The 144,179-nt window shown below is 38.8% G+C and overlaps 1 protein-coding gene across 4 annotated transcripts; it reads right to left on the bottom strand.

The window, feature by feature from the left end:
• Window positions 1-51,583: 51,583 nt before the first annotated feature.
• Window positions 51,584-107,416, bottom strand: FAM49A (family with sequence similarity 49 member A). Of its 4 annotated transcripts, none has more exons than XM_030944517.1 (13): window positions 107,297-107,416; window positions 91,609-91,659; window positions 89,731-89,799; window positions 70,839-70,918; window positions 63,156-63,277; window positions 62,154-62,259; window positions 60,999-61,135; window positions 60,837-60,914; window positions 60,445-60,561; window positions 60,271-60,350; window positions 58,662-58,788; window positions 54,883-54,953; window positions 51,584-53,753 (listed from the first exon to the last, which is right to left on the bottom strand). In XM_030944517.1, the coding sequence occupies exons 4-13, from the start codon at window positions 70,909-70,911 to the stop codon at window positions 53,690-53,692; spliced, it is 975 nt and encodes a 324-aa protein (XP_030800377.1). In that variant the 5' UTR covers window positions 70,912-70,918; window positions 89,731-89,799; window positions 91,609-91,659; window positions 107,297-107,416; the 3' UTR covers window positions 51,584-53,689. The 4 variants fall into 4 exon arrangements, with proteins under 4 accessions (XP_030800377.1, XP_030800379.1, XP_030800378.1 ...); XM_030944519.1 differs by lacking the exon at window positions 70,839-70,918 and adding an exon at window positions 71,107-71,186 and having other exon boundaries at window positions 53,187-53,753; XM_030944518.1 differs by lacking the exon at window positions 107,297-107,416 and adding an exon at window positions 103,886-106,631 and having other exon boundaries at window positions 53,187-53,753.
• Between the last annotated feature and the right edge of the window lie 36,763 nt (window positions 107,417-144,179).

Raw genomic sequence — 144,179 nt, 5'->3', positions numbered from 1 at the left:
CCCAATACAATTATAGCCCTCAAGACCCTTGTGTACATTCAATGAATCCAACAGGCCTCCATTTGAGATGAAAGCTATCTCTTGAATACCAGGCACTGGTAAGATTCTAGATCTAGTTATAATCATGTTCTTTTGCATGCCAGCCCACATTTTTTCCAAGAGATACAAATGAAACATATGTCTTCATGCTCCCAGGAAAAGAGTTCCCAGATCTACTCAGGCAGGATAATTTTGACTACTCTGTCAGAAAAAAGTGGGTTTTTTTCAGGTCAGCTCTGTATTTTTTTGTGAAGAATAAAAGGCTTGACAAAAGGCGTATGAGAAAGAAATGGAGACATATCTCTTTTGAAATATAACAGCGGTGTGTTTTGAAAGTCATGTTTGAGGCTGTTATTGTGGCTGCTTGTGCATCTCCACAAATGAAGCCAGAATGCAGAAGAGTCAGCATTAAAAATTGTCTTCAGAGCCCATTGTACTGAAGTGTTCCATTGTAGATGAAAATGAAAGGAATTTGCTGTACTTAAAGCAACAATATGTATTTTTTCTGATTTGCAGAATCAGATCACAAGTTTTTAAAACACTGCAACAATTCAATCCAATTGAAGCCAATGTGTTGCTATAAAAATTAAGCATGTTCACAGCTTTGAAAATGGTATTTTAAAATTAAGAACCCGGGACCAGTCTGCTGGCAAATAATATTTTGTGTAGCAGGTAACTGTGCTTTACCAGATTGTTATCTGCCTCTGAGTCTTGACTGCAACACTGTTCAACACCACTTTGAAGTAACAATACATGCAGTGAGCAAAGTCAGCATGTTAACCAGTCAGGCTTCTTTTTTGCTCAAATTCTCTACCTTGCAATTATATTTTAATTTTTATGAACTTTTATCAAAACTGCTATATTTTTCAAATATGGAATTTTCCTCTATTTTTAAGTACCCTTTTTATCAATGTGTTTCTTCCATTATGATGAATTTCCCCTGTATACTTAGTTTTCTACATTGTTTGATTTCCTTCTCCCTTTTTTCCCACTGTGAAATATTTTTACATTTCTCTACATTTCATTTCTTTGGATGGTTAGCTTGAACAACTGTAAACTCCAAGAAGTGCTTTTTGAGGCTATCCTCCCTACTGATGAGGTAGAAAGCAGCAGTGCTTTGGAGGGGCTGCTTTCAATATGGTGCAGCATGAAAGAAAGACATTTCCCCTTGAAGGATATGTTTACTTTAAAAGTGGGAAGTGAATATTTAGGCAAGACCTCTTTTTTTTTTTTGTGAAGGAGGGAAAAGTAAAGGCAAAGTGAGCCCACTAGGAGTATCCTGAGAGGAAAGTACACATAAAGCTGGCACATCAAAATTTTCCCAGCTGAAGGACCAGCTGCTTTGCTAAAACGTTTGTAGGGGTGTCAGTGCATGAGACAGAGCTCCCTCAGTGGTGACCCAAGGTATGGAATGAATTCCCACGGGAACAGAGTCACAAAAACCTCACCACCTCCTGCTGGAAAAGCAATCTGCACATCTCTGACCCTACCTGGAGCAGCATAAGCACATGGGTGTGTTCTAAGTTGCTGCACATGATTACTGCCTGGGAAGGAGAGGAGTAAGCAAATCTATAATAGAGGTTAGTCATGCCTTAGTGCACCCTGGCCTTAGATGCAGCAATGCTGAGGCTGAATGCTGAATGTACAGCACAGAAGGGGCTGTGGGTGCTTCACTTTTACAGGCTTAATCACAATAAGTGCTTCCCATACAGTAAGAAATGGCCTGGTCAAATCCTTTATTAGCTTATAGCACTTTGACATGAAGGTAGTTCCTTTGATGTCAGGAGAATTTTTTATGATTTTGACCAAAATGAGAGTCAGTCTCTGTTCTTGCAAATACAAAAATAGAATAATGATGCTATTTATTAATTTATTTTTAGTAAATGCCATTATCCTGAGGGTTAAACTGAATTAATTCCATAAAGAAAGAGCTTCCATAAGGAATCATTAAATGCCTTTGCTAAAGTGGTAGCCAAAAAAACAGCTGTTGCAATGGCTAGGATGTACAGTTTGGGTTTTAACAAAGGTTGGAATCTAAGTTTTCTTTGTTGTTTGGCATATGTGTATGGATATGTGCCCTCATGAGGGAAAAGAGAGGTAGAAATCTGAGCAGCAAAACAATACAGCAGGACATTGAGAAAACTGAAGTAAAATTTCAGCTAGGCCTTGCAGCATGATACTCAAAAAAAAAAGCTTTGAGGGAGATTTGGAAATGTGAACAGAGAAAACTCCTAACTCTCTCCTCCACCTCTCTCTCAAATCTTCCCTGCGATAACACAAATATTAGCTAATTGCCCCAAACAAAAATCAACTGCAATGGTATTAGTGTGGTCTATGTGATGGCTACTGCATTGACCTTATCAAAATCAGACAGGAGAATAAGGATCTGTTTAAAACTCATTGCTGAACACTAGGTTATTCACATTCCTGCTCTGCCTGGAAACACTTGCAAGAGAATATTTCAGACAGGAATAGCCCGATTCTATTAATAAAATTGCTGGCAAGATATGAAAAAGCCCAAAGATTACGTGACTGCTCTGGTTAGGTGAGCTAAATGCTAGTTTAAGTAATTGCTTTGTATATAGAAAAACTCTCCTGGAAGAACAAGGATTAGCCCATTAAAAAATTAAATAAGCTACACCTAAATGAATGCTTGTAAGGTCTATAGCATTGCAAATAAAGACACACTGTATGGGTCCATAGCTCCTACAGAGATGCATGTTAAATACACATTACCCTAAAACTCACAGATCATTCAAACACAGTTAAACTCAGGAAATTGAGGCTGTAGATTTTGAAGTTAATCTTTTGGTGAACACATCCAATAGGTGCACAGTTCTCCATATGACTGAAATTCTTACGAGCTCTCTGCTGGCACTGCTGGTGGTGTTAAAGTTCCTGCATGGTTTCCATTATAGACTCCTTTTCATCCAAGCACTATTTTCAATTTGACCATCACAATTCACTCCAGAGCTGCACTTAGACAGGAACTACTTATTCATTCTGTATGTCTGTGTTCCTGAAACCATCTTTTATTTTTAGAAAGAAACAGAGTAGTTTTCTGAACTGGGTGTTTTCCCCAGCAGTAATAATGAAATCTACCCCCAAGTTAAAGGTATGTACCTCAGTCTCACTTTAGCCCCACTTGGAACAAATCCCACAAACTATTATTCAAGAGAGAGATTTCCAAATGTAAGTACTGTCAATGAGGTGGATAGGTTTACTGATGCAGAAAAATTTATGTTTACAGGGTCAGACCATAGGCTCAAGACATTTGGATTGTCCTGCCTTTTAACAAAAAAAAAAAATTAAAAAACACCTCTCCTCACTTATCTGAGGACAAAAATTCCTGAAAATCAAACAGTAAAAAATATCCAGTTTTAATTTTTTAAACTTTTCCATTGCCATCTAAATAACCTGTTACATTTTGGTTGGTTGGTTGGTTTTGGTTTTTTTGGGAAAGGGGGGGTGTTGGTTGGTTGGTTGGTTGGTTGGTTGGTTGGTTGGGTGGGTGGTTTGGAGGGGGCAGGGATTGGGGGGGGATTGGTTTGGGGGTGTGGTTTGGTTTGTGGTGGGGGTGTTTTTTTTTTTTTTTTTGTTTCTTGGTTGGTTTTTTTCTTTTTCTACTCAAGGGAAAAATTTTCTCAGATATTGTGTCATGAGAAGAGGATAGTATGTATTGGTGGGAGACCAGAGGCCTGAAACAATTTTAGAGGAGATTTTTTTTTCTGTTTTATTAAGAAAAGGTAATTAAACAAAGCCACTGCTCATTCAGATCCTGCCTTTGACAGAAAAATACATACAGTCAGTGAATAATCATGTGTTTTCATTGCCACACTCACACAAGGTTCAAGCAATGTCTGGACCACTGAAAAGCACCAAAAGGAGCAAGATAGAGCCCTCTGCATTTCAGGGCTTTTCCCTTCTGTCCAGTCTAGGAAGGAAACAATTGAATTTTGGAAGGAAAATATTCTCTAGGTGTTATGCAAATGAAAACGTATTTATTGATGGCTTGGGTGTTGTCACATGTTTGATTCAGATTATTTTTTCACATCTCATCACAATAACTAATATTTCTAGCCTCGTTTAATTGCCTACCTTGTTTGCCAGCCTGAGCAGGGTATGCTGTTGGGGGCATGTACAGAGGCACTCAGTTATGGCTTTAGGCTCCATATGCTTCCTCTACAGTCACAAGAGAGCAATAAACACCTCAGCAAGGCAATTCAAAGCATCAAAGCAAACCCTTCAGTCATCTGGGTTTCTCTGTAGACCTACAGGCTTCCTGGGATGACTCTTTGCTGACTACAGGAAGGGTTTAAACACTTAGCTCATGTACAGGCACATAGATTTACATCCATAAGCACAAGTGTCTTGGTGAATCTCCTGCTGAATGAGTGAGGTGAAGCAGCATAATTCTCTTAGACCCCCCCAAATTTGCAGTGTATTGACATAAGGAAAGATTTTTCTCAGTTTAAGGAAAAAACAAAACTCTACATTCTGTCAATTCTGTAATCTGCTGTTTTATTGTAATCTTTTGTTACATATAGGTTATGGATTTAAGGCTCAAAGAAATCTTGCAAAGCAAAAAAAATTGAGTGGGGAGAGATCAGTGCATGAGCTCATTTTCTCTTTATTACAAACCTGACTCAGGGCAAAGATGCCTTTGTTCATAAATACAGAGTGTAAAGGAGTGAAAAGTTTCATATGACAAATGAAGGAAGAGCTTTCTTCTGGGGAGATGAACCTTTCTTCTTCTTTATTTCTCATTTAATACATCCCTGGACACTTTTTTCAGAAAGCAACTTTTCTAGGTATTGCTCAAAATCTGCCTGTTAACATTTCTTAGGCATAATTCCTTCAGCTTTTCTGTTGAAGGCAGTGATCCCCAGTCATCATCAGACCCTTGGTGTTCAAACAACAGGGCTGGGAAGTGACTGCAAGTCCTCAGGGCTTGTGTAGAGATCCATGGAGTGAAGCCTTTCTGCCATGTATTTAAGCATAGGTAGCCTCCATCCCAGATGCCACATAACCAACACTGGGACAGCCTGGGGTTTGAAATACTGAGGCTTGCTGAGAACTACAGTATGCTAGAATGAGCACAGTGTGGGGCAGACATGGCTATGTGATTTCTACAGGGGATATTAACTCAAAAGGAGCATTCCATTAATGCAGCTACTTGGCTTCCCAACAGGAGCTTGCCCTCAGATTAATAAATAGGTATAATCTGTATGTGTCACTGGTTTCACAGGACAGTCTGCCTGTGCAAGCTACAAGATAAACTCTGCTGTGGATGAAGAAAATGTAACAAATGTGTTATTAAATGTGCTCAAAAGATTTCATTTTACCTATAATTATTTGAAATGTAAAATTACCGCATGCTTCATGTAAAAAGAACATTAAAGAGAATTTTTAATATTCTTCAGGAGCTTTCCCAACTTGTCCACAATCCTTCAGATCTGAGATAAAAGACAGTCTGTACCTGCTGGCTCCACTAATAAATGATCTTCCATGCTGTAAACTCAAAATGTTTTGAGGCATTCTACCTTTACACAGAAAATATTAAACCTCATACTTAATGATATTGGCCTCGTTTTCAGCGTCAGATCCTCAGCTAGTATCAGCTGATGCTGGATTCATTAGCTTCTTTGAATGGCTTAAATTTACACCGGCTGAGGATCTGGCTCCTATTCTTGAAAATCCAAGCCAACACAAAAGGACTTTCCTTCCTGCTTCTTATAGGTCTTTCCAGCATTACAGCTACTAATCCCAGATGTAGCTTGTGCTGCTGACAGATGTCCTCAATAATTATATTGTTGGGTCTTCTGCTTACTATGTTTAGCATGATGCTGACATATGGCAGGGCTGCGACGATAGTGGGGCACAGAGCCAATGTTGTCATTTCCTATTTACAAAGTAATATGTTTGGGAACCAACATGAATTCAAATAGGAAAGAGCTTTCTGATGAGGACCCCACAGTCAGTGCTGGTTAGTGGGAGGCATAATATGTAAATGGAGAGATTAAGTGCTTTATTTTAATTAATCAATTACTTAATTAAAGGGGCAGGGCTGACAGCTGCATAATCACAGTTGGATCTTTGGAGGTTGAAACATTTTCTTTCTCTTTTCAGGCTTTCAACCTTCATGTCACCTTTCATTTCTTTCACCCCTTTTCCCACCCTTATGTCCTGCTGCTCCTTTTTCCACTGTAGCCAACAAAATCAGTCTGGTCCTCAACATCCCTGCTGCCCAGACACATTGCCTGTTTGGCATAATTTCTCTTCTGGACTACATGACCTCCCTTCTTCCCTTATTTTCCACATAATTTCATATACAGCTGTGGTTGTTTTCTGCTTGTCTTGCCACTGTTGTGGTGGCTTTCCTGCTCTTTCATTTCTCTATTCTGCAGTGCCATGATTTTCCACAGGGATAATTTAGCAATACCCTTTTCTGTCTGATGCTCAAGGATTTTGTGTCTCTTCTGAACTCCATTCCTTAAGGGACTCTCTACAGTTCCTCTTTTGATATTCCTGCTTAGAAAACAATTGAGCCTTGAAGCTAGTTTCAGTTTACAGAAGGTGTGAGTGCTCAGCTCAGGTGTCTTGCCAGTCTTTTATTTACAGATTATACAAATTTCTGTTCAACTGAATTTAGGATGAAGCAAACAAGGGGAGATTTTTTCCTGTTAGAAGAGTTTCATGCCTTTTTCATCCAGCACTTTAACCCCCAGAAAAATCATTCTTGATAAGCTCTCTTTTATTTGTTTTGAGAACCAGGCTCTCAACACTTGTTTAGAGAGTGACCAGTGTTTCTCTCCTAAATCTTGTTTTTTGCACCTCAGTGTCCTGAACATAAATACACCTCTCCTAAGCCAGTATTCCCCCAAATCCTTTGTCAGCCTGAACATCACAAGGGCACTGTTTTTGATGCATGTACCTTACAGGAGGTTTTCTATAGATTTGGCCACCTGTTTGCAAGGTGTTTAACTTCATATTGTCTAAAAAGATCTTACAGGCTTCTGGTTGTGAGGCTCAGCTCAGACCATAGTTCTGAAACAAAATGTCCAAAGGCAAAGATTCTAGTTGGACAGGTGTAAGAGAAGGATCCCTTGCAATTAGATATTGCTCCCCATTGTTTGTGACTCACCACTCCTGACAGTGGAACAGAATATTCTTACCTGGTATCACCTAGGTTGTTTTATCTCCAGCTCAGATTTAAAGGCAGGCACAACACAGAAGGCTTTCTGGGCCTCAGGTCTTGTCTTGAGAGAACAACACAGAACTTCACACCAGCCCTTTATAAGGATGGTGATGCTCAAATAGAGACAAGGGCATGGTTTGAGTCAGAGGTTCTGCAGCCCACAAGCCACTTGCCACCTGTGTTTTATATGCAAAGAGACAGATTAATTCTACTACTTTTGACAGAATAAACCAACCATAAAATCTGTGCCAATACTTTTTCAGTTGTGCTGGTCCCAGCATGAATAACTCGGCACACAGGGCCTGAAGTTGGCAGCCAATTAGAAGATGGAGCAGCCTGTCTTGCCGAGTTATTAGCTAAGCTCCCTGGCTTTAGTCCAGAAAATCCTACATACCAGACTCCAGCTGGTTCTCTTGAATCCTGTCTCATTCCAACAGCAGATCTGCTGCAAGAGCACCATACCTAGATCAAAGAGTCTGAGTTTCATCCATTTATTTTTCAGGTCAATCAACCACACCAGTTAAAACTAGAGCATTAGAAGTCTGATAGTTCACCCTGGAGAGCACAGGTACCACAGATCCTTCAGTGACAACCACAGAGCAGGAGACTATTGCCCTTGTGCTGTCCAGATTTGTGTCCAGACAGATTAGACAAGCCTAGGTGTATTACTGGGGCTGTGGCTGGTTAGTTCTTTTGTGGTTAGCAAGGGAGAGAACACCTAAATCAAGAGACAAACTTATAGACCTCAAAATGTGAAAAGAGATGCTTTCTGTCACACCCACAGAGTCAAAAAGGCAGTGAGACAAGGAGAGATGGAGGGGCAATTAAAAAGACCACATGGGTTGGGCTGCCACAAGCAGCTGTATCAGACTGAACTGGCAAATGTGAGGGCCAAGTGTTGCTCACAGAACTGGGGATGTGTAGAGTGCAAATCAACAGGTATTAATGAAATACTGCTCATTTCAGCAGAGATTCACCACTGTCAGTCTGCTGAATTGCCAGTCCTCCCAGTTATTAACGGTTCTGTCCTGGAGTTCATACACTTGTGAGGAATCATACCCCTGGAGTACCCTGTGCCTCTGTGTGTATGTGTGTCCAGGCTGAGAACACAGCTGAAAAATGGCACTCTGACTCCATTGTTCACAATGAATCAACTTTGGAATCAAAACAGTCTCCAAAGTTTGATAGTGATAGTCAGGTGTATCCTTCCCACTCAAACATGAATTTAGCAATGATGGTGATCTTGACCTTACTTGAAATTTTGTACTATGTCAGGTATTTCCAGCTCCCTCTATTGAACACTCAATAGTGATTTCAATGTACAATACCTCCATTGCCACAGATACTACCCTTTTACTCCAAAATCCTACCAGCCATGGTCTGTGGATTAAAGGTTGATTGAGGATTTACATGAATCAAAAACTACAATTGAATGAAACATTGATGTTCTAGGCAGAAAATCAAGAATATCTCAATGACTACTTTGATGTCAGCTCACTCGTTAAGTTCATGATTATGGAGAACCCACACACTATGAATAAGATTTTTTTTTAGATTGCATGAAGATGCATTACAAACTGAACTGTGAAGAAATTTTTTGTTTAGGACCTTCTTTTCTCTTGCTTAAGAGAGCAATAAATAAGCTGAGGGAGAGTTGACTGAGAGAAGACAATTGGTGCTCGGGGATGGCTTGGGCATTGGTCAGTGGGTGGTGTCATGCATCACTTTCTTTTCTTGTTTTTTTCTCTCCATCTCCTTTTTATTAATAGTATTAGTGTATTTTACTTTGTATCAATTATTACACTGTTCTTATCTCAAACCCATCAGTTTTACTTTTTTGTTCCTGATTCTCCTCCTCATCCTGCTGGGGAAGGGGGGAGGACTGAGTGAGTGCCTGCACAGTGCTTAGCTACTGGCTGGGGTTAACCCATGATACCCTATATTGTGATCTTTAGCAAGGCACTTCCACCAGTTCAATGGCTCCTTCCAACTTCTTGAAACATATCTCCAGTGGTTCCACATCACTAGGGGAGCCAAAGTAACTACAGCTTTGGAAACAATCAGGTTAACATTAAATGTGCAGAGAAAAGTCATGCAAATGTGTCTGTCTTTTTATCTCAGTAATATGAGAGCGATGGCAAAAATTGAGGGGCCCTTTCTTCATCCTCCCATGCCCTTTATTCTTATGCCCTCTTACTCTATGGGTCTAAAGTTCACAGTGTCTTTACAGTAAAGTTCCTTTCTGAGAGAACAGGCAGGGGACTTGGTGAGACCTGCCCTCAGTGATGGAGGCAAACTTCCCTCTGCAGGCAGCACCAGGACAAACTGCTTGGGAAGAGCTGGAATCCCCTTTGCCAATGATGTAACCCCCTTGACTTTAGTGACAGCAAAGATTTTGGCTACAGCATCATTTTTTATGATGTAGTGGTTAAAAACCCTGTTATTATCGTATGAAGAAATCAATTTAAATCACTCTATTTCTTTGGCAAAGTCCTGAGCCCTCTGTATCTGATATTTCTAGGGCTTAGTATGTGGGCTGGTTACCATGCAACTGGAGCTTTTGTTTGTTTTGGAAATACAAGATTTCTTTTTTTCAGTGCACAGATTGGATGAAATTGCCAAGTGAAATAAAGAGAATCTGACACAATAAACAAAAAATTATCCCAGCACATATTTTCCTTTTGTGAACCTGAAATAAAGGTGTAAAGTGGGAAATGTCTGTGGACACTACTGCCCTAGGATAATCTCACTACTTTCTTGTCCTTTTCAGAGATCACAAATTAATAGATTAAATGTGCTATTATTGTAACCTCTAAAGTATTTTTTCTTTCAAAACTGTAATTTTCAGAAAAATTCTGTTTTTACTGTCTAGCAACAGATTGATAGTGGACTGTTTCTTCTTCCTCTATTATGCAGAGGAAGGCATTAGGCAATCATTGAAACTTTAACATCGCATATGCATGAAATACATTGGTAGATAACACATCTTGCTGACCCCATTCCCAGAAAGTCCTATGATGCAACAGTCTAAAATCTAGACAATCTGGAGAAGGGGTGGAAAACACACATGGGAGAGGAAAGTGCTGACAGCAGCTGGCTGATTCTTCCAGATGGAAATAGAAACGTATCTGAAAAATGTTCATCTCTCTTTGTCTCAAATTTTGCCATCCAATGTTTCCATCTAATTGATGTTTGCTTCTCAGTTAAGCCAGAATGCAGATCTTTGCTATCCTGTTTGTTTGTGAGCAGCTACAAAATCAGGTGTTTTGCTACCAATAACCAGAACAGAAGAATTCTGTTCCCTTAGCTTAAGGGAACAGAATTCATGTCTCTACTCTAAGAGGATAAACACAAGATTATAGGTACATTCACCGCTCTTCAAGCAGTTCACATGGTAACCACAGTGTGGGACCAAAAATACAGCAAGTGAGACAAGGTGTAATATCATTTTACATTCTGCTGCTGAGGATTGCTTCTGCATTTCCATTGAAACAGAGAAACACACATAAAATAAAATTATGTACAGAACACAACCAGTTCTATTGTCTTCCAACAGTGCTTAAATCACTGGGCTATAAAATTATGCTTTCTCTTGCCTGTTCTTTCTTTGCTCTCATGCCTCTTACATCCTTTGCTGCAGAGTTGCCCATTTCCAACAGCAAAGGGAAAAAAATGAGTTGCAGTTTGAAGTATGATATTTTAAATTAAATATACAAAAATTAATGCTCTGGAACCTCTTTTTGTTGTGTTTCACAATGAAATTCATTGTTACTTTTATTTTATTCTGCACTTGGTGCTCTCAGCATGTGTTAAATCTGACTCGAGGGGTAGAACATACCCCTTAAGAAACATATACATAAGAAACCCCATACATTAAGAAACTTCCAATGTCTAAACAGATTCAGGGCTTTAGATTAGACTGATGTCTTGAATTTAGAGGTCTATACTCTGTTTCAGAAACATAAGTAGTATTTTGGGATTTTCACAATAAACTCATTTTCAAACTGTGGCAAGTATGAAATGTTATTTCATACACATTGCATGTTATTTATGGCCTTAAATATGATATCTTGGTTTTGGCTCAGGATCTTCTCCTGGGTGTCATTAGAATTTTCTGTCACATTGCATGTCAGAAGAATAATTCTTTTTCATTTAGTTCTTAAATGAAAATTTAGGATTTTTAATGCTCGGAATAAAAAATGGACATTTTGTCCTCAAAGCCCCTAGCTCCCAAATGCTGAGGAAGTGTCAGTGATATTTTACACCCACTGACACTCTGACTCCAGATAGCCAGCTCAATGCTTTCAGAGCTTAAAATGACCATTTAGGCATTTAACCTTAGACATGCAACTTCAGGTCTTAACTGCTCAGTACTCATCTCCATAAGAGAAACACCTCCCTCAGGAAGATTTCACATGTTATCAGGTCTGGTTTTCATTTAATCAACAAGCAGCATAGCAACTGCCTTGTCTCTTATTAGCTGTGAGAGCCTAAGTAGATACTTCAAAGCCCCTCTTGAAATTATAATGAAAAACAATTTCTGGCTGAGAACAGTAGAATCATTTGCTTTATGTTCCCACGGCACCAGCAAAGACAGAAGAGCACAATGAAGCTGAAGAGTAATGTGTTGACAGAGAGAGAGGCTGAAGGCTATAAAGACACGTAAAACAATAAACAGTATATGTCATGCCAACAAAATATTTCAGAGAGAAAAGCAGTTCAGGAAAACAATCTGCTTTGCAGCCTTACAGTTTGCTTTTTTCAAATTCTATTTATTGCAGTAAAACTATACTGGATGTCCCTTAAGTTTCCATTGTAGGCAATGGCCAGCAATCAAACTATATTGTTACCCAAAATGCTACCAGAAATAGTTATTTAAATATAGAAACATATTTTTGCAGAAGAGCCTTTATTACTGCAGGTGTTTAAGTATTTTTTTTTTTTTTTTACACATTCATATTTTATGTATTCTGCAAAAATTGCTTTGGTTTTGTGCTCAGAATTTTCATATTTTCTTCTCCTTAGTCCTGTTTATGTTTATTGTGATATTGCAGAAACCAAGAGGGAAAAGATAGCCTAAAGCCAAGCTAGAGAGTCCATCTCTCTAAAGCTGAGTCTCTCCTGAGAATGCAGGGAGGAGAGGAGAATAAGGTCCCAAACATGAAATCCAGCTTCTTGCTTCGCTGCACCAGATGTGGCTGGGCCTGTGACGCCATTGCTCACAGATAAAGCAGGTTTATGCTCCATCCTCTCACCAGGACTCACTGGGTACCAAAACAGGCCTGTGCAGAACTGACTGCAGCACTTGAAGAAGTAAATGCTGTGAAAACTTCAGGAGAATTGGGGTGACACAAAAGAAGACCTGGAGACACAAACACAGTCTGAAAAGGCTGAGGATACCTCATCCAGGAAACACTTACTGAGTACATCAATCCTGCATCTTACTACTGAATGGAACACTGTGGTTGTAGCAATGGCCAACCCACATCCATGAGACCTCCACACTCACTAAGAAACTGGTATTTAGTCCTTCCTGTGACCACAGAATTGGCATATTTTGCCTTTCTTATATTCCTGTCATATTCAGCCTTTCAGCATTATTCATTACTGAGTCTACATTTAACTTTTCTCCCGTATTCTTCACTACTCCAAACAGCTGAGAAACATTCTGCATTATTGTATTTCTCAACAGTTAATTTTTCAGTGACTCAAGCAATGGAGGAAGAAGGAGCTTCTACAGATTTTTACACAGCTAATAAAGATGTACATACTGTGTGTAGAAATAAGCACATCTATGTCTTTTCTCTCAGTCTTCAAGCACACAGTGCACAAACTGATGCTCCACCTTTATCCAATGGCTAATTACTCCTCCCATAATGAACTCATTTACATACTTATGTCATGAACAGATGTATTTGCGCAATTGCAGACTTAGGTTACCCCTCTGCTGGGGCTGCATGTTCCCCTGGTGGCTATGCCACTTTATTCAGATTTAGAATGAGATTCTGCATTTCCACAATAAACAGATCTAAATAGGCCACTAGGTAATTAGGAAGTATGTTTAATAATTATTAACACTCTTTTTAGTACCCTTGGTTATGTAAGTCTGTAAAGTTTATTCATTTATGTGGGCCTCATTATTTATTTATCTAATATCTGCTACTTTTTAAATTCTTAAATTTATCCCTTTCCAAACCCAGAAAAAAATTCTTCTTTTTTCCCCTCCCAAGCACTACCAATTTTGATGTGATATTTCATTATTTCTATATTTCACTCACAAAATTCTATATAAAATCTCATTAGCATTTTTCTTTCTTTCTCACATTTCTATTTGACATGCTTAGTTGCTGAAGTATTTGTTTCTGGGCTGATAACTGGTCAAGCTGTTCCCAGGTATGGAGCCAATCTGTAGGTCAGCCAGCTGGAGCAATGACAGAAACACTGAACTGTGTTTCATCCTTCAGAGGCCAGCCGCTGTCCTCTCAAAATGTGTTAATTCTTTTCTCATGTTCTGCTGGACAGTGGCCCTTTACTTGACATCCACTCCTTCACCTTCTGAGCTGGTAGTTCTTTTTTGGTTCTGCAGTAGCTACATCTGAGTAGCAAAGCCCATAATAGGAATGTTCTGTGACAAAATATTATTACAGTGTTTAAATAAATATTAAATTAATCAACCGCATCACATTGGGTAAAGTTTATGCATTCAGGACTGCTGAAGTCTGCACATGTATGAAAAATCACAGCTGAAGCCTCTATTCTTTGTACTTGTGCATTGCACCAAAGAGAACCCGTAAGGTCAAAGAGTTCTGCAAAGCTGAGTGCAATGAGGCAGTTGGGGGTGCAGAGGAAAAGCTGTCATTCTGCAGCTACACCACCTTTGGCATTTAATGGTTCAAGTTAAAAATTCAGGGTCAATTCCTGCCCCAGGCGAGAAAGACAACAGTACAGCACACAGTGCTTGATTGAGCACAGTGATCTACAGTTCCAGGCAATGAAGAAGTGCTGTATGGAGGTGTTCAGATGAGGGTAGCCAGCAAAGACGGCATATGCTGTGAGTGGGAGCAGAAAGAGCCGATGGAATTCATAGGATCATAGAATGGTTTCAGCTGAAGGGACTTAAAAGATCTCATTCAGTTCCAGCCCCACTGCCATGATTAGGGACACCTTACACAGACCATGTTGCTCAAAGCCTCATCCAAACTGTTCTCAAAACTTCCTGGGATGGGGCATTCACAACTACTCTGGGCAACTTGTTCCAGCGTCACACAGCTCTCACAGGAAAGAAATTTTCCTTAATACCTCATCTAAACATGCCCCCTTTCAGTTTGAAGCCATTCTCCCTATTGCAATGTACACTTGTCAAAAGTCCCTCTCCAGATCTCTTGCAGCCCCTTTGGATCCTGGAAAGTGCAATAGGACCTCCCCAGAACCTCCTCTTCTCCAGGCCAAACAGCCCCAGCCCTCTCCATCTGTCTTCATAGGAGAGGTACTACAGTCTTCTGAGCATATTTGTGGTCTCCTCTGGACTATCTTTAGGTCAAGCCTTGATTATTAAAGTTGATGCAGGGTTGTCAATTCTACATTTTTTTATCTCTTTGTCTGGGATTTGTAAGATATAATTTGAGTAGATTGTGTCAATCATTGTCTTACACAAGTAACAGTTCAGATGTTCCCAAAGCAGCTGTATCAGTGCTTTTTTATTTCTTACATTATTTTGTCTAGAAGGAAGGAGGATGCCTCTTTCAATATTGTGGTCAATATTTAAATATTTGTATTTAATTCATTAATGGGAGAGCATCTACCTCCCCAAATAATTCATGGTGGAAAATGAACACTGCCAGCAGCATGCTCCCTCAGTCTGCCCATCTTACAGCAACATTTCCTAAAGGAAATTGTACTAAAGGTGTACAACTATACACCATCTAAAATACTGAAAAAGCTGTGATTTTTAAGGTCATTTTACCAAGAAAATATTTCAATATCACTCTTTCACTGCAAACTACTGTGATTTTCCAAATCAATAATCTTTAATTTAAAGATCCCTGACAATTTTTTTGTCAGGCAGGATAAGTGATTCTACAGGAACTGAAGTCCAGAAAGATTAGTTTCAGCAATGGGCAGAAGAAGAGTTACAAGCAAGTTAGGGTATTGATTACAGAATCTTTCTATGAAATTGAATTTAAAACAGGGAGTCTTTTCTATTTTGAGAAGTTTGGTCACTTGGAACAGTAGTTGATCTCACTGTTCTCATTCTGCTGTTGAAATACAACTTTTCACACTACCTGGACTTACTCAGGGTCAGGACACTCTTTAATCTTTGACTCAAAATATCTACAATACACAGGTTTGAAGCCTGGAGTCTCTGAGAGAACAGATTTGGGGAATTTTAAGGATTCTTCTGGAAGAGTCCAAACATCCACAGGTTTTATGAGAAGCTGCTGTTATTTCCTTGCGGATAGGGGGACCTCAGTTGGATTAGAAGTCATTTATGTTGTTGCTGGAAGGACATTTTTTATACCTGTGAGTTTAACATTACTGGCATTTCATTTTTCTCTTAAGCAGCTTTCAGTGGAGTTGATCTTGACTTAAGATAGGGGATGACCTCTCAAGGTCATACCCTTTCTGTCATCTGAAAAGCATTAAGAATGGGCAATCCAAGAATTTTTTCAATTGGCAGGCTTGTTGCCTGAGAGCAAAGCTTCAGATTTAACTTTTAGTGTATTATATTATTAACTTTCTTTTTCTTTACAGATTCTTCTGTACATATTATGTACTTTCCCTGTAAATATAAGATTTCAGCCCTTTCCCCTCCAAAATCAGTGTCAGCAAGTTAACTGTTCTGGGCAATAAACAGAACTTGCAACCAGGTCTCTGTTTTTAAAAAACAATAATGAGAAAGTTACACAGTGCTTTATTCACACCTAGGTCTCATGGATTGCCACCCCCTTTCACAAAATTACAAATGCTTCCAAAGGCACAGGCTTGACTAAAGCAGGACATTCCCCTGATAATTTCTTCCAGTGATGTGTATATGGAAACAATAATACATTTTAACTCAAATGAGCATGTCTTCAACTTCCAGACATTGGTTCTTGTTACTTCCTTCCTCTTAGATTGAAGGGTTATTTAATACCCATTACATTCTCCCTGTGAAAGTAGTGTGATTGTGATCAAGGGCAAAATTACATCATGCTGGCAGAGGCATCCAAGGCATCTGAGTGTCTTAGTTCATAGAAAGCAGCACAAGAGGAAGGGCAGAGAAGTGCTGCATAGACACCCCAGTGCTGATTGCACACTCAAGAGCCAGGAGCCAGAGAACAGCAGAGCTGCATTTGCAGGTAGACTGCAATTACAGCTAATTGTCAGCACTTTTGCCATGCTGAGACCTCTCATTAGGTCACTCCATTTTGATCCCTAGGCCTTTTTCAGGGTCCTGTCTATGAAAAGATCATCTTGCCTCATTGCCTTTTCCTTGTGTACTATTTTACCAACTTGTTTTTCTTTTTTCAGTTTTAATTACAAATGTTATCATAACTGATTAATTATTTACTTTCAAAAATAATCAGTGAAGTCGTTGAATGGTATCAGGTCTGCTACTGATCCCCATGAAACTCCATTATAAGTATGTTCAGCTGTTGATAATTTCCTGGAGACAATCTCTTTCTAAGATCTATCACTTAACCAGTTCTTAATTCATAAAACATTTGCTTTATTAATAGTATATGATGCCAATGTTTAAATCAGAACATGCTGTGCTGCCAAATTCCAATATTTTACAAAAATCAGATTACTCAAACAAGCTTGCAATTTCATCAAAGAATAAAGTGAGATTTCTTTGACATGATCTGCTTTTCATAAAACCATGTTGTCTGGAAATAATTTTATTTCTATCCTTTAATTATTTCTCAGCTGATTCTCTTCCCAGCTTTTCTGTTATATTTTCTGGAACAGATGTCAGACTAATTGACCTACACTGAACTCCAGTCATCTTGTCAGATTTTTTTTTTAAGTATTGGCTCACTCCAAACTCAATTTCAGTCTTCTGGAATTTTCCTGGTGTTCCAGAATTTGTTAAAAATGAGGATTAAGGATTAAAGATTTCCTAGAGCAATTTGTGTGCAAAACATCTGTTTCCAGTGAATTAGAAGTGTTTAATTCTACTTAAAGTTGTTTTGTATTTTCCTTAGACCATGACAAGCCACAAAGAAATTTGTTGTTCTTGTATGGTAGAAGTACAGCATCTGTATTTTATTTCTAGGAATCCAGCTCTTTTTATAGAATTTTAGAATAGAATTTTAACTATTCTATGTCTTCTAAAAATAATTTGATTATTTGTTTCCAACATCATGACACTGATATTTTCCAACATCACTCTATCTTCAGATATAGTTTTATACCAACATACATTACAAACCTATATTTTACTATGCTAACATTTTCCTCCCTATTTTTAGTTTCTCACATTATTTTTTTCAGTATTTTTTAGCATGCAAGTTACATATTATATATTGTGTTTGGGGTTTTTTCCTAACTGCTTACTTCTTAATATAATCAATTTTTATTTATAAACAATTGAGAAACTTGGATGTGCATTATTAGAAGGTTTAGATATGTAGCAAATATGCATTAAAGAAAAATGCATTATCAGCCTAAATTTCCAATCCAATCCCTCCTCACTATCAAGCTGGTTTTGCCTTTATAAACTAAACCCTTCTGAAGACACTTTGAAGAAAATACTAAATAATATTTGAGATTTATATTCTTCACCTTAAATACTGCAATCACTGGTTTTTAAGCAGCATGTTTCCAGTCCAACACCATTCTTATCTTTATTAATCACTTAACATATCCTAGTACACCACTATAAAAGCTTGAAAATGTCAAAAGAAGCTTCACTTGTTTCTGAAGAAATTTATCAGCAAAACTTTTATGATTACATTGGTTTCTGTCCTGAAGACTGAAGTTGTTCCCCCCCAGTGAAGTGCCCCTCCTCATTTCTTTACTAATGGTTTTAAACATGAACTCTTTTTGCAGACATGTTTGCCATGACTGACCATACAGCTAAAAAAAAGGGCAAATTTGGAAAAAATATAGCAACTTCACAGGTAAAGAGCCATTGAAAAGTGTCACAGAGAAAGAACATCAAGCCTGCCTGCAAAGGCTTCAGGTTTCAGCCAAAGCCAATGAGTTGGGTAATTTGCAAAATATTACAGTTGTTCATAAGGTGTTTAAATGAACTCGTTATCTGAGCATGTCATGAGCTTTGCAACACTCCTGCAGGACAGAATTGTTTCCATATCTAAGTGCCATTTTTAGCTAATAGGAAACTTCAAGTAAATTACTGAAGATCAAAAAATTAGCAGAAGAGGAGGGATTTGAACCCTCTTCTCCAAAAACTTATGAGACATTAACTCGTGGAGTGGGCTTCCTTTCTGAAAAAATTACAGCTGTTCTTTGGCTGAATGTACTTCTTGTGCAGTCAGTTCACCCCCCAGCATCTCTCAGATTTACTTTCCCAATTCTGTTATGCAGCTTTTTTTGCTCCTAAACCCAAACAGCGGACAGAGAAATGGGCAGGTCTGGAATGAACTTTGTGATGAAATGAATAATATAAATGTCAGCTAGCTAACTAAACTTTCATCAGTCTACAATGACAATAAGCTCACAATAATCTATATTCCCATCTTCATCTTTCATTGTTCTAGTTAGGTTGTTTGTTTAAGCCTCTTAACCTAATTTCTGAGATTCATTGTTCTCATTAGTGCCATTTGTTGCCAAACAAGAAAAAAAAAAGGGTTTTCTGACAGAGCTGGAAGACTCCCAAAGTATGTGGCTGGCTCCAGCACATCTCTCATTCTCTCAAGCTTAGGCCAGCACAGAACATCTTTGTTTTGCAGTTGTCAAGGCTCTAACCAGTTGTTGGGGTCTTTGCACACTTGTCATCATTTAAGGACAATGTAAAATATATTGACAGCAACATGGGTATAATTCCCATAAGGAATTACTAAAGGTAATTCTTCAGGAAATGGAAATACTGTGAACTGGTGCTAGTGTAAAGATTTACAAGAAGAGAATACAAACAAAGACTTCACTGTGTCAAATATCATTCTTGTATTGTGATAAACCTAACTAGATGTTGCCAGAGGACTTTGCAAGAATTACAGCTTGCATTCCTGTCCATCCCATTCCAGTTCATTGGCCAGCATCATTTTCCCACAGTACATCTATACTCATGACTGTCTTTTTGTACAAAATTAGGTTCATCTAAGAAGCTCATCCTCTACTTAATTGAAAACATGGGAAAAGTGAGGGTCTGTGAAAGCATTTCTTCAAGTCCCATCCTCAGCCTCTTGTGTTTCACTTTTCAGTTGCAAGCCAGCTTTTAGTACAGAATGTGGACATGGTCAGATAAAATTTCAATTGGCAGTGCAATTTTCATTCGTGTAACAGGTGCACTGGAAATATGTGGTGCAAACCCTTGGCAATGATATTGGAGTGAGTGTCATTTTTTTGCATGTGACACAACTCAAAAAATGTGTACTTGTTCTTCTATACACTTTGAGAACTCCCTTGGAAAAAAATCTGACTTTTCAGGATGACATCACAATTTTCTAAACTTGTTGGATTTCAAGAGCTCTAGGACACGTTCATTTAGGCATCTACACCATATGTGAAAACCTGTTTCTAAAATACAGAATTGCTATGTTCTCTGTGTTTGAACACAGAAATGTGTTGCACATGTATTTAGCAAGTCTGTGTTCTTTAAGTTCTTTTTCTGAAATTACACTTTTGGACTCTTAGTTTTGAATCTATATTAATAAACACATTGCAACTTATTCACAAGCAGAAATAACTGATCAAAAATTATCTGACACAAAATCATATCCTCATTATTCAAAGTTATGTTAATGAGGTTTAAGGAAACATTTTAGCTAGGAAGTAATGTTTTAAGTAAAAGCTTTACCTTAAGTCCTGAGAGAGGGAAGGGAAGGGAAGGGAAGGGAAGGGAAGGGAAGGGAAGGGAAGGGAAGGGAAGGGAAGGGAAGGGAAGGGAAGGGAAGGGAAGGGAAGGGAAGGAAGGGAAGGAAGGGAAGGGAAGGGAAGGGAAGGGAAGGGAAGGGAAGGGAAGGGAAGGGAAGGGAAGGGAAAAGAGAGAGAGGAGTTTGTTGCAATTTCTGTTTTGTTTTACACTTCTGCTTGTTATCACTGAGCAAGCAGGGCATGGGTTTAAGAGTTAGAAAATCAGGTTTAACCTCCAGTCCTGTCAGCTACCTGTTGTCTGTCCACAGACAAAATACTTCAACTTCAGATGTTTCTTCCCCTGATATTTGTCCATCTAAATTATGGATACTGTTCTCTCCAGCAGTGCTTGACACAGAAATAGTGCCAAGTCCCATCAATAGAATCATGTCATCCAGTGGGCCATGTACGCTCTATTTAATGTAAAATTACGCCTTGGTCCTGCCTGAAAATGGAAAGGTGCTTGTGCCAGTTATTCCACACTGGCAGAATGTACCTAAAACACCATTGCTCATGAGATGTCCAGCACCAAAGCATCTTGCAATGTAAATACGGACTAAAAATATGCAGTAGATTTCCTTTTTTACCTCTCCTCTTTCTCCCTTCCCTTTACCTCCATCTTGAGCTAGCAGTAGACACAATCTCTTCCTTTCTACCTTTCAAAGCTTCTATTCTTCAGATCACAGGTCATAACCACACATTTCTTTCCTCAATTTTTTTCTTCTGCTGTAGTGAATAACCTGATCAGTTCTCACAGAAACATTCCTTCCGGACACCATGATGGATCACAAATCCTTTAGATACAAAGGAGACTGAGTCAATTTCAGGGACAGAATCCAGAGACTCTAACACTTCATCTTGTAAACAAGACCAGCCCTTCTAGTGTTTAAACCAAATATATTAGAAAAAATAAATTAGGAACCAGTTTAACTATACCTATAGAATGTTCTTTTATTTCCTTTGTAAGAAAAAGAAGCATTGACGACACTGAATCCTGATCCTGAACTATTGTTATTTCAAAGTGTTAAAGCTAAGAGATAAGGAGATAGAATTCTTCAATATGATGAACTGAAGAAGAAATGAACTTAAATCCTAACTTCAGTGGATCAAGGGGATGGCAGTATTTATTTCAATGGCTGAGATTTCACCTTCTGTAGTAAACTCAGCAATTCTCTTTGCTTGCAAAGTGCTTGGATCAGGCCCCTAGGACATTGCAAAGACCAAAGCATTTTCCTCTTCAGAAGCTTTTCAGAAAGCCCTAGAAATAAAAGCTACCTTTTGATTTGGATGGATCTGTAGGATGGACTCCACTGGGGCAGGAAGGTCACCCCTTCTTCCTTCCTACAGCTCAGGGGAATGGGAAAGAGAGGATCCCCAGAGTACATGTAAGTCTCCCTCTGTAATGAACCACATGCTTGTTACTAAGCAAGAATGGTAATTACATTATATCCATCTGCAGCTTTTCATATTTGAATTAACTGACTTTTATTAGCACATTATTTGATTAATTTTGCAGTATATATAAAAAAAGCCTCTTTTTTTTTTTTGAGGCTAGATTTCCAAAGTTTGAGTATTTTATTTTGAACAGTTATTTATTGCAGCATGGAAACAATGTTTGCACCAGTAAATTAAATTTGAGCCAAATCATTCTCTGCCACTGAGGTCAAAGGACAAAGCAAAACCTGAATTGAGAACATTGCACCCAGCATGAATATACAAATGGAAGGCATTCACCCAAAGGGCCTCCTGGAATTGGTATTTGCCCTGTGATGGCTTCTGAGGCATTTGGGATAGGGAGGATGGCTCTAGCTAAAGCTGTGCCAGGATCTTCCTAAGAGTTCAATACCACAGGTGATGAAGTTCCAGTCTCTGGAATGTCTGGTGGAGCTTTTCAATGTACATTAATTCAAGACACAACCAAACAGCAGCAGGACTGAGCAGATCCATCTGAGACCACCCAGCAACACCCTCTGCCTCTTTTCTCTGCCTTCTCCTGCAGGATTTGAAGGTGCTACCAAGTGTGGAGGAGGATGATGGCAGAGGACATAAGATAGATGCTCCACAAGAGCCAGCCAAATGACTAATTTAAGTGGTTCTGTGATTAAATACGGAGTTGACAGCTGATCTCTGACTGCAGGATGGGATGAGGTGTACTTAGCACTCCGAGCTAATTTCACCAAGTAGGTGCAAATCCTGTGCAGTTTTCTCTTCTGAGCTAATTCCCTGACCCTTGATTAATAAGACTTGGTGGAAATTAGACAAGCTTAGAGCATCAACACAAACTGAAAATGCATTCTAGCCTCAAATCAATTGAATCAGCATCTTATCTACATTTCCTGCCTTTTACAAGTGCCAGTATTTAGCTCACCACAGTTACTTCAGAGTGTCAGTATATTTCACAATTCAATTAGTCATTCCCAAGTGAAGTATTGTAATTGATTCTTTTTTGGTCTCCACGGGTGATAAAGGTAATGGATGTTTTCGTGAAGCAAATGGACTTCCTCTAAATATCTGCTTCTCCATGTCACTGCTCTGAAGTAAATGATGAGATGTATTTCTATAAATAGGCAAGTAGCTGGCAAACAGCGGGACAAAAAGAAAAGGGGGAAAAAAGTACAGAACCATATATTTCCTGACACTGCACTTCCAGGACGGTTTAATTACCACAAACGTACATTCTTGAACCACTCTTATCTTAGGGAGCATGGCAGGAAGCAGAGAATAATTTGAATGCTAACAGTTATTGCTTAAAAAACAAAAAGAAAATGAATCAAATGTCCCTGTACAGTGTCCAAGGTTTCAGTCTGGGGGAGCTCATGCTCCCAGAAAAGGCTGAAGTAGCACCTCAGACTAAGAGCTGTGCCTTACAGCAAGAATTGATGTAACATCTTCCAGCAGCTGGTCTGCACTTGAAAAACAGAGCAAGCAACGCCTGAGAAAAGCAATCAATCAGCTGCATTTGTCACAGCTCTCTGAAGTCCCCAGTTATGGATATCATTAACTGAACAGAGTTTCCCTGCGTGCAGTGAGAGGCAGCACGCCAAGAGCAGGGGTAGGCTTACCTCCAGAAACACCCTGACTGCCAGGTTTTAGGGCCTTCCCCCTCCTAACCCTTCCTTTCACCACACAGAAAATACTTACAGACCTCAGAAACATCCTGGATCACATCAAAACCCCATCACATAGAAACTCACTGGGAAGAATTTTTTTCCTGATGGAAACCAAAACTGCTGATTCCTTGGCTTGGTGCCAGGGCTGCAATGACTGCAAACAGGAATACCTGGCATCTTGCCAGGAATATGCACATCTGTCAGTAGTGGCCTCTTTCCTGATATTCATATGAAAAAATTAAAGTAAGAAATTCTGGTATTCTATGATTTCAAAAAATTCAGAGGTAATAGGAGTACTGTGCTCCCATCTTTCCATTTAGCTGATTTTATGAAAGAATATCATGCATCACACATAATGGAATATGCTCCACTGTAGTCACCAAACCTGTCAGATCTAACATAAAACAAGGACTTGTAGAACTGTACCTACAGATGAAATATTTCAGAAAATTCTGATGATATTTTCCCTAAATTCTGTTGAAGCCGTCTATGCTGTTGCCCCTGTCTGACATAAAAATGTGATGGAGGCTTTTGCATGTTGCAGTGCCTATTTTCCAAGGCAAAAAGATATTAATCTGCAGCCAAACTTGTCTGGGGATAGGCAATTTTCTCAGTTTTTCCAGCTACCTCAAAAAGTTACAGCTGTTCTTCTCTAGCCTGTCTTAAAATCTGGAGTGGTACTGTCATGTACTCCCAATATACTGTAGAATTTTACATTAAAAATGGATAAAGAGATTAATATTTTTTATAATTACAAGGAAAGTAATCTGAATCAAAAAACCTTATATGTTAATATAAATTAGGATTTATTATAATTAAAGATGTAAAGAATTGATTAGATCCCATAAGGGTAAGATATAATTTTGAAAAAGCATTAACTGTTGATTTTCCTTGTAACCTGTATAAAGAGCCTGAGCATTTAGAGGACTTTGAGAATCTGGCAGTTAAAAGAGCTCATATGATTTGAACTTGAGGATGACAGCTTAAGGGTTTTTCTCCTTCCACAGGTAAAGAACACTACAAATCAAACGTGAGGTAGCCCCTCATGATAACACCTCTATGAGTCCATTGTCATCATGGGGAATTGCATCTTGTTGTCCTCTCTGGGCTGGAAATAGACTGACTTCACTGGCCTCTTGTCCATTTGAGGACTTTCTTTTGTGTCAGCATTTCTTCCCTACTGATAGAGATGGGCATAGAGAAAGTATGGCTTTGCTTGGCGCTTCCCAAGGCCACAGTTGCCTCCCCAGGTTTTTCTATCTAGCGAAAATAAAATACTGTTAAGTCCACATCCTTAGCTGCTGTTTTATTACATGATCTTATTGATTTTGATGGCTGCTGATGCTAATTTATTTCAAATGAAGATTCGGCTGTCACCAAAAAAATCACTTAATTTCCAGTTGAGAAAGAAGGTTTGAAAATTATGTTCTGCTTTATGTTCTGTATGTGACAGGCTATAGCCCATATATTTTGAGTAATATTTTGTAGCATTTTCAACCTTGTTCAAGTTTAGATACCAAATCAAAGCTACTCATCAAGAAACTCCCCTCCTGCACATTAGTAATATACACAGGTGCTGTGAAGAACTGCCTACAATGTCCTAAAAACAGCTGGCCTGAATGTCTGCCTGCAGAGGTGCCTGCCTTTCTCTGTAGAGAGAAACCCTTTAAGCAATTCACACAGAGAGGAAAATCTGCAGTTTATAGAGACAGGAAAAAACACTTTATTGATAAAAGGAGGTCATACCAAGCTTGCTCAGACAACTGGATTTAGTTTAGGGATGAAGAACATATGCTCCAAAACCAACTCACTGTCTCCATTAGCAAACACTGGCATGCTGGAGGTGGTCTTTTTGGAAAAAGAAGACAAATAGAGTTGCAGACATTTTTTTTCCTCTGTAAATATAAGAAGGCTCTCTGTTAAACCTTCACTGATCCACAGCTGCCCTGTGATATAGCTCAAAGTGCTCAGAGATCAGTAAGGGAGCAGATGTGGCAGAATCATTCAGCACTGGCATGGCACAAGCCAGGTTTGCCATGCAGCAGTCAGGGACCACATACATCTGTTCCTCAGAGCTCAGCAGGCCAGCTGTGATGGAGAGAGATTAGCTCAAATGAAATGTAACATGAAAAGTCTGATGAAATTGCCACAAATAAAGTAAAGGGCGGTTCCTGGAAAGACAAGCAGCTCCATCTGCAACAGATCTAATGAAGCTTGGGGTTTTTTAATGGATTTGTGCCTTGTGGTTGGATTCTTTGGTGTGAGTACCGATTAAAACTCTTCCTGTGGTTGGGGTACTCATAATAGTTGTCTTCTGTGTGAATCCTGCATGGGTGGAGAGCACACTGCAACCTCACGATCAGGGAAGGTCTGACTTGATTAGACCACTAATGACACCTCTTTTTCCTGCTCTGCCACCTGTTCCTACAAAACTGGATACTTAATTCCTGCTCACTACTGCTATCCTGGGTTGAAACTAGTTAAGTGGTTCAGAGTTTTTGGGATGTAGATGAGCAGTATGGCAGACCCACATGCACAGATTCCTGTATGTGCACAAGTGGCGTGTAACCTCACACTGCTTACTGCAGGGACCATCACATGGGCCTAGGATATTATCTCCTGGGTAATGCTGGCTTGTGATTTAAGTAACAAAAGCTGAAACATGCCTGTGTCACGGTGATGATGTCTGCTGAGACGACAGAAGTACAGATGTGTTCTTGAAGCCACACACCTTTCACTTGAGTCAGTCCAGGCTTGTGGGCAGAGCACTATGTGGGACAAAGGAAACATGAAATCTAACTTTATTTGAGTCTATATTTTATTTTCCAATCTAGCTTTGTTTGGAAAAGCAGCTTCAGCCACAGCTCCTGTTTGTAACAGAAAATATTAATTCCTTCCATCCACATTGTTAGCCTCTTAATTATTTTCACATCACATTTTCCCTGTCCCTGTAAGCTGAGGAGTTCTCACCTTATATGGTGATGATGATGGCCATGACTGTTGATTGATTATCTTATTGCTTGTTGATTGGTTATCTCACTTATATGACTGTGGAACAGATATTTCAGGTGACAGCCCTTTCACTTTTGGGAAGCAGAAGTCCTCTTTAAGAGAAAGTCCACAGCTCTAATGTAAAGGACTACAAAATTAAAATTAATTTTCTTCGTGCTCAGTTCTTCTTGGCAGTGGGACAAGTGGATCAGTTTTTTGAGCTACTTACTTAACTCTTATTTTTAGTAGTCATTAGAGAGTGACAAGAAAATAGAAAAGATGGTGTTATATTTGGCACTACCCTGACTTAATTTCCTGATTTGGTCACAGTCTTTCTTTGTGACTTGAAATCTTGTACCATTTTTCACCCTAACAGGGTCCTTCCTCTTTTTAGGTATAATGGTACAAAAGCATAAAAGTCTATATACACCCATGTAAACCTTCAGTCAAGATTAATATAATTCCAGAGCTATTTAGTCACCCACAGAGACAGGATAAACAACTGAGTTCAGAAAAAAAGCTAACTTTTTATAGAACACAGGAAACTATTTGCAGAATTCTTACTTTGTTCCATTATTTAAAACCAACAAAACAAATAAAAAACCTTCCCTCAGCTAGAGATTTAAACATTAAACAGAACATTTTTGTCAGGGCAATCATTTCACATTGTTTCCAATGATTATTTTAATTATAATCCATTGCTCCAGAACTGTGGCTGTCGATTTTGTTATAATAAGACTCTCAGAACAAGACAATTTCTTAGATCCAGTCAAAGTGGTTTTCTGGTTGCTGTCAGAGCTGGAACATGGACTGGAACCAACTCTTCTCAGGTGGCAGCAGAGAATTTTCATTTATTAGTGGATTGTACTCTTGAGAAATATTATACCAAGAACACCCCCACTTGGTCAAGGAAAGAAATGGAGTCAGAGAAAGATTACCACATCTGAAATATATTGCACAAAACCCCCTCCTATTCTGTGCTTATTTTTTGAAAGCTGTTGCCCATGAATGTCAGCATGACTGAAATTCTACAGGTCAATGAGAGAAAAAATAAAGTTATAAATGAGTTATAAATGTTTTTAGTGTTTTGGTATTTTTCATTGAAAATTTCTCACACAAACTACGTATCTCAGACTGTAGTGTAAATACTCAAGCCAACTTGCCTGGCATCAGCACTCAGGCTTCTACAACATCATCCTAAGTACAAACTAGTTTCTTTTGTTGTTACCAGAGAACACATTTTCTAAAACAATCTCAACTCTACAGGAATTCTTGTGTCTACAGGAACTATATCTTACTGTACACAGCCCAGACACAGTCATTGAAAGAATGCTGTGAATGTTAGCACCTTTTAAAAATTTTATTATCATTTGTTTCTTTCTTCTAGCATGAAGTTTTCAGCAGTGCTGAAGAGTCACAAGGAGAAGCCACCTACATACAGCCACACATGAAGCACAACGCCAAGACAAACATTTTTTTCTGCAGCCACTCTCAGCTTTCCAAGAAGAGTAGAAAAGAAAGTCAAGAATGCCTATTTTATTTTCTGTAGACAATCAACTTTGAATCATCCCTAACTAGCTTCCAACAAGATGTCTGGTTCCAATCCAGAAGTTCCTAATTAGTCTCTATAGCCATTGATTTCAAGGGGAGTTTTACCTGAGTGAGGATTTTGAATGAGGTCACGAGGTGTAAGTGAGCCCTGAGGAAGAAAATGGAGCCTCACCCTTTTGCAGGTGTGCAGGTGAAATTTCAAGGAGCTTCACTACTCCTAATATTTTTAGTTCCCTATAGGGAAAAGGCTGCTGTTTTAGCATGGCACTACAGGAATTGAGAAGCATCCAGACAGGGTCAAATGTGCCTCAGAAAAGGAAAAGATCCCAGGAAAACTGAGGGAAAAAATGTAGGGAAAAGGAATCCACAATAAAGTTCACAAGCACCAAAGCTTTAGGAATATGAAATTAGGGTTTGAATTGACATTGTGTTTCTGTGAAAAAAAAAAAAAACAAAAAAAACAACCTAATAATGATAATAAAAATAACAATAATAATAAAACAGTTTGTGGCAGGAGACTGGGAGGAAATTCTGAGCAGGATGTGAGGAGCTGAGGCTGGGCAGAGAAACAGAGGTCAAAGCAGCTTCCCGGGCTGGGCCTTTGGGAGGTCTCTGCCCAAGCTCCCACTCATGCACAAAAAAAGCCTTGGCCTGAGAACATGTGGGTCTGTAAAAGTGCAGACAATGAAATGAGAAAAGGAATGACTTTACAGGAAAAATGTGGTGACGTGCTGCTGCTGTGGGAAGATGAAGACCAAGATGTTGTAAAATGCACAGTCTCCCCCTTTTCCATATTTAAAGTCTCATGGCATGTGGGTAACTCAATTACTTAAAGTAAATCACTTCTCTGTAACAGCTATAAAAAAATATACTTTTCTTAAAACTCATGTATTTGTTTTCAGAAACAGCTGAAGAATTTTCAGTGAAAACTTCTGTGCATATGCACTCAATCCCATACAAGACAGACTCTTGGATTAAAAAAAAAGCCAAGAAAATAGGAAAACTTCTAAACAACTGAAATTGGTTTCCTGTATGCAGACATTCCTCTAGCCTTAATACCTAATAACTTTAACAATATCCTTAATATTGGTCCTCCTCTAAGAACAAAAAAAATGAAAGATCTGGCAGACTTGTGTGTGCATGTAAGAGTAGATAGATGATGAAGGTCAGTAAACACAATTGCAGCAATCAATAGATATGTATTGGCTTTGTAATTCTCTTCCTATTAATGCTAAATTAGCTAAGGTATATTTCAGGCATCTCTTATAATTTAAAGGATTGCCAATAATTCTCATCTTATTGAAAAATAGATTACTCCTTATTGGAAAGGCCATAAAGCAAACCTGAAAATTTTTATCTATGGAGTTTGTCTCATAGTGCATGGTGTCATCAATAAAACATCTCATGGTCCACTCACTGCTGCTGTGCAGACTGAGGACCATTAAAAGTAGGAGGTGTTGATAATTTTCTGTCCTGACATAGCCTAACACATGTTTTAATGGTGGTATTGCTCTTGGATCCTATCTCACTCCTTTAGGACATGTCAGTTCATCACCCAGCCGACCTATCCAGCATTCCTGGCATACCTTCAGTCAAGTGCCATGAGCTGATATCCATAAAAATCCACTTTAGCTGACAGAAAGTGTATAATATCCTCAGTTTAACTGCCTGTTTTTAAAAATCTGCTTTGTAAAACTTATTTTTGACAGCCTCCCCACCTTACCTCCAGCTCAGGGTGTTTTTTACACTTCAAGGGGCTGCTTGTGTCTTCCCCTCTAGCCCTTACCAAACAATCTGAGGGAGGAGAAGGCATTAGTTAAATATCTCACAACCCAAATGCTAACTCTCACAAATCACCTGTGGGGGGAAGAGTCTGCCTTTCCACACACTCTAACATATTCTGTGCATGATGCAGTTTCTCTCCTCTGCAGCCCTGGCAGTTTTCTCAGGATTATGTGATTTACATTCTGCACAGGTCTATGTGGATCCATACAGCTCAGCAGGAGTGATTTTTACAGATTTACTGCAGCAACCACAAGCCAGAGTGGGACTTGAATTTTTTTTCTTAGTCTGTGATTCACAGCAAAATCTCAAGAGCAGAACACCCTCCAGCTGCTGCAGGCTTAAACTCCTGGGAAAATCATACCTGTCCAAGGCGGAAGGTACTTCCCAAGGCACAATCCCTGCCTAAGACTTTTTAAAGGAGCTAAAGAAAATAGAAGGCTCTGATACATGATCAAGTTATTGAATATTAATGAATTACCTTGCATCAGCTGAACCACAGCAGCTCCTGTGTACTTAATCGCAGCCCATTGCTGCCACCAAGGATAACACACAAGTATTACCTTTTTCACTGAGGTCTAGTGAGACTCCTTTTACATTTGCTACAAACTAAATGCACACACAGAATGTGAACTACTGACACTCAGCTGGCAGGCACTAAGCCATGAAATTCTGGTCACAGGGGATAGATGGAAATCAGGAGTCAGGTTCATCAAAGTTGCTCATGCACTTCTGAAATGCAATGTCAATTGTCAGTTTCATAGAAAAAGCACTAGCAAATATCTCCTGAGTTAAAAAAGATATCCTTCAGCTGTCAAGAAAACAGCCTCAGTAAATGCTGAGCACTGCTTTCAGTAGCTCTGTTTCTAAGCTCTACCTCCACCTAAGTAGCTCTTATATCACACCAAAGGCCTTGTTTCTCACTAGAACATCTGTTCTTCTCCTATTCAATATGCAGTACAACAAAGGTTTTAAACAATATCAAGTTTATGCACACAAAGAAGTCTTGAAAAGTGGCTCTTCTGGGTTTGGGTGGATTAATTTTTTTTTGTGCTACTGCAGAAAATGGTACATGGAGTCTATCCACAAGAAATATTTTGATTTCAGATAACACCAGCCAGCTGGGAGCAGGGAGTGGGAATACTACCAGGTAATTGGCATTTTGTGTGATCTCAGGGGGCAGAAGCCACTGAACACTCTTAAAATGGCATTGCTAAGGAGGAAAAATATGCTATGCCACAGTGATCATCAAAAGTTTATGAACACAAATGCTAAGAGAGAAGTTTCTATGGGCCACCAGGTATAAGAAATACTGGATCCTTGCTTTCAAAATTCCTTCCCTGAAATACGTTTCATGGGTGGCACTTTAATGAGACTTGGAGCTGTTCATATTTGTTCTTATTTTGGTATTTTGCAGTGCAATTCAGCCTCACTGTTCTAAGAACTGAGTTTTCTTAGGGCCTAGAGAAGCAAAATCTCACCTTGAGCTAAATTCAAGCTAGCAGCATACAAACACAAGAGTACAGCATATGTGTTTGTGACACCTGTGCATCCAGACCTCCTGTGTACTAATGACAAAAATTACCTTTGGTTGTGTTAGTTGCACTGAGAAAACCTACATGTAGAAATCTCTTTGCAAGTCCATTCTTCCCTTGTTCTTGTAAAAACTGATTGAAAATGCATCCTATTCCTTTATTATATATGCATTACTTGCATTCTGTAAACCTTATTGATTTTGTTTCCCACTAAAATCTGATTTTTCCAACAGCTTCTAAATGAAAACTCTAAAGTGGGATTTCAAAAAGCATGTCATTAAGTGAATATTGCACAAACCAAAGTCACTGGAAAAACTCCAGAAAGAGGAATGTCAAAGGTAGCAGGTTTACAGAGAAAAAACCCAAAAACAATCCAAAGAATAACTAACCAAGAACTCCTTTGCCCATTACTGCAAAATGACTTAAAGTGAGACAGAATCCTCACCAGACTGGTGAGGAAATAATAGTAAGAGGCTAATGTTAACGTGAAAAAGATATTTCTTGCTTTTCATAGCATTTAAATTCCAGTTTGGTTACCATACCATACTGGTGATATGCAGGTGTAACATTGATTGAAAACATGATTGCATTTTATTTCCAGAACTCTTAGCCCTCTCCTAGAAATTTATGCTTTTCCATACAAGATAGTTTAAGACCTTATAAGAAGGCATGAATTTTGCAAATAGCCTTCACTTTTTGTACATTGTTATATCAGTGGACCTTTTGTAGCCTCACTTTCTCCTCTTTATGTGAGCTCCTTGGAGACTTGAATCCTGGGAACATGAAAGAGACAAAGTCCTGTCCTGGGCTCCCAGATCAACCAGCATGAGCTGACTGTATCCATAGTATTGAGCTCTTAGCATCATTGAATAGTTTGGGTTGGAAGGCATCTTTAAAGGTGATCTAGTGCAACTCCCCTGCAAATGGGCATCTTCCACTAGATCACGTAGCTCAGACCCTGTCCAACAGGACCTTAAATGTTTCCAGGGATGAGGCATCTAGAACCTCTCTGGGTAACCTGTTTCATTGTTCCACCGGCTTCATCCTTCCAGCCTGACTCTACACTCTATTTTAAAGTTTAAAATCACTACCCCTTGTTCTGTTGCTACAGATCCCACTAAAAAGTTTTGTCTCCATCTTTCCTATCAGCTCCCTTTATGTGTTGAAAGGCTGTATTAAGGTCTCCCCAAAGCATTCTCCTCTCCAGACTGAACAATCCAATGCTCTCAACCTGTCTTCATAGGGGAGGTGTTCAACCCCTCTGATCATCTTGGTGGCCTCCTCTGAAAGTGCTCCAGCAGGTCCGTGTCCTTCCTGTGCTGGGGACCCAGAGCTGAGTGCAGCACTGCAGGTGGGGTCTCACCAGAGCAGAGGGGCAGAATCCCCTCCCTCACCTGCTGCCCATGCTGCTTTGGATGCAGCCCAGGGCACATTTGTCATTCTGGGCTGCAAGGGGCGCATGGCTGGGTCATGTCCAACCCTTCACCCACAGCACCCCCAAGTCCTTCTCATCAGGGCTGCTCTCAATGAGTTCTTCTCCTAGTCTCCACTTGATCCCAACGTTACCAATGAAGATATGAAACAGCAGTGGTCCCAATACAGACCCTGAGGGACATCACTCATCACCATTCTTCGTGCTTCCAGAACTAATTGTCCATGTTCAGACTGCTACTGGGACAAGGTGCTCCTTGCGGAATGGTAGATGCAGACTTGTCCCGCAGTTCAGTGTTGAGACACCCCTCCTTATGCTCCACCAGCACATGTTTAATAGGTAATTTAAAAATTCATTCTGTGCTTAAGCATAACTAAAAGCTTGCAGGGAGTTGTGTGCGGCTTTGCAGAGTCCATGCTGTCAGCGATCCCACCACTGGGGCAGGGGACTGCTGGCACAGCCGAGCCAGACATGAAGCCCTGGCCACGATGGGGAAATGCTCAGCACCTCTGGCAAAGTTCCAAAGCCACAAGGCAGCGAGGGAATCCCAGGGAAGAAAATGTATGGGGATAGAGCACAATTAAATAAAGGTAGTATAGAAAGTAATCTTACTCCCTAAAGAGTTGCAGCTGAGCCAATTGTTAACGATTAGGAGCAGGCCTGATGTTAACAGGCCACAGCTGTAGCCAATCAGGAAGAGTGTTATAAAGGAGTGGATTGGTTGGTTGAGGGGAATTGGAGTTGGTTGCTGTGAGGACAAGGAAGAGTCTGTGCCTAGAGGAGCTGCCTACAAGAAACATCGAGGAGGTATGAAGCTCTAGCAATATGGAACCCTTGCAATATAATGATACTAGAACCTTTGCACTATAATGACAACAAGGAAACGCAACAGAATCTGCCCCAAAGCGATGGGGGTGTGACAGTGCTGAGGGAGGTGTGAGACTGCTGTCAGGGTGTTGCAGTGTTTTGTGTGTCTGCTGAGGGCATTCAAGACTGTGGAAATTTCGTTGGTCCGTGTCCCTGGGTGTTGGCTGCCATCAACCCCTCACACTTTCAGTCCCTGCTGGCACTGGATGGCCTTCTCATCCATCATGTACTCTTGTGGGGCTGTAATTGCCATCAGATGTGACTGCTGCACAGATGTTATGGACTGTACTCCTCAAGGCTCATGAAGGGAGACACTTGGAGAGGAACAGGAGAACAAGAGGTGGATTACTCCTGATCCATCCTTCACTGGACTGTAGAATCCAGTCTTTCACAAGTCCCAGCTCAAGAAGATTTTAGCCTGTGAACATACATAGTTCTTGTCCAAAAGACAGAAACTATCTAACCTCCTTGGCAGGTCAAGACTTTGTGGTCCAGTTCATATCCACACCTCTACAGCAGCTTGCTTAGGTCTCCAGTGACAGAAACACTTAACTCTGTGATTCAATCACTTCCCTCAAAACTGTCTAAGATCACAGAATCACAGAATAGTTAAGGCTAAAAGGGACCACTGGGGGTCATGTCTTCCAATCTCTCTGCTCAAGCAGAGTTCCCTGGAGCACATCATTCAGAGCTGTGCTCAAGTAGCTTTGAATACCTCCAGTGAGGGAGATCCACAGCCTCTCTGGACAATCTGTTCCAGTGTGTGGTCACCTGCACAGTAAAGAATTTTTCCTTATGTTCAGGTGAAACTTCCTGTACATCAGTTTCTGCCCCTTGTCTCTCATTACTCAGCACCACCAAGGAAAGCCTGGTCCAACCTCTTGATATCCTCCTCTTGGATAATTACAGACATTGATGAGATCTCCTCTCAGTGTTCTCCAGGCTGAACAGGCCCAGCTCCCTCAGCTGCTCCTTCTAAGAGAGATGCTCCCCTCCCCTGATCATCTTTGTAGCCCTATTGATGCTCTGAAGTATCTAAAGTTCTCTTGGATATGTACTTCAAACTCATACTTACTAAGGAAAAAAAAAACCCCAAAGCTTTAAAAATTCTGTTAGCACAGCAGTAGTGCCACTTTTAAGCTAAAAAAAAATTCTGATTAGAAAGCAGGAGTTAACCTGCGGTTGAACCTGGATTTTTTCACTCATTTTCTATTATATTTCAGAAAATGAGACAAAGAAGGGTCATGAATGATTAAGTACAAATGTTTTTAAAGAGATAATGTAATTAAGTAGCCTTGGAAGTGGATAAGGACAGAATGGAAAAGAATTGATCTTTAAAAAGAGTTGAGCTTAATGGAGAGTTATGTGTACAAAATTGAGAGTATTTCTAGCTGTTGTCATTGAAACGAGTCTAGAAATACCATATCCACAGCCTTTTTAATGCACCACCATAAGGGTGTGCTTTCTCTGCAAACAGAGTTATTGAGCACAGCTGATTTGGCAGGCGGGGGACTGGGCTTTAGGGAGAGGACTAAATGCTCATCTTCAATGTGCACATAGGGTGGAGTCGTTGCACCTGTAGATGATGATTCAGAGACATAAAAAGAAGCTTGAGGAAGCAACAAGAAATGGTCTGAGCTTGCTCCTGATAGGCCTTGCCCAATGTACCCAGTATTGCCCAAGTAGCAGTCAATACTCAAAAATACTTCAGTGAAACACAGGAACGCTGACTGACAGAGGCCTCTCAGTCTGCAGTGTTACCCAGCTCACAACTCACACACCCAAACTCCAGGTGAGCAGTGAGGAATGCAGGCTGCTACATGGATACCCAAAAATACTTTAGTGAAATACAGCAGAACTGACTGATAGAGGCCTCTCAGTCTGCAGTGTTACCCAGCTCACAACTCACACATCCAAACTCCAGGTGAGCAGTGAGGAATGCAGGCTGCTACATGGGTAATAACACTGAGACACTGAGTGAGAAAACTCCAGTGAACAACAGCTACTGGACTGAAAAAACAACAAGATTGAAAGCTGAGGTGAACTGCTTGGCTTCCAAACGTGAAAGGGAAACCTGGTGTCAGCTTTTAGCTCCTAAGTCTGGCAATTTCCTCACCTCACAAAACACACAGACCTGCTCTTGCTAATTTCATCAAGCATTTCATATTGCTGATGGTCAGGTTTAAATTTTGTCAGCATATAAACAGGCCATTTAAAAGCAGTGCAGTAAAGTCATTTTAGGCAGTGATACTTTAAATTTTTAAGAAATTGAATTCAATACAGTATTAGAGAGACTTTCAAAAAATTCAAGTTATGATTGGCATTGTATACCAAATGCTACCCTGCTTGTTGAATAAATCAGCTGCAAGCTGTATGGATTTACATTAAAAAAAAAACCCTAATTCCTTTATTTCTATAACTTGCAAAGGATTATTTTAGACTGCTTGTTCTCAAACCATTGCAGGCATTTCCATGCTGTTCAATGAATTTGATGCAAACACTCTTCTGTGCTCAGTTTAAGGCATGAACTGGTGATATCTATGAATAATTTTCTGTGATACTTTGCAGAAAGTGAGAGTGGCTCTAATTAATTTGTAAGTGGTTTAAACAATTTGTATTTTACTGATTAGCTAATAGAGACAGTTTTGGGACACTGGTGAAGTTCCTTAACTGCTGCCTTACAGGTTCCTCCTGCACCTCCCTTTAACTTGCTCACTTTCTGGTACTGGATTTCTGCATTCCTGAGATCAGCTTTAATGAGACTGTTGGAGTGCTGGAGCACAACTGCTTGCAAGCACATAAGATTTTCTTTGCAATCACAGGTGATCTTGACATTTCCAGCAGGCAGAACTTGCACTGGTGTAAAGTTGCTGGATCCACTCCAAATGATTTTACTTGGATGAGTGAATAGAGCTGGACAGAAACCCTGGGAATACCTCTCCTCACTATGACTCAGAGAAGCAGTGCTGAGCATAGTCATAATATTAAATTACAATTAAAACCCCACTTGCTTTGTCATTCGTGTGTTCCTCATGGCTTTAATGAAACTATTCACATGGTGGAATTGTGAAACATTTATCCCATTTTCTGAGGAACACTACCATATGGTATAACATCATGCCATTAATGTTTGGCTACCTGTATAATAAAGTTATCTATTTTTAATTACCCGGATAATATGCTCCCATAAATTATAGTACCTCATCCTTCTGTGCACAGTCCCTGTCCATGTGCTAAAACTCCTACTTGTTCCTTACCATTCTTACTGATGAGAAACTTTGCTATGAGTAATTATCTATACATATATTTTAGTTTTGGATTACTGAGATTGCCTAGTGAGATTACAAGCAGCTGTTAAATATTTCTGACAGAAAATATACAGTACGGAATTTGGAAAGCATCTGTACCTCATGCTGAAATCAGCTTCCAGAAGATTTTGTTAGAAATATAAGCCTTTATACTTTGGCAAGAAATTATCCTGCACAATGCTAATAAAGCAGAATTAGTTCAGGTTGCTGCTGACAGGAAAAGGTTCTCCATTATTTCACCCCACCAGGCACACTTGGAAATTATTACAAACAACTGCTAGAAACAAGAAGATGAACATGAGAAAAAGTGGAGAGAGAATTTGGGTTTTGGCCCCTTGGGATGATCATCCTAAAGAGGATCCCAGCTCAGTCAGCTGGGTGAAATTGCCTCCATTGAAGCACACTTCCAGACATGGGCAAAAATTCAGACTGGTTTCCTAGGAATTCTAAGTTTTACACAATGGTGGGACTTTATTACTCAACACTGCAACAACAGAATTTTAAAGGGAAGTTTGTTTTTATGAAAATAATTTGGAAGTAAGCTGCTGTATAGTAGCATTCTTTGCTCACTGACATTCACAGGCAGTAGTTCACCTGGTCATAGGGAACCTGACTTTGCTGTTTTTGATATAATGCTCTGTTACGTATTCCTGTGATTGCTGGGAGATCAGACAAGTGGCTGAGCAGTTTACTATCATGTCCAGTTGATCGTGGTAAAAAGCATTGTAATGAGTGTATACTAGAGCTCTGACCAGTGTTAAATAATAATGGATTTGACCCAATTTTCTTTTGTGACTGAAAAGGAGTGAATCTGTAAAGCAAAATTCATGGTGCTGACATGATGTCCCTGTATGCACATTTTGGAGGTTTTACATAAGACCAGATCTGTTCTGGTGACATGAAATGAATGCTCATGAGAAGCCAGAGCTGTGAAGAAAACTTTGGGAGCACATCACCTGTTTTGTTATCGGGACAAAGTAGTTTTTTTGTGTGCTCCAAGACAGTTCCACCACATTGGTCAGAGACCTGCTTCAATGACTACATTCCCCTGATATAAATTAAAAAATTAGGGCAGATTTACCCAAATATATTGCTTAACTATTACCATGGGCCTGCTGTATATGGATGCAAACTCTGCCATGTCACTCTCCATGTAAAATGCTACATTATTTTGCAGATGCAAAATAAGCCACAACAGTCCCATCCCCACTGCACACATTTCATTTGATGGAGAATAGGGGGCAAATGCAACTCACATTTCTTCAACTTGAACTGCAGATTGGACATTAAAGAAGTGGGAAATATGTGTCAGATTACCTCAGGCTATGTCTGTGCTTGTAAATAAACCATGCCAAAGATCACAGCTTGGCTCACACCCATACATGTAAGATCTCTTTCCTCCAAATCCAGGGTCTTCTCAGGTAAAAGCCTTGTTTTTTTGTTGTGAAATTGCACATACCTCTTACCCATCTCCTGATTTTTCTTGTTTAATTTTTTTCAAGAGTTGAATAAAAACTTTCCTCAGAATCAGATAAATCTCTCTCCTCAAAAGAGTAGCACCGCAGCTTCTTTTTTCCTGGGAATGACAAAGCTTTCTGAATTTGTTGTCTACTCCAGCAGAGACTGGTGAAAGAGAATGTGATGATGAAATTGTATTTCTGTTCGGGAAGTCAGCGTGGTGTACCCATCTTTTATTTTACCATCTCCAAGAAGCAGAAAGCAGAGTACATGAGCACGCTTTAAGTCTGCAGCATCTCCCACCTGACCTCAGAGACCAATGCATCCAAAATCCTCCATGCTTTGCACAAAACTAGTACAGTTAAAACCCATTCTGCAGGTTCTGTGTGTGTAGCTTTCCCGGAATTGATGAAGGTGCTGCTGATATCCAGGGGTCCCAGTCATCATCACTTCTAGAGTTGGTAGTTCTGTAGGTGCTGTGGAGTATTGGGTAAAAATTATATTTTATCCTCAGCTCACACTGAAATCTTCCCTGTCTTCTATTTTTGCCTTTTTTATATAGTTATATAACTGAAGACCAAAAATAGGAGCCTGTATTTCTACAGACAACATAGTTCCACAGGGTTCAAGCATAACTGTCCATATTTTGCCTCAGAATGCAGTGCTTAGGTAAATTCACATCCTGTACTTGGATTAATTAGAGATGTTCATTAAATAGAGCTATTCTGATTTGTGCCAAATTAGAAGATGTTTTGATATGGAGAAAATGTTCCTAAAAATTAGACACAGCATCCTTGAAGACTGATGAAGGAATATATTCCTCACAGTTGGCAGGAACAGTTTTTTGATTTAACATCTCTGCACATATAAAGCTCCTGTCCAAGGATACCCTAAAAGTGCAAAATAATCCTTGTCCTTGGAAATTACCAACTTAGCATGAACATTGTTGCAGACATATCTGCCTATAAAAATTAAAAAAACCCAACAAAATAAACAAAAATCCACACTAATCCAAAGTGATTAGCTTAAATGAATCTCTTAAAGGAAAAATAATCACTAATCAGTAGTTCACTTCCAGAAGGAAGGTATGTATCAAAAGACTTGTGGGTGTCAATTTCTTCTCCCAAGGAAAAAAAGTCATGGCAAGAGGACTAGAGAATACTTCCAATGCATTTGTAGGTAATAGCAATGTAGGAATGACTGAGAATGCAACAAAAAGGCTCAGGTACATCTTGGTACTAAAAATGGTGCTGTTTTCCCCTGTTTTCTCTCAGACACATTCATCCTGGAGTTGACACTGCACATGGTGTATGGGGAAGTGACATGACACCTGGCTCAGAACAGTGTGTCACTTCAAGCCACAGACTTTGTAAAGGCACCTTGCAACTGCACCCCAATACACACTGAAAAACAGAAACAGTTAAAAATCTTGACAAGTGGGAAATTCACTGGAAATAGGATTAAATAGGATAGGAGTAAAGTACTGTCCTTGAGAAATACAGATGTCCATTGTAGGTGACTTACAAGATTGCAATTCACCCTTTGAAGTTGGGTTTTTGTTTTTTTTTTTTTGGGGTTTTTTGTGTTTTTTTTCTGCTTTATTGTTGTTGGTTTTTGGTTTTTTTGTTAGGGTTTTTTTTTTGGGGGTTGGTTTTTTGGGTTTTTTTAATGTCCATGGTGACTTCTGATTGCACCATCTTGATCCTGTACTTCTGTGCTACCTGTGTAGTTTTGGGTTGTCTTCCCAGTTTGGTTATGATTAAGTAGTAGGGCAAAACAGAGAGAAGACTGTCCCACAAGTCAGTGATACTAGACCTGCTGCCAATGTTTACTGCATGTAACACCTGTAGCAGTCCCTGTATTCTATATAATTGTTTCACCTACAGCCTCCAGCTGCTGCCTTTTCAAACAAGGCAGGAGACAAAACAAGCAAAAATCTGCTCTCCCAAGCAAAAATCACAACTTAAATGACATGGTTAGGTGGCTTCACATCTCTCCTGCTGTTTATCCAGAATTAAAGCTGACACTGATCTCTCCTCAGCTTTCAAGGAGTCCTTACTCAAGTGTAAACTAAAGTGTGGAAGGGTTCAGCTCACCAGAGATCTCAGCTGCCTTGTCTAGATATCATGCTATCTTTATATGAATTTTTCTTTCACAGTCAGTCACTCAAAAACTGTACCTGTAGCCTTCTATGCTTCAACAGGATACAAGGAATATATAATTTCCATACTGCACTGCCCTTGTTACCTTCCCACTATGAATGGAGCAATATCATGTGTATCTATCAGATGAGATTTCCCTTTTTAGGCTTTTACCAGAGGGATAATAATTTATTTTCCTAACTTTTAGATGAAAGAAAAGGCTTGTTGGGTTTTTTTTTTTTGAGAATTGCCTTCTGATGTGATTTAAACTAATAGAATTACATAAAAACATAAACAATATGCAAAAGAAGATACTTGGGCTCCTCAGCCATGTTTACACAGGCGTCTGAGTGAGGAAACCCTTGTTCTGAACCACACACACATCATTCTCCACAGAATGTGGTTTGTAAAAAGCTGTATTTTCCCCCTTTCCAACTCACTCTGAGGCCTGTGTTTTTTTCTGCTTTCCTCTCCGCCAGTCCTGTACACAGCCCATTTTTCTCCCTTTATTCTTGCTGCTACTGTGTTCTGCAATACAACACTTCTTTGGCCTCTTTGCAGGACATTTCAGAGCTCAGATTCCTGCCTTTCAGCAGGAAGCCCAGCCTGCAGAGCAGAGGAACACACTGCAGGGTCAGCCCTGCCGGGGACAGTGAGCTCCTCTGAGCAGATCCTGAGACCCTTGGCTGCTGGCAGCAAAGGGAGCCACAGGGTGGGGAACTCCACAGCTCAGCATTTAACCAGTGTCAGCTGTAACTTACATGCCCCTGGTTTTACTCACATCCATACTGAGAAAAAGGAAAAAAAAAAAAGCAAACCAAACCTAATCAAACCAAAAAAAAAAAGGAAGAGATCATAAAATGTGTAATACTTAAGTTTGCTGCCAAAACATTGTTCTCAACAGTTTATGCGGAAAAGAGAGGAGTCTTTCCATCCCCAGGTAAGATCAAGCACTTATGGAAGTGAGATAAAGAATGGGTCACAAAATTTTGCTGTTGTTTGGCATCTATGTTTATTAAATCTGTCATTATAACAATTAGATTTTCATTTGTTCTTGTCTTACCTATTTTGACCATCTGCTGATAAATATTATACAGCAGGAATACAGGAGTGAGAGTAACATTTTACCCATATTCAATTATGCTACACTTCACCTTTCTCAGATTATATTTAATTAAAATTCATGGCTTTTGCAAACCACTCATAGTTAAAGGGCAGTCAAATAAGGAAGAAAAACAAATGTAATCTCTGACTCCAGGGCATTCATGCAAGCCCTGTTAACCCACTGATTAAATTATCCAGCCTTGCATAATTATTCCTGTTCTATGAACTGGTAAAAAAAGGCAAAATGGTGGCTTTCCTAGTGAGACCCAGCACAAGGAGATCTTATCCATTAATTTCTACTGAAGCTTTAAAAATATTATTGTTAGAATGTTAGTATTTTGCTTTAACATTCATAAAGTTCAGTCAGGACTATTACATTTAAAATCAGTTATGGTGTTCTGGCAGGGTACAAGGTACAAGAGATGACATCTAAGTGCTTCACATTTTAGACTTCATGGCAGTGGCTGTATTTCATCAGCTGGCTACATTTTTATTTAATACACCCTAATAATTAACCACTTAATTTAACATTTTCCTTGATACAAATGAACAGATTTTGGTGTTTGTTTAAAGGAATAAATACACAAAAGCTATAATGGAATACAAAACCTGTCGTATGAACCATTTTTTTCCCCCACCCAACAGCTCTGTCTCCTTGAACCACAGTTACCTGGAGTAAGATCCAAAGTGTCTACACAAAAAGGCCACATCACTACTAATAAATTGAACATGTACAGTCTCTGGCCAGTGGGCTGACTTGCAGGATATGGCTACAGCCACGTCCTTGCTCCACCTCTGCCTCCAAAACAACCCAGTCCCAACTGACAGAGCAAAGGCTCAAGCTGAATGTACATAGACCTTAGTGGGTTCTCAGGTCACAGGGTGGGAGCATGGCTAAAGAGGGTCTCAGTCGTCACCCTATGCCCTGTAGAGCTGGAATGTCTACATTCCAGAAAGGAAGTTTGTTTACCCTGTCTAGATTTATCTAGACCACATTGCTCTAGCTGCTTACAGGCCATCAGTGTGGCGTGGTATCAAAAGCCTCATGGAGGCAAATGAACTTGATATTGCTGCTTCTTCTGTGCTTCTTCCTTCTCTTAAGGAAACTACTGCTTGGACATGGTCTGGCACAGCCGGTTATCTGTGCAGGCTTGTTTTCACATCCCTACCTGACTTCTAAGGGCAGGCACATGACACCCCGCCTTTGGAAGTAACTACACTCTCTGCTAACCCAGTTCATCAAATTCCTTACAATGAAGTTCATCAGGCTCAATCTACCTGAAGATATTGCAATTAGCTAAGGCTGGGAAGCGTGGAACAATATTTAAGGATATTACTTGCAGCGTATGAGATCAGCTCAGTTGGTCAGTGCAGGGTGTTAATAATACCACAATTGTGGGTTTGATCCCCATATGGGCCTTTCACTTAAGAGCTGGACTTGATTATCCTTGTGGGGCCCTTCCAACTCCAAATATTCTGTGATTCTGTGATATCTCCTCCTTGCTGTGGGATAACAGTGAATAAACACTAGCTAAAGGACTGAGCAGCAAGTAGCACTACAAAGCTCTTCTGTTACCAGGGTTCTGTTTTCTCATCTCAGTATTGTGCCACTGGAAGCATAATTTCTTTCCTTTCTCGATCCATTTTAATGCTTCCACATTTTAAGTATTTTGTGTTGAGAAAGTTTCCTTCTCTATAAATATCTCCACTACTATCAATGTAGAAGTAGAATACCTCTACCAAGTCAATGCTTATAGGAAACAGTCTCTGTTTTTAAGCATTCCAAAGAGCTGAACTGTTCTGCAATGTCTCAAGTTCACTGCCTAGTTCTAGAGGCTTTTTGGGGATCTTAAATATTTCCAGGTCTCCCTGTCTCTGGTTGTTTGCATTCACCTCTCACATTCTGATTTCACTGTTTAAAGGGCAAGGAAAGTTTACTGAATGGAAAGACCTTGGAGTCTACAATATCAAACAGCAGAGTGACCTCAAAGGAAAACATATTTCATTAAAAAGAAAAAAGAGTTTCCTTGCAAATCCAGCTTGTTTTACCCACCCAGATCTGCCTTTTTGCTGCCTCTGTGGTGACACATGTTTTATATGAATCTATATTAAGATGAATTTTAACCTACAAATAACTAGATACAGCTATGCAGTAGGAGGGAATTCCTACAAGATGATGTAAGGTTTTTTAAGCAGTAAAATTAAAAATAGCACGTAAAACCTGACCGGTAGATTTGGATTTGAACCAAGGCAACACATTTGGGAAACATTATCAAGTTTATCAGGGGTAACATATCACAGAAAATCTGCTTCTGTTTATATGCCATTTATTATTCATTTTTGACATTTCCCTTTTTTCCTCAACCTTTTTTACCCTTAAGCAAATATATGTTAGACTTAACTGAAATGTGAGATAACGGACCAGTCTCTTAGTTTTCTTTCTCTATAAGACAAAAGCAGATCTGAATAGAAGTAAAATAAAAAAGTTCTATGAAATCTAAGTACAGGGGAAAAAAAGTTCCCAGAGTAGAACTGGTAATAAGGGAGAAATCTGTCTCACAATGAAACCCCAGAAAAAATAATTGCCTAATAAGATTAAACTCAGGGCCAAACTGTCCTTCCCTATGCTGTCTTGCCTTTCATGATGTATAAATAGCACATGAAAGCCTTTGCTTCATGTAACACAGCACATGTGTGATAAAGGCTGGTTTTTATGTCTAGGACACTTATATTAATGGGATTATGCCAGCAGAGAGTTCTTTGCCCAGGGCTGGCAGAATGTTTGCAGTTTACAGTAATCAAGTCTAACTCAGGGAAAAATACAAGCAATAAAAGCAATTTCACTCTTATTAAACATTCCAGTCCCCCAACTTTAGTTAAAAAAAATTCTCACACCATCACAATAAATTTTGAGAATGAGCTGTATGTTTAGCTGCAACTGATCTGATCAAAACAAAGGTAATCATTAAAAGTCAGCTTAAAGCTGGTCCAAAGTCAGACAAGATTCATGTAGTCTTTCTACTGAATGCAAGTTGAAGCTCAATTTTGAATTATTTTGTAATTTTTTACCCATCAGTCAGTAGTGTGTAAATTTCTTGCATTCCAAAGCAAAATATCAATATTTTTTGAAAGCTATTATTGAACAGTGGTTTGTTTCAATGCTGAAATCTCCAGCTGATTGTTTACTATTCTTTGTTAAGATGAGGAAAAGTTTTGGAGTGGTTTCAGGAGCAAATCTTTCCTCTGTGTGCTCTAGAATTCACACTTAAACCTTGCTCTATCAGCAAACACTCCTTATATCTCAAAGAAAACCAACACCGTAATGGGCATAAAATGGGGAATATATTTGTTTTAAAATGCAAGCAAATCCCCAGAATATAATAATATAAATAGATGTTATTTATATTTATTGTTTAGTTTTATTTTAGTAAGTGCTGTTGTTTCTAGAATCTATGTGATAAAAAAGCTCTGTGATTTTATGAGTTGTTGCACACTGTGGCTGATGTAACTGCTTTGAGTATCTATTGAATAGTTCCATTTGAACCATTATTTGTAATTAGAATGAAAAATTACTTGTAATTACAATTAAGATTCTTGTTATTAAGACATACGAGTGCAGAATTGTACCCAGACCTTACTAAAGAAATGCTGGGTAACTCTCCACTACTGCAGTAGAGGAAAAAACTTGTGTTTTGGTAAATGTAAGGTAACATGTCTTAAAACGTGGTATTTAGAGGACATTTATTCTAAGTGGATACAGATGGAAGAGACCAGAGAGTAAGTCAAAGGAGTTCCTAGTAACCCAGTAAGGTTGAACTGCTGACCCCTGTTGAGGAAATTAGCATTGCTGGTGATGCTGTCAGGTAGCTGAGTGCTACTAGACAGAGAAGATGATTTATAAGCACACATGAAGAAAAAGCTACAACTTGTAAGAGTGAAGAAGTTTTGCTTGACCTTTTTAAGGTTTATTTTCAGCTTGGCAATTTGAAAGCTAATGACTCAAACAGACTTAATCAGATCCTCAAAGATAAACTAAATTAGAATGAAAACCATGTCATTTATTTTATAATGCTGCTTGTGTTGCCTCCCTCTTCCTGTTGCAGAAATCCCAGAACAGGATAGCAACAGATACTGCTCAAAGCAAAAAACTTTCAGATACTGAGAACACTTAGATGCTTTGATGCCCCTCCTGAAGATGAGTGTAAGAGCTGGCATTTCATCTAAGGTAATAACACAGGCTCTCCACAGGCAACAGTGGAGAGACAGAGAATGGGGCCCATGGGAATCTCATGAAGTGCAACAAGAGCAAGTGCTGGTGCTGCACGAGGGTCAGGGCAACCCCCTCTGTCAATCCAGGTTGGGGGATGAACAGATCCAGAGCAGCCTGGCTGAGAAGGACTTGGGGGTGCTCTGGGTGAGAGGCTGGACATGACCCAGCCATGTGCCCTTGCAGCCCAGAAAGCCAAATGTGTCCTGGGCTGCATCCAAAGCAGCGTGGGCAGCAGGAGAGGGAGGGGATTCTGCCCCTCTGCTCTGCTCTGCCCTGGTGAGACCCCACCTGCAGTGCTGCATCCAGCTCTGGGGTTCTGAGCACAGGAAGGACATGGACCTGCTGGAACGAGTCCAGAGGAGGCCACCAAGATGATTTGAGAGATGGAGTATCTCTGTTGTGAGGAGTATCTCTGTTGTGAGGAAAAGCTGAGAGAGTTGGGATTGCTCAGCCTGGAAAAGAGAAGCTCTGGGATGACCTAAATGGGGTCTTCCGGTACCTGAAGGGAGCCACCAAAACAGATGGAGTTTTTCAAGAGCCTGAAGTGACAGGAGAGGCAGGAATGGCTTCAAACAGAGTAGGTTCAGTTTAGGTATTAGGAAGAAATTCTTTAATGTGAAGGTGGTGAGAAACTGGAACGGGTTGTCCAAAGAAGCTGTGGATGCCCCATCCCTGGAAGTGTTCAGGGCCAGGTTGGATGAGGCTCTTAAGCAGCCTGGTCTAACGGGAGGTGTCACTGAGCACTGCAGGGTGGTCAGAACTGGATGAACCTTAATGTCCCTTCCAACTCAAACCATTCTGTGATTTCTGGGGACAAATTAGTCTACCCTAACACAAAGAACACGGGTCTTTAGAGGTCTTTCTCTCCATACCCTTTGGAGGACTGCAAATGTGGCATAATTTGCTACCTCAAGCATCTAAAACCTATGGGTGTTCCAAGTGGTCTGCCTTGAAATATCACATGAGCAAATTTGTAACACCTGTCACCTGTATTTTCAAGATGTTTGTGTCAGGCAGGATAAAAAAATCCATGCTTCAAACAGCATATCAGATTAATATCTATATAAGCAAAGCTGTGGAAGAACTGATCTATTTCAAACGGAGGCAAAAATACATTTTCTAATTTTGAAAAGAGAATTAAAAAAAAATTACTGCCATTAAAAAGAAGGCAAGAGGATGATGTTTTAGGAACTCCGATACCAGTATTATGACCATGACTTAGTTTCAGTTTGCTCTTAAGATCAGGGAGGTAAATGACCTGACACTGCCATGTCTAGAATGCTATCTTTCATTTTTATGCTTTTTGACCCATAAAGTCAATAGAAGATGTCCCAGAATTCTTTCCCCAGAAGTTTCCAATATAGTTGTGATACAATTGAATGAAAGCCCCAGGAGAATTGAATTTTTCACATACATGCAAAACCCCAGGCTGACTTTGGCAAGGCCAAATCTCTGCTGTTTCCTGGGCCTTTTGTTTCACGTGGTAATGTTCTCACTAGTACCTGGCATGAAAATAATCTGAGTTAAATTGAAGCCTGTGCCTTTCAAAGCTAAACCCCACAATGTTTGCTTGTTAGACTGGCTAAATTTTATTAAGTATGGCATTTCAAATTGTACTTGGGGTCAAAGACAAATGATTTTTTTTTTTTCTAATTTAATCAGTATGAAAGAACTGAGAAATCTCCAACTTTCCAACATGAACAGAGATCAGTTTCTTGGTCACCTGTATCAAACTCTAACAAAATTGTTGTCTTTTCTCAGCTCAGTTACACTGCACCTCTTGATTTAAACTATTCATATACTCAGGCAATATCTGTAACAGTAAACCCTCAGTTTCTATTTGAAAAAAAACAAAATAGAAAAATACTGTTACTTGTTTATAAAATAATCTTGTCTCAGAAGTAATATTTTTCAACAAAATAAAGTAATTTTCATGTAGCATGCATTTATTTTGCTAATTCTATTTAACCTAAACTTGTATAATTTTAAACTCTGGTCAATTATATAGCAAATGCCAAGAATAAAGAAAAAATTTGGTCTTATCTGTATATCTAAATTAATTACAATTGTACAACATATAATCAGAACAGTGGGTCTCAATGTGAATCTGAAACTACTGAACAAAAGGAATCTTAAGCTTCAAATTTAATAAAGCAAATGCCAATCTGACAGGCTGTGTAAAACAAATGTGGCATTCACTCTGTAGTTTCAAAACACAGCTGCAAACAGGCTAAGTCAGTGGTTACAAAAAAATCTCTCATTGTATAAGTATCATAGATATTACTATCAATGTATACCTGAACATGGGGAATTCAAAATTAATCAGAACAAATATGTTTATTTAATTTGATACACAAAAAAATCTCCACAAAATCCTTTAATTAGTTTGGCTATATACCACAACTTTTCTTTCCCCAAATTAAAAATTTCCCCAGAGATCTAATACCTGCTTCAGTCTTATATTGATATATTCAGTATCTCAGCAACTAGAACCACACTTACCTGTTCAGTAAATTAATCTTAGAAACCTAATTCAAGTCCCCTGGAAGGCATCTTGTTTGGGAAGGTTTCTATTAAAGAGCCTTTATTCTCTGCTGCTGTACATTATTTAAGCTTGAGTTTAATAGTCAAAGTGCCTGTAGTTACACACAGCCTCGTATGCAATACAAAAAAAATTGCCTAAACAAAACCAAAACCGAACAAAAAGAAAACAAAACCAAAACAATCTCCACCTTACATGAAATGAATCCTCACAGGACAAGAATTGTCACAAGCTGTAAAAGCACTTTTGATTCAAGCCACATACAAATAGTCTAACCTTAAAGTTCTGGGAGCAATTTTAAAATGTCAAGAGGTACGTCAAGTTCTTAATACCCAAGTCTACATATTTAATTGTCAACAGCCAAAATGCCCAAGACAAGAGAGTTATATTAATTCCAGCTCGAACCCAAATTCATATGTGCTGGAAAATAATGTTTCTTCCTCTAAACTTAGGGAACAGTGCTTGGTTGGCCTGTATTTTAACTATATACTTATCTTCTGGAACACCTACTACATTGTTCATTTTAGCTTTATTTTCAAAGCAGTCAAGCACAGGAGATCTCTGCAAGACTATCATGTTACACCATTGATCCTCACAAGGAGAAGACTCAATTTGCTCAGTAATAAGCAACCTGGGTCAAAGGCCACAACTGAGAAAAGACAAAGGGCATTGTTTACACCTTTGTCAATCAGAAAGAGCTCTACTGAAGTCCATTGAGTTATATTTGACTCAAATCCATATGAAAAACTTCTGTGTTTGCTGAATCTGGATTATGTGGCAGCCAGGAATTCACATTTGTCTGTAGCAGGAAGCATTACAGACTGCTACATTAAAATACAAGTTTGCTACAGTGGCTTTTTAACCAAAACTGGGTTTTATTCTCTTATTGGCAATTCAATTTCATGTCACTGCTTCAGCCTGCTCACTTGCACTGTGTTACTTAGTGTGTTGCACAGTATGAAGTAATAGATTCTGTAATTTTGGATAAGAGAATTCATCTGAGGCAAGGAAACAGCAATTAGTGTCCTACTTTTTAAAGAAAAAGAACCAAAATTCTACTTCTTCCAACTATTTGTAACTACAAGCAAACTTTTGGATATGCAAGACTTTGTGTTTCTTGACCTTTGATGTTCAAAGAACACTTCTAACAGTCCAAAAACATTAAAAGCATATTTCTGACTACACAGCCACAAGATGATTTAAAAAAAGACTTGAGAATTTCAATTTAGCTTGTTCAGGGAGCTGGCTGGAAGCATTGCATGGAATACAACCCCAGAGAGATTTGTTCAGGAGATCTGGCTTACTTTCAAGGACCACCTCCTCCAACTTCAAGAAAGGTCTTTCCTGACAAGCATGAAACAAAGTATGGTTGGACTTAGGAAAGCTAAAGCCCTTCTGAAATGAAATTTGGTGAAGGACATGAAGGTCACTAAAAAAGGGATTCTATAGGTATATTGGCATCAACAGGAAAGCTACAGAAAACGTCTGCCTGCCTCTAAATGGGCTATGAGACCAGTGACAAAGAATACAGAAAAGATCAAAGAATTCAGTGTCCACTCTGCCTCAGTCTTTTAATGGTAGGATTCGCCTTCAGGAATCCCAGGCCTCTGAAACCAGGAAGTCTGAAGCAAGAGAGACTTAATTCTGGGCAGATCACAATCAGGGTGGGAACACTTATACAAGCCAGACCTACACAATCAGTGGGACCTGATGGGATGCACCATAAATGTGGAGTGAGCTGGCCGATGTCTTGTTTATCTTGACTTCAAGGCTTCTGGCACTTTAACTACCTCATAGGCAAACTGGTGAACTCTGGATGAGATAAACTGGCAGTGGGGTGTACCGAGAACTGGCTGCACCCTAAGCTCAAAGGAGGTGTCATCAGCAGCACAAAATGCATCTTGACAGTCACTAGTGGTGCTCCCCTGTGGTTGGTACTGGGATCAATACTATTTAACACCTTCATAAATGAGCCAGAGGATGGGGCAGAATGACCCTCAGGAATTTTGCAGCTGATGCAAGACTGGGAGGAGCTGTTGAAACACCAGATGGTTGTGCTGCCATTCAGAGGGACCTTGACAGACTGAGAAATGGACATCTGTACAGCTTTGGTTCAGATGTGGCATGAAAATGTGATGCTCCATTTCCCAAATGGGAATCTACTGAACTGACACTGTATTGTCATAGGATTGATTACATATTACATATTGATTACACCTAACTGCTCAAGAAATAAATGGGGGAGGGGGAGGACAAAACATTTAATATGAAGAATTTATGTCCGACATTGTTTAATTCAGTACAAATGTAAGAATGCAAGCAATTGCATACATTTATGTACTACTTCCAGTTCAGATTTAGCTGAAATACAACAGAGAAAGCAACACAGAGAGGACTTCTTGTTGGTTTGTAAATTTTAGTAGACATGGAAAATGTAAGACAATGTATCTGAGTGAAGTGGTCTACCAGAGACCTGTAAATGCAATTTCAGAAGCTATCTTTCATGACAGCCACTCTGTCCCAATTGCCAACACCATTCAGTAGCAGCAGAAAGCTTAGAAGTCATAAATCATGTTTCAAACACATTCTATTGTTCAAAGTGACAAATCATAGTCTTTCAAATTCATACAACCCTAAAATAGTATTTTCTTTCACCACAAGACTAGCAGAATTTTTAGGGCTCTTCTGAATCAAACTATTCACACTTATTTATGAGCATTCTGAAGTTTGAATATTATGAGGCTTAAATATTTATCATACCACAAACATTTACTCTTACATAACAATGAGACAAAATAAGAAGAAGCACTGACAAAATGGAGATCAATAACTTTGATCTCCACTAGTCTATACAGATCTTCTTCCAAAAGCTATTCATTTGAATTTATCTTACAATTAAATGAATAATCCTCTGGTAACCTTATTGATTATAAACACAACCTGAGCTGGCCCCCACAGGTCAGGATGACTAATGTGAAGATATAAAAGTCAGAGAAGGGATTCATGCCCTCAGCTGTATCAACAATTCCCCTTGGCCATGACGACAAACAAGTGCTAATATATGCCAGAAAAACACAGGATTTTTTAAGTGATGTGAGGTTATACTGTTGTAGCACACAAGTGAAACAAGTGCTTTTAGGACACATAAAGGTGAACCTACTATATGATCCAAAACTTTAAATGAGGTATTTCTCAACCTGTTTACGTTGTCACTAAATATAGGGAGTCCCAAAGCTTACTGTACCAATTTTTTTATTATTTCAAACAAACTTCTGTACAAAAACATCAAAGCAGGCCAAGAAATCCCGTGACTTCACAAACAGCACATGACAACTCACAGAATGCTTTAAGGTTTACATTTTTATTATACAAGTGACAAATAGTTTTTCTCTGGGCTACTTAAAGATAAGACTTCATTGTTTGACAAAAAATTGCAGGTAAGCATATATTAACTTCAGTTACCAAAGCTCAACAGAATGGCCTGTCATCCACCTAATTTACCTAACTGGAAGTGACTATGAACAAAGCAGGATTTTCCCTAACATACATTTTTAAATGTCCCCCCATTAAAAATGGAGCCTGTAAACAGTGGATTTGCTACTGTGAAAAAAAGTGTGGTCATTGCTTTCAGAAAAAGAAAAAGATCTAATGTGAGTGAGTTCTACCTCTCTCCCCAACAACGTCATAGCAACCGGCTGCTGCACCTGCAGGGGTGTGACAGGAATGCTGGAGTTGTGGTGCTGTCCAGCATTGGGACATGCATGACATTGGCACCTGTGGGTTCTGATTGGGTTTGAGAAACCTCACAGGGGTTGCTCTGCTCAGAAATAAGCTCTCAAGTTAACCCCTACTCCAGAGAACTTGTGACATTAATACTGTTTAAGGACTGAGTTCAATGACACAGTTTGTCACAGTGCAGCCGAGTTCCAGCAGACCAAATGCATCTTCAAAGTCTTAAGGTAATGTTTTTGGAAGAGATGTGCATGAAAATTCCAGTGAAAGCACACAAACCCTGATTTATCTATATGGGGATAAGCAAATGCAAATCTGAATCTGTGCAAAAGCACTGGAGTTTCCACACATACATGCAAGCAAAGTACACAAAATCAAACACATTTTCTGAACGTGACCTCTGCAAGAATATGTACAGCAACTGCAGACCACCCAGTAGACACACATAACAGAGCATGAGCACTTTTCTGCTTTTGGCAAAGTATTTCTATTCCATTAACTGGAAAATTTACCAGAAAGTAAGAACAAACAACTCAGCAAGGAACTTTTTGAAGTATCAATCACATCTCAAAAGCCAGTGAAGAGCAGTCAGCTGATAAATATTTCTGTGTTGATTCTGAGTCATCTTATGAATAACACTACCAGGAACTTAATGGAGTTCCTAAGAAAAGATCAGCTCTTAATTTTAAACCATCCCTAGTCTGATGCAGCCGATATGACACCAGGGAAGTTTGCTACAGAAGAGTGTACTACTAGTTTAGATCAGCCAAAAAATTACTGGCTAGAGCTGTCTGGTAGTTAATGTTCACTGTGATATATTTACACTGTCAAACCTTTTCCAGTTAAGTCAAGGCATTAGTATTTTCCCTTTCCTTTCTAAATCTAATAAAATTGTATTATACAGAGTTTTCAAAATCTATCAATGATCTTTAAGCATATTTTCTCTTCATTTATACTGCATCTGAAAAAGGATATTAATTTCCTAGGCTGTTGAAAGGTACGGGTTATACTTAATTAAAAAGGTAAAATTACCTGTTTGAAATACATTTTTGGATGCCAGACAGCACATAATCCATAAAATTAGGTGGATCTCCACTTATTACAGGAAAGACAATGCATTTTATGAGTAATGAACATTCATGTATTCTCCTATTCATACTAGTTTGACAAGATCCTAAAACTGACCAAAAAACTGTGCACATGTTCTTCAAAACATACCAAATTAATTTTGCTTTCTCTTATATTAACTTTCTTCTTCTTTAAAGTTCCTTTTCTGTGGTACCTTTGACATTTCAGTTTGATTTCCATTTTGTCTTCACTACTACTTCTCTGATAGAGAAGGTGTTTAAGGATTAAAATGCACAGATAAACTGTCTTAACTGAAGTATCTAAGTAAAAAAGTATTTTAAAAGTCAAAAGATAAAGGCTGGAATAAAAACTTAGGTTGCACTATATAAAGTCAGTCAGGTTATGAACAGATTTATATATTTTAGCAATGTGAAGAAAATGGTTATGTAAATACACACAAGTATTAACATCAAACTGTATTAAATTATGTAAACATACACATCTTCTGTGATCAATACAAACATCTACTTGTCTGTGGATACTACTGCAGCATAGCTCGAATTTGTTTTGAAGTAGATTCATCATTCAGGTGTTTTGTAGTGAACCTAGAAATTACAAGTTAAAACAGTAATTTATAAAATGAACAGAGATAGGAAAAGTCTGAACACTTGAGCCTGGTTTTGAAATCAGGACAGTTCAGTTACACAAAGGAGGAATTTACATGTTCCTCTACTGATCACTGGAATTTAATTGGCAAGAAAATGGTGCTCTTTATTTTCTAAATACCCTATGCAATAAATTATTCCCTGCTAAAAGGTGGAGAACTGTGGCTAAATCCTGTCTGGTATCTGTCTATGACATTGTCATAACCTTGGGTCAAAATTATCTCTCATTTTTTCTAGTTAAAAGCCTCAAAATAAGCAAAATAATGAAAAGACGTAAGAAATATGGTAAATACTAAAATCACTTAGGAATCTAGACTGAAGTTTGGCATAATCTATGCCTTTAAGCAGTTTTCTTAAATATTCTGAGAGGACTGAAGAGCTTTAGTGTGTTTACTTCCATTTAAATCCAAGCATTCTCCACTGTTTATGCTAATAGGGAGACTGATTATAACATAAACTTGAAACACATTCAATACCTGTAGATTTAACTCCACATTAACTTTAATTCAAAGATATGATAAGCAAGTGTGGAAGTGCACCTCTCCCTCTATCCAAGCATTCAACAGCTAGAGAACTCAAAACATCTCTGAAAAACTTGGGTTTGACACCAACATTCTCAGCTTCAGAGAAGTGTCAGACCCCTCTTTGTCTTCCTTCCCAAGACAGCACCATGAACAGGACTGGGATTTAGGATGCTGTTTTCTTGAAGCTGAATAATTTAGCAAGATTAAAAAAAATTTTAAAAAAATCTTACTGAGATGGAAAGGGAGAAGGGAAGTACTCAGGATTTGAGAAATAGAAATCTGACACTTCATTTCTAAAATGTTCTAGATTCTGGGGTATTTTATATAGTAAATCTTAGCTAGGATATACTGTTTAAAATATTAACATTTGTTGTTTATTCAAGTGAAATGAAATAGGATGAAATTAATATTAAAAAACCCAGCTGATGAAGAGGAAACATGAGAGGAAAATCTTATTAAATCAATGTTCTAAAATGCAGAATTTTAAATAGAAAGAGATTGAGAGAAAAACAAAGAGGAATTTTCTAAGGCTGAATCACACATACCTGAGAGCATTCAGAAGTCCTTCCACAGAGTCAGGTGGTTGTTCCTTTAAAACTTTTATGCATCCCTTCATCTGGGAACAGAAGCATGCCACTATTGAACAATAATATATGAATTGCACTAGCTGAAAACAAGGAAAAAATTCACCATATACAGGCAGGTTTCTTTTCTTACTGAGTGTTAATGCTTCTTTACGTGACACAATAAAAGCATTACAACTTATTAAAAATTATCTCAAGGTTAAAAACTTAACTTCGGAAAAAACATCCACTTTAATAAGTGTTTGTAGAGAATAAATTATGTATCAAGTGTCTATATGTTAATTTGTACACTGTTTCTTCAACTCCAAGTAAAAATTACAAAAATCAAAACTATCTGATACAAGCTGAGAAAAAGAGATTTTGGGAGTTCTGTGTCATTGCTGTTAACAACTCTAAGAAGAGATGTTTCAACTTTAACTTATTTTTATGTTTGCATACAAGGAAGTAATTTTCAGTATTCAGTTTTTCGTTGCAAGCCTAACCACTGACAATTTATTATCTGTTTCATAACTAGTGGTTGAAAATTTAATCTAAGAAGTCCGTGGTGTTGATTTTAACACCACACTGAATGAATATTTTTGTGGAGATTGTAAAAAACAGGCTGAAACTCTGTCCAAATTTACAAAAGGGGAAATGAAGCAGAGAAAGCAGGAGCAGAACTCATTTGACCCATTGTATAGACTCCCTAGCTAGTCAATAGAGAAACAAGGAATTCTTCTAACCTTTTCAGAATATATCTTCCCCAGCAGTACTTTTTTCTTCCCATTGCTATCGAATCTAGCTATTCAGAAATTAGCCTAGATTAATTCCATCTTATTCAAAATGACAGATAAAGACACAGCTGAGTCAAGATTTGAATCCTTTAATTTTCCAAGTCACATTGGAGTGCTAAATCTACATGTAGAAATTTCTTTGCAGCTGAAGAGCACCTCTGCCTTATTAAGGAAGCAAATGCTGAAACACTTAATTTAAGTCAGGGTCCCAGCAAAAATTAGTCAGAAAATGGAGCTCAGCATCCCTGACAGGGAGCAGCCCAACAAACATCCACCTGAAATGAGCTCACTTGGCTCATTTCTAACTGGAAAGTGTAACTAGCCTTGCAAATAATAGATCAGATGAGAATCTCAGGCTAGCACCATGTGTTTTGAAGCGACACAGTTATTTTTCCCAAATTAGAAAAGCTCAAGTCTATGTGCACATCACTCAGTACCGGTTTACATGTCCCAGCAGATCTGATCAGACCAGACCAAGTCAAAGGGGATAAAAATTCAAACAATTATTTTTCATTTCTGTTAGAATCAGAATACCTAAAACAAGTAAGATAATGTTGGGGTTTAGGATTCTTCCTTTTGTTTCTTTCTCTCAAGGAATTTTTCTCCCGTGTTGCTAGGAGACAATAACGACCGAGTACTCAAGAGAGACAAAAGAAGTTGCCACAGCTCAGGGGAGGAGAGCAGCTGGCTACTCTCTCTTTTTACCTGGGTGTTTCTCTGGGAAAAGCAGAGACACAACGAGAATTGGGTTGGGAAAAAGGGGTTGGTTGCAGCCCCTAGCTCTCTTGAGCCCTCGGCATTCAGAGGGGAGAGAGGCTGCAGTCGCTGTGGAGAGAATTCATCACCACTGCAGGGCTCCATCTCCTGCTGCCTTTCTTCTACTGGGAGCAGAGCTCTGCTCCTAAGAGCGGCTGTTGCACTGGGACCTTATGAACGCCCCACCTTATGAACATCCCACCTAGGCAAACAAAGTACCCTTCCCATCTGCTGGGGTGCCTCAGAGCAAACCAGAGGATCCCAAGCCAGCCTTTCCCTGCCCTGCTCGGAGGCAGGCTGCGGCTGCCCAGCCCCTCCGTTCTTTCGGCTGCACTGTAGCCCTGCACCCCCTCCCTGTCGGGACGCCCTGTGGGTCCAGCTACAGCTGCAGAGTTTCTGATACAACTCCTCCGCCACCCCGGGACTTGTGCTGCTTCCTGCCATTCCAGCTTGCTGCTCCCGAGGAGCTGCTGGGGCAGTGGGATCGCTGCCCCCGGGGCTTTGTGCAAATGCCTTTTTTCCCTCCCGCCATTGCCATGTGCCCCTTAAGCTCACACCACAGCGCCCACTGCAGGCGCGGAGGAATCACCGCACCCGCCCTGCCCGCCAGGAGCCAGCAGCGCCCCTGCCGGCCGTGCCCGGAACTGCACCCAAGGGAACAGCGCTTGGAGAGCAGGAACTGCTTATTGGGGTTTCTGGTTTTTTTCTTTTGTTTGTTTTTGCTGCCATTGTTGTTGTTTGCTTGCCTTGTTATATACATACATACTAGTAAAGAACTGTTATTCCTTTCCCCGTATCTTTGCCTTGCACTTGATTTCAAAGTTATAATAATTCAGGGGGAGGGGGTCATATCTTCCATTCCAAGGGAGATTCCCATCTTCCTTGGCAGACACCTGTCTTTCAAACCAAGACAGATGTCTAAGCTAGGAGACTGTCATTAATAGCTTAAAATACAGCCTCCAGTCTCGAAAGAGTAAGGAAAGGGTAATATACTCCACTGTCCCTGAAATTCTCTTGAAATGGCTTGAATGGCTAAAGTGAAGAGTTTGGAGGAAATAATTGTTTACCACAGTAAAACAAACTCATCATCTGAAACATTAGCAGATTTTTTGAATTACAAAAAATCACGGAGCTAATTATGCAAATCAAGATTTGGGACCGTGTACTCGTTTTTTAAAACTGAGTCGTACATCTCCTGCCTCCCATTTACTCCTACCTAACTTTCCTGTAAGATGACAGGGCTTTAGGAAAAATGTGAGGAACAAAGTATACACAGTGTACATTTGATCCTATCAGAATTTCATTTGTGTTGCCTCTGTAGGCAAGAGACTGAACCAGCATTCAAGAAATCTGCATTCAAGGCCCTGGCTCTATCTGTTTCATGACCTTGAGCAAATCTATTCACCTCTGTGACAAATCTTTCCCTCTGCAGAGAGTCAAAGAGGAGACGAGGCAAAATTCTCGTATCTGCAGATGCAAAATGCTAAGGAAGACCCAGTGTCATGGAGAGCAATAATATATGGTTTTTTCTTCTCTTTTGAAGAAGTCTCTCTTGTAAATTGAAAGACTTGGCATCTTTTTCATTATTAAAAGCTTATTTCTGCTGAAAGAAGTGGTGTGTGAGACTTAGGTTTGTAAAAACATGTAGAAAAGACAAGAGTACTCTTATCATGTGTGCTTGCCATTTCTCCAATGGAAAAATAAGATTGATTTCTCTGTTACTGGCCATACCAAAGATAAAACTGAAGGATCATTATCAACATTACAACAGTAACATTTCAGTTTTGTTACTTCAGATCTCAGACAAAGCAGAGACAACATTGAATATCTACTTATTTACAAGAGAACTACTGCCAAAGATGAGCATTTCAGCATCAATACATTACATTATTTAAAAAAATTATGACCACAGAACATATTCCAGGCTAGGTATAGTATAAAATTATTTTAGCCAAACTATACAGTTGGCAAAAAAGCAGAGGTAACTAAGAAAAATTATTATCTGTGTCTGGAAGAAAATAAAAAGGAAAAAAGCTGGTCCTTATTTTATTTTCAAACAAACTGATGTATTAAAGAACACCGGTGAAGACAAATTCTAAATTGCCATCCAAAAGTAATTAAAATTATTTCTACCAAGTATAAGATTGTGCTAAAAAAGAGCTGCAGACTAGTACTTAAACCTACAGAGTATTAAAGAAAGGCTTCTCTTACATCAATCTTTGATGTCTTTGAGAAAGCTCCCACAGGATGAACGTGATCATACAGGATAATAACTCCCACCATTACTCGCATGCAGAACATAAGGGTCTCTTCACTGGTGAATCTACTCCTGTACTCTCTGGAAGACAGAACAAAAGAAATAAACATTCCAGACCTTTTACTAGACAATTTTAAAAACTATACAGGGAGTGCATGAAATCTGAACCAAAAGTATATTTTAAGGTTGCAGATGCACATTTGTAAGACTCTGAATATCAGTGAATTCTGTAAGCCTGTGCCAATTTACAAGAATGGTTAGAGAGTAAATAGATGTAAACCTCTTGTCATACTCATGCACAGCTGAGATCCTCAAAATGTATGTGATGATGGCTTCATAGAAAACTTAATGAAATATAATGGAGACTGATCTGAAACACTTCAGTTTAATCTCAGAAACACCACATGCCAGGGCCTCAAAGGAAAGCTACTGTTTTTGCTTAAATTCCTACTTTGGAATAGTCCAGTGGGACCCAAGTTCAGCAGCTGGGAAGTTCAGGGCTTCACCAAGATGGATTGTAACAGTCATGCTCTCTCTCTCTCTCTCTCTCTGTGTATTGGAGTACCTCTCAGTTTACAATAACTTCAACTTTTATTCTTCCACAGCACTGTAACATGAACAGACTCAAAAGTGACAGAAATTTTGATGTGAAAATGCTTGATTATCCCACAATTAGAATTAAATATCAGATAGTCTTCTAGATGACTCACAACTTTTTTCTCTACTTTTACCAAAAAAAGAGCTGACTCGTAAGGCTACTTTTCAATTACCACTTCTATGATGTCTCAGGATTGTGAGATGAGTCCCACCCCTACAGACACTCCTCCAGAATCTTTATGAACAAGCACAAACCTCAGGAGTTCTACCCTTTACATGGCTCCATGAACAAATGACTCATAGGCAGAAACACTACCTTGACTCTATCTTATATGTGTTTTCCAGTCGAAGAGACATCTAACCTAAAATATACTCCACTAAATGCATAGCACAATAAAGAACCCTACTGGCTCTTGCTGCCTACACTAGCAGATATGAACACAATTGTACAGCTGAATGAATTTATATGAATGGAAATTCATACAACTGATTTTTTTTGTATCTAGAATAAGACCGTTGCATCCAAAAAAATGATCCTTGAAATAGCCCCTGTGTATTTAATAAAATAAATACACAGTACTGCCTGGAAGAGGCAAAATCTTGCCCTCTGTGTGCTAATAAGTGAGCAGCATGGGCAAGCAGGAGGCCTTTTGCCCTGGTTAGACCAGACACAGACACTGAAGCCTGCGAGTGCATAAGATTATTACACTGTATTTTAACCTTTTGTGAAATGCAGGCTGACCATGTAAGCTCTCCCCAGCAGAACTCAGCACTGACTAATGAAAGATCATAAGGTGGTAAGAACAGGAGGCATGGCTTTCTAACACCAGGCCATGCTTTTTGTACAAAAGAAGTAACAACTTAAGGCAAAGATACAGGAATTCACTTGGAAAAGAATGTATTATCCCAGGTGGCTAATTAAAATATAAGTTCTATCATACAAACCCCCCAAGATTTAAAACTTACGGTGTTTCCAACATGACTTTACATACACTGGCCATAGTACTTAGACAGTCCGTTGTATTTTCAATTGGTAATGTTTTGTTCTGGAAGGGTAAGAAAAAGGCAGTGTTCAGTAAACTATCTTGTAAAATTAAAATCAAGAATGTCTGTGTTAGACCCTTCTCCCCTTTTACATACTTCTGATACAAAATGTGTTGTTGCATTACTGAGGGTTTTCAGCATTGGTGTGGCCTCCGCATAGAACAGGGACATCCTATTGGCCATTTCATTGTTCACTTCATTCTCAATGTCTAGCTGATAAAAACAGGAGAAAAAATAGTCAGTAAAGCTCTTTAAAATCTTGCCAGCAGCAAGAAAAAGATGCAGTACATGCTCATGTCAGAAAGCAGATCGTTACTTGAATAGTCCTCTCTAATCACTTCGTCTGGACTGCTGATTAACTCTCAGTGTGAAGGAAAGAACATGACAGCTACTGAATCATAAGCAAAAACTTTACCAAAAATGGCATAAATGCATCCTGATAAATAAATACCTCACTGTGTGCAGCACACCAGAGTTTGTTTACTTACATGCATGTTGTTTATTCGGTTGCGACTTATTGTCCGCCTGTAATAACTGAAGTCATTCTGAATTGCTGGGTTTCTCATCTTCCAGGAAGAGAAACAGGAAATAATCAGTTTTGGTTCAAAATACACAGCAACAATCAACATACACTGAAAGATTTTATTAACCTTAAGTTCATCAAAACGAAGAGTAAAATGTAAGATTTCTGCAAACTCTTTTGCTAGAGCCTGTTCCCGTTCCAGGTGCTGAGTTGGAGTGTAGGGAGGGCATGTCAAGGATTCCAGTAAACTCTGCAGGGCTTTCTCTGAATAAAAATCAGAAGCACAAATTGTAGTCAGTCCACACCAAGTTTTAACTACATATCTAAAAATATTGTATTTGAAGGAAAGAAACCATCCAAACATGCCAAGCCCTAAACACGTTTTCTCTTACTATTCTGAAGTGAGAAGCATTAATTAAAGACACCTGCCTCTTCAGGCTCTGCCATTTTCTCTCCATTTTGTATCACTGAATTATTTTCCATTTTTGTCACTCTTTATCTGGGATCCTTATAAAAAAATCTAGAGGAGGCATTTTTCTTGCATTCAGATATTCAGCACTTTCATCCTCCTCAATTAGCCATAAGCTCAGTATAGAGATTATTCTGGCATCTCTGTTACTAGAAGTGTACTCTTAGGCACTGATAGCAATATAAATCAGCTTCTGTGCCTGTAATTACTAGCATAACTCAAAAAGTGGAAGACATAGTTAGAGGATGTTGTAGAAGAAACTCCTTGCACTAGGAGCCTTCTCACTTCATACATATCTTTTCATTACAGAGTGCTAATTCAAAGAGTAATTACATCACCTTCTGTGTTTGTTGGGATGACAAAGTCAGTGTACAACACATCCAACTTTGGATTTTTACCCTGTGAGAGAGTTTACTGATACACTTTCCCCATTATCCCTGCTTTTAAAAAGTCTCAAAATATGACTGGCTTACGTTCCTTTTAAAGCTTCAGGGGATCCAGATTACAAAAAATAAATTGCATTAGTCCAACATGGACTAGAGAAGTGCAGAAACGTGGCAGGAAATAGAGAAAAATTGTAGTTTTATCATGTTTTTTGCTTGTATGCTATTTAGGTAATATAGACTAACGAAATATGAAGTTAAGATTAAAGAGATGCCTTGATAAATGCAATTGCAGTTAAATGTCAAACTGATATCAAACAGAAATAATATTAACTATAAAAGTCTTTAAAAAGTTTGTGGAAAGACAAAACTTCCTCTGTCATTATCTATTAAAAAAACTATAAAACAGAGGTACTAAAACAGGGCTCACCTAATCTGAGTGAAAACTCATAAAAGCGCTTTAGCCTTACAACCAGGGGACAGACTGAATTCCATGCTTTTTCTTGCAGCTGGATATCATTGGGATTTTGTATTGCCTGAAATGAAAATATTACTGTAAAGACCAGTGATAAATAACAAGCAGGAGGTGGTTTGGAATTGTCCTACATTATTTTAAAAAGTATTGTAAAACACAGAATTCTGAGAAATTACATTGCATAGGATTCAAAAAAATATCATGTTTTTCACCTTCCCTCTCCCCCTGTAACTTACTGTTTCAAAATCATTCATTACAATGAACCACTGACACATAGAAATATGTTCTAACATATTCTTTTGGGAGCAAAACTACTGTAAAAGCATGAGGTAAAACCTTTTGTGTAACTAGTGGCTGCAAAAGTTGTCTTTGTTTTCAGGTTTTAATGCTTTTGAGAACTTCAACATGTTGAGGTTTTTAAGTAAGCAACATCTCACACTAAGAGTATCCACAAATCTGATGCAGGAAAAGTTTTGGTCACCTGAGAAAAATTCTAAGTTACAGTTCAGAAGTGTATTTCAGGACCAGTTTCAGAGAATAAGATGCCTCTAAAGTGGATGTGAAGTTATAATTTACTGAGGTTCATTATTCCACGTACAGAATAGAACTATCTGTATCATGTATTTCTGACACCTGAGTATTACTTCTTCCATGTCCTCAAATTTGACTTCTGCCATGAGATACATGAAACAAGGAATATGAAATGGTGTTTCTTGAAGTGAAAAACAGTAACTAATTACTAACAGAAAACCCAAAATAAGTTCCAACAGCCACCTTTTAATGATTTCAAGCTAGAGCTTTATACTGAATGTTATGCATAATCTGGTATGTATTTTATAAATACATTTTAAGGAGATTTTCACTTCATAGAATGTGTTTGGATAGAGAACAGAAGCAAGGAACACATCCGAGTTTTGCCTGATTTTGCTTCTAAAGAACTGTCATTAATAAACATACATCTCTAATTTCTTGTCCAGCTCCTTTGTAAGCCTGAAGGTCTGCAAGCATGCTTTCTGAGTCCTGTAAAACTGCACTGATCTGGTTCCAGACCTCCCTTTCTCCATCCGTGGGCTGTGCATCTAAGAAAGAGAAAAGCAAAACACACAAAGTCAAAAGGAAGCTGCAGTACAAATGGCAAGATTACACAGTTCTACTTAACAATACCATATGCAGCTTGAGTATGTGTAACTCCATTCTGATGTAGCTTTTTTTCCAAATATACAATTATACAGCCATTCTACTAACATCCAAGCTTCTGCTTTTTATAGCAAGGAAGAACAGTACAGTTTTTGTATGCTCTGGCTCATAATGCCTCTTGTCATAATGCAGCATTTTAAAGAGCAGAAGTATCATAAAGCAATGTTATTAGAAAATAGGATAATGCATCAGTCCCTCTCTTTCATGAGCTCCATGGCTCAATTACAAAGAATTGCTCACTTTTCTTGCAGCTTGGGGATAAAATCAGGCCTTTCAATGGATAGAGCAGTAGGATATTGCTCCACTTTGACTTTCCTCCAGGCTTCCTCAACCAGGGTAATTTATTTCTCCTTTTGTAAAACAGATACAGAACTATTAAAAATAATTTTTTTCTTATGTATGTCAGGGATCATTCCTGCCACTAAAATAAATCCAGCTCTGCCAGTTATCAGTTTTCAGGGTGTGAGTGACCTGGAGACCTTTACTGTTGAGAGAAATGACATTTGAAATTAGATCAATTTTCCTATTCAAATCTCTTCCTATGGGATTTACACAGCAGTGTCACACCAGGGAGTGATGTTATCCCCAGAACACTGACACATTAGAAAAGGTAGAGATATTCTGTCTTCTTTTGCTTTAAAACATAAAGATGACAGGCACTGACCAAAGACTGGATGACCTACATATGGGATTGCAGTCTATATGTTAAGGAACAATGAGATCTCTACAGAGACACAACTATTTCTTCTCTTAGATTTGTTTTAGCTTCTAAAGATAGAATGTTAATTTTTATGAAAGAAAAAATTACCTTGAAGTTGAATCTTAGAACTTAAAGACTATGTGTTTGAATTCAAAGCAGTGAGGTAAGTTCAGTTCAAAACTCACCAACTAGGATGAGCTACTGTATTCATGTCTACATTAATAGACAAGAAATATTAAAAACACCTATTCTATTTAGTTGTCTCACTCTCCTTAAGAAAACTGACAGAGTTTTCTACCCATGTACCAGTATGGGATTAATTTACCCAGTCCCCATTAGAAACAAATGAACTGGTTCACACTGGAGTATATGGAAAACAGGCATTCTCTCCATGATGTTTCAGGTTAGGATAATTTGTTTAAATGTATGAAGTTACCTATGGACCTTGCACAAGCAGGACACAAATGTAAATGAGATTTAACTGTCTGTAGCTTCAAAGCAACTCACACTTAAAACCCTTCCCATACTCCTATGGCACTATGAGTACTGTGAGACTGGGCACACAACACTGATTGGACTTTCCTTTTGTTCTGGAAGTTTTCTCTTATTTAAAACATGAAAATAAATATAAACTGGGCTTACTTAGTTGGGTTTTATAGCCAAAATATTTCATGTAACTAAAAAATTCCACTATCCTTCAAAAAGTGAGGGAAAGGAGCACCGAAGGGAAAAATCCCATCTGGGACATGGCAGTTGAACTGACCCATCAGTCACTTTAAATTTACAGTGTTCCAGACTGGTTCTTTCCTCAAGCTGCAAGAAATCTCAGGTACATACCATAAAGTGTTTGCCATATTGTGATAAAGAAGCAAAACCGAAAAATCTTCTGACTTTAACGAGGAAAGCAGTGATCCTGAGAAACAGTTACACACCATACAACAACAGAGCAGGGGAAGGTGGGAGTCACATAAAAATCAGTATCTATATTTTATTAGTTAAGATAATGAAAGCAACATTTCAGTGAATACTAACACAAAAGAGAATAAATAACTTGTTAGCGCAGTTCATGAATGTCAAATTTGCATGTGCAGGTAACCTGAAGCATCTTGTTTAACCTTGTTGGTTAACAAGGTACTTCTATGTTAATTTTTACAATTTATTTGCTTTAAAAGTACTAGTGCTTAAGGGGGATGCAAATGCTATAGACTGCCGAGCACTTTGGAACTTCAAAAAGGCTTTTAATAACATCCTTTATTGTAAGTCTTTTTCAAAAGTTCCCAATTCATCTTTTGGAAGTTGGTGGAAGGAGGAATATTTGAAACTCATTGAACTTTCTGTAGTATCCCAGCACCTGGAGATAGAGTAGGAGCAAGAGCAAGGTAGGTGTGTGGAAGAGGGAAAGAAAGGGAAGGGAGAGGAAGAGGGCTGCAAAGGCTCCAGAGCAGCAGGCTTAGCTTGCACTTGCAGAAGCGGTTTATATTTATGTTGGAAGTACTTAGCTTAAAAGGAAAGGTAGGGAGGATGATTCAGGCTTCTTTTTTAAAAAAAAAAAACCATGCACTTACTTATGAAATAGAAGTTATGCAAACAGATGTTCTGATAAGACCATGGCCATTTTTCAAAAGGGATTTTACAAGAAGATCCTGCCAAAAATGGTCAGCTACAATAACTGAAATGGGTCACTTTGAAAACAATTTCATCTTACTGTCGACAACAATAATAATAATAATAGCAGCAACAACTAAAAGGAATCGAGACTTCTTCATGACAGATTTTGACTTTTAGAACTGGCTTGCTATTTCAATGAAACCAAAGCTTGTTTCTCTGCTCTGAATTAAACAATGCCAGTCCTGAACCATGGTGTGGAATCACTGGTTGGCCATGCTCACCTCTTATCCCCACACTGCCAAAGAACCAGCATGAGCTTCAGAAACCTGAGCCCATTCATAAATGAAACCACTTCCACTGGCCAACCCATGTGAATGCAAACTCCCTCAGTAGCAAGTTACCATAATGGCCAGACTCACTGCATTTCAAGGCTGAGTTTTTAGAATGCTCAGGATTAGCAATCGGAGCATTCTGTCTTTAGACAAAATAGAAAACCCTTTTACCTGCCTTTGGACAAATGTTTCTAATGTGAACCCTAAATCAAACAACTACATGAATCCTGTATCAAATTAATGCAAGAGTCAGATGAGGCCTGAATCTCCCATATATAGATTCTACCAGCAAATTTGAAAATTTTAGATCTGGAAATACACTTCCACTGGCTCCATCAGAAATAACCAGGACATGATAATTCATCCATTCCAATGAACACATGCTCTTTTTCACATTTACACATGGCCTATGCCATGTTTTGGATGGAACTTCAGACTTCACAAAGAACAAGAGGAAACCTGGACGCAATACTGTTCATTTGTGGGTGCATTAAGAATTTCAGGTGAATGCTGGGGCATGAAAGTGGAGCCATGATTATTTTCTTACCAAAATACTTGTCATTTGTTTCAGAAAATCCTCCTGACAGAGTTAGTTAGGGTTAGTTATCTACCTCATCCTTCACCAAATGTGCATTAGAAACAAACACAGAAACTTCTAGATAGGTAAAACATTAGTATTCATAGGATAAGACTAAATATAGAAAGGATGTGATGCCTTTACCAATACCAAATGAAGTACAAAAATACCTCAGTAATCAATTTTAATGAAGAAAGAAGAGTACTATGAAGAGTACTAACAACAGGACTACAAGAAGCACTTCCAACTCACACACCCTTTCTGAATCTGAAATGCAGAACAAAAGCTGAGAACTTCATTCTACCCTTAGGTGGTTAAGAAGATTCCCACTGAGGCTGGTTAGTTCTTCCATTTCAGTGAATGTAGAATCTATTTGTCGTAAAAATACCACGCTCTTCTGGCCTCCACAGCATAGCAAAAGAAACGAGTTAAACACGAGCTTTCATGGGTTCTGCTTTCAGCTTTTCTTGTCCTGCCCACTGCTGAACAGGGCAACTAATTCCTCAGTCAGCAAGTTAGAGAGCAGTCTACATATTTAACTGCATAATGCTAAAGTCCTATTTCAGATATGTCACCATGACAATGATTTTTTTACATGCTAATCTGGAACAAAATTAAATAAAAGCTCAGAAATGAGCAAAGGCATTATAATTACAGTGAGTAATGCACTTTAGAGGGTACCAGAGCCTGCTCCACTCCATGCATTAATGAATCTCCAGTATTGGATTGAAAGAGTACCCTATCCAGGCTACATGGGATTTTTTAATGTCACTGTTTCTAAACTAGCTAGAATAAAGCAAAGCTCACAAAATTGTTAATACTGGCTCCAGGCAGGGTGCTGTGCCAGGGAGGTCAGTGCCCAGCTTCAGCTCTGTGGTGGATGGGGGATGGACACACAGCACCTCTCTGACTGAGCTGCAGTATCTGCCCCAGGGCATTCCACAGCTCGGGAACGGAGTACAACCTCCCACAGGCTGGACCCAGATTATATCCTCAGCCTTGCTGCCTGTGCAACAAGAGTATTAATTATGAGAAAAGCCCATTATGTGAAAAGCAGGCAGTTGCTCTGCTGCCAGACACATTCTAATAATAGACCCTTTTAATGGTACATGAATAATAACTGAAAATTTCATTAATCTTTCTGGGGATCTTGGGAATCCTAGAAAATAAGATTCTTGAAGGGGATGAGAGAGATTTAACTAGGCTCAAGTGAAATCCACCTAGCTAACAGTAAAAAAAAAACCAAAAAGAAAACAAACAAAAAAAAAACCCTGCTCACATTAAGGTTAGAAAAATCTTATAAAAAGTATTTGTGGAGAGGATGGGACTGTAGGTGTCACTTAAGGACATCTTCAAATAATCTATAAGCTTTAGTCTTTTAGATTCAAGTTAAATTGTTGCCTCAACTTTCAAATTATTTCCAAGAATTCATGTGGAATTATTTGTTTACTTTGCCTGAAAATGGCAGCCGTGATCTGACGATGTATTTTCTACAAAAAAGAGCAATTTTAAGATGGTACAGAAAGAGCTCAAATACCCAGAATTAATTTATCTGCAACTAATTTAAATAAGGTCAACATTTAAAGTACAAAACAGTTCTTGGATTGACAAAACTGACAAATCCATTTCAAGAGAATTTGATGTGAAATCCTGAAAGCCACAGACTCTTAAGACTTGCCACTCTGAAGATCTGCCAGGCACTCACTTTTCCTAACATGATTTTCAAGCTGAGCACTAAGAAAGAATTACGGTAAAGTAAATGATATATAATCAAACCAAGAAGTAGTAGCTTGATTAAAAATACTCCCATCAAGATCCAAGTGTAAAAAGCAAAATGGTGCACTTTCCAATAAGGATGAAATTATTTTTCTCTATTCAAACCTTTCAGTAGACCTTAAAAAAGAGTAATTTGGCTGAATGCATTAATTCTGCAATACCCCTTTAAAGAAAAGGCCTTTCCACCTGCATGGAGAATGTTATTCTCCACACAGACCCAGCATAACTGCCCAACTCTAAAATGAGTACTGGGGAGCAAACAGAACTGCTTTTGCTATACAGCATTAACTAAAATTAATGCTGGATTCAAGTTTTTTCAAGTATGACCATGACCATGGAGTTACAAAACTTGATTTCCAGTTTGGATTGAAGAATGATGTTAGGTGTCAAAAAGAATTGCAACTGACAATGTGGACAGCTGCATGAAGGTAGGGGAAAAGAAAGGATTGTAAAACTTTTTTTTCTTTCTTTTTTTTTGGTAGCCAGCTAATGAAAAAGCCCACAGAAACTAAAAAGCAAGATGCTGATGCAAATAATGAATACAGTAAACACATCAGCTCAGCACACCTGTCATCCTCTGAATGGCCAAGTGTAGTGACCATGTTCACCCATGAGCTCAAACTGACAGCTCAGGCCACACAAAGCCACATGTCCAGTAAACGCACACCAGACTCTGCTCCATGTCCGCTCACTCAGAGTGTTCTTTTCCACTGCACAATTGCCAGTTACAGGAGACCAAAGCACAAAACCACAGCCCTTTTTTAGTCACATCCCTTTGAGCCAATACAGATTTTGTGTCACTAAAAACCTCTTGGACTTACAAGCATGAAATTCTCTGAAATTTGGAGATGACAGTTTTGTTTCTCTCCAGGTAGTGTGCCTGACTAGTGTGCCCTAACCACTGGCATCTCCTGCGGGAGAGGGTACTTCATTCAGTTCCTGGCCACGTGCTTTTGGAAAGAAAAACAACCTTCACTGCCAAGGCAACAAATCTGGTATTTCCCCCTCTCACCACCACTTCTACCAAGGTTCCCCACTGCCAGAGCAGCTGTTTCCTGCCAAGCCTGCAGCCTGGGTCAGGAACACTTTCTTGCCAACAAGGACACAATGGGGCTGATTAAACCTGTAAGCTCGGAGCAGCTGAAAGCTTTCACAATAGCTTGGCAAAGCCACAGAGCACTGCCAAGGCTCTCAAAAGTTTGGTGGAAAAAAATTAAGTGGTGGTTTGGCTAGAGGTTTGACATCCTGGGATGACAGCAATGTTTTCAAATTATATAGACAGAGAAGAAGGGATAGGGCTCCTCCTAAACCTGAACTAACCAATTAACCTTTTTTTCATTTTTTAAAACTAATTTTTCATAATGAGGTAATTAAGCTCTAGATGAGAAGATTAAGGTATGTGCACAGTTCTAGTCATACATTCTAGCTCTCATCTAAGAATGCATGCTTGAACAATTTCATCAGATTTAAATATGTATTTAAATGACTTTGTGAAGCAGTGCTTCTGAATGTACACAGACATGCATGCTCATAACATGCCAGTTACTTCTTTCAGAAAATAATTCAGGAATAAATTATGAAAGAACAAAACTATTTCAAGATGACAAAATATGTGTCTAATCACCTGAAACGCTCTTTTAAACCATGCTACAAAAGGAAGATATTTTAAAAACATTAGATTTTCCAAAAACTTTTTGGTTGGCTTATTTTTTTTTCTTTTTAGAACAGAGCTATTAAGAGAGAAAACATCACACACTGTTCGTGTTTCAAATAAAACACATTTCATGTATGTGGTGAAGAGAGATTAAACCCATATTAAAGGATTTGGTGACAGTGTCTAGAAGTAGATGCAGGGAACTGTAGTCAGTAAAAGTGAAAACAGCTTTGGATCAAATATGGATGTGACAAAAGAACTGGAATGGGAAACATTGTTCTGCAACTGATAACCATGCCTGATAACTGATAACCATTTAGAGAGATGCAATCAAGCACATATACTTTGACCATTTCACTACTTTTTAGAAACTATAAACCCAGCTAAATCATCACCAAACCAAGCAAAAATAGTTCCACCTCGACTGCTTTTTTTTTTCCAGCTTTTTATTTCCACATGTATTTCCATTCAAGAAAGAATCATAATTTTTTTAACCCTGATTTGTAAAAGAAAGCTGAGGTTGAGTTCATTCATATGTAAGTTTAACAATGGCTCATAAATGTTTTGAATTTAATTCAAGATAGGATTTTACTTGCATATCTGCTTCTGCCCTTTTCTCTGCTCAGAATGAAGTAATTTTGTATGGTTTTATAAATATCAGAAAGTAATATTCTACTGAAGTTTAATTTGATTTGTTTGCAAATCCCTTTTGAATTGCTTTACGATGCATAAGCACATGCAGTTTATTAGGAAATAATAAGCAAAGAAGGCAAGCCAGGCAAGAAGCTTTGCTCACTTTCAAAGTCAAGGAAAAAATTTGGCCCCTGATCAAGCTCTGTGCAAGTGAGAACTTTTAAAAGATTTCCCATTTGGTTCCTGAAAAATAGAAAAGGAAGAGAAAAGGAGTCCTGAGTGAACAAATTATTTTAGAGACAAGGACTTGGACAGATTGGTTGTGCTGGAAAATACACACTGTAAGCAATCAGATTTTAAAAGTTTTTCCTCAGTTTGCTGCTAAGTCAAGGAAAAGATTTTCTCATTGTCTTGTAATTGTTTGAACTTACTTTCAAAATCCAGGAAAAAATGTGGATAGTTTTCAATTTCCCTGGTAAGGACCTTAAGAAGATTACCCATCCCAGCAAACCTAGTAAATGCAACAAAATCATAAACAGTTATACATGTAAACTCAGAATACTACAGCTAAGAGCTTGACACAGTCTGCATCATAAATTCAACATTTTGGCAAGTTCTGGACCATGAGAAACATTTTGATAGTCAATTCTGTGATATTTATGCAGGAAGAGGAAGACCACAGATAAACACAGAAATAATTCTGTTCAACAAATTGGAATTTAAACATCAGGATAACATCCTAGTGTATAAACAGATATTTATGAATTTATTCACTTAGCAAGAGAAATAAACTCATAGCTATATCTCTATTTGTTAATTCTCTAAATAGCTGAACTCCAGATTACTTAATACCATTTCAAATTAAAAACTGACATCTTAACACTTGTTTTAGATCTTCAGCAAAAATCCATGTCATTTTAAGAAAATAATTCACTATAAGGAAAAAAAATGTAGTTGTTTCTAGTCAGTAAGATTTATAAAAAGATTGCTACAAAATTCTATCAAAAAGGACAGCTAAGAAGCTTTTTAGCTTTTAAAAGTGTATGTATGCATTTTAAAAAAAGAGAGCAAAAAGGGGAGGTCTGAACACTATTTTTAATCTGTTATTCCTATCTTTTATCAACTTGGAATTCTTTGCATTTCAAGTTATGAACAACTTCCAAAAGGAAAAGTGACCAGTTCTTAAAAAAGCAAGTCTCTACAGAAGATAAAAAGGAATGAGATTTGAAAAAAGGTTCTTTTGGCAGTACAGCCTTTAGGAAGGTAAGTTATTCTAACATCGTGTAGAAGAAGAGCTTTCTTGGTCAAACTTTAACTTTTTCTCAGAAGACAGAAAAATTAAACCATGAAAAGCACATATCAGGATAAAGAGATCTGCCTGGAGGGATGTAGAAAAATGTAATTTTAGATTTAAAACACAGATTGAAAACTGATTTTTGCCTCAAAGAGAAATATTCTCATTACTCTAAACCACAGCTCTTGGGGATCACATCTGATGTTCATCTGTGATTCAGTTTAACTCTTTTCCCACTTAAGAAATCAGACCACAAAAAATTATTCTAAGCATGTACATGGCTGATACTCCACATAAGGAGACAAAGCTTTTTTCAAGTTTTCCCACAAGCATTACAGTAGGAAAAGTATCATCAACCCTAATTTCTATGTGCATATAAAGGACTTATTTCTACATCAGTAAAACCTAGGAAAGTAATGTGAGGCTTGGAGATTTCAAAGCAGCCACAGTCATAACATAAAATGATATAAATTTAATCAATAGTCTGTTCAGAACATGCAGTTTCATGTAAGCAAGGCTTTTGTTAAATAAATGGCTTTGTTTTGCATTAAAATACTTCTTCAAAGTTTTCTCTCCAGAACAAATCCAGTGAGCAGACTGTCAAGCCCTTCGTTATTAGCAACATTTTGCATATACAAAATTGAAACACAAAGAAACATTTTCTATTATTCATGAAATTACATTCATTACATGCAGGAAAAATATTTACACTTTTACTTTCAGAACAAGATCAGCACCTTATATACTGAGTTTGACTTCTGATTAGCCTACAAAGGGGAAAAACATGCAAACAGAGCAGAATAGATTTTATACAGTGTTAAAACTTGTATCTTCAATAATTTAGTATTTTCATCACACTGGTATAATACATTTTATCAGCATCAGCTAGGAGAAACACGATAAAGTACACACATTTATTTTCCTTTTCATAACCTTGAAAAAAATTTATATTATGTAATACTATCACAATCGACATGACTGACTCAGCTTGGATTCTTCACTTTCAACTCCTTTTAAGCCATAACTTACCTCATCGCCTTCAATCTTCAGAGAGTACCCAAGCATTTCTTCTGCTGCCAAAGCCTGCACTGCATCCAGAACTGGTTTAGCTGATAGCATGCTTCGAACAGCGAGGAACTCTTTGTGCCAAAAACCTGAGGATACGCTTCCTCATTTGCATTGAGTCGCTTGGGGTCATGTGCCCAAGCTCTGCCTCTGATCCTTCTTAAACAAGTACAGCACATCTCGGTTTGGGAGATTTCTGAGTGTTTTTCCAGAACTTTTGTTACCTTTCCTAGCTTTTTTTTCACTTTATTCCCTCCCCTTCAATTCTTGCGTAGAAACTGATCCAGCTATTCAGGTCACAAGAGAACAGAAGCCTACCACAAACTTATTATACACACACATGTTCATGCAGGTGACATTTTCCAATGATCCTGGAGGCTCTGGTTTGACACCACCCATTTTCAAAGCACACCAACCCCCAAAATAGTCCTATTCAACATCAACATCCAGAAAAATATGGTTGAGGCAGCTGCTAAACATGTTTTAATTATTTATTTATATAATTTCTTAATGGTTTCCTAAAAAACAAAACTAAAAGCAACATCTGGTTCCATGAAACTTTCACTTTCAAGTGTAATTCATCATTCAACACTAAATTTTAGTTTCAAATTAAAAGGCAAAACTTTAAGGAAGTGCTAATAAAATGCAAATCTTTGCCTCAAACTGAATTATTTTATTCTGCATAGCCTGCTGCTTCCCAGTACTTGGCTCTTTCAAACTGTCTTTCCTCAAAAACTCTAATAACATATTCCAAACCTCAGGAACTGAAAGTCACCTCCAGGATAATTTTAATGAGGTTTCAAAGTAACTAACAGCACACATTCTGAGCAGGTCTATATATATATCCTGTGATTGCAAGAGAAATGCAAATAACAGCTGATGTACAGAAGCAAATCATAAAGGTTTAACATAGGAGCATAAAACTATTTCATTAAACTGGAAAGCATTTTATTTTACTTACTGTAAAATCAGTTTAAATGCTGAACTGAGACTCCATGCATATATAAAAATATTGCTGATGCTGCACCACTAAATGCTAGCAGCTTCTCTTTAGTGTTTTAATCCCTTAAAATTCCAACTTGTAACTATGCTTTAAAAACTATGACATGTTGACAACGTCTGCATTTTTCCCTATTGTTTTCCAAACCATTAAAGCTTACCCTAAGATATTATGTAAGCATATAGAAAATAGTTTTTAAGCTATTGTTGACATTTTAAAGCTCATTGTTTAATTTTTGATGCTCAACATTTAATTAGTAGCACACAGACATAAATAAACCATAACCCAGCAATGATCAGGAAGGTATATTTAGCATTTTGCATTTCATTTACCATTATGCAGTACCAGGTTTTAAAACTTGAGCTTTGAACAAAATATCACAGGCTAGTTTTCCAACAAATAACTGTGTTCCTAAAATTCCACTGATTTAGTTTCAACATTCTAGAGGTATTACCTTGTATGGGAAAATAAATTCCTTCTACCCCACTAAAGCAATCAGTTTATTTCTGAATTGTGATATATAAAATATATCCTCCCCAAAAAATCAGAATTCAACCCTACAAATCTGCCATGGATTTTACTTACATATACTGAAAGTATACTGAAATATATCTATTATATACTTAAATCCACATTTTTGAAAATACAGTAAGTATTCCCAAACTGGGCATTACTAACTGAACACTGAATATCATGTTATTCAACACTTTAAAATTTTGGTTTACACACTGTTTTAAGCAACTACCCAATTTTCAAGCATGGAGTTTTGCATCCCTTTCAAGTAACAGCTACAGTACTACACAAATTGATAGAGAAGTACTGATTGATTTCTTCTCTTACAGGACTAATTTAATCAGTACCAATTCAACACCATCAGCACCACTGCAGTACACTGAAGATGTAACAGAGAGACAAAGCTTCAAAACTTTGTGTTAGTGAAAAAGGACACATTCACCAGCTCAAGCCTTTGCAGCTCATCAGTGGTCCTTTGACAGAAAATATTTCCTAAATCTGTCTGCTCACATAAACATGGTCTGAAAGGCTTTTGTCAAAATGAGCTGGATCAGCAAATACCTACTGCTTAACCCCATTTAGATCATCCTAACGAAAGCAGGGCTTGTGCATGTTTTCATGAGCAGCTCTACTGGGAGTTTCAGGAGAAAGGCTCCCAAGCTCAAGAGTGGCAATGGATGATTCAGAATGGTAACTTCTAGTGGCACACCTAAGTGGGTAGAGACAGGAGGCATCCAGTCCACAGTCTGAGGGAAATGTACTAAGCACATCAGCATCATTAAGATACTGGAACCGACCTTACTGCATGAATAATTAATTGTGGCTTCAAAAATATACCAGCATCTGAACAAACTCAAGATCTCTCAAATCAAAAGCATGATTTCAAATCACTGTGATATTCATTCATACAATTTGTTGAAGTACTTGTAAGGAAACAGCAGAAGTGCAAGATCCAAAAAATTATCTTGGGGAGACTGGCTGCTCATGGCCTGGACAGGTACACAGGGTAAAAAAATGTGGTGGTGAATGGAGTTACATCCAGATGGTGGCTGGACACCAATGGTGTTCCCCAGGGCTCAGTACGGGGGCCAGTCCCAGCCAATATATTTACCAGGGATCTGGACAAGGGGATTTGTAGTCATGAGGCCACACCTCAAGTGCTGTGTCCAGTTCTGAGCCCCTCACTACAAGAAAGAGCATGTCCAGAGAAGGACAGGGAGCTGGAGAAGGGTCTGGAGCACAAGTCTGCTGAGGAGTGGCCGAGGGAGCTGGGGGTGTTTAGCCTGAAGAAAAGGAGGCTCAGGGGAGACCTTAACACTCTGAACAACCACCTGAAAGGAGGCTGGAGCCAGGTGGGGTTTGGTCTCTTCTCCCAGGCAACTGGCGTTAGGATGAGAGGACATGGCCTTGAGCTGCACCAGTGGAGGCCCAGGTTGGATACCAGGAAGGATTTCCTCAAGGAAAGAGTGGTTAAACACAGAAACAGACCGGCCAGGGAGGCGGTGGAGTCACCACTCCAAAAGTGTTCAAGAAACAACTGGACATGGCACTTGGCTCTAGTTGGCATGATGGATGATGGTGTTCAATCAGAGGTTGGACTCGATAATCCTGGAGCTCCTTTCCAACCTCAATGATTCTGTGATCGACTGCACTCTCAGTCAGTTCACAGATGGCACCAAGTTGGGCAGCAGTGCTGACCTGCTGGAGGGCAGGGAGGCTCTGCAGAGGAAGATTTGGACAGGCTGGACTGATGCTGAGGCCAGCGGTGTGAGGTTCAACAAGGCCAAGTGCTGGGTCCTGCCCTCGAGTCACAACAACCCCTGCAGTGCTACAGGCTGGGGAAGAGCAGCAGGAAAGTGGGGAAGAGGAAAACAACCTGGGGGTGCTGGTCAGCAGCAGCTGAACATGAGCCAGGCTGGGCCCAGAGAAGCCAGCAGGACGAGCGAAGCGGTGATGAGCAATAAGACAAGAGGAAATGACCTCAAGTTGCACCAGGGAGGTTTAGATTGGATATTAGGAAAAATTTCTTTTCTGAGAGGGCAGTCAAGCACTGGCACAAGCTGCCTGGGGAAGTGGGTGAGCCAACATCTCTGGAGGTATTTAGAAGACTTGTAGATGTCATGCTTAGGGACATGGTGGATTTGGCAGGATCAGGTCAACATCTGGACTCAATGAACTCGGAGATCTTTTCCAACCTAAATGATTCTATGTTTCTATTACTTCTTCCCATCAAATTCCACAGTAAGTTTCTTTTTAATAATCTGTCCAATTTTCTTATAGTTGAGAATATTTGCATGATGGTACTATTACTGTCTTCAGCTCTTTTACTGCTAAGTGTTTAAATCTTATAAACGGCAGTTGCATTGATGAAGAAAAATATAACACCTGATATTTAATAGTCTCAGTTCTGCAAACACAACCAGTTTTCAAAAATGGTATTACTTCTCTATAATATTTAAAACTTATTTTTATTCTAAAAGTAAGTTTAAAAATGTACAGTTATAATAAGAAAAAAGTAAAAATCATTACCATACACTTGTATTGAGGTGGTAATTGCACAAAACCTCTAAAGATATTTGATAATGAAGTATGTACAGTATTCTCTAGAAAGGCACAGACAAAAACATAAACAAACTCTTTTCAGAAAGCAAGCCATATTCATCTTCCAGAAAAAAGAAATTATCCCCAATGCTGGCCTCTAAACACTGGATTTATAAGGTTTTCATAGTACAAATAACATACATAAAGAGCACTAAGTGGCAACCTATACACAAGCAAAGAAAAATCAGTGCCACACATTCCTTAGGCAGGTGAAGTATGAACAGACAAAAAGAAACCCCAACAAAACTCAGTGCCAGAAAATAGCTATAAAGAAGTGAAAAGTAGAATAAGAGAGGAAAGTTGCTCAAGGTGAAAGTAACTCAAGATAAAAGAATCATTCCCGCTTTGAACAACCATTTTATTAAAATACCCAGTTAAGAACACTTCCAGCCAAGAGCTTTTGGTGTTAACTGATATGCAGATTGCAGGACACAATTAAAACCTACAAAAAAGTGATGCAAGTCAAAGGGATTTAATAAATGGGTTGTAATGACAAATATGTTTTTCAGTAATCATAAAATGTTTAAAGAGTTGGCCAACATTAATGCCTGTAGCCTCAAGGATTACAGAGCTTGGCTTGTGGTTTCTCTAAAATTAAAAGTAAAAAAAGAAAAAATCACCTTAGATGAACCTAAAACTTATCCAGCAGGGGGATTTTTCTATATGCCAACCCTCACACCTGAATTTACTTTGAACAGAACTCCCACATGTTTTCAGAGTCTATAATGTCAGAGCAGCCATCATGAAAGAATGAAAACCAGGCACCCAGAATATCTGGATTTTAATTCCTATGTCATAATAAAAAAACAAAACAAAACACGAACCAGACAAACAAAAAAACACCAACAAAAATGTAGAATGGAATCCAATTAAGCAATTAGAGTAAAATTATAGATGAATTTCAGAAAGCTGCACTTTGATCCTTCTGCCTGAGCGCAGAGTAGCTAGAGTAACCTAATCTGAACAGATGCTTTACACAAACCAGGGACACAATTCCTCTGTACACAACAAATGGAGCCTCTATCAATTTTCACAGCAGGGAAACACCTTTAGAAGACACAGGACAGGTTTGGATAGTTTGACTGTTTCTTCCTTCAAAATAAAATCACTATATTTTGTTCCAAGTGGAGTTTTACTTAGTTCCTCCAATATCTTGTAAGAGAGACACACTACAATTTTCCTCTTAAAAGGTTTCTCATCCTCATCATCTCCCACCAAATTCATAGTGGGAAAAGAAATAAGCCATCTTAGAGCCCACTGAGTTTTGGAAATCTAATGATTTGAACATTTGAGAAGGTGTCTGGTTTCAGTATTTGCGAATACAGTGAGTGAAAAATCTATGCTAGATCAGGTAAGAACTAGAATTGGAAACAGGACTTTTGGGTGAAAATTCAGAAACAGAAAAAAAAAAGTTTCTAGTCCTTTCCACCTCTAAATGACTGCTGATCATTCAGTCTTCTGCCTATGCCACACAGAGTATTTTTATTATACACAGAGAAAATCCAATGCAAGTGTCTGAAAGACAAGATGAAAACCATCATATTCTAGTTCTCCGGGCAACTGTGGTAAAAACTTTCCTCAAAGTGATTTTATTTTACAGTTATTTCTTGTGCCAGTTGATAACAGGAGTAAGTCTTTGCATGCTAGCTTTCTTTTTCTATTTTACTCCTCATTTTAACACATAAATGCTCAAACAGCACATCTAATCTCAGTAAGTCAAACATAAATCCTACAGGGACTGGATTTCTTAGTGCATACATCCTAGTGATCTGTTCTGAAGGCGTCACTATGTAGGATATAATGCACTTTGCCAGTTTGTATTTATGGTTTGGAGGGTAATAATTTAGAAGATATGGATTAGAGCAGTCTTTACAAGTATGGTTTCCTAGGAAAGGGAAAAGAAGTTAAAGAATATCTTAAAATACTAAAAAGGACAATTAATTCAATCAAAGATATTGACCTTAGTGGAATTAAGACAGCTATGGCTGGCAATAGTTACCAACAGCTCAAGATTTCAGGAATTAGAGATGAAATGTGGATCTTTCTAGGGATTTGCTGCTTTTAGTTTAAAAATTTGTCATAGTGGTCCTATTAAATATCTCCTTACAAAAATAAGAAAACTCGCTGACCTATTACAAGGCTGTTACGAGGCTGCTGATGGATAACAAGAGTTCCGCTAGAAAAAAAAAATCAAAATCCACTTTAAATAAACTGGAGGATAATGTAAACTTTTAAAATGTCCTTAAAATTTCAGAAAAAGGTAAAAGAAAAACTTCTATGTGTGTCTGGGTGAGGGGAAAAAAAAGAAACAACAGGCAACATCCCGAAACAGTAACTTGAGAGACCACATAACCCAGGGAAGTGTTTAAGAAGGTTCTGCTGAAGTATGGAGGCATATAAGTAACAGAATGGGGCAAGAAGCTTCAGGAGCATTAATTAACCGTGCATCTCTACAGGCTTCTGGAGTAATAAATGCCCTTTTGAGAGGCTATTATTGACTTTTATGGTAGTTATGGGGAGAATTAACTGAATATAAGGATGTAAACACAAGAAATTAAAAATAGAGGAGGTTACTAAACAAGGAGAAAACAGCAAATTAAATTGATTTCACAAAAGTAGTTTCAGTACTCTCAGGCACCTGGAAGGATAGGTCTTTTGGAAAGCTGATTTAAGAGATAAGGGAGCGCAGGAAACTTAGCAGAAATGAAAATACACAACAGGTTATTTGGATGGACAAGAGAGACAAAACGGAGGCTCAGGAATCAATACACCTGCATAAGCATAGGGCAGAATTGAAGAAATATACAGAGGGAACTTGGACAAAGCACTGGAGATGAGGAAAATGTTATTTACTACCATAAATTTGCTAGAACACTGAAAATCTGAAACAGTAGCTGTCAGCAGTTTACTGGCAAAAAAAAAGATGATGGTATTTTTTAAACAGTATTTGTTATATAGATCTGGTTTTGTTCAATACTTTTAATTAGTGACATGCAGAGAAGGAGAAAATACCCTTTTAAAATATGCACTAAGCTAGAAGGGAATTAAAATATTCTGGAAAATAGTATCGTAATTCAAAATACTTTAATAAACTAGAGATACTATCCAGAAGACATTCCATAAATACAAATGTAAATTATTCCGCTCAACGATAAAACCAAATCAATCCCACTGAGATAGACAGACTGGTAAGCAGAAAGACCAAGGAAAAATATTTAATCATTATACTGGACTATAAATTAAACATAAGGCAGGTTAGAAAGGTGCTAAACTCTGGAATTTTTCAATGACTGCTCTCACATTCAAGTCAAGGGAGGAGGAGACTGAATATTGAACAATAAAAGGTCTTCTCCAAAACATTAGTCTAACCTGTAAGTATGCAGGAGTTACTGAAAAGTATAAATTTCAATAAAATGCCTCCTTTCTTTCTTAATTATTTCTGTGTCATTTTTTAAAATCCTCCTGATATTATTTTGTTAGTGCACATACTTTCAAATTAGACTCAATTCATTAAGGCATACAGAGCAAAATGGGTGTGTGGCATTTTTCTGCAAAAGAGCCTGCCTTGAAAATTGTGTTAATAGACAAGCACATAAGCCCTCTTAACGATGCAAACACAAAGAGATTCCTTATTTTGCATTGTGCCTAATACTTTAAGAAGCACATTCCCTAGTAAATCTATTTTCAAATAATGTGTTTTACTTACACTGATTGGCAAACAAACCTTGTGCCTCAACATGAGCTGCTAAAACCACTGCAACTTTTCTGAGTATATTAACAATTCTGTCATTTGCCTGAAATGACAAACAGGGAAGAACTAGTATGGATGGTGCAGAATTAAAACCATCCTTTTAATTAAAAATTAGATTTCTTGTAAGTGTAAATGAAAATTGAAAGCATGTACTGACCCTGGCAGGCTCTGCAGTAATTAATTCCAATCACTCCTGGAAGCCATTCCTAGTATAGTAATGAAATTTGCACAATAACTTTTTTTTAAGACAGTAAAATTGATGCACGGTAGTGACTTTATACCCTACTCTCACTTTCCTGTAGGTATGCACGTACTGCTGACTGACCAGTGCGGATGGTGGCTGGTCCCAGACCCATCTATGCCCGTTGGTTCCCCACCCTGGGAGGCGCACAGGCCTGCAGAGGCTCATTATCCCTCAGCCATTATCCATTATCCATTATCCTTCATCCACGGTATGCGGAGCAAGCCGGGACGGCGTGGGAGCGCCCCCTGCTGCCGCAAGGCCGCCACCGCACCGCCCCAGGCCTTGGAACAGCTCCGGCGAAGCAGATCAACCCACAGCCCCTCCGGGCGATCCACAGCCCCTTCGGGCGATCCACAGCCCCTGTGGGCAACCCACAGCCCCTCCGGGCGATCCACAGCCCCTTCGGGCGACCCACAGCCCCTGTGGGCAACCCACAGCCCCTCAGGGCGATCCACAGCCCCTCAGGGCGATCCACAGCCCCTCCAGGCGATCCACAGCCCCTCCAGGCGATCCACAGCCCCTCCGGGTGATCCACAGCCCCTCGGAGCAACCCACAGCCCCTCAGGGTGATCCACAGCCTCCCTGGTCAATCCACAGCCTCTCTGGGCAATCTACAGCCCCTCAGGGCAATCTGCTCCTGCACAGGGAAGTTCTTCCTCATGTTTAGGTGGAATTTCCTGTGCATCAGTTTCTGCCCATTGCCTCTTCTCCCACTGCTGGGCACCATCAAGGAGAGCCTGATCCATCCTCTCGACACCCTCCCTTTTCACACACATTGATGGGGTCTACTCTTAACTTTTCTCTCTCCAGGCTAAGCAGCTCAGCTCCCTTAGCCTTTCCTTATGAGGTGCATCAGCTCCCTGACTGTCTCCATAGCTCACCTTCCCACCTAAAGAAAGGCCATGGAGCCCTCACAGCAGCTGAAATCAGCCCAACAGTACCAACCTCCCCCCGGCATGATCAGCCAGCAGTTCTGCACGGGCTCCAGTTCCAGAGCATGACCTTCTCCTCTACTCTTGCAGCTCAAACAAAACCCAAACTAATCCAGACAATATTATAATAACCACATTTCAGAACTAATACCAGTATTAGAAACCAAATCATATTGCTTTCCCTTTTTTCCTGCTGAAACTCAGGATTTAGCTTAAAGGTAACTGTGACTGCATCTGAAATTATCAGAAGTGTCATTTCCACTCAAAGGCTGAAGAGCACATGGGGGCTGCTCAGGCTTAGCACAGTGAGATCCCAAGGCTGGTGAGGGTTCTCAGCAGGGCATCCCCACCTGGCATCTGCCAAGTGCCACATCAGCTCTGGCACCAGTGCAAACTGTACAGAAATACTGGTTTTATTAACACTTTTTCAAGAAGTATGGATTAACATTATTTCTTTTGAATTAAAGAAGCAGCTTAGAAGCTGAGAATGAAGAAATGGTTTTGTAGTTTGAATAAAAGAGATACACATTATGAGATCTCTAATTTTAAAATGCCAGTTACCTGCTACCAAAAAAGGAGGGAAGCAGTCACATCCAAAACTTTCTTACTGCCTTTGCTGAATCCCATTTCAAAGACAAATCGTGCCTTCTAGAACTAGGAACTATACAAGATACAATATATTTAGGTTTAGAGCAAAATTTAAAATTTTACTTTTGCATAACCCTGTCTCATTTTCACTTGTAACTAACTTGTAACTAACACTTAGAGGTGACAGAAGTCACATCCTTGAAAAGGTACCACCCATTAGTTTCTGAGAACATTTCAAATTATAAATAACTATTTAAATAGGAAATGTAAAAACATTTTAAAACTTTGTCGAAAACCTTAAATTTTGTAAAAACTAAACGTGCAGACATGCAAACACCCACCGTGTGCATGTACACAGGGACTTGCAAATGAGCTTGCTTAACCAAGAACTCAAAACTGGCTGCTTATTACAGAAAAAAGTTAGATACATCCAGATTACAATTGTAACAAAATCAAAATATTAAACACATTGACTCAACCAAAGCTTTCCGTTTGGTGACTGAGAGCCATCTATGGGCAGGAGGAATGCCTGGGTGACTTCAGCTGCATTAAGAAGAATCCTACAGCTCAGATTCCTCTTATCTCATGACTTATGATCATGTGAGTTCTCTGGAGGATGGCGGAAGGCAGATAAAACCCTGCAATTACTCCTAATTTCATTGTAAACAAATGGAAGATAAGAAAATTTCTAAGAAATATTGTTACTCACAACACCAAAAGTCTTTGTATTGTCTTTCAATCTTCATCATTAATTTAACCAGCTGTATTACGATACAGCATTAAAACATGTCTGGAAACTGAATTTTGGTTTATTTTCCTCTGAGGCAATTACTATTTTAGTTGCAAATTATTCAACTGATTTACTAATAAAATAGGGCATACAGAAAAGCCTGAGAGATTAGGTAAAAAATACACAGTGATTGAAGATTATCAGGGTTGATGGAAAATAATGGAAATTTACTGGAGTAAAAAAAAAAAAGTACAAAGAACAGAGTTCACAGACTAAAAAGAAATTGAAAAACCTAAATAATTACACATTTCAAAAGTCAAAAAAAATCTTTTCCATAAAAAACAGCCTTTAAATTGTGAAAGGGTGACTTTTTGCATAGACTAAATTTTTTCTTGAAACACTAACATTATAAAAAAAATACAATATAGATTAAATATGTATATACGTATTGGTATCAGACAAAAGGTGGAATTTTATACATTTACATTTTGTATTAAATACACCAAGTTATTAACACTACCATCCAAATTACTTAGCAAAAAAGGAATCTTTATTAAAAAAATATATTCAGGAAATGGTAATTTTCACTGACAGTGGTAGAACAGACATTTGGTGTCTATCTCACCTTTCAGATCTTCCAAAGGAGACTTACAGAATCACAGAATATTGGGAGTTGGAAGGGACTCACAAGGACCATCGAGTCCAACTCTGAAGTAAATGGCCCACCTGGGGATCAAACACCCAACCTGGGCATTATCAGCCCTGCTCTCACCAGTTATTTCAAGTGTGAAAATCTCCAATTACAGCAGAGCCTATCCCACTCCCACTTTGGATACATCAAACAAAAGGTACTCACTACTTTCTTCGAATCAGTTCTTGAGCTATCAGTTTATTCCAGGTCAGTGTTTGCCCAGTTACCAACCAAAAGGGCTAAAGCAAAGCATTGCTTAAACCATCAAAATTATCACCTTACTATCAATTAGTATTTCATTAACCTAAAGAATCAGTGCAAAGTGACCAAAACTGTTGTTTAATGTTTCAAATCACATTAAATATGCAATTAAGATCCTTATTTTCCTCTAAGTTCAAAATTCTGTAATAATAAATAATTCCTACATTTTAATAAATTTAATTTAAAGATGAACTAGCTGTAAGAAACTTCCTAAAATTCACCTGGATAATTAAGTTTCTTGAAAACATGCTATAGTCAACATATTCTAGGCAGGAGGAAAACTCTAATATACAAATTAAGAGAGCTGTCTGGCACCTGATTTGGCCTTGGAATAGGCTGCAGTTAAGGCAAATATCCACTAAGTGGCATTAGCAACCCAAACACCTAATTTTGACAAAAAATAATCATAATACAGAACACTTCATCTCCCACAAACAAATCGATGGAAAACATTTCCTTTGAATGATTCATTTTATTCAATTTTGTCATAAGCTTTGGCATAATTCCAAACAGCATTGGCAATTTCCTTTTCAGATCAAGACATTTGCAAATATTTAACAGGATGGTCAGATTAAAAATAAAACCATCATGACAAACATATTAAACAAAGCAACCAAAATATGGGAGCAATATGAGTTCAAATTAAGACACATAAAACTACAGCAAGATATTTTAAAAGTAGTTGGGGTTTCAGAAGTGCTGTAAATCAACAAGCCTGTTGTGAAGCACATAAGTACAAAAGTCACACCAAATGTTTATTTCACATAACCCTTCTAAAAAAAGATAATTCTAATAATTTAGATATACTGATGCTACCTGATTCTAGGGAGTATAAAAGATTATGACAACTGGGAAAGTAAGAAAACAACTACATTAATTATTCAAGGATTTGTTTTCAAAATATTAATTAATAGTTTACAACTGTAAATATAGGGTTCTGAAAATTATTTACTGGAAAAATGTCTTTAGGAACAATATAAACACCAGAGAAAAGTATTAGAACAGAATGCTCATTTTAAAATAGCTTTCCCCTTTTCCTATTGTTTGTCCCTGGTCTTTTATCACTGTCAGTTTGTTCATACATAAACAGCTCATGAATATAAAGGGGGTAGAAAAATCAGTACTACTGTATACAAGATTACAAAAAAATTAAATGAGCAAGTACTTCCATCTCTCTGCCTCATCAAAGTATATATTTTAAGCTTGTGAAATATCCTGTATATGCACTCAAAATTCTCAGTATACTTCAATGCTACAAGGAGTAAGACCTTTTCCTTTTTTTTAAGTGATTTTTAAGTGATTTTTTTCTCCTCACTGGCCACAGAGGAATTGCATTAGGACATAGTCCTTTTTCCCTACATCCGCCTACGACAAACATTTGCTGCAAGTCAGCGACTCCAAAACTAAATTGTTTACAATTAACTCAAAAAGCCATTAAAAAATGGTTTCTTTGTTCCAGTTGGAAAGAGAGAGAGCCAGATGTGTGGCTTGTTGATCTTGCTCTTTGCTGACCTCTGAGTGTAGGAAGAACTGCAGCTGAGGAAGGAAGTCAGCAAGTTGTGTTAATGAAGGTGAACATTGCAAAAAAGGGCTGCAATTTTTTCATTAAAAATATATTTGAAAGACTTTTTATTAAAAAAGAGATAATACAAGGCCTTATTTTTTCGTGTGGATGAAGAATTTAAGCCTTTTTTTCAGAAGAATTAACTGAGTTGTGTCTTTTGCTACTTTTGAAAAATGTTGCCCTTAATTTCAAAAACTTCATGAAGTTTCACTGAGGTGCCTGTAAATTAGCAGACAACTCATAATCAACACCTGCTGGAAAACCATCATTCTTTGAGGATGTAAAACTCAGGAAAAGCCTTTTAATTTTAGGCTCTGAGTCACAGTCTAGCACTACTGACCAAAATCTGGCATAAAGCTGAATTCCAGATTGAGAGCGTGCCCAGTTCTTGGGAAAACACATCTGCCCAACAATACAAGGCAATCCCAACAATTACCACAGTACTTTCCTTCACAGTCTTCCCTGAAACACATTTATGCATTATATCTGTCAAATACCTGGCAATGTATTAACTAGAGGTCTGTGTTAAAAACTTCATTACATGGTACTCCTCATAACCATACAGAACATGCCTGTACAAGATACTCTGTGAGATAAAAACAGGCTCAAAAACTGAACAGCAACAGGTGTGAAACGTTATCAACTTGTTTATAAACTTTTAATTACTTTCTAAAATAATGTTTGAAATGCATTCTGAAATTCTACGACCACAGTGCTCCTCATTTTATCAAGATACCTGAGATGTTAGTAAGTTATCATGGCCTAAGGTAAACTAAGGACACATTTGTGTGTGAAGTAGAAATTCACTCCAGAGATTCAACTTCAGATATTAATTCTGGCACTCAACATCAATCCTTAAGCAGTTAGTGAAGACTGCTTTAGACATCCAACTTAATTGTATGGATTAGGCTAAATGTTTGATCTTGCTCTCCCTGCATTGCTAACTTCATCTTAAACACTTCACACTACCTTTGGTGGAAAATGATGCCTAATTCTTGTCAAGCAGTTACTATTTTAAGAACATACTTGCCGTGTAAAGACCTGAATATAATCACAGTTCACCTTCCAACTGTCTATTATGATATTATTTGATTAAGAAACTTTCCAAAATATTCTTAGAAAACAGGAAATTGAAAAACAGTTTACTCCCTTCTCACCCCATATTCTCCTGCTCCCAAGGTCATTTAAAATAGTAATAGATCACCATATACATGAATACACGAAACACTTCTGAAAAAAATTATACTATTATTTAATCTGATAGGGACATTCAAACTCTGGAGAACTAAAGCAATAATTCATGCCACATTTTTCAAAAGTAAGGAATATTGGCCATTTTAAAAACAGTCTACAAGATTCAATTTTCCTCTTTGCACTGACAGAAATGAAAACCTTATCATGTAAAGTTCTCAGCACAGCTCAAACAGCTCACACTTCAGAACACAAAAATTGCTACTGCTGCATTAGTATTTAGAATTTAGTATTGGCTTTTCACTTTTATATTAAGATTTGATTTTCAGAACTTTTCCTTTTACACCAAAAAAATCTTCATATGTTTCTGCAGCTTGTATTTAGTTAGTCTGAAAAAAACTCTTTAAGATCAATAGAGTCGTATTTGAGGGTTTCATTTTGAAAAAAAGTCTTAACTGTAAAAGGTCTAACAGCCAACAGTTAAGACTTCAAAAATATATCAGGTTAAAAAAAACAAACAACTACCAGTTTATTACTTTCTACCAATGAATTTAATAAAAACAGTCAATCATGCTATAGTAGTATTAACTTTACATGGAATAAATATTAAATAGTCTATAATTTAACAAATCTTTATTTCCTCATTTCACTCTCTTTTTTTGCTCCCCATTTCCTGTTTTCTTCTGTCTCATCATGAGTATTCATCTCCACTCCTACCATTTTTATTTTTCCTTTTCATTCTACTTGTTCCGTCTTTATGATCTCCCTTCAACTCATCTCAGTCCCAGACATTGAAGTGGATAAGTCCATGATAAACACCCAGATCTGAGATTCTCTCCTCTCTGGATCAGGATCATCCTGGGCCATTAATCTTAGTTGAAATGCTATTAAAAAATTTAATAGGTATGTCATTTGCATAAATCCTATTTCAACTCCTATATGACTGTAACAAAATAGGAGGTTGGAAGCTCTTTAAACGGAGGAAGTAAAACCTAAAAATAAAATATGCAAAATAACTTTGCTGGTTGTGTGTACAGTCCTTACAAGTTCACATCAGTAGTTTAAAACACAGAGAATAATTTTCTACCCTGTAGAAATCGTCAAAGCTCTGATTGCAGTCTTTCATCTTAGGTCTCTCTTGCCACCCCAACCATCCACCTCCTCCCTTGGACCTGGGTTTGTTGACCCATCCACTGAAATAAAACAGGAATATTGCTGTCCTTCGGCTACGCTGGTTCCACATCCTTTGTAACCTTAAAGTGATGAATCTCTACACCTCCCACCTCTGCAGGTGGATTTATTTCTTTTGAACAAACCTCCATATGATCAGCAAACACCTTTATTTCGACAGATTGCCCTGACTCCACCTGGGTATTGTGAACCTGCTTTGACAGAAACCCAGTCAGGCTGCTGCTGTGTTGGGCTTGTTTTCGCCTGCAAATGGAAGTTTTTGTGGTCTTTTGCCCACAGCATCACTTGTTGGATGCCCCTCACAGCAAGCTGAATTAATGACAGCATTCACTGTTACTAAAGCAGGGTTAACTCAGAGAATCCTTTCCATACTCAGTGGCTTCCATCTCTCTGAGAAACCACTGGATCAAAGCTACCATCTCGCATAGCCTTACTACCAACAGTACAGTTAAGATACCACTGCCTTTCAGATTTTAGGTGTTACATGCCGCAAGCACTCCAGGTCAAATGTCCTGTCTGCTTCACACTTCCCAGGAATTCAGGAAGGGCTGGCAAACAGCACCGTTTGGGTCACAACCAGAACCGATGTCCCTGACTCTCAGCCCTGCAGCCCTGACGCAGTGCTGACCACAACTCAGCTGCATGTGAAATGTGACAGAGATGTCCCTTCTGGTCCCTATAATCTTTGTAGAAAGCACAAGAAGCTGGACTGGCACAACCTCTAGTATTTCACTAAGAGGTAGCTTGTTTCCATTGACAAATTTTCTTTTAATTACATCTACAGATCAAAACCTTCTAGTTCATTTCTATCACCTGCTGCTTCCCCCTCAGCTATTGCAGTTTGCAGCTGCTCACAGCCTCTTCATAAGTCTTTCTCATGTATCCTTTTCTTGGAGCAGAGAGAAATAAGAAGTTTAAAGCCAATAAAACGATTTGCTACTGCAGCTACCGGCACTGATTCCCTTGTGTTGATACCACTACTTGTGTGAATCTTTAGTGAGCTGAGGTAGAGGCCTAAAGTGACAGAAGAGTAATCCTCCGGGAAGCCTTTGCAATCTCACAGATTTTCAGCAGCAAATTCCCTAAACCACTACATCCTGCTGAATGAAGGTGTTGATGCAAGAGAAGGGGCAGACAGCACTCAGCTAACTCCTCAAGATGGTAATGAGCTAACAGAACAACTATACACCTGATCACAAAATAAACTCCTGTACATATATTGACCATACAGAGTAGCTGGCGTGGTCTCTCTCAGGGAACATAGATATTTAGGACAAATGAATTATAAGCACTTAAAATCTCAAGTTACATTGGACTCATTCAACAAACACATAAACACTGCATAAAGCAAAGTCCAGCATACTGCACTCTTTAGCTTTCTCACAACTCACATATAAAAGGAAGAGGGTACTTAACACAAACCCACAGTTATGTCTTACCTAGAAATAAAGTGGTTCCAATTCACATGCAAAAATCCAAAGAGGCGATGCTAAACATTCAACGTCCGTCTGTCATGAAAAACATGCAAGATTACACTTGGGGTCAGCTTTGCTCTTCCCTATCTCAATTTTGCAATAAAACCTTCTAGTTTGAAAAAGAAATTTCCATGAGAAATAGAGGTTATTCTATTGAAAGTGAGATTTGTAACATCCAAAAATTTTTGTAGTCATACCATTAAAAAATGCAGCTGGGTTGAAATGATCAGGTATTCAAACTAAATTTTACATCATATAATTCTGCTGAATAGATGCAGCAGATAAGTTAGATTTTATAACGAGCTGTTGCCAAGACTGGTACAGCCAAAGGAAAATAATGTGCACTGAGAGTGGTATGCATTATATTAAGAATTAAAAGATTTAATAATGAAACCACAGAAATTGAATACATTTCCAAAACATTTAGCATTTTAGTATAAAGGCTATATTTATTTAAAGCAATATTTATAAAGAAAAAAGTCCAGTTCTAAGTAGTTCTAAGTTCAGAAATTAATTTTCCAATCTTTTCAAACTACTGAAATTAAGAATGTAATTTAAATGTCCAATAGTGATCATTTCATTTTCCAAGTGTTGGGGCAGGGGACGTCACTAGAAAAACAAGGAGACCAGGTGCTTCATAAGGTTCTGTACAGACAGCTATTTTAATGTTACTTTTTCAACTCTCTAAATAAAATAACTTAAGAGAGATGCAAGCTTGCTCCCAGAATAAAGGTGAAAGTAATAAGGAAAATAAGCTCACTACAGAAAAGCTTGGAAGTGAACTTTAATTTCAACCATAACCTTAAAAATGGTAATATAGCTCCCCAAACACTTTTCCCAAATATTCAGTTTCACTATCCTCATAGCCTCAGAGGTCAAGCCATCCAGTTCATAAATCAGCTTAATTCAGCTTCATTAGGTTTTGGCTTTGAAAAACACATGGTTGTGTTTCTGCAGCTATATTTATAAATATGTGACTAAAAACTTGGTTTAATCTAATAATGGACTTTTATTCATTTAATTTCAAAACAGTAACCTTGATTGCTGCCTAAAGAGGAATTATCTCTTGAAACTCATGTGGTACAGTGCAGACTGGGTTTTTTTTCCTAAAAATACGTTCCTTACTGCAAATTTTAACAATTCATTATAAAAGCAGATTATATCAAAATGTAACACTAATTTCCCAAGTAGAACACCCACATAGGGAACTAATTAGAAATTGCTCCTCTGTGTAAACAAATCTTTGTACCAATTAGTAGCTGGTCAAGTCAGGGAACTCCCTCTCTCTAGGGGAAAAACAATTTTTTTTTTTTTTAGCATTGATTTATTTTGCTTCTGGCTGCAAATTCTCTCCAGTTCTGTAGCAATGCGTGGTATTTGCAACTTGTATTTCAGACACTTTGATGGGAACTCAGTCAAGATCTGGAAAAAAAAATGGTAGTAGAAGACCCATAAAAAACACAGAACCAGGACTTCAAACGGGATGTGAACAAATCCTGCTCTCTGCCTAAGCCAATTCCGTCCCAAGGGTTTAGACAGACCAGAACAATAACATTGAAATGACTCAAAACAAACAGTGGAGTAAATGAAAAAAGTACATGGGAAGAAGAATTCTCAATTGTTGTTCTGTAACAAGAAAAGCAAACAAATAAAAACCTCAAGGCGAGAATATTATGCCCAGATAGCATTGTGAAAGCATCAGTGAGGTGTAACAGTAAAACTGCATAAAGGATGGTATTCAATGAGGGCTGAGCATTCATTCATCATTGATGATGTTCAAATCTGCTCCACAGCTGGTCTGTGCAAGTCTGAAAGGATGAAAGGACCAGAGTTGACTCTTACCTTGTTGAAGATGATCCAGAGCCTTCCCAATACTTAAACAGAGGCTGCAATCTGTGGATTTTAAAATTTATTTAAAAGGATTGTTATTAATGAAACTGTTTTAATTAATGAGTAAAAATCAGAAAGTTACTTAAATGCCTTCAATAGAGAATAACTTCAATTTTTTCAAAAGCAAAGAGTACTCTGCAAGGTGTCTTCTACTGTGCATTACTCCCAGAGCCAAAGTTCAATTAATCTCATACTAGCGCACACCAGGGTAGTGAAGGATTGCTGCAGGGCAGGGAAAGGACTGGCAGCAGTGCACAGAACCCAGAACCCACCCTTTCCCACAGAGCAGTGATGGAGTACGAAACAACTCCTGACCCTCCAGTGCTACAGGGCTGCAAAAATCAGCTCTAAATGCCACTGTTTAGTACAGCATTTACTGCTTGAAGACGTAAGAAAACATGTCCCCTTCCCTCTTGACCCAACAACAAAAATCACAGGTCTGAAAGACTCTGGAATTCCAGCACTAATTACATTTATATAGAAAAACTAAATTTTCGAAAGAAAACCCCAGCAACTATCAAGAAGAACCTCCCGTTCATCTGAATTATAAAACTACAAAACCTTTGCAACTTACAGAGAATAGCTATCCCTCAGCAAAACTCAAGCAGTAGCTAGGACTGAACTAGATTTTTAATCAAATACAAAATTCTGGAAGTCTGCTTTTTAAAATTTCGAAAAATTTCGTTCAGTATAAAACAAAATGAAACAAAAATCAAATAGGATATAAAAACAATGTCAGTGTAATTTACAGGGTTAATGGGATTAGCAGGTATGAAATGGGCATTAAAAAAAATACTACAAACAGATGCCAGAAACCATTTATTGTCTGTGAGCAATAACTGCATGGAATGGGCTGCCAGGCAAGTTCACTGAGGTATCACATTTGGATTGAGAGAGATGCCATTGAGTGAGAAAGCCAATGTCATGGGTGGGAAGGAGGATAAACTACTCTGAAAAGTTTAGTTTCCAGTTTAGTATCTTTAAAATATTCCTTTAAAAGTGGAGATAAACATCCCAAGACTGGTATCAGTTTTCCACAGGAAAGCTGAGGGAGGGAAGAGGAACAACACTTTAACGACTTCAGAAAATAACTAAGTATCCAGACACCTTCTTACAACACTGTGACTTAACCACAGAGTGAAGAAATGTATTTATGAACAACCACTCTTGTTCTTGGGAGAATTGGGAGTCAGAAAGAAAGAAAAGTGATCATTTCTTAAACACCAGCCTGACAAAAATGGACTGAAGTAAATAAGGCACTATGAAACTTAGTAAAATGCTGCTCGAAGGGAAGGATATTAGCAAGGAGGCAAACCATCATATATTAACACAGAAAATTCTATTTTACTATTTTGGGAAGCAACAGCAAGTCAATTTACCTCTAGTTAAAATGCATTTATACAATGAAACACGGGAGTCAGTTCAGTTCCCTTAATGTAGTAGTCTGGGGGACCTGCTGGGAGTAAAGCTTATTATCCTCCCAGGGATTTGAGCAGTCGTAGTTCACAACCAATTTGACTTAAGGAAAAACACAGCTGCTATTTTGAAGGTTTCCTGCTGTGTAAGAAATAATTAAGGCTGTAGGATCAGTATTCAACAAAGCATAAATAGCAGAGATGCTAAATTAATTCTATTTGGAAATAAGGAGTTAAGTGAAGCTACATTACAGAATGGAATACATAATGTTCAAAGGCAAAAGAGGAGAGTTAAATGAGAGGAAGTGTGTGTCAGAGGCCAAACTCTGTATCCTAACTATGCAACCACAATATTATTTCATGTTTTAGAAGTCCTTTACTCAAGAAGTAGAAAGCACAAGTTCCAAAACAAAGCAATGAGTTTTATTCTGATTTAAAATACAAAACCAAAAAAAGGAGCAGCAACTGAACACACTTATCAATGTAAAAACTGGAAAAAGCACAGACTCATTAAAACTTCTACTACCAACCTGGTACTATTTACTATTTATTTAGGCAGAAAAATGTGAGAGATGGCAATGGCAATCCCAGTAATTCAGGGCAGTTCATCTTTAGAGCATCCTGACCTGAGCTTTGATTCTCTCCCCACACAACCCTCAAAGCACGACCTGCAGCAGGAATTCCCAGCCCAGGAACGGCACTGTCCATGTGCGGACTGGGAGGTCAGTTTTGGATCGCTGGACCACAGCCAGGTGGAGGAACACATGACAAGAAGCCTATGCCATCCAAGAGCTATTCCTCATGTCCTGTAGAAGTGAGGTGGTGAGACAGATGGCTGAGCCCCACAGACTAGAGTCAACCCCTGAGTTGTCTGTTGGACCAGACACTGTTAAGTCATTAGGATGCTAATAGCTTTAACACTGCTTAAAGAAAAAAAACATTCACACACAAAACTTCACACCCTACAGTTTTTGCTAAATATAAGGTTAGACTTACACCTCCTAGACAGAAGGCAAACAGACAATTAGAAGAGGGCTGAGACATCTGCTGAAGACAGGGATTCTCCAGGGAAAAGCTAAGGATCATGACAACTCAGGTTTGCACTAGCATTGCTCCTTTAGCTAACAGAAAGCAAAGCTTAGGTTAGCGATAAGTTTTACTCTACTGCCAGGATTTACATCCTCTGGTCGAGGACATTGTAGATGCCATCTGCTTAATACTCAGGTTATTAATTTTTATTTAAAATGCCAGGCCACAATTCTTCAAATATATATATATATTTTAAACAAGTGCTTTCAAAATGGCTGATTATACTTGTGTATTCTCTGGGGCTTGTCTTATAAAACAAATACGAAACTCAATTATTCCACGATTTTAAGTTGCTCTGGCTCATTTTCCAGCTTCCCAGACAGCTTCTACCTTCCAGGCTTGAAAGAATTGTTCTTCTACCTTCCTAAGCACACATTGACAATGCTGCTACTACCTCCCTAAAGAAACTGCTGAATCCCAGCTTCCTGGAAAGCAGGATCTGTGGCCACATATATGTCAAAAAATAAAACAGACCAGGGCACACAGCCACGTTCTGGGCTTGGAACCAGCAAACACGTTACAGCTTGTAGCTGGACAACTAAAATCCTACTCCTCCATATAGCCCAGCCAGATCCAAACAGACTTTTGGAAACAGTCCATCATCTCTCCCAACCCCAGAACTATGCTTGGGCATTATCTGGGAGAGTGTTAGTTGGCATAGAACAAAACTGTGTCATGAGCAGGACTAAAAATGTAACAGTAGAGTTGCATATCATACCCACTCCTTATTTAGTTCCTGCTATGAACATGCATCACAAATACAGTACTCAGTTGCTTCTGGAGAACATCATTTTTATTAGTTAATATGGAAGTTAATTCCATAACTGGCCAAATGTGTTTCAGAATTAACAGATCACCCTTGCCTAGGTGGCTGCTGCTTTCAAATCAGGGAAACAGAACCACAAAATCATGTAATATCCGAGCATTTGTGTTTCCACGAGTATCATACGCAGCACACGAGAAAATCTGCACTCTCCAGGTTTTGGAGCTTTTTAATGTGGTCAGATGGACTGAACATGAGCATCTGATTTCTTAATTTCGGCAAACCTGGACTGCCGCCAGTACAACATTAGTCCTGATTGTCAGCTGGTATAAAATGGGCATAGCTCTATCAACTGCATTCCAATGCACAGCTGAGATTCTGCTTCTCCAGACTTCACCCACATAGGAGTGATGGGCAAGGAAGAAATTCATCTTACAAGATCAGCATTTTAGGAACAAATCTGTGGGTTTATTTCAATAATTGACAAAGTTATATATATCTTCACAAATTTGTTTTTTTACGACTAAGTCAGAATTCCCAAATTAATTACTTTTTAAAAATTCATACAAACCTGAATTGAAAACATTTACCCTTATTTTGCACAAAAAGGAACACAAGCAAGAAGTTGTTGTAAAGACAAGAGAGGCATATAAAACTTTCCAAAGGAAAACACAACGACTGTGGTGCAAATATGGATGTAAATATTGTACATGGCAAGAATTACTGTGTGTAAAACTTTGTATAGATGTGATTATGCAGTGTCATAGGGGACTGAAAAATCATTCTGACAATACAAAAGCATACAACCCTTTCACAACTGCTGACCCACAGATCATCATCTTCAGTGCCAACTCCTCACCTTGGAGTCATAAGTGCAGTGGCACTGTGTATTGGGTTTCCGTAGCCAGGTTTTGGTAATGGAGAGGGCAGTGAAGGGGAACAGGATGGGATGATACAACTTGCCACTGGCCAAGGCTGACTCCATCAGTGATGGTGGCAGCACCGTTGGCATAACTGAGTTAAGAAGGGGGAAAATGTGCTGCAGAAGAGCAGCTGAAGAGAAAGTGAGAGCATGAGCACAAAAGCCCTGCAGACCCAAGGCCAGTGCAGAAGGAGGGGCAGGAGGTGCTCCGGGTGCTGGAGCAGAGATTCCCCTACAGCCCCTGGTGCAGCCCATGGAGAGGCAGCTGTGCCCCTGCAGCCCATGAAGGACCATGGGGGAGCAGAGATCCACCTGCAGCCCATGAAAGACCATGGGGGGAGCAGAGATCCACCTGCAGCCCATGGAGAGGCAGCTGTTCCCACAGGGCCCATGAAGGACCATGGGGGAGCAGAGATCCACCTGCAGCTCATGGAGGACCCCACAGTGGAGCCATGGGTGCCTGAAGGAGGCTGTGACCCTGTGGGAAGCCTACCCTGGAACAGGCTCCAGGCAGGACCTGTGGCCTATGGAGGGAGGAGCCCACACTGGAGGACATTTGCTGGCAGCACCTGTGACCCCATGGGGCACCCATGCTGGAACAGCCTGTTCCTGAGGGACTGCATCCCTTGGGAGGATTCACACTAGAACACTTCATGAAAAACTGCAGGCCATGGGAAGGACTCATATTAGAAAAGTTTATGAAGAACTGCCTCCTGTGAGAGGGCGCCCATGCTGGAGAAGAGAAAGAATGTCAGGAGGAAGGAGTGGCAGAGGTGGGCTGAACTGACTGCAACTTCCGTTCTCCTTCTTCTCTCATTTTTGAGGGAAAGAAGTAGAAAAATTGACAGTGAAATTGAGCACAGGAAGAAGAGTGGGGTGGGAAGAAGGTGTTTTAAGATTTGGGTTTATTTCTCAATATCATACTCTGATATGACTGGTAGTAAGTTAAACTAATTTCCCCAGGTGGAGTCTGTTTTGCCCATGACACTCACTGTTGAGGGATCTCTCTCTCTGACCTTATCTCAAGCCACAAGCTTTTCATAATGTTTTCTGTTCTCTACCAGCTGAGGAGGACAGTGACGGAGCAGCTTTGGTGGGCACCTGCCATCCAACCAGGGTCAACCCACGGCAATATTGACAAAACTGCTTATTACTCCGTAAAATCTCGAACACCCATTTATAACTGTTGCAATACCGGCTGCCAATCTGGTCCAGTCAGTCCAACTAACAATCTACCTAATAACCATCTGCTCCAACCTAATAGTCCCAGATGAACTCCCACACTCTGATTTACCCGTGAATACTTTCACTGTAGTGCCTTCAACTACAGGTATGATTTCAGTCTTCCAAAGAGATGAAAAGGTGACAAATACATCTCAACAATGACATCAACACTCAACTAAAGACCATTACTCCAATAAACCACAAAACTGTCAGATCTTTCAAGACAAACAACCAGAAGTCTACAACACAATAAAAACCCACCCACACATGAACTAACAAATTTATTAAATCCCAGTGATGATAACACTGCAGGCATGAGACAGACATCTGTTTTTCACAGATCTTGGCCTACATCCTAGTTCTGATGTAAAAAAGAAAAAAAAAAGAAAAAAGCCAAAAACCAACAGCTAGAGAAAAAACAAATTACTTTAGATCCATAATTAGTATGGTCCTTTTGCTCTCTCCTCAGGATACCTACAGTGATAGTAGAAAAGGGTGATATAGGAAATGTAGGAAATGACTGTTCATTAGTAAGATCTCCGTTTTTCCAGATCCCTTTGGACTCCTTGACAAAATGCTTCACTTCGTACAAAAGTAAATGTTTGGGTCGAAGATCTCCATAATTGTTAAAGAAAAAAGTCTGGTTTGCACAGATATTCTGCTGTGATTTCTAAAACTTCTTGTTTTGGACTGAGCAAGAAGAGAGACAGCTGATTTGTATGTTCCCATGTCAAACCACTTCACAGCATCAGTAAACAAAGGGAACAGCAAGGCTGACTAAACCCAAGCTGATCAATACTGTGAATCATCGACTCAGAGATGGCTTTGAACGCACACAGGACTTTAGCTGGCAGCATGGTTGGGAGTTGACCATCCTGGTGCTTGCTGTGCACTCTGATGCAGAATCAGTAGCCCATCAAACACCATCTAGTAACCCATGCCAGAAACTGGGTGGAACTCATTCAGAGCTGCTAATTGCCTTCCCTCTGTGGAGAAACTGTGACCCTCATCAGTGGGAAGGCTGTGTTTTTTGTCAGAATATGTCAAAGGAAGGCAGGCAATTCTTGCTTTATTGTAAAAGTGAGTCACTGAGAGACTGCAGAGTAAGAGAGCTCAAGGACTTTGTGAAAAGGCACAGAGTTGTCCAGATTTGATCTCTGAGCAAATCTTCAGAGAATCACCTAATTAGTCTGCTTTCTGGAAAAACTGGAGATGAAGCTTTTTAACAGTGCAAAATTAGGCAATGAATTTAGGCATGCCTACCTACAGTCACTGGCACAAGATGGGAGAATACCACATACAGTCATTCCTCAACAACCAGCAGGAAAGTGTCTGCAGGTTTGGAGGACAGCCTAATCCCTAAGAACTGAAGTCATCTCCTTCCAAACTCATTTATATCCCTTCCCTTCAGAATCTCTCATCCACGGAAAAGCAAAAGAAAAAAAAAAAAAAATAAGTTATTATAAGAATTAAATGTCTGATTGCAATGTCAGTTGAAGGAAATATTACAACATACTTTGCTAGTAATACCACAGAAATAAACACAGAAAGCAGAATGTTTTGTATCACGTACAAGAAACAAAGCTACCTGAATAACTTCCCCCCCACCACTCCCTCCCTCTGGCCCCAACCTCATCTTGTGATTCTCTCTAAAGAGAGTCATATGGCAGCACTTTTCTCCTTTTATGGGCAAAAAAAAAGGATAAAGGAAGTCAGCAGCTGAGCGGGACTGCAGTGCCACATGAATTAAGCAGCTCGGAGCTGAGCTGCTCCTCTCGCATCCCTACCTCAGTGCATTATGGATAGGTACTCTCAGAGAAGGACACCATGAATCAACATCCACTTAATGCATATATAATTACATGTCACTGAGTGTTTCACACTGAACTCGTCACCACAGCATGTATTAAAAACCAAAGGATAGAAGGCATGTAATATATTTGCATTTGCTTATCTACCATCTCCTTCCTTTGTGTGAATGTCCTGTCAATAGCAGGCAAACCTCTTCTTTGGGAAACAGCTGTATGACAGTATGACACTGAGCAGCAATTATAGTACTTTCTGCTGCAAGAATTTCCACGTGTTCCACACTGCCCCAGTGCCTACCACCCACACCCACCTCAGTCCTTTTTACCACCAGCTCTACAAGAGGGAATCAGGGAAAGTTATTAATAATCCAGTTTAGCCAATTTGGTGCTTTTTTTAGAGTACAAGAACTGTATAAATTTCATTAGCTCAATGTAGGGAAAGGTAAATTACATACAAAATTCCCCTATGTATCGAGAATAAAAGCCTTATTGTTATTCTGTCAATGGAAAGAAAGGAATCATTGTTTCTGCCTCAATAACTGATACTAGACAATATGAGGACTCCCATCCATAACAGCTACGGTATTGAGAAACTATATAGAAACCCACCTCCTCTCCAGGAACAGGTGATGGGATCAAGAACTTGTAAGTACTCCCATCTCCCACCCAAGCACAGGCAGCAGGATCCATCAACCAGAGAACCACAGTGCGCACATGGCCACGGGCAGAACACCTGCTGTGGGTCTTGGAATACACCTGTCAGCCTTACAGGTACCACCACTGAGTCAGAGCCACCCTGCCTTCCTCCAGCTTTTTATGCATGCTCATTCCGAGTTATATGTGACTATTACAACTTAATTTGACTACTAGAACTTGACTACTTTGTTTGGAAGTGATGCTGAAAACAACTGAATTCAATTACATGGCCTAGGCTTGCTGGGTCACAGCCCACACACTTCAAAGCTAAAATGTAGATAAGCATTTCCAGGGTCACAGGCCCTGTCCTTAAAACTTTTTTTTTTTTTTGGTTTTTTTGGCTTTTTTTTTTAGGAAGGAAGCAGTCTCCCTGGTTATCAGATCATTATCAGGTCAGATCAGATGGCAAAAACAACAGAGTTCAGTAAGGAGTTTAAAATAATCCCATAATTTTTTGAAGTCTAGCACTGCTCTTGCATGAAACATGGAATTTATTAAATACATGTATATATATATGTATTTCTTATTGTTAAAGATTAACTATTTACTCCTTAGAAGCTTTCAAGTGTTACTGCAGTGTATTTAATTCTCTACTGACAAATGTTATTTCTTTATAAACATTGACTATTTCTTTAAAAAGTAGTATTTAAAATCTGTAGGTGTCCCTTTGCCTTATGAATAAATTAGAAGACACTGAATAACAGCAAGCGACAAAGTACAAACACTTTATTACAATTGTGGTGACTCAGACTGTCAGGATTTGGCAGCCCACAGTGTTCCTCAGCAGCAGAACAAAAGGGGATTTTTTTTGGCAGTTTTACTTCTAGTTCAGTAAAGGACAACATGATACTGTCTGTGCCTTAATGAATCAAAACCTCTGCAAAACAAAGGCATAAGTAGTCAGACCCCAATCATTTTCGGTCTCACAGTATAAAACTGGACAAACATATTACCTATATATCTAGGACCTCTAATATGTGTTCTATGACATTGTCTTTCTGGGAAAAAATAAAATAAATAAAAGCAGGAAGATTATCTAGCTACAGAAATACAAATCAGTTCTACAGGCAGCACAGTCCCAAAATACTTCAAGATCAGGAAATATCTTCTGTTTTCCTGTTGAATACAAGAGACATCGATAAAAAATTCTCAGTGGATTTTTTAACACCTTGACTAACTAAAAACATAAACCCCAAAGACCTAAGTATTGCACTATAATAACATAATCTGTAATGTATTCAGAGCATAAAATACATTTTAAGGGCGACTCATTTTCCAGCACCCCTATCATGATCTCATCTGGAACAGCAAAACCATCCCTGCAGTAATTGGTATTACAGAGCCCTGCTGCAGCACAGCCTTGGGAGAGGGAAGCATTCCAGTCAGTCCTACAGGGCTTTTATGCTTTAATAATAAAAAAAATAAGGAAAAGAGTTATAAGATATCAGAACCCATTTCCTCTGCCACCATCCCATTCTTAGGGAGAGGATTACAGACTTATTTCCAGAAGCTTCTAAAGATGCCAATGTCCATCATGAAATCTGTATTTGAAGAAGTCGCCAACTGTCTACAGATGATCCTTGAAGAAAAATACTGCAATTACAGAGCAATACAGTACAGACTGTGTGTATGTGGGTGGGACAAAGCACAACTGAGACAAAATTAGACTGTTCCTGGAAATAAAACATAACAAATTTAACAATCTAGCCTTCTCAAATCTAAACAGATCTCAACAACTCTGAGAAATGTTATCGAATTTTCCCCTTGCCATTACTTCCCCCCCCAGTTTCCACAGTATTATAGCAATCCCCTCTGAAAAATTAGGACCAACAGATCACCCATACCAAATAAATATTACTGTATGTCTCCCATGGAGGCTATTTAAATACAATTCTGGAATTAATTTACTGGAGATAGAATCATAAGGACCAGTTACCAGAGAAAATTTTCCTTCTTCTCCAAAACCAATTCTGCTCTGTAAGCGGCACCATCACTCAGCATTCTGGTAACAGCTAAAAATGTTACTAAACCAGTAATGAATTTCTGCCCCACAGCTCCACACCATCTATTAACATGCACGAGAGAAATCAGAAGATGAACTTTCTCCCCTCTTTCCAGAAAGCCATTAACTCAAGCTAACCTTCCAGATTTTACCCGGGGCAGCTGCAAAATGAATATTATAATGATCAAGCTAGGTATTAAATACACTCACAATAAAGAAAATAAAACAGAAACCAGGTTTGCTCTGAAATATCTTTGAAAAACATGAAAACAACCCTTTCCTCCCACTTCTCAGAATAACCACATACAGCTTAGGCAACAATAGTCTTAGGACACTACTGGGCTCAGTTCAGTTGCAGAGGCAAATAATACTGAGCTGTTTTGAAATATCCCAGTAGGTGCTCCAGGACATGGGTCTATGCAGGACATGGGTCTTCTGGCCTCCTTGTGCCTGCTAACCAAGTATAGATGCAACAGCTGTTGCAAAGCACCTCATCCAGGACAAAACATTTACACTGGACAACTGAATCAAACCAGACTCAAACTACATCCTAAAACCAAGAGATTTTCCCCAGAAGTCCTCAGTCTTGCCAAAGTCTGGCCTTCATCCCTTCAAAATCTACACTCTTCCTAGATTTACTTATCCATATAAGTCTAGAAACCAAATTGGACTCACAAGAGAATTTTGAGCATGGCTGCAACAAATTTGGGTATAGAAGGAAAAGTAAGATAACTGGGATAGCAAGCAGGAAGCCACCTAACCTAATAGGTAAGAAAGTTGTGAAGGCTGTACCTTAAACTGATGTCACCTATTCCTGGAAGCTCAAGAGGTACCTATGTTATTAAAAAGGGTTGTAAAACCCTCAGGCCTCTCTAGAAGCAAGATACATTCCTTTCACAAGCTCCTGAGGAAAGGAGTCATGCAATTTTGAAGTTTCGGATGAGAGGGCAGGAGCATGCCCTCAAGCACCACGGAGCTATTTAAAAGCATCAGGAAAGCAACCACAGAGGAAGTAAAAGTGGGTGGCAGGCTCCTCTCAGGTTGAGAGACTGCCTCCCAACAACATCTCTGCACACCAGGGTAGAGCCCTAAACCACAGGCTATTGTCTCTCCTAAGATTATTCCTGCAGAAGTTTTGAAATGGAAAAATATTTACTGGATTAAAGAATAAAACATCTATAGAAACCAGATTTCCCTCACCTGAATGCCTTAATCACAGGGCAGGAGTTTAGGCCTCTGGCCTAATTACTGTTTTTATTTTTTTTTCCAGAGGTTGCAGGTGAAATAAAGGGCAGCTTATGACACTCTGCTTGTTTCAGTCTCTTGGGAAGAGGGTGATGTGAGCTCAAGGTACTTAAAGCTAAAAAGGACAGAGAATAAAGTGTCACACTTAATGAATGTGTGATGCAACTAATGCTCCATAAAACATGAAGAGAGATTAACATAATTGCAAATGCTTTTACTCAAGTTTGAGTAAATAGATTATACTTATTTCTTAGCAAAACAAGCTTTTCTAATCCTGAGGGAACATTCCCATCTCTGGATGCCAAAGGCAGTGAGGCAGGAGAGAGATTCCACTCTCCAAAACAGTCTCAGTGGTTAACAGGTATGGATGGATGCAGAACTGTGCATCTCATTTTCTTCACAGTAAAAAATGTAGAAAAGTGTGCTTTCAGACATGGGTTTTAGGACCATCAACCTCAGCTTTGAGGCATCTAGTTGTAAAATAGGCCACTCAAATAATTTATGAACTCAGGCAGTAATACAGCAGAGAAAAGAATTTCCCCTCCTTGACAAATCCCATAAATTATATATAAGAAAGCTTCTAACATCTATTTAAACTTTAAGTTAAACCTATGTGTATCAGAGAGATACAGGACAGTACAGAATGACTTTTATCTAAAATGTCAGTTTAAGTCTACACATTCCCTTAAAAACACCAAACCATCTCCACAGTGTTTTTATATTGTGAGAACGAGCATTCTGTTATCCCGAGCCCATCACAGACAAATGGGGTCAAACTCAAGATTTCAGTATGCTCCATGCCATATTCTAGTCACGACAGCTCCCATGCTGAATGGATGTTATGGATGCTCTTCACCAGGCCTGAGGAACACAGGTTCATTAATCACATTTAATAACCCAGGACCTGAATCAAACCAGACTAGCACTTTTGATAGGCACACTTAACACTACAAGCTGCACTGCTACTGGAACCTTCAAAATTAATGTTTCACACATTATAAACATTGCAAATTCCTTACACAGATTTACTCAAAGATAAAACTAGGACTTAAGCATTAGCTTCACCTTTTGCACTGCTGGTCATCCAAACCATGTTAAAATCTGTCAACCCGTCCACAAGGAAAAGCACTACAGAAGTACTGTCATGGACAGGGAAAAAAAAAAAAAGGTAATATGCACAAAGAAGTCCCTCAGAGCACTGATTTTCTAGTCTATTGACAAGTTCATAAATTAGACAAGAGTATTTCAGTTGTTAGCATGCCAAAGTAACCATTCCTGAGTTAAGGCTGAGTGATGTTTAACTAAATCTCATGGTTCGTATCTTCATGTTGGCATAATTTCTAAACATTTTAAACCTACAATACTAAATAAAAATCTTTCAAGCACTTGTGTGTCAGTGCTGTACTGGGTCAGTCCTGAAAGATTATGTCCTATACCTATTTACTGTTATTTTTTTCTGTAGCATCAGCTGCTGCTACCAGTTTAAATCAAGAACTTGTATTGAGCAGTATGTAAAGATAGAAAATAAGACATGTTTTTCATTTTAATTGGAAGCAGGAAGTGGAATTCTGTTTAAGTAGAAGAATGGTAAATTCCTGGTACTTCATAACAATTAGGACCTGTACAGCTCAAATCATTCAGATTGCTCTTGTCATCATTCACACGAGTGCAGAGCAGCTTCTATTACAATTTTAATTTAAACAACAAAATTCAAATTTATGACTGCATTTTTTGCAGCTCTCAAACTGCCCCATATATTAAATATTTTAATTCATGCCTCTCAAACTGTTTTCTCTGATTTAGTGTTACTGTTTTGCATTCCTAGATAACATGAGTAGAAAGCACTGCTAAAAGAATGATTGATAATACTGAAATGGATCCAAATACATACTGAATTCAGTACAGAGGAAACACTAAGATGTTTGGCTGCTTCAAATTAACATACATTGTTAGCATTCATACACCCCTATCTACTGACATTATAGGTCCCAATAAAATACCCTGTTTGTCTCCAGGGATTTTAACAGGAGACTTAATGATGTCTGGATCATATACAGGCCTTAGACATAGAATAGCATTTTTCTAGTTCGTATAAAATGTGAATTGAATTATTAACTTCATGTGCTACTGCATGTAATATACATCTAGTGCTCAAGAATGCCAGTAATTCCATAAAAAAGTATTCCACAGTTTCTCCAAAAACTCTAATTAGAATGGCATTTGAAAGTAGATAAAAATATGATAAAGAGATCTTACTTATAGTACCTGTACACCTACAAAATATTATTTCTGTCAAAGTACAGGAATGGTTATCCATCTACATAAGATACAGCATTTAAGCTTGTTTTGTATATCACACAATGTGGAAATCTGCAACATACTGCACATGCAAATCCTCAATGCCTTTGTAAGGCTGCCATACTGCTGAGGACCAGATATTTCAGCCTGACAAAACAGCGTCAAAAGTGATGTCATGAGAACAAGCTAAGCACACTAACAATGAATTATCTTCTCAGCACTGTAAAATTCACTACAGACTCACTGTCATGGCAAAATGACATCTGACGACAGTAATTAAGCAATAGAATCCAAGATGATCACCATTTTTCCCTTCTGAATTAATCAAGGGGGTTTTATTCTAATTACTGGTATACACTGTCTTTTCAATCACTTGTGGTTTATTTATTTTCAGTTTTTAATGAAGAGCAGAAGTTCTTGGGGGAAAAAAAAGCATCACTGCAAAAGCAGCACAGGAGGGTACTGAAGAAGTACAGAACAGAATACAGTAAAATATTGCATAGTCTTTGAGAAACCATGTAAGTAACTCAGAAAGCCTTGCTTATACTTGCCATAGTTTACATTAAGTGAAACTTTAAAGACCAGCGGTTAAACTATACTAGACCAGTTTAAGTTGAAGAATAAAATTCTCAGAATTTTATTCTTGGTTGCTATTCTATGCTTTTTATAAAATTAAGTGAAACCTTTAATGATATTAAGTGAAACCTTTAAGTATATTGCTGATGTAACAGTCTTCCTTACATGTTATAGAAATACGAAAGTTACCATAACAGAGAAAAAGGAAGTATCAGCTCGGTTCTTCCCTGTGTAACAGGAGTTGGGGTATTTTTGTAGAGCTGTGCTGAGCATGTGAAAATCTTTGCCCACACGGCAACCTCATGTCACGACAGCATTTCATTTCAAATCTCCCCCACTGCCAAAGTAATTTTAATTTTTTATGGCCTTGCAGATGATCAAAACAGAAGAAGCAAAGCAAAGCAATCTCTGTCCCCCTTAATCCACCCTTTCCCCAAATATATATAAACTGACTTCAGAACTGGTAACAAAAACGCAGTGTAAAGATGGTCTGATTGGCAATTAGAGACCAGGAACAGGCTGGAAATCAAGTCACATCACCACCCTCGGCAAGTTATTAGCAGCACCGCTGAAAGCCTGCGCAGTTAAGAGCCTCGCTGTGTTGCCAGTGAATTACGGAGCATTCGATTTTACACAGTAGCACAATGTACTACTGAGCCCTTAGCAAAACAAACCCCAGATAAAGATAAATAAAACTAAACGGTCTTGGAATGAAATTACCAGAAAAATAATAATAGGAATAATAGATACAAGCGTGCTATCTGTTCGCTGTAACACCTCCCAACATAGACAGCAATTTAAACGAGATGAATGCAGCATTACAGAGCCAGTCTTTCATCTCCTATCTAGGTACATCCCTCTGGAAACACCACGCTTATGGCACCCTGCAATCACCAGCAGCTGGAATAGAAAGTTTTCGGTAAAATCAAAGTTTGAAGCTTAATCTCCCTTTGCCCCCTCCCCGCCGCACTCATTGCAGGCAGGCACAGCGACGCGCCGTCTGACCGACACCCCGGGCCAGCGCAGGGCTCCGCCGGGCTCCCCGGGCCCAGCCGCGGGCACGGCCGGCTCCGCCAAGGCGCTGCTCGTCCCTGCAGCCGCGGCAGCTCCGGCACCCACCGGCGGGCAGCGAAAACCCGGAGACTTCCACTCGGGAGAGCCCAGTGGCCGGGGAAGTGTTTCCCCGGCTCGGCGAGGCCAATCGGGAACCTCCGCTCGGGCTCGCACCGCGCCCCATGCCTCTCCAAGCGGGGCTGGGGGCGAAGTCAGCCCCTGGCGCTCCCCGCCCCGGGGCCGCTGGCAGCGCTCCGGGGCCGACGCTTCCCAGGCAACAGTTGGCCGTGTCCCTCCGGGTCCCTCCCGCCACCGCCCGCAGCCCACCCCGTGCGAGGGGCAGGGGCACCTCGGGGAGGGCGCCTCGGGGCCGGGGAGCGGGCACAAAGGCGGCTGAGAAGGCTCAGAGGGCGAGGGGAGCGGGGAGACTCCGGGGCTGCAGCGCGCCGTCCCCGCCCCGATGCGGGGGCGCCGGGAGAAGAAGCAGCAGAGGCGGCTCAGCCCCCACCCCGCGCAGCCCCGGGCTCCGCCGTGCCTCCCCGCTCTTACCTGGGCCGCCCGTCGCCGCTGGCCGCCGCAGGTACCCTCGTCCATCCCCCGCCGCTGCCTCCGAATCAGCCGCCGGCGCTCCGGCGCGGCCCAGCCCGCCCGGCCCAGCGCGACGCTGGCAGAGCCGCCCCGCCCCGCGGTGGCTGCGTGCGGCTCCCGCCGGCGGCCGCCCCGGGCGCGGCTCCCCCGGACCCGCCTCCCGCCGCCGCGGGGCGAGGCGCCCTCCGATGGGGATGGGGATGGGGATGGGAATGGGGGTGGGAGGGGGACAGCGATGGGTCTCCCACCCCGTGCGGACCGTACGCGGGCACCCCCTGGCTCCCCAGCCGGCGGGTCGGGGCGCTGGGCTGTCCGCTCGGCGGAATCAGGGCAGGGTGCGTGTGACTGTCACCCGCGCTGCGCCCCGCCCGGGGACATCGGCGCTGCCCCAAACCCTCCCCGTTTCGCCGGCATCCCATCCCCCTCTCTCCGGTGGCCTCTGTTGTGGGGTGTGGGGAAGTGGGACGGGACGGTTTCTGTGTGATTCTGCGACTCTGAACCCTGCAGTTCGGAACTTCACATACATTTTTTTGTGTTTCTGGCTTTGCAGAAGGCAGCGCTTCCTCAAGACGTCAAAACTAGATCTGAGCCCATTCACAGCTCGTGAAAATACTTTGTACTTCCTCTTGCTGTGCTGAGGGTTAAATGAGGTTAAAGTCGCCAGAATGGCTGTGCAGCACTTGGTTTCTCCCTTCCCCAAAAGCCAGTCTGTGCGTCATTTAGAGTGAGAAAGCAAGAAAAGAAAAACAAAACAAAAAGTGGCAATATTAGAATACAGAAATACCTGCTCAATTGTTCAAAGGGCTTTGCTTGCTGAGCTCCTTAAATGTGAGAAATGCTGTGATGCTGACCACAAAGCCATCACAGCTCCGTGCCAGTGAACCCGAGAGTTCACATCTGCGTTCTGCCTCGGGCAAATATGTTGAGGAGAGCTGTGTGCTCAGAGAGGTGTGATTCTCATGAATAAGGCAAGTTTTGGAGCGCTGCGAAATGGAGTGGTTTGGTGGAGCTGTGAACATGTAGGACCTGCTGCTGCTGCTGCTGCTGCTTTGACCTTCTGGCCTGTCACTCCCTCTGAGCAAGCAGTCCAAAGCAGCATCACTTTCATAATTTAGCTTCTTCCCTTTACCCAGGCTTGATCCAAATGTCCTTGAATTGTTCTTTTTTTGGTCTGAAAATTCCAAATTGTCTAGTTAGAAAATAATTCAAGTGACATACTTAGTCTATTAAAAGACTGTGTCTCTATTGCTGTAGCACATTTAGTATAGCTACCCTTACAGCACCCAGCTTAGTAGAACACTGAGCTGCTGGCTTGCATTTTTTACCCACAAGTCTCAAAGTACCTTTTAAAAGAAGTAAATAGCATTGCTCCACTTTCAAGCGGGAAGAACAGTCACATGGAAAACTTGAACCAGGAGAAAGAACTGAACCTCAGATTCCCAGCTAGCAACGTAATGTCCCCTTTTAATTATTTTTCTGGGGCATGCATTCTGACTGCTTTTATAATGGTTGTGTCTTGAACTGTATGTTTTTACAAAAGGAGAGGCAGCTGTCACACATCTTTTGGAAATATCCTAACTCTATGACTGCATGCTATGTATGCTCTCAAGTTGTCTGTACTGAATACATCAAGGACTTAGCCAGAAGAATATTTTTATTCTGCATACAGGTAATATTTAGGAGTTAGAAAAATCCAACTTTTAAATCCTACCAAAATAAAGGGACTGCTAGATATTGATGAAATGAACTGTAGAACATCTGCATGTAGTGTCACATACTACCATAAGACTGAAGTTGATCAGCCTGTAGGGGAAATGGCAGGCAAGTGATAGATTTCAGATTCTCAGTTTTGGACAATGACCTTAGAGACCAGGAAACAATTATTTAACTACCTACTGGCATAGTAGCCAAGCCACAGCTGTCTGTGTGAAACTGTTATCTTAGTACTTGCGTGAGACAAAATCAGTTTGCAGCACATTGGGTAGGGATCAGATTCCTAAGTAAAGTGATTTCTTATCACACAGACCTGTGAGTGTTCTCACATATCAGCCAGTTTTTCTTTGAAAAGATTCAGGATACCCATGATTTTCTGTCTTATCTGTGCTAGCCCCGTCCCAATACCTCAAGCACCCTAAACTTTCTCAGGTTAAAGGATGTGCTTGCATTTATACTGGCAAATTGTGCCTCTGAATACAGACACCTCTATTTCTCAGACATTACTTAGGTGTCTAATTCCCATTACAGGCAGTACTAAAGTCCAGGTCTGGTGCTTTCATTAAGTAGTTTCATGCATCATAAGAAGCAGGTAGGCATCTAAAATCAGTTCTTTGGTGAGCAATGCAATGGGTCAGCCAGAACAGTCTGGTTATCACAGCTTAAAGCTACCCCAGTCCTGATCCATGGGTGGGATAAGCACAAACATCCAGAGATTTTGTAGTTACCTTTGGGTATCTTGCCTTATTTTCTACTTATCTTCCAGAAGCGCCTGTAGGTCCTGTGACCTGTAAATGTAGGTCAGAATGCCCATTGCTACCTAAGTGAATCTGTCATCCCTGCAGTGGAAATTTAAGTCACTTAGCTAAAGACACCTGCTGACAGACATCAAAAACTTAGAAGTCTGAATCTCACACTGAATCCCATCCAAACTGATTTGCAGTCTGAAATCTGAGGGGATTTTTACACATTTTATTTCATGGTTATGCAATGTATACACAACTAGTTGCCATGGCTCAACTGGGACATAGGAGCACAGCAGCAATCTCTGGATTTTTTTAGGCGCTGGTCTTATCTGCTGAAATTTGAATGGTGACATAGATTCTTTTTTTAAACAAGAATGATTCATAAAAGTCATCTGCAATATTGGTAAATACTTGTATTTTTATCTACCTGGAACAGTGTTGTTTAGTCTTTTGTAGAGTATGGTGCCTTTCAAGTCCTGAAACTCATTGCTTTATGCAGAATTGCATTCAAAATCACCTGGATGCAACCAGCAGTCTCTGAACAGATGGGCAAACGACTTTTCAGCTTTTGATGTTTAACTTGCTAAGCAGAACTAATGTATTTATCTAGCACTTTCCCCCAGTTTTACATGTGGGAGTTTATTTGTAGAATAAAGGGAAATCTTCCTTAATGCTCATTTTAGCTCTGTGCAGACTGAAAGGAAACAGGTTATTACAAAGAGCATTTTGAGGAAAAGAAAGGTTTAGAGCTCTGTTTAGAAATTACCAAATTCAAAGGAGAGGGTCTTTAATTTCAGTGCCCATTCCATCAGCCCCTTAATCATTTCCTCAGTCTGGAAGCCCTTTATTTTTGTGGTTAACAGAGAAAAAAAAAGGATAATTATATATTCTATGAGATAAATTATATGAATATTCAAGATGGTCCTGTCATCACTTGTATAATTCACAGTACCACTGATATTGTTTGCAATGTTGACTTGTAAAGAGGAACCTCAGCGCTATTTTATAATTTAGGGACATAGTCTTCTTTTTCAGTTATGTGACTGAAAATTAGGAATGAAGCCAGTAGCTTCCAAGACACAACAAATCAAAAGAGGAGAGGAGGGATTTAATCTATAATTTTACAACTCTGAATTGTGTCTGAAATTGTTTCCTATGAAAGAACAGTGCTGCTGTGGTTTTGTTGGTATTTTTCTCTCCTATCAAAGAATCACCCATTAGTAAGGGGGTAAACTTCCTCATCTCAATTGTCTCAGGTATCTTCAGCATGAAGAGTTTTCTTTCTCAGAGCACACTGGGCCTTGACTGTAGTAACCCCCAGTTTCTCTCTGGTATCAACTGGCACGTGACATTGGCAGAGACATGGGCAGCCAGCCCTTTGCTGATAAGGGACCAGCCATGGCAGGTCAGAGCAGCTACACCACTCACCAACAAACACTGGAGTCTCATCTGAATACAGCTGGAAATCTGATCCTTGTTTATCTACCTGTTTGGAAGTCAATATATAGGATATATAATCTGCTTTTAAAGACATGTATACAACTTGAATGGCAAACAATAAAAATGTAATTATTTCATGTATTAACTATCTTCATTAGGCACTCAATGCAAATTAAACAAATTTACTCAAAAAAGTGATATAGCTTAACTTCTCATACATGCTTTTAAAAATATTGATATGCATGCGTGCAGCTTAAAAATTGGGATGTATAAAATATAATACTTCAAATAAAAATAAATTATATTTCTGTCATTTTTAGCAAGTCAGAATAATATACATTAAATAAGAGTTTGTCAGTGTCATTGTATAGAAATGTGGTTAGATCCTAGGAGGTTTTTTTTGTTATGGTTGTCAACTATGACTACTTTATGCACATATTAGGCATGGACAAAGCATGATAATAGTGTTTCTATACACTGATAGATGCTTGTTGTTAAGGCTGTAGCACTGAAAATCATAAAAACAATTAACAAGAAACTTACCATTTAAATTCAAAAGTTTATAAAGAAGCAAGCATGGAATATTCACTTTGAATGCTGCTTCTACAGTAAAACCTCAGGGTATTTTAGTAGAATTACATTGTACAACCATTAGTTCAGATTTGCTTGAAGTCAAATTCCTTTTGCCAAACAAATATTAATAATTTCAATAGCTCACTGGATATGTAATGTTTCATTTATCACTATTAATGTTAATAAGAAAATGTCTAAGTTCCAAACTACTTTAAGCTGGTTGGCACAAACCCATTTTCATTTGCATCGAGCAAGATGTATCCTGGCAACCGTATATTTTTGGATTCGTAACAATTTATTCTATTCATTTGATGCAAATGAGGTAACCAATACTGCAGGAATCACAAGAATACAAGATGGATAACTTCCATCGTTCAGAGCTATAGATAGATGATTAGGAACTTATGTGAGTTAGATTTTGAAAAAATAATCTGTTAGACTTTTTCTGCAGTATATTTATCTTAAATGTGTATCTGGCATGATTCATGTATTTTTTATTCAAACATGGAAAGCAAGCAGCAACCCCACATGAGTCCTATGCCATCATGATTATCCCAAACCACAGCCCTGCTTCTTCTCTGTTATTTTCTCTGTTGAAAATCCTGTATTTTTCACCAAACTCACATAGAACTTATGTGGAGAAGCAGAGGATCAAAGGCTCCCAACATTCCCACACCTAGGAATGCTGACTTGAAAGCTTGAGAAGCTAACACAGCATCTACAGCAATATGAAGTGCTATATATATGTGTTATATCGTGTGAATGTCATTGAAAGGACATTTTTCAGAGAACTGTCTTCTGGTTTTGGTGGCTATGTGTCAGTTGTTTTTTTTTTACATTTGGTAGAGAAGGCAGTTTACAGAAACCTGTGTATCTTTGGTATATTACAGTATTTGAAAACAATTTTTTTTAAATTTTTGGTAAGATCTATGGAGTTCATCAGGGACAAAACTTGTTTATAGAAATGTACCATATATAATACCATATAAATGCAAAATATTTATAAAAATTGATTATTCTTTCCTGTTTTTTTTAAATTAGTGTTCCTCAAGAGTTCTCAGCCTGGATCAAAATCTCAGAGTCTGAATACTCTGAACAGCCAGGCCTATGTGGTTCCTTTCAAAGCAGCAACAATAAATGAAGCTTCTTCTAGCAGCATGGCTGGTAAGCTGAACCACAGCCCTACAGCTACTCCTCAGTGAACATTGCTATTAGAACAAGCTATTGTTGTTCTACTCCTAAAATTGTTTTCCTCAGCTGACCAGTTATACCCAGAATAAATTCAAATTAGACAACTGAAATGCTCCTCAGTCACTTTTCCTATGCTCATGTCAGAGTTAAATATACATATAGCAAGAGAACTGTTTCTGAAGCAGCTCCTGAGCCACTGAACTCTTGGTGGCCCAGGACCCTTCTTTCAATTTACATTCATATAGCTACTGACCAACACAATATTTGGAATATGCTTCAGGAAATAAGCAGTAGAGCCTTTCCTTGAGTACAGCAGGCTCTTTTAAAGGAGAGGAGGACAGAGCTGATGGAAATGGAAATTTCAGCCATATAATTTTGCTCCATTGCTGCGTGGCAGTCACCAAACTTCAACTGAGCTGAAATCTTTATAGGTAATTTAAAAGGCCAGGACTCCAATTTGAAGATGTATGAAGTGATGAGCAGTTGTTATAGGAAATTACACAAGTGTTTCGAAGTAACAGTTGGGTTGCTAAATTAGTCTTTTGTAATAGGAAAAGCCAGTCTTTGAATTTCCCATATTATATCACTGTGGATCCAACTTTTGCAAAATCCATATACATGAATGCCCGTTGTTTATAAACCAATTCCTCAAGCCTCTGCTTTTCAGCCAGAAAGAAGGGTAGATGTCCAACTGGACTATGCCCAACGAAATGTACTTGAAAATCTTGATTCTGATATTTCCTAATTCCTAAAATCTTAACTTTGCAGCTTTAAATACTGTTTTTAGCAAATGCTTTATGTATGCAGGACCATTGTTTAAAGAATACATCAAACCAAATATGATCTAATACCCTGTCTTGCATTAACTATTTGGAAAGGATTTGCAGGATCCAGACCCTCCTTTGCAGGAGCATTAAGGTGTGAATGGATGTCATCTTCTCAGTTCCGTTATATTGGTACCATCACATCACCACTCACAGCTTGCCTCTGTTTATTGTCCCCAAAGATTTGTGGGGGTGATTTGCTATTGTAGTCAAAATGAGACAGGTTAGATGAAACAGTTTAAGTACTAGTTCTCTCCTGGGTCACTCAATTTTAACTGAACCATATTAAGATGTGCTCACCCTGTTAGCTCTAGAAGATATGAGTAGATGTGACAGCCTCCAGCACAGTGTGGAGAGAGATGGGCTGATTGTTCCTGGAGCAGGCATCTGCTTAGTGCCCAGCAAACTCAAGGAACTTAAAAAACTAAGTTCTCCTACAATTATTTGGCTCTTCTCGTATAGCAAATAACTTAAAGCACATGCAATAGGTCTTATCAAAATCACTTGGATTTGTCTGTTCTTTGCTGTATCAGGATGTATAAAAATCACTTGGTGTAAATCTAGTAAGTTTTTTTCTGCAGGGCCTTTTTTTCTCTTTGTCCATGTTTCCCAAAATGTAGAACATCTATACTACATGCAAGCCAGTAGGAGACTGAACTTTGTCTTTTTTCTTCTTTTTATTTATCTGAGAACAAGGAAGATAAGTTTAAAACTGTGTCTTACATGTCATTTGACAAAATAATCCTCACATTCCTATAATTATTTTTTTCACCTAAAATCTGAAGAATCAGGAATGCCACCTCTTTAAAAAGGAGTGAAAAAATTCAAAGAAAATATGTGTATCAGTACAGTTAGATTCCATTTGAGATGGTGCCAACATGAAAACAATTTAAGCCCTCTACAATTTAGACTTTCCAAGCCTAGACTATCATTTGTCTAGCACGTAATACAAACAGCACAGCAATAGAAGTGTTAGAGACATAATGTTTTCCTCACTTCTAAAAAGTGCATTATTCTTTTTTCTGTCTTATTAGAGTTAGAATGATTATAGCTCATATACTATCCTTTGGCTAGATGATGTTAAAACTACCTAAAAACTACCTAAAAAAAGTAAATATCCTTATTCTTAGTAAAGTATTTTGGCCTTTTCTGGCATCTGAACTAGAAAAGTTGAACATGCTCATCTGTGTTCTCTAAATAACCTTACATCTCTTCTTACAAGCACTGAGTCTATATGTAAATGAAATAAAATCTCACTAAACTGAAAGGTAAATACAGCAGTAATTATGGAAAGTCAATAGTCAGCAGTCAAACAGATGTTTATAATGAACAGTAGTGAATTCTGAGTCAATCATAAGGATAAATGGAAGGTTCATTTATATGTGTGGAAAAAGACCTGTGTCCACAAAAAACAGAAAAATCTTAGGCTCACAGGATCATAAAATAATTCCTGTTGGAAGGGATCTCAGGGAGTTTCTAGCCCAACATCCTGTTCCAAGTAGGGTCAACTCAGACCATGTTGCTCTGCTGTTTATCCAGTTGGATCTTGAAAGCCCTCAAGGAAGTAAAGTGCACAGGCTCTTTACTCAGTGTGAAAGCTGTTCTGCTCCTGACTGTCCTCGTGTTGAGGACAGTGTCTTCACTGTTTTCAGCATACATGTTTTGAAACACCTCCACCTGCCATGTACCAGTCAGGAGAGCCTGTCCCTCTCTTGGAATCAATCACAGAGTGGTTTGGGTTGGAAGGGACCTTAAAAAACATCTAATTCCACAAGACCATGTTGCTCAGAACTCCATACAACTTGACCTTGAAAAATTCCAGGGATGCAGAAGGGATGGGTCTTCATTGTAACTTTCTCAAGGGCCTTAGAGAGCTGCTATTAGTTCCTACTTAGTAGAGACAAGCAACAGACAGTAAAACTGCCTCATTTTCCCCATCAAATGCTATTATTAAGAAATTAATATCTTTTGCCATCTCTCTTTCTTCTGTTTACCCAATAGCATCACCTTTCCTGATCTCATCCCCCTCCCTATTTTATCTTTGGAGATCCATTAATCCCAAAGCCCACAGAGCCACCTTCCATGATGATGTTGCCTTGAGCTTTCATTCTGGAGAGAGGAGCTTCTCACCCCTGGTGACAAGAGCTCAGGGGGTCTCATTGCATTGGTACTGCTTCTTGCAGTGGTCCTAGTTAGACATCCTGGAGTTCTACCTTGTAGAGTGATTTCAGTTCATCACTTCATTGCAAAATAACATATGTTTCAGACAACAGGTTATGCAAACAGTCTTTTCTAGCTCATTAATAGGTGGCAATAGAAAACTATTGACAAAAATTCTGTTCATTCAGTTGTTAGAGGAACAACTGAGCACTGAATTACAGAACAATTGATTTTGCATAAAACAAATGAAACTTAAAAATGGAATAAAGCATATTCTTTAAGTCTTTCAGTGTATTTTCTTCATGTCTTTGCTTAGAATAAGTGGTTACTGCTGCTGGTACCCCTTTAAGAAGTATCTATTAGGACCAAGAGCTCTGTCTCAGTGCAGCCTTAACAAGAAAATGCTTAACTGCACCACAGCTTCCATCAGGATGAAAATTGAAAAAGGATTAAAAAATATCCTAGAGAAGACAGCTTCTGTGTCTCAAGGATGGCATAGAAGAAGTCAAGTAAAATAGCTTTTCTTGTCATCATCACTAGATCAAATCCCAGGCATATCTATCTGCATCACAGAGTCTGAAATTCAGTTAATATCTGGGGGGGGATATGTGATTTAGTTGCATGCTAGCTCTTCCTAGTAACACATGCAGAGCAGAAAAGAGCCTTGCCTTTTTCTGAGGTTCAAGATGAGGGAATGAATTTCCTTTCTGTGTGTTCTATTTGTGCAGCCATGATTACAGATGGTATTTTCTTTATCCTGAAAGCTCAGCAATAATAGAGAAAGCCATGCAATTGACAACACTTAACATGCCATTAGAGTTTTTTTCCTTCCCAAGCATTAGTTTGTATCACATTTTGTGCTGAATTGTACCAACTCCTTCCAACCAAGTAAAGCACAGCAAAAAGAGAAGGCTTAATGCAAAAGAGTCAGTGAGGTAATTAGTATTTTATTCAAACAAGCAGGTTCAATTCATGCAGTACCAAATAAGCATTTCCAGCTCTGCTTCCCTGACTTCACTATTAATCTTCACTATTAATCTTCACTATTAATTGAGCACATCTAGCTTGCAGTTTGCTGAATAGCACAAAGATGACGCCATGGGCCATGCTGCTGCACATGGCCTGCACTCCATTGATTACCCTACAGCAAACAGAGGGGAAAAAAGGAGAAGGTTAAAAGTTGTATTTTAACCTCTTAATGGCCATGAAACCTACAGAGTATAGTGTCTGTTACAGGGTTTCAGTATCTGGCAGTAGCAGCTTTCAGATCTCTAAAGGGTTCCTCTGCCTTGGAGGGGAACTGCCTTGTGAAGCTCGGGGAGAAGCACAGATATGCATATTCAGTCCTGGGCACAATAGCTCCATTCTCACTGTCAGGTCAGCAGTCAAGTTCAGTGTAACTCCTCCTTCTGTTTCTGAATCAGGACTTTATGGAAATGCTGAGGATTTTTAATAAAGCAACTCTGCTGTGAAACAAATCTGCCCTTCGTGACAGCTCTTTGCTAAGCAGCGCCACTGCAAAGCTTATTAAGTCAAAATTTTAAAGTTCAAAGGCAGCATCAGGTTTCAGTAGGCGTCTCTCCTCATCTGCTCTTCACAGCAATATAATTTGCTACCACCCATATTTTTATTACACAAGTAACTTCTACAAGCTCTTGCTGTTGTAACACTCGATCTATTTTAGTAACTAGTGAACCATTCACACCTTTTTTTTCCCAAAGCTAGAACTTCACATCTTTATGCTGATTCGCTGCCTTTTGTTCCTAAATTCAGGTGCACTTGATGGTTTCTAATTGGTGGCAAGCTCTTCCATAACCCTGGAAATGGTCATTTTCAGTGATCCGTACCACTGCACAAAATTAAATTCATGCATCACAGAGCAGAGAAGAATATTATTCCATGATTCTAAATTCAGTCATTCATATGAGCTGACTTATGGTCAAATCTTGCTTCACAGGGTATAATTTATCACGTGGGTAAATGACATCCTTTTAAATTTTAGCGTTATAGCCTTTGAAAAAGAATGGTTGCAGGTGATTCTGGGATGAAATCAGCATCCAAAACTTTTATTTTTAAAACAAAGATGCAAAGCTTGCCATTTCTTGCAGCACTCAAATTAACAGTTATTTTCTTATTGTTTTTTAGAAAGCCTAAAAATATTTTACAAAAAGTAGTTTTTGCACCAATTCATGGGAATTTCTCCTGGTTTTATATTAATTTCAGTGTTTTGAGTTGCAATCACATTGAGCCCAGTTTTTTAGCACAAAGGACTTGTAGGAGAGTTAAGTGCATGGAAAATTATTTCATTAAATTTCCAGTTCCTGTGGTGCCCATCTGCAGGCAGGGTAACTGTGAGCCCTGCATTTCCCCAATGTTATGAATCCAGACACTGGCTCACATGTGCACAGTGATTGTGTCTCTGGGTCCATTTTATGAGGATTTATGAATGCTTACATGCTTATGAATTTATGACAACTTACTGCTGTCCTTCTTTATCCCACAGTAATCCTATAGATAGCTGCTGAAGATCATTGTCCAATGCCACTGGATGTTACTTCTCTGTCCAGGAATCCTTCCTCAGCCACTGCCAGAAAAATTAATCTTAAGTCATAATTGAAAGGTTTTGGAAAAAGTATTTTGGAGACAGCCAGTCCTATCAGTGAGTAGAATGCAGTGGGTTTAAAAAAAAAGTGTTTTTTTTTAATTACACCCAATAATTCTTCATAATCCTCTGTGATTAAGTTCATAATGTGATCAGTGGGCTCAGCAGAAGCTGGGTGGGTAGATCTGAGGAAAGATCTCACTGATACATTTTTTCCCAGGGCAGACTCAGCTTTTTTTTTGGTTGTTTTTTTTTTTTTTTTTTTTTTTTTTTTGTTGTTGTTGGTTGGTTGGTTGGTTGGTTGGTTTTTGTTGGGTTTTTTTTGTTTTTTTTTTTTGGTGTCAAAGTTTCCATTTTCTGTGCAGGAAGTTTTCACTAAAAGAGCTTTGGTGTCTGAAATGGCATGTGGCATATCATGGGAGGTGACAGTAGAGTAAATAGGATGCCTGCTAACGAAAGTGAGCTTCCTTCTACACAGTCATTACTTTTGTCATGCTAACTTTCCATATCCTGTAAATATGAATCTCACGTCGAGCAGGAAACACATGTGCACACGTTCTTGTCATAGAAAAAAGTGATAGAAGGCAAAGTTAGCTAGCACTGAACTTTTAGTCTGCGGTGTTTAGAAAAGTCACAAATATACCACAAGGAGATTTTATTTAGAAAGCATGAAGCATGAAGTTGTAAAGTCAAAACTGAAATAAGCTGCAATATTAATTAGATTTTCTTAAATAAACCTGAGTGTTCTGATTCCCTTTCCTTCTGGTTGTAACCATTTCTTGTGCATATAACAGAACCTCCAAAACTCTCTAATAGCGAGAATTCATCTTTGAAGTCTTAAAATGTTATGATACTGTATCTACATAGACACATAACTGTCAAGGGTATGTTTATGTTAGTGCAGGCTGATAAAACCCAAACTGCAAACAAAGTACTTGCATGTGTACAGTGACGTGTGTTCCTGTATATACAGAAATATTAAAACTACTTTAAAGCACAGTAAAAGCCCATCACTACACAAACAATTGTTCTCAAGGGGACTTTATACCTTGCACAGAAAAACATTACGTAGATTGTTTTTTAATAAAGTTTGGGAGGTGGAACTTCAGGGAGCCATGGGAGAATCCAATGAAGAAAATCTCTGATAGCTTTAATTACTACCTGCATGCAGTAAGGAAAAATGTGACTCCATTTCCCATTCACAGCTGGAGCATTAATACTGTGCTGTGCTATGTGCATCTCAGCAAGTCATAATGGCTATCATGGCCTGGATAAGTTGCTAAGAACAGCAATAAAGGGCTGGGATAATTGACATAGCTATAGCAGTGATATGTGCTATGAAGGAAAGAAAAAGAAGAAATTTCACAATGTATTTCACAAAATCGTATTGGGATTAGATTATAGAAATCTTTTTTTTTTTCTGTAGCAGCTGTCACCTCAAAACATATAGGTGATGCTTGTAGTGGTAAGTGTAAGTTGTATTTGTGACTGAGGCTGAAATTAGACATCTTAATCTGGAAAGTAGTTCTCAAAATCCCCACTTTATTTCACAGATACCACAATATTTCATCAGTTGTGCTTCCTATGGCCTTGGTTTAAACCTTTCCTTAAAATTACTATAATTTTAGAGCAAGCATCTACAAATCAAGCCCATTCTAGGAACCAGGAAGAAGCTCTCTGCTTCAGCCTGGTGATGAGCACAAGCTGTCAGCACCTTCTTTGTGCCCATAGAGGATGGGAGCAGAGCTCTGCCCGCCAGCCCAGCCTCTCCTTGGGATCAAAGCTGCCCTCGGTGGTCCCTTGCAAAGGACACAGCATATTGAGTGAGCATATTCTTCATTCATTTTCTGCAGAAGGCACCTTGGGGAGGACTGGGGATGTCTGTGTTTCAAATGAAGTGTCATGGAGCAGCAGGGTGCAGGGCAGGGGATGGTTTGGGGAGCACCAAGGGTGCCCTTGCTCTGCCAGCACCGCTCCCCAGTGCCAGAGCCCATGATGGGGGAACAGGGTCAGTCATGGCCATGGTGCCCCATGGCGAAGGCCAGCAAAATACAGTCCTGTTATAATTATTTAACAGTATATTTCTGTTAGAAACATGAATTTTAATGGAATTTAGTGTCTCTTAGGCTCAAGCAAAAAGTTTTCTAAGAAAAGCAAAGCTCCTAAATTCTGTATTCCCACTGGTCAGAAAGAAGTAATTATTTTTCTTAACAGTTAAAAATCCAGTGGCCCTTTTTTGTACATGTCTGTTCTAAATCTTCATCAGAGGCCAGTGTTTCTGTCAGACCTGCAAATGCCTGCAGGGGCATTTCATCTCTTTTTGCCTCAGAGATCCATATGTGGCTACTACAGATATTCAAATGTAGTGTGAGGTCTGTCACAAGTCAAATGTTTGTAGGCAGTTGTAAAGGCACAGATTGCTTCTTGATCAAACCTTGTATGGCTTTTCTTCTTTATAGATACACACTTGCACTTACTCTTGTTTATAAGCATACTAAAAGAAAAGGAACAGAGTGTAGGGCTGGTGGCCCAACTGTGACCAGAGAGGTCACTTGAGAGAAGGCTTAACTGTTCAAAGAACTGGCAAATATGGGTCTTGGCAGCTTTTGTGCAGCCAGTTCTAAAAAGCCCTTACAAAAGATCTAGTGAAATAGAATCTCCTTAAAAAAAAAAAAAATTACTGCACATACTAAAGTGCTGATTGTAGAAAGTGACACTAGGAACATTAGATGTTTGTGCCATAGTCAATGAGGACAGCCCTTAAGAGTCATCGCACGTTGTTTAAACGTTGCTACTTTTTTTCCTTTTTTTTCCCCCCTTTGGGATGCCTTGTAACAGAGTCAGACCAGTTATGGTAGCAGGCTTAGGCTGCAGGAGGTATTCATTCCAACTGTGACAATATTTGTAATAGAACATTCCTGGGAGGTCTACTGGCTTATTTCAAGATGATCTTTTTTATAGATACTGTCTTTCATACGAATACATGTTCAAAGCTTTTTTTCCCTTTGTTCCCTTTATTTTTTTGTGAAAAAAGGATGTAAAGGATGCAAAAGTCAAGATAGCAAAATAAGTTCAATATTCACAACTTTCCCAGAGACACAATAGTTATAGATAGTATAGAATGCATGGAGGTGCAACAAAAATGCCATGTTATGATATTCATCAATGTCCTTTAAAAGTAGAGCCAAAAAGAATTCCTAAGGCACATAACATCCCTTTTAATAAAGACTCACATCTCCCTGACTACTGCAAACCACAGGTTATTTTTGCTATCTCTTTTTCCTGTCTATGAAGCTTTTTTTTCTTGGGTCTCTCAGTTTTCCATTGTGAAAGAAATAGCAAGATGTTAAACATAACTTCAATCCATTACTGTGGTGTCCAACTCTTGCAAGTTCCAGGCTTTGGGGATGTAGAACCAGGTCATCCAACTGGGAGTTGCTAAAGTGAACAGCCTTCTTATTAAGAAGGCATATAAGCCTTCTTACGAGTGAACAATAATGCCATAAAGGCTTAGAAAACACAGTTTTCATGTAAATTTAGTAACATTTATGTAACATTTATGCAATATTTAGATTCTAAAGATATCTCTCATCCTTTGTCTGACTAACTAATAGATACTTCACAGTCCTCTGGCTAAGCATATGTGTATTCCTCCCTCAGGATTAAATCTCCATGCTGCACAAGAATTGGCACAAATCTGAACTCATGAAGTTCTTCTGAACTGCCTTTGAAGGATATTCAGGTTTAGTCCTCCAAGTCTTTTCCTTCTTTAAGGATTTCTGGGTCCTCAATTCCATCAGGAAGGTATTTTCAACTTTCCTGTCATTTTGTGGTTGTTCAGCCCCTTGAGCTTATCAACTTGCATATGCATATGTCATGGCCATGTGCAGTAATTTATTGCCTAGCAGTAAACATGTGGCATTTTCTTGACACCAAAGCCAGTTTGACAGTGAAGCTCCCTCATCCCCTTCATCCCTGCTTTCTACTCTTTCTTCTGCTCCTGTTTGCTGAACTTTTAGATGCTGCCAGTTATTTTTAACTTCCATAATGCCACTGATCTGTGTACAATCCAGTTTCACTAGGAATTATATTTGCATAAAGGAAGATTTGATGAATTCGATCAAAAGTGAAGAGGATTATTCTGTACTGAACAAAGCACTTGCTAAAATATTCATCCCAGCAAGGCCTCATTCAACTCTGAGTCTTTGTTTAGAGGACAGAGTAAATTTAGGTCTAGGACTCCTAGTACCAGAACAAAATAATCACATGATAATCATAATTATTCTGGTATAAACCAGCTGTGTAAATTCAAGCCTTTTTAAATGATTAATTTATGTGAGGCATGGACCTTGCACTGATAGGTTTTATGAATAGTAAGTCATTGTCTATCTGGTCCCCCTTGTGCTGCATAAAATGCTTGCTGTTCTCCTGTGTTCAGAATGGCAGAAAGACATAAAGCCAACAATTTTTGTGCCATATGTTTGAGACTAATGCTGTGAAAGCATTATTATCTTCTCCTTTTTAAACCAAATAATTTTAAAATGGTCAGTTGAATATTGATGATGATATACCTATTTTCCCATGGTAAAAATTTTCACTTGTTGAGACTTACAAACAATAACATGCAAAATGACGATCATACTTCATACAAATATGCAAGTGAAATTAATCTTTCTGACTTCTGACAACACTGTGGTAACAAGTTGCTTTGGAAGGAATGCAGCTCCTCCCTCCAATTCTGTCCTTGAGGGATACCACACTGCATGATTCATCTGACCTGACTTTAGATGTGTACACCTGACTTAGCCGTCCTGTATAAACAATCAGGACAAATGGGCATGTGATTCATCTGACCTATTTTGACCATGTACTTTAGGACACATTTAATTGCAGTCTAAAAATGTGTCGTAGCTTCCTTGACTAGAAAATTATTCTATGATATCAGATCATATAAAAGTGTGTAAAATAGGACAGATGAATGCCATTTGAACTATCTGAAAGCAGAGACCAGACTATGTAAGACATAGTCTTGCATAGGGGGAAAAAGGATACTAAAGCTACTCGGTGCCAGGAAAATTATAGATGTTGGGTGCTTGCTGAGCCCTTTTTGTTCTGTGAAGGGATACTGAAACTCAAAATATCCTGTGTTCACTTGCTCACTCATAAATATCCACTGGTTTTTGGACGCCTTGCATATTTAAAAGCCTTGAAGAGATGTGTCAAATACAAAGTGATCCAGGCCATTCTGCAGTGGCAGGTAGGGACCAAGTCAACACTAACACCTATTTAACAGTCCCAGAAGTCAAGGCATGGACAATCACATCAGCTTTCTAATGGTCTTCTAGAAATACATCTGGGGTGGAATTCAGCTTGAGAGGGAGGCTCCTATGCTTCTGTAGGAGTCTGTAAGTGTGCTTGGTGTTTATTATTGCTTGACAAGATTATCCAGTCCAGAGAATGTTATCAATGAAAGAGACTTTATCAAGTGAGGTACAGAGGCTGAGCCCTCCCCAGGTTCCTGTCCAGATGAGCTAATTTGTATTGTTCTATATAGAGTTATATAGCAAATTCTATTGACTATACATTGACCTCCAGTGTTCCCAGTCAGAATGTTGTTGCTAAACACCTACCTTGGCATACTTAATGAATAAATAAAACTCATATCTTCAATAGCACCGACTTTATCATGATGGCAAAATTCACATCTTTTACAATGTCATTTGAGCTGTTACTATCTTCTCTCTATTCTGTGCTATAGAATGCTGTTTCTGTGCTGTAAAAGTCAATCAATTATAGTAGATTTATTCAGTCATATTGAAATGTTACCAGTTACCTTAATGCAGGTGTAAAAAAACAGTCCAATTTTCAAGTCCAATAAATACTGGTTTATTCCTAATCTTCAGAACATTGGTTTTCTATTTTAAAATATTATTTTGTTTCTTGTACCATTTTTAATGAATGTTGTGAATTACCGGAAAGATTTAAATCGAATTTGTGACATTTTTTATAAAAAAATAAATATAATTATGTAAATATATAAGTATACATGGAATAGGCATAACATACTTCATATTTGCATGTGACAATTTAGAAGTGTACTTCTAACAGAATTATGAAATGGTTTTTTTCCATAATTCAACTCAATTTATTTCTAGATTTAGAGTATGCATTTATTAGTATTTACATAAATGTTTCATATAACAGAAATTAATATCCCATAATCCAGAGATTTCTACATTCTGCCAGCACTATCCTGTGAAAAATATAAAGAGGTGAATTTTTCAGGCAAAGGGCATTGCCCACAATTTTGAACATTACTCAGAACTCTGAATATAAATACTTTCTAGATTATATGAATATTGAAAAATAATAAGCTTTATGAAGGTCTTAAAGCCATGACAGTATTTATTCCCCTACTTACTGTGACAAGAAAGCAATCATTAAATAAAGATTCAGATCTGGCTTAAAATTTATGCACATTTGAGGCAATTTACTCTCTGTTACTGCAAGTGCATTTTATAGATCTTGTTGCTTAGAGATATGACAAGGCTGGACTATCTGCAGAATACTCTCTACAAACACATATTTCAGGGTCCTGAGCCAATCTTCCAAACACTATGTCTGTTTTTCCCCCCTCCTGTCTCTCCTCCCTTCCCAGCAAACACATAAAGATCTGAGCTGAGAAACCTTTGCCAAGATTCACACTTATTATTAGCTTCCTGTCTTTAATGGATTAAAGTATTCCAAACCCCTGATTCTACTCCCTCTTTTTTTTGTTGTTTTTTTTTTTTTTTTGCTGCTTTCCTTCTCCATGAAGGCTGCTAAAATAATGCCTGATTTTTTTTTCCCAGTAGTAGAGGGGAATGGACTTTGATCAATGAAGTCATAGCTTTTCCAGACAGACTGTGCCAGTGCACTTCTCCACGGTGGGTGGTAGTGCAGGTGTCAATCTCTTTTCCCAAGTAACAAGCAACAGGGTGACAGGAAATGGCCTCAGGTTGCATCAGAGTAGGTTTAGATTGGATATGAGGAAAAATCTATTCACTAGAAGGGTTGTCGAACATTGGGACAGAGAAGTGAGTCACCGTCCCTGCAGGCATGTAGATGTGGTGCTTAGGGACATGGTGTAGCGCTGGACTTGGCAGTTCTGGGTTGATGGTTGAACTCAATCTTAAGGTCTTTTCCAGCCCAAATGGTTCTACTATTAAGAAAGGGCTGGGAAATATTTTAGAATAGTAAATTAATACTTTTTAGAAAGGCTTCTAGCAATGCTTAACGAATTTGATGTTTCATACTTGAGGTAATATTGTTGTACACAGACATGCACATTTTGTAGCTAAATACTTTCTTTTCCTGTATGTTCTAAATACAGAAATAGGAAAAAATATGGGTAATATTTAAATAATCCAAAAAGGAAAGAATTTCAGACATTGCTTTAAACGCAGCATAGATTTTCCTTTTATCTTTGGCTTTATTTGAAGACACAGCTCTACTTGTGATGAATTGCAACTCAGAGCTCAGTCAAAGGTCTTAGGCATGTTTTCCTAAGACATGCCTGAAAAATATTGTAAATTGACATTTTCCCACAAGAGACAAAGTTGCCCTCCCCTGTATTGACATAAAGACAAGCTGTACATTAATTGGGTGACATGCTCCCCAGCAGGACTTGTACACAGAACTTAAGACTGCTAACCAGGCAAAGATTTAATGGCCTACATTTTCCCAGTGAAGTCAGTGGGAATGAATGCCTTCTTCCATAGGCCTTTGGGAACACAGTGTTCCCTGAGAAATGCGAAGAAGTTCTAGCACAAGACCTTCCAGGTAAAATTGATCTTGACATTCATGAAGGAATGTGAATAATAAAGCTACTTGACCTTTATGGAGCTGCCCACTAATAGAAGAGGCACAACTTTTTAGGTCTGAATAAGCATCAGCTGTTTAAAGTTTCAACCAACAATACCAAACTGAATATATTGGGTGTGCCCAAGAAGTTCTTTTGATCCACCTTTCTCCCAACTTGAAACAAATTCCTGTTCTCTGGGATGGAAACACGGTGCTCTGAGTCACGCTGTTTTTCTGGGACGCTTGGGTACAATTCTTCTTAGGCCTGTCAATAATGTCAGTACACACACTCTGCACAAATGTCTAAGTGCCCATACTACAGAATTCCTTTCTTCTGCAAAATACTTTTTCTGACCAGTGAAAGAGAGAGGTTTTGTGGAGACACCAGAGTAGATGAATTTTATCTTTCAGAGGAAAGAAAAAGGTTGAAGAATGCTGTGAGGACAAATATTTCCTCAATCTTAAGTCTTACAATGAAAGCTTTAATACTAGACAATCTTAATGAGTTCTTTACTTTAAGGCCCTCTCCATCTCTGGGTAATATTGAGGCAAATATGAGGCATTGCTGAATGAGTTCTAGCCTATTTCTATGGAACCTTCTATTTAGCAAACTTTTCATTTTTTTTTCATTTATTAATATAATTTTATATTTATAAGCCTATACATGTATCTTTTTGCTGGTTTTATTTTATCATCTCTGTTAATCTATTAGTAGTTTTAGGACACATAAAATCGAGCTGATGGCATGAAGCAGTGCCATCTTGTGGCACAACAAAAGTTGTATGGTTATTTCCTGATTTTTCTGTTCTATTACTTTATAAAATGTTGACATCTTCAAGAGTGTTAATTTTTGTTGTGATACAATAAAAACCTCTAATTTTAAGGTCTTTAAGATTATTCTTGAAGTGTTGTCTAAGAAAACAATAAAATAAAATCCTGTTCACCCAGGAACATTTTTGAGATCTTTTATTTCACTTTAAAAAATTTTTCATATCATTAAATATAAAGAAAAAGTCCTCACAGCTTCTAAAAGATATTTCAGGATTTGAAGATAAGCAAACTGTCTTATCATGCTGTGAAAATATGTGGTCAAGAAGGTAGCTTGACAGGTTGCCCTGATAAAAATGGTGTTTGTAGGATAGAATTTATTTGCAACGTGTGAAAAATGTTCTGGATACCAATGTATTGTACATAAACACTAAATATCTGAATTACAAAATGGTTTAAAAAAACCCTATCTACTATTACATCCATCTACTCTCTAGCTGACTATTTTTATTTCCCAGAATTCCAAAATTGGAACTAACCAATTTTCCCCTTTTTTTACCCTCTGTTGCTCCCAATGGGAATGTTAGAATGTGGGTAGGAGGAATCTGATTCATTGTTTATGAGTATGATATGCATAAATAAATTAAAGGATTAGGAGTGGAGCTTTCTTTTGACTTCTGTTCTCTGCTTGACCTTGAGTTAGAAAAGGTAGCTTGAGATTTTCAAAAGCATTTAGCCTTGACCCAGTTCTCCTATAATTAAATCATTCCTAAAACTCCCACTCAGTAAGAGGTCATTTAGGCCATAACTGCGGACTTAAAAATTAGTTCAGTTGCTTATTTATGCTTCAGTTCCTCCCCTTTGCATAATGTAATAATTATCTGCTCTGTAGGAGTTCTACAAACTTCATTAGTGTTGGATAAAACTGACTGCAGCAGTGCAAAGGGGTGTGTGCTTCTACTGCAGTTGTGTTTGCTGTGTCTTCCACATGGTATTTTGTTATGTAGCTCTTAGGAGGGATTCTCCAGCTTACAGAACTTTGTTAAGACATTATCTTTCAAATAGATAACATGGCTTACAAGTTATGTTTATTAATTAAATAACAACTGCATTTAATGACACATTTTCTCTGGAAATTCAGTTACAGTCCAACACAACAACATTACAATTGTATTAGAGCAACACAATACCCAGCAGTGTTTGGTTTGTATGCAGCTGGTTTGTATGTATTGCAGTGAAGCCCAAGAACATCAAAGACTGTACTAGTAAGACCACAGGCACAGGAAGAGGGATGTGATTGCTGCTGGCTATTCAGTGTAGCAGTCCCAAGACTGCCTTGAAAGTACTGTGTCCAATTTTGTGCTTCTCAGCACAAAGAAGACAGTGATTAACTGAGCTGAGTATGGCAGAGGGCCATCAAGATGACTGGGGGACTGGTACATGAGACATGGAGACAGTTGTAGAGAGATGGGTTTGTCCAGCTCATAGAAGACAAACTGTTTTTTTCTCCAACAGTTTAGTGAGTGTTTACAGTGATGATGGAGCCAGATTCCTCTTAGAGATGCACAGCCTCCAGTTCTGGGGGAAATGGGCACAAGCTGCAGACAGCTAAAATCCCAATTAAGAAGTAAGACAAAGCCAATTACTATAATGAGGGTGATAAATCGCTGGAATGGGTTGCTCAGAGGGACTGTGGGATCTTGATCCTTAGATACAAAGTTTAGCTTGACAAAGCCCTGACCACCTTATGGTTTCAAAGTTGAATTCAGCTTTGCAAGTGGCTCTACTTTGAGTGGGGAGATGGATACATGACTTCAAAGATCCATTTCAACCTGTATTATGGCACAACGCCCTGATTTTACCTCAGTAAATTTGTTTTAATATTGTTAGACATTGCAAGAACATTTTCAGACAATAAGAACATAGCTTCCTCGCTCTTTCCATAAATCTTAAATATCTTTGTTTCTATTTCAGTTGGATCACAGTGGCAATAGTGCTGTGCCATCTGGAGTAAATTATTAACAATAGTGCTGTTGATTTCATCTTTTTGATGGTGGTGTAAAATTATTTCTCCTTTTTTTAAATTTTGACCCCCAGCAATCTATTTCTTTGCTTATAAACCCCTGAATATTATCTTTAGGAATGCTAGAGCAATCACAATGGGAGTAAGGAAGGGAAAAAAAAAAGGCAACATTTTCATAATCTTTTTCCTTTCAGAACAGAAAGTCGCTAAGGAAATTATAAGGTTGTTTTAACATACACAATGATGGTTCTTGATGTACCCTTTGCAGAGACATACTATTACCTAGACTCCCATATTCTTCATAAAGTCACAATAAAATCCAAAGTAGAAGGAATTTATTTATTGTAAACACTGTAGATGGTATATTTGATTTGGCCTATATATCCTGTGCTACCAAAGAAAAACTAACAAGTGGAAATTGTCCTGAAGTGGTTTCTGTTTGGCACGTGCTCTTTATGGAGTAAGTGGCTTGTATTTTAGGGCACATGGATAGAATCCCTCTCAAATATGATTCAAGACGTTCTGTTTTGCTCCTTCCCTCTGCACTAGTTAGTTTTGCCTTTGCCCTTAGCAACATCTCAATTTGCCTCAGTTTTCAGGGATAAATCAGAGGGTTTGTGGCAAAAAATAAAAGACAATTCTGGGAGACAGGGTTCCTTATTTAGCTCATTCCTTCTTCAAAGTATAGCTCTGTCAAGGATACTTTTCTGCTCAAAAGTGTTTTGTTCTCTTCATAACTGTATCAGGTCCGCACAGATAATGATTGTATTTTAGTGACTCAGCACAGATAACAATGTACAATATTGCTCTACTTCCCCTAAGATTTGCATGAACACCTGCCAAAACCCCTAAAGTTTGCAAAATTAATGTAAAAAAAAATTAGTCAGCAGCTAATAAAGACCAGTGGGGACACTTTAATATCATGGCTTACATACACATAGATTGAAAAGCTTCTAAAGTAGGTATCTTGAGGATTACAAATGAGATGAGATTGTGTTTTCCTTATACAAGTCTAATAGGCTCTAATGGGGAGGTACTAGAGTCAGTGAAATTTTGGAGAAACGTTTTGGAGAAATTCCATTGGGATCTTCTAAGGAGCACGCACATCAGATTGTGGTCAAAAGGCAGGGTAGTAAGCCTAAAACAAAAGTGGAAGGTTAAACCCTCTTTTTACACCTTTTAGCACCAAGTAAACATGAGTCTGATAATTAGGATTAGAGCTTGTCTTTGTCCAGGCACACTCTGCCTGTCTGGAGGTAAGAGCAGATTAATGCCTGACACAGGAGCACTCAGCTGTACCATTGACCACTGATTTATTTTAGCACTTCCAACACTGAGGCAATTCATGACCTACTGCGTGCCTCTCCTGTGTTTAAAAATAAATTATAAAACATATGTCAGTTGCCTATGTTATATGAGGATTGGGAGGATATTTATATAAAAGGTGGAGTCTGTATGTGACAGCAGAGACTGCCTCACTCAGCTTGTGTGTGTGAATAACTTGTTCTCACTCCAGGGAGGGATGTTAGTGCAAGCTGGCAACACCCAGCAGATGGTGCTCAGAACAAACAAAATGAAATATATTAAGAGAAAAGAAGAAGAAGAAGAAGAAAGAAGAAGAAGAAGAAGAAGAAGAGGAGGAGGAAGAGGAAGAAGAAGCAGAAGGTAAAGCTTGTTGTTGTTTATATTTCCCTGCGACTAACCACTTTGGTGGGTTTTATGGGGTTTTTTGTGTTGGGTTTTTTTGGGGTTTTTTGGTTTTTTTTTTTTTTTTTTTTTTTTTTTTTTTTTTTTTTTTTTGTTTTTGTTTTGTTTTGGAGCTTTTTATGTTTGTTTTGGTTTGGTTTTTTATGTTTTTCTTTGTTGTTTGTTTCTTTTGTGATTTATCATCCTGCAGCAAATATTATGATTTCACTGACATTTGTTCATAATTAGTTTTAGGTGGTGGACGGATGAGAGGGAGCATTGACTAGTTGTTGACAGGCCTTCTGCAGGCTCCTTAATGGCATCCTCTGGGGTCCAGACTGCTCCAAAATTCCTATAAATTCCTATAGGGTTCATCATAACATGAGTGGAAAGGATTGTTAACTGCTGTGGAAAAGCACCAGATTTTTAATGAGAATTTCTGCACATCCTAGTACAGATTGTTAAATATATTACCTTAATTAGCATTTGGCAGAAGAATCACATCTGTTAATTGCTTAAAGTCAGTATTAATAAAAATCCTTGGGAATATTCCTTGAGATATTGATTAAAATAAAAATTAAGTCAAATATTGTCTGTATTTACAAGTGACATGTTTCCAGTCATATTATATATTATAAAGTAAAATCAGGGAAATATCAGATATTTGTTTTGTTTTCATACAAGAAAGATGAGCCTTGAGGTGTGTTGTCAATGGGATCTGACAATGGCTTGGAAACTGCCTAGCAGACTTTCAAGAGGCTGGAGCTGTGTCATCTCCATGCCTCAGGGACAGTGCAGAGCCACTGGCAGCTGAGCAGAGTTGTGGAGTCCATGTAGAGTTCAGAGAATGGCTTTTCATGTCCCTGATGCCACCGTGGAGGGAGCTGTGCCCTTGCTGGCAAACCCAGTGAAAACTCCTGGCTGTTGCCCTGGTGCAGAACTGCCAGGACACTTCCTCAGGGATGGTCATTCCCTTTTTAGTCCACTGCTGTCCTGTCCCATGGCAGATCTAACTTCATGTTTAATTCTGGCCTTTTAAACACATCACTGTGTTGACATTTGTTCCTCTTTTTATTTTCCTTCTTCATCAATGCTGAAAATAACTGTTATAATCCCAGGCCTAGGGAAAGATCAGGGGAAGATGTCCAAAGTTACTGAGAATAAAAATACAGCCCCTGAACCCTCTCCCTTCAGTGGGAGATCAGATCTCACTACATTTTAAATGCAAGAAATCTTTATTTCAGTTTGTATCCTAGCTATGTAAATATCATAAGCAGAATAAAAAGTGTGGAACAAAAATGTGATTTCTTTTGCTAAAGTCTTTGGAAGCATGAAGCAGCTATATCCTTCTCTTGAATTGAATTGGGACAAAGAGTAAGTGCAGAATCTTCATGACAGCTCCTTGCTTTAAATAATGCTTCTAGTGCCTAGGACCCAAGCACTGCATGCAGTAGATATATTGCTGTGTTCCAAAGCAATCATACAATGTCATAAGGTAATTTAACCTGTGTAAACCCCTAGAATCTGTCTACTCTCAGCAAGTGCACTGGTGACATAAAAAATCTGCTAGAAAAATGCACCATTGTAAGAGCTTGTAGAAAATTGGGATTGTGACAGATTTTCCATTGACAATATGTTTTTATTTGCTAAGCAGTAGCTTTTCTCAGTTGCAATATATATATACAAGCACATATGTATTTTTCAAACAAAAAGAAATTATAAGATTTCCAGGACTGGCATCAACAATATATATAATTGCACTGAGGTAATTTTCTGTGTCTTTAAGGCCAATTCTAAGAAGAGTTTCACTGGTAGAAATGGATAATAATAATTTTTTCTTTATTTTGGGGGGAGTGATGGTGAAGGAGTAGGAATATTGAGTAAATTAAACTCATTATTTAAAGCAACCCCCAGTCCTGGTCCATCTCCCTCTGTGACAGACTGCATGTGACTGTATAGCACAGCACAAAGCCACATGCCCACATCTTTTGGACCTTAGGGTCCAAAAAAACCACTTTTGCAGTTTTTCTGCAGGTATGGTGCACCCTACTTGCTGCCTTGCTTGAGTGAGAGTTAGGGATGCTTGCATTTGGGAAATGCGTAGATTTAATGATATTGCCTCCTAGCAGGTAGGTAGACTGCCCCCCAAGATTGCCCTAGGATTTATCTTGGAGACATATTGTTGGAAATTTCCAGAAATAGGCAGGAAAATAACAGAGCTGAGTGTAGGAAAAGGGTCTCAGTGCTGAGCGTCCCCCCGGGACATTTCTCATTCTGCAGTGCAGACATATGAAGACACCATGGAGAAGGAGGAGGAAGAGGAGGACAAGAATGAAGAGGAGGCAGTTGTGGATTCAATATCCCAATAGTGAGGTCAATCCACCAGAGCTGAGAAGATGTCCAGATGAGGCAGCCTGTAAGATAAAAGTCAGAAAATGAGAGACAAATTTTCCTTATTCAAATCCTCCAGGTTCCATCCATAGCCAATGATGTGGGAACCCCTGTGTTAGTGGCTCAAAGTGATGAGAGGTACAACAAATAGATGAAACAAAATCACTTAAACAGATCATATTAATCAAATTAACAGTATTCACCGTAGAAGATCTTTAGACACTTCTGTATTGCAATGGTCATGTAGAAAGTAGAAGTCTATCAGATAAGAAGTCTTCTATTCCCAGAATCATTCATAGATTGCAGGAACTATATAAAATATGATTAAAGTAGAATTCAAAAAGACTGCTGTGGTAGAACTATTTTACAATTACAAATTACATTATATTATATTATTCATTTAATTATATTTTCAACATCAATCATTGTCTCACTTCGCTAGGGAGAGTCTCAGTAGCAATAGACTTTATTTTAAGAGCAGAAATAAAATATTCTTTTGGATTAAGGCAGAGAATGATTGTAAACTGCAGTATTTTTTCCTGAATGCCAATGTATTTAGAAATCTTAATTAGGGTATTTTACCACCTATTTAAATTACTTCAGAAATTATATCAGCGTAAAAGTAAGATTTAAAAACAGGAATACTCAAAAGGAGTTGCTAAATTAATTTCATGTGCAGACAAGGTAAAAAGGCAAAGAGTATCAAAGAGTGTGCTGAAAGGAGGGGAAGAAAATATTAAATAGAAATACAAATGGAATCTGACAGGAGGTTGAGTCTGAGTATTTATAGGTGACAGGGTGTTAATGTATTATGCAAAAGGAAATACAAAGCTGGTTTCTTTTTCCAGATATTACACACAGAAAGCAGTTTAGTAGAAGCATATTCTATTGACAATGCCATGTTCCTTCTAGAGCTAAAATGGGGCAGTCTGAAGGAAGGATGTTTAAATGATCTTTATCATCCTGCATAATTCCTCAGGTGGGTGGGAAAAGGCTGGTGAGTGTATTTCCAGAGAAGATGCCTGAAACAGCATGACCATTATAATGTTTTGTGCCATTCTAGTATTGACTTTTGCTAGTCCATCTTCAAAAATCAGTGGGCCTATTTGCTAACAAAGGTGAGTCATTCAGATACTGTTGAGGGGGTTAATGCTTTATGACACACAACTGCAGGTTTAACTTTAGAGCTTCTTAGTGGAAGAGAAGCAGGTGTTAATGTCTGAAATTGTGTAGCCAGTTACAAATGGACCAAATAAGGCATCCCATAAGCAAATCTTCAACATAAAACTAGGGTTCACATGTTGTGATAAACCACTTAAAAATTAAAAGGTCTCAGTGTGAGTCTACCTGATTTATCATGCTCTTTATGCCATATGAAACATGCTGTATTCTCCTACTCAGCTGTTGCTATGGTTCCCACCATGGTTTTAGGTGTGGGACAGAAAGTCATCCCATCCTTTCTTCAGTGCTCCCTTTCCCTGGTGGCAATTTATGGCAACCGCTACGTCAGTGCTGGTATGAGACTCGCTCAAGAAAGGATTGCCACAGCTTTTGATGTGGATTCATATCAAAATCAATTTGACCCAGAAGGATACTTTGGAAAAACTACCACATTTGCCCTGCTAATAACATACAAGTATTTTTTTCAAGTTATCCTGTACAGCTTTTCACTTTCTTTGACTCTAAGGTGAGCATCCTTTTAATGGGAAACACGGATGCTACAGCTTTTCAGCATGTTTTCATCCCATTTGATTACCTATGTGAAAGCATACTGCATTTCTACATGAAAACTCTCATTTATACAGAAACAGTCTACCCAACTTGTAGATCAGACACTGGTGCTTGCTCTGCTTGAACTTCAATATGAGTCAAAGCGTAGCAGCCAGCAAATGTATTTATTTTGCTTCCAAGGCAAGCAGTAAAGCCTAAGACAGTTGCTTGTCGGTAACAGACCTGTTAGTATAGCAGTAAGCTGTGTTCCTGGAATTCTCAAGGTTACAGGGAAAAGACAAATAGCTCTATTCCATGTCAGCTGCTATCCAGAAAGATTTCTTAATTTTGCCTGAACACAAGCTCTGCAGGAGATGTGCTAACTCCTGCAGATCCTCTTGTGGGCGTTACTGCTAGAAAAAAAACCACAGAAAATTCATTCTACAATGCCATAGCACACTGGGAGTTAGAAGTACAGAAGGAAAGAAAAACAGCTTGTTTTTTTCAGACTGAAAGAATCATATTTTCTAATAAAGTACTTAGCCTTAAACCCAAAATCCTTTCAATGAACAACATTTCATGTCTCATGTATTCACTTTTTTAATGCTCTAGTCTTGTTTGGTATCATCATTCTCGGAAACACCTATTTTTCCAGAAAGGAACATTATTACCATCTTCTTCTCAAATCTCTAATTAAATTGTATATTTGTTACAGTTTAAGCATTAATGTGTATATAAATTGCAGTTCACTAAAAACACCATGGCATGACAGTTTCTTAGAATCTTACCATAATCAAAGTATGCTGACCAATATAGAAAATAAATATGTAGTTGCTTGCTTCCAAGCACTGCAGGTTTGAGAAATCATGTGATTACAGGAAATATCTGGCTTTTATAAAAAATGTAAGGTCTGAGCCCTCTTGATATTGGAGAAAAGGCCTAAAAATATGATGAGGTGCAACTAAATGGTGCACAAACTAGACTAAATAAAATGAGGAATACTGACACTGCATTGTAGGAGCACTAGTACCACATACAAACTGTCATATTGAGCTGCTCATTTATGTTGGGGTCATTAAGTTGAATGTTTGAGAATATCCTCTACACAAGTATAACTCTAGGGCCAACACAGAAAGACTTAAATCTTTAAAATGAAGCTTGCAGCCAGCCTCACATGTCAAAATGTGAAGCCTGGAGCTGCAGAAGGTTAACAGCCTCTATGTTCTTTGAGTCTTTGATGTTTATTAAATAGAGTGAGTTTCATAGAATTAGTCCTCTAAAATTGCTGTCTCCTTTAGCTGGTCTCTTTCTCCAGCTTAGTCTTCTGTTCCTGTGCTTTGATAATTCTGTTCACAGAGCAGCCTCATGAAGCATGCAAGAAATGTGCATATAATAAAACTCTCTTGAGCAGTTGCTTGGTAACTCTATGTGTTAAAATGCTTCTAATATTGAAGAGATACATGGATTACAACAATAAAAATACAGAGATACAGCAGGGAATCACTAACAGCTGTTTGGGATTTAACACCCACGTCCAGATGCTTGAAAAAAACATATTGTACTAATAAGTAATGGATTATTAGCTGTTTGAGTAATTACTTTGGATTCAGCATAACGATGATTTTTCAAAAATCTTTTGCCTTTTTTCATACTACCTAAAGCATAATTATAGAATTTATCTCCAGTTATTGTACTGGATCCTTGCCTGGCTCTGGAGCTTCCGTGGAAGCAGACACAGTCTGTGATGGAGCACATGACCAACTCTGCAGGGTGGGGTTAGGACAGACCCCTGAGAGATCAGGCACCTGCTTTCTAATCTATGCTCCAAAGACTAACAAGGTATGTTTGTACTAACCTGAACAGATCAGTCAGGAAAGATTAGAAGGATGTTGTACACTTGTGGCCAATATATTATTGCAAATTAAAAAAATAAAAATGCCTAAACTGGAGAGGCCTAACTAACTTTCTAACTTTTGAACTACTCATTTGCTGAGACTTCAGCACCAACTTCAGTTTTTTATGGAAGATACCATTTTATGTTGTTTATTAACATATTTGTAAAAATATCCAATAGAGGTTTCTTCCCCAAAAGTTCATTATCTTCTGTGTTGACATATCTGACAACTGCAATAACAACAGTAACACAAAAAGTATTCCAGTCCTCTTTTTAAAGACTTTCCCACAGGTCATTACTCCTAACTAATCTCCAATGGCTTTGTCCTAGTAGAAGATTAAGTTTCACAATGGGAGGATAACCTTAATGTCTACTGACACTTTTGGGGAGAATGGGTGGTGGTGGTACTTCCAATTTGGGTTTGATTTTTGGATTTGATAGTATGAAATATTACTGTTTGAATAATTTTTTTCCATTTTTGTCAGTTATGATGAACACATATTTAGTGGCAAGCATAGCCACAGAAGCCAGCTGAATGAAATCCCTGAACTCACTCTGCTAAATGGACAGAAAGGATAGGTACCTGCTCCTAATGCACTCCATCATTGTGAGCCACATGGCTCAAACAAAGAGGATGAGTTATATTTTGAAAATGCGCATATGTGTGGTCTCAACTCAGGCCCCCAAACACGTGGTTTGGGATGTCCCACTCTGCCCAAGCACCTGCACCCTGTTGACAATTGCAGCACACGTCTTGGCATGTCATGCACTGTTCTGTAGCAGCAGCTGGAGGCTTCTCTAGGCTAACTCAAATGGCCAGGAATGCTGAGGCTCAGACAGCTGAATTGTCTGTTCTCTCTCTGTTTTGGATAGAAAGCAAATGTTTTGGGCTTGCGTGACAGTGTTCTCATAGCAGAGGGTCCAATAGGGAGGGCTCCTCGGAGAAGCTGCCTGGAGTTTCCTCACATCCAACAGAGCCAAGGTCAGCAGCTCCAAGAGGGACCCACTGCAGGCCAAGGCCAGGGCAGTCGGCAGTGGTGGCAACAGCTCTGTGATATCATATCTTAGAAGGAAAAACAAACTTATTGGCCAGAAGCAATTGTGGACATAGAAGAATAGAGTGGAGTGAGAACACATGAGAGCAACAAGCCTGAATATCCCAAGGTCGGTGCAGAAGGATGGGTTCTTCAGGCAGAGATTCTCCTGCAGCCCTCAGTGCAGCCTCTGGTGAGGCAGCTGTGCCCTGCAGCCCAAGGAGATCCATGGGGGAGCAGAGATCCACCTGCAGCTCATGGAGGACCCCACAGTGGAGCCATGGGTGCCTGAAGGAGGCTGTGACCCTGTGGGAAGCCTACCCTGGAACAGGCTCCAGGCAGGACCTGTGGCTCTGTGGAGAGAGGAGCCCACACTGGAGGACATTTGCTGGCAGCACCTGTGACCCCATGGGAGACCCATGCTGGAACAGCCTGTTCCTGGGGGACTGCATCCCTTGGGAGGGATCCACTCTAAGGACCCTCTCACAAGGAGCTGCAGCCCATGGGAAGCTCTCATGTTGCACAAGTTCTTGGAAGCCTGTCTCCTGTGGGAGGGACCCCATGCTGGAGCAGAGGAAGGACTCCTCTCCCTGAGGGGGAAGCAACAGGAGAACCACAGCAAGAGATAGAAGTCAGGAAAAATATATAAAATTAAATGCATAGAGAGTCAAGTGAAATTGGTGTGATGGATGGCAGTGTTGTGTAGATGTGATAAAAGTTTTATACCATAGACAAAACCTCTCCCTTCTATCTCATGTACTTTTTCCAGAATTAATTATCTGATTACTTTAGGGTGCTTTCTTGTCTTTTATTACAAAAGAAGTTGTGATACCACTGGAACAAGTGAATATTATGAAGAAAAATAATTTCAGTTTTCTTCATTTTTTTTCACAGAAATGTAATGTCAGTAATATCAGAATTATAAGTATGCTTTCACCTGTCCCCTTTTCTGACATTTAGTAATTATCCTTTCCCATTTCACTGTTGATATTTTATTCTCTATTGATAAATAGTACAATTGCAATTCCATCAGCATTAGGCCTTCCATAATGCTGAATAGGGTGTAACATAGTAGACAACAAGAAATAGAGGCCAAGATGATGTGGCTGAAGGGTAAAGGAAAGACAGAAATATTAAGCAATACTTACCTGTCACATGTAGTCGCCCTTTTAGAGGAGAGGTGCTATGCAAATGCAGAATACTACAGCAAAAAGAAGTAATCTTAGCTGTCTGAACTCTCATAACAATTAAAATTTATTTACTCAAGCAAATAAGAAAATCAAGATTTAGTGCGCATTTACAGAGGCACAAAAATCTAACTTTTTGTAATATTCTTCTGCATGTTAACAGTTAAAATACTACTGCTCCATTTTAATGCTTCTTATAATGGAGTCCAATAATGTTATGTATACTAGAAGTTATGGACCAGATAATGAGACTATATAGAGAAAAACCCAACTTTGTTCTAAGACTACTGAATTTTTATCTGGAGCTGCTAGAGCTCAAAGATATTTAATGAAAGTATTTTCCCTTTATGGATCAAGTGATGAGAAATGCATCCTTGCACAACTCATTTTACGAAAGAGATTGCTTACATTATAATATATAGACTTGACTGCCACAGATATAGCTTTTATTTGCTGGGCAAAGCTAATTCCTATATAATTGTCATTAGAGCAATCATAATATAGTAACAATAATTAGATATTTTTTAGTTTTAAAGTTATTGTCAAATAAAAACCCCTACCTTTGGTAACTTTATCAGCCAGATAGAATAAAGGAATACATATCATTATAGTAACTATCATAGGTGGTTATACCTTAATAAAATACTTTGAATGTAGAATCCTAAAACTCTAGACTAGATTTGCTTTAAAGGGACAGTGAAGATCATCTAGTTCCATCCCCTGCCATGGGCAAGGACACTTTCCAAGGACACCAACCAGGCCAGGTTGCTCAAAGCCCCATCCAACTGGCCTTGAACACTGACAGGAATAGGGAATTCAAAACTTCTCTGAGCAACCTGTGCCAGAGTCTGATCAATGCCATAATAAAGAATTTCTTCCTTGTGCCTGATGTAAACCTGCCCTCTTTCAGTTTGAAGCCATTTCCCCTTATCCTATTGCCACGTGTCCTTTGAAAAGTCCCTCTCCAGCTCAATAGAATCCCCTTTAGGTACTGAAAGGTGCCATAAGGTCTTCCAGAAGCCTTTTATTCTCCAGTTGGAACAACCCCAACTCCCTCAGCCTGTCTTCATAGGAGATGTGCTCAAGCCTTCTGAGCATCTTTGTGACCTCATCTAGACTTGCTCCAACAGATCCATGCCCATGTTATGCTGAGAACTCCAAAGCAGGACACAATACTCCAGGTGAGGGCTCATGAGAACCTTGACCCACTGGTCACAGTGCTCATCACAGACTCTTTGAGGCCGGAAGAGATATTCAAGATAATATAGTCCCATGTCAACCCAGCACCAACAAAATCTCCCTTAAACCATATCCCCAAAGGTCACATCCAGACACCTCTTGAACACTTCCAGAGATGGTGACTCCCCCATCTTCCTGGGCAGCTTATTCTAGTGTCTAACCCTCTCAGTGATTCTCCCCCACATTATCTATTCTAAACCATATAATCCTTTGATACAGCCCAGGGAGTGGCTGGCTTTCTAGGATGTGAGTGCACATGTCCAGGTTTTCATCCACACACACTCCCAAGTCCTTTTCCCCAGGGCTGCTCTCAGTCCATTCTCTACCCAGGCTGTACTTGTGCTTGGGATTGCCCTGGGCCAGGTGCAGGACCTTACACTTGGCCTTGTTGATCCAGCTTCATGAGGTTTGCACAGGTGTTTGATCACATCACACAGCCTGGTGTCAGTGTCATTAGCAAACTGGCTGAGGTTGCACTCAATATATTTATAAAAGTATTTTCATTACATGATTACAGAAAATGCAAGGACTATTTATTGATTGTATGGTCAATTTTATTTGTGAATAGTTGACAAATATTCCGCTTGTGGTTGTTTTTTATTGTCATATTTGCCAAGTTTTGAGTTGTTTGCGTCTACTTTTTCATCAGTATGCCATGTACAGTCATCAGGTAATTATGGCTTGGTTGTCTAGATAAAGATATTTGTAATGACACAGAGAAGGGAGATTTAATTAACAGTCCATAAATCATATAATTTTGCCAATGTGATATAGTTACACTGGAAGGCTTTGAATCTTAATTTCTATACACACCAAGTCAAGTTTCCTTCTCTTTCCTCAATCACCAATTGTTTTGGTACTATGACAGATAATAATAAATTGTGTACTTATAGTAAAAGGCTCTGAACAATTTCATTGCTGGTTTTACCTTCATAATTTCACACCTTCATTTGCAACTTAAAATGTTAAGAAATTTCACAGAAGGTTTCCTTGCAAGTTATTAGTTGGATTACTCCCGCCTGCAACAAATTTGCATACATAGCAACACGGGAAACTCTTCTGGTTTGTGCATGTTTGTTTATTTGGTACACTTCAGATGGCTGCAGACAGAGAAAGAAAAAAAACAGAAAATATAACCCCAAAGAATGGAAAATTCAGTATTATCTTTAAAAGTCATACAGGATGTCATTTTTATTTCTGCAGTAGAAGCCAAAGAGTTCATTTGACATTAACTGATTATTTCTAAGCACGTTCTCTCTTTCACTACAAAGCTATGTTCCTATTTTCTCTAATACTTAGCCTGGCTAGGGTCTAACTAAGCTTAGGAAATCTTGAACATTGTTTTAAACAGAGCAGAGAATTCCATAGCCAACCTACAGTATTAACTTTGGTCTTTCTAGTCCTGATTATGTGCATTAATCATAACATTATCACTATTCTTATAGGCACTTTCTCAGAATTAGGTCTGTCTGAAAGGTGTCAAAACTGTTAATTAAAACCAGAGATAATCATAACAATCTGGGATCTTTGACAGAGCTGCCACCCCCTCCATCACAACCCTTTTCAGAGGGAACTGCTGGGAAATGTACTATGGTTCTGCAAGAAACATTTCATCTACAGAGGAAAGAGAAATCATAAATCTTTCTTCATATTTGTCAAGGAGCATAATTGCTTTTTTCTTTTTATTTCTTCTGCAATGGTCTGTATATCCATGATATCTGACATTGAAGCTGTAAGTCATTTATCAAAGACAGAAAGAAATTACAGGAAAGGAAGTAGGACAACATTCTAGCATTAGAGTGTTAATAGATGGATGTTTTCTGTAGTTTGTGACAAATTTACTGAATAATACGGGAAATAATTCATGTTTCCTTGGTTACAAATTTCTCTACTTAAGGCATTAGAATTTGAATGTCGAGTGCAGACTACAAGAATACAGGTTAATATAGTCCAGACTGAATTTCTGGATCTCCTTCCAGAACAGGATAAAAATCTATTTATGTGTTGAATCCCAGTCAGATTCTTCATAAATCAGAGGTCTAATATTTGAGATTGAAAACATGATCATCCCCCTGTCTCAGGCAGCAGGATCATTTTGCTATAACCAAGGAAGTAGCCAAACTGGCAAAATAAATTGTAAATCTTCAAGTCCCACTCATAGTGTCCAGAACAAGCATATCATGAGCACCAGCAATAGTGAACCAAATTAGAAAATAACAACAAATCAAAACTCATATTGATCTGATCTTCAGCAAGGTTTTCTTTAGCCAGTACTAAAGATAAGGACACTCAAGTGTGTTGGGGTACTGGGATAACAAAAAGTGTCTGAAAAATAGCTCTACGGAGGAAAGTCCCCCAGCAATGGTCCAGGACTGGGGATCATCTCTTCATCTGGGGGGCTCATGGAGCAGGAAAGAGCCCCATGAAATCCTCCCAGCAGGAACCTACTGCTCAGTACCAAGGCTCCCAGCAGGACAAAGAGGTTGTGTACCCCTGTTGTGTACCCATGTTGTGTACCCATGTTGTGTACCCATGTTAACCCAATTGGTTTCTCTTCCCCACTGCACCATCTCCACCACAGCCCAGGGAAGTAATCTCATTAACAAAACTGAAAATATCTGTGATTTAAATGCTATAGTATCCAATTATATTTACTGTCCACAGAGTTATTTGTGTTCATGTTTGACAAATGCAGGGTCTGATGTACTTAGGAAAAGGGGAGTCAGTGGAAGCAAATCTAATACAACTGCAAGCTCTAGGGTCTTAGAGACAGAAATGAATGGTTATTTACCACTTTGATCCTCTTTGGAGATGAATACTATTGAAAAACTCTCAGATCTGAGTGAGGAATCTGCAAGGGAAATGTGCTGACACTGTGACTGCTTGCACTTCGAGAGAAAGAAAAGACAATTTAGAAACATCTTTTCATGTGTCTGCTTGCATTAGCATGATCTGTTCAATACAAACTCAAAATTTTCCACTCTTTTGCATAGAAATGATTTTAATTATTTTTTATTTAAATGCAAAAATCTTAATGAAAACTTTCTCAGATTCTACTTGACTTAGATAAGGTATATAATTAAGCAGGGAAAAAATGCCAAATGAAATAGAAATTATCAGTGTGATGGAAAGCAATCTGCCTTTTACTTATCTAGCTGACCCTTCCGTGTTGGCTGAGCACTATCTCTGAGCCTCCAGTATCTTATTGGCATTTGTAACCTCACACAGGGAGCAGTAATTTGCAGTAAATCTCCTCACACAGGGTTACATTCAGAGTGAATTCTTATCTGAACGGTGCAGTGAATACTGATGATAAAATACCAAGCTTTCATGCTTGCCAATAAGAAACCAACAATTTCACAACTTCCTTCCAAAAGATAAAGGCAAAATCAACAAGTAGGAGGAAAAAAAGAAAAAAAAAAAAGAAGTAGAGCTGAAAGATTAGTACCAAAGAAAAACCAATGAAAACCAACCAAGCAAGCAAAACAAAACACAACCAATAAATAGATAATTACTTAAAACACAACAATGTTCTTTTGTTCTTGGTTCCCTTTTTTTCTTAGTTATTGACGTGACAAATCAATCCTCTAGCAGCACATATACTGCCATTCTTTTTTGGTTTCCAACACAAACAGAAGACCAAGTGTCTTTTTCTGATCCCACGAAGAAGCAACTCAAATATTCCTCATTTCTTTCTGCAGTGAGGGAATGTGACATGAAAGCAGAAGCTGATCTAGTGCTATTCAGTTTAATCTTATACAAAACCTGATTGCTGTTAATGAAATATTTGCAAGTCTTCTCACAGAATAATTTTCACCTAG

This window comes from Camarhynchus parvulus, chromosome 3 (assembly GCF_901933205.1).
Source record: "Camarhynchus parvulus chromosome 3, STF_HiC, whole genome shotgun sequence".
Taxonomy (NCBI): Eukaryota; Metazoa; Chordata; class Aves; order Passeriformes; family Thraupidae; genus Camarhynchus; species Camarhynchus parvulus.
Note: the sequence above shows the minus strand (reverse complement) of the source record. Positions and strands in the feature narration are given on the sequence as shown.

Excerpts from the sequence above, each read along its gene's own strand:
- FAM49A (XM_030944517.1), bottom strand. The coding sequence starts at position 70,911 with ATGGGAAATCTTTTAAAAGTTCTCACTTGCACAGAGCTTGATCAGGGG. Across the intron at positions 60,915-60,998 it reads TTCGTTTTGATGAACTTAAG|ATGAGAAACCCAGCAATTCA; the intron begins GTTAATAAAATC and ends TCTTCCTGGAAG. Across the intron at positions 58,789-60,270 it reads AAAGTCATGTTGGAAACACC|AGAGTACAGGAGTAGATTCA; the intron begins GTAAGTTTTAAA and ends TCTGTCTTCCAG.